The sequence below is a fragment of the Magnolia sinica genome, chromosome 7 (genome assembly GCF_029962835.1).
Source record: "Magnolia sinica isolate HGM2019 chromosome 7, MsV1, whole genome shotgun sequence".
NCBI classification, from domain to species: Eukaryota; Viridiplantae; Streptophyta; class Magnoliopsida; order Magnoliales; family Magnoliaceae; genus Magnolia; species Magnolia sinica.
Genome location: NC_080579.1, coordinates 77172643 through 77312458, shown reverse-complemented (window position 1 = coordinate 77312458; position 139816 = coordinate 77172643). Strand labels below are relative to the sequence as shown.

Sequence of the window (139816 nt, the reverse complement as noted above, 5' to 3'; positions counted from 1 at the left end):
TAGTATTTGGAGCACCTCCGAGACTATATTAACGTTGACGTGAATGACACGTGTACCAAACGAAATGTCGATCAATTTCATGTACTGTTTTCATGTACTGCTCGATCAATTTCATGAAGTGCTCAGTCAACTTCATGAAGTATTCGGTCACTTTCAAGTACTCGTTCAATTTCAGAAAGTACTCATTCAATTTCATGTGAGGCTCGATCAATTTCATATTTTGACATTTCGTTGGGCACACGCGTGAAGTGATGTCACCAAGTTATGTGGGTCCCACCATGATGTATGTTTTGTATCCACATTGTCCATCCATTTGGAGAGATCATTTTAGGGCATTAGCCAAAGAATAAGTCAGATCCATTAAATCCTCCTAAGGCCCACTGTACTATTTATTTGACATCCAATTTGTTGATTAGCTCATACAGACCCAGGTGAAGGGAAAAAACAAAGATCAGATTGATCCAAAACTTTAATGGCCCCCAAAAAGTTTTTAATGGGCAACATTCATTCAACGTTGTTTCTTGTAACGTGGTCCACTTTGAGATTGGGATATACCTCATTTTTGGTCTCATACCGTAAAATGATCTAGAAAAATAGATGGACAGCATGGATGAAACACATACATCATGGTGGGGCCCACAAGGCACCGACCACCAGCCATTGGATGGTGGCAAGGGAGTAGCCAATCCATTTCGAGTTGGATGGGCAGCAAGACAGAGGTTGGAAGGGTATTTTCGTCCCCATGTTGTATCCGTACAACAATGGTTTAGTTTCGGAAAGTAAAGTTTGGGAGCATTTAGAGAAGCCGGTGGGTGAAATGTGAGATTTACAGTGAGAAAATTCCAGAAGAAAAATGATTAAATTATAGAGATACAATTTCTTGCCATAACATCCTTTCTCATGTCCTGCAGCTTATCGGAAACTAATTGTAAGGGAAAAATTGTCCACAGCTATCACTTTTTTTGGGATAAACTCTAAGCCATTGAATGGCCTTTTGCAATTGAACTCACAATCATGTGTATATATATATATATATATATATATATATATATATATATATATATATATATATATTCTAAAATACTCTTAACTTCATTTAAAACGTTAAGATCTTCAACATCGGAGACTATTTGTAACGGTAAAAACGTCCAAAATGCAACCAACGACACATAAAGTCTCTCTCAATGTACATGGATGATATGCACGCACTTAGAAATTACTTAAAAAGTGTAAATGGAATACAAGGAATTCAAATTAAGCTGTCCAATTTGATTATCTGACTATCAGATTAATGAACATTGATTCAATAGTTAAAATGAAAAATATGCGATGATCCTGTTACAAGAAAAGAGTGTCAACAAATCCAAGGTCAGGATTGTTGGACCAATTTGATTTTGAGATTGAGACTCTCACTCATTGACAGTGAGTTTCATAATTTAGTCCATTTAATTTGATATATATATATATATAACATGTACAATTTTTTTTAAATTTTTTTTTATTGTCTGCGTATGAAGTGCCATCACTAGCCGAGTAAGAGTAACTTAGTTTCAAGGTTATATTATAATAATTCATTGTCTTGAGCAATTCCTCTGCATTGAGGAGAATATGATGACATCCATGACCGAAGATTTGATACTCTGCCGCAAACAATGGTTGATACGCAGTCTATACAAAATTGTCTAAGTGGCATACAAGGGGACACTTCTATCTTTGGTGGGATTTGCTTGATAATATTTTCAAGAAAAATCTCAAATTTTGAAAATTGAGGGAGAAATTTTCAAGCCGAAAAACAGCTGAGAACGAGATCTGTCACCATTATCGGCATCTTGCTGAAAAAATTAGCCCAATACAATCATAAGGTTGGCCATACAACAGAAAACACTGTATGACTGCCCGAAAACTGCCAAATTCTAGCAGTAGGGCACATGTAGTATGCGTGTTGAATCTAAGCCGTTCAAAAGGTAAATCAGGCCGATCTATTCATGTAAGTGGGTACCACCTCCTTGAGCTTGTTGGTTTCTGTGCCTTTTTTCATTGCTTTCAATGCTGTGGACAGCTTAATGGTTGGGTCGAACTAAATTATCACAGCTGGATGCACCTTTTGAGGGGGTTAGATTCATCCACCTATCACATGGGGCCCACAATATCCCAGTGCCACTATTCCTTATGGTGGTGCTGGTACTGCCGGGCCATTCCCCTGCAACTCAATTTGAACAGTCTAAGTTGTGGGCCAAGATCTAGATGGAACATGAATAACAAAAAAAAAAAAGAGTAATTGCACTGATTTAGTTACCCAACTAGACGATTTGTGGACATGATGAATGGTTGGAGTGAAAAATAGCAATGTCCTAGTTCAGCAAACAAAGGTCCATGAATCAAAGGTTAGATCTGTTCAAAGGATCTGATTTTAGGGTAACTACCAATCTATACGGGGTCCAGCAATTTGGACAGTTTAATTCTGTGAGTCAAGATATGCCACTTGATAGACACTGCGTTTCAACAATGAAGTCATGGTTTTGAGTGCCCAAGTGAGGTGCGTGAGTAGAGCTGGGCACGGGACAACTTGACTCAGCAAACTCTTTTAGACCCGACTTGATCCGAACCGAGTGGGTGAGTCAATCTGAACCGAGTAGACTTCATCCAATCCAAACTCAAAACCGAATCGAGTTCGGGTCACCTGGTAACTCGACTCAACCCAAAATTTAACTCGGTACTGATTCGACTCGATTCGAAACCCGCTCATACATATATATAAAAAAACCCTCAAATTTGACGTTTCAGATCTGAGATGCCGTGTCACTGATGGAGAGGCTGCAATTCTGGCAGGTTCACCTAGGTATTGAGTCGTGGTTTCAGCCTGTGGATAATCGCTGCACCCGACCTGACTCAGTAATTGTGACCGGGTTGAACCTAGTCCGGATTAATCCAGGCTAGACCCGGACTCGGATCGCGTCAGGCATGCTGGACTTGGTACCGAGTTGGGCGGAGTTCAGGTCAGGTCTAATTCAAAATTGGATGAGCCCTAACTCAGTCCGATTCGGGTCAGCCCTAACTCAGTCTGATTCAACTAGATGCCCAGCTATATGCATGAGTAGGTGCGTGTGTAAAAAATAAAAATAAAAAAATAAAAATAAAAATAAAAAAAGATATGCCACATGTAAAATACCTAATAGCCAGAGTATCAAGCAATTGCTGGAGTGCACTTTGTAAGTTCACTACTGTCTCACCAGTGGAATTGAGCCGTGCATGTGCGCGATCAGAGTCACACATCGGGCAATCACCACCAGGTGGATGAAGCAAGACTTTCGACTGCAAATCTACTGCAAGAACAAAAATTGAGCAATGATCTACAAGGAAATGGTACAATACAGAATGTTGTACAGCAATAGGGTAAGCCTCCCATCATAGCATGACTTGTGGCACCTTAAAAGCATTTGGAAGCAAAAAAAATGCCAATTATTGTTATTATTATTTTTTTGAAAAATGAGTTATATGCAGCGATTGGTGGCCTACCCTAACACCGTATAACATGAAGGAAAGAGATTTACACGAAATAAAATTTGAAATTGAATGCAATGTTCTGGTATGTCTTCTATTTCTTAAAGCAATGGGAAGATCATGTTCAAAGAAGTGGTGTTGGTGTTGAAAAATTAATATAGAAAAAATATTTTCTGTAAAATAGGTAAACCGAAAATAATCAGAAATCAGGATAGGCTGAAGCATGTATGAGAACGCTGTCCTTGAAGCGTTATTTGCCCCTACTCGAATAGATTAAGTATGCTGAAAAGTTTCAGGCAAATCACTTCTAGGATACGACAAGCCTGGTATGGATCTGCGTTCAGCAAATACGAGGATCCACTAATGGAACTCTTGTACACAAATATCTAGCAGAAATGATAAAAAGAAACATCCCAAAATCAGAGAAGAAGAAAGATGTGTAAGACCACTGCACTGGTCTGTTATTCAGCTAATGGTTCAGATGAACCATTCAAGACCACAACGTTGGTTTGTTCTTCAAGCAATGGTTCGGATGAACCATGCTGTCTTGCTGGAGTATCTTGTTTTTAAGAAAGGATTTTCATATGAGTATGCTTGGAGAGTGTTTGTGATGGATTGTAAACCCATCCAAGCACTATTTATATAGGCTAGGATTGCTGGCAGTTTTGGTCCAGTGCCTTAAATCCACATGACCGTTTTGTAGCTGTTATGAGAAACTATTCATTATTGGCAGTTTCTAACTATTGTGCATGTGGTGTAACACCTGTTGCATGCAATAGTTTCTAACCGTTTAGACTCAAATGGCTAGCCGTTTCTAGCTGTTGGGCTAGCCACATGCAACGGTTTTTGCATGGTCAGCTATAAATAGCATGAGGAGTTACACCTCACTATAGCGGCTATATTTCTAGCCTCTATACCGCGAAGTGCAAAGTGCGCCACTAGCGCCTCAATAGTCACACTGCCTCACATGCCCACGCCCTCGCACCGTGACTGTGACCGAGCCCGTGCCCGAGCGCGAGCGCGCGTGCACGCACGGGTTCACACTGGAACACACAAGCCCGATACACCTCGGACTAAGTGAGTAAATATTATAGTACTTCACCTTTCTCATATAACCACAAAATTTTCTTTTAGCTTTTCCAATGTGAGACTATTCCCAAAACAACAAAAAAGTAGGTTTTTTCAAAAAAAACAACTTTATATAATATACAATTTTTTATTTAAAATTAATATTTTACAACAATCCTTTACTAATTTTAAAATATATTTTTCAGAAAAATATATATCTGTTAGAATAGAAACAACTTATATGCATAAAGAAAGATATCTTTCGATTTGAATTTTCCCTTAGTATAAGTATCTCAAAGATCTATTGAAATTACTGGTAACCGCAGCGTTACACCAGTTATTCCTAGATAACAAAGCCGGAGAAACTACACACATATTCACTATTATGTATATTAAAGTTCCTACAATCTTGCTCAGCACAATTAACGCCCATATGCTCATCCTACTTCATGAACGATCATACAAGAAACTCCAACTCTTATGAAAGACGACACCATCTCTACGTCCACATAAGTGAAATCCTTTCAATGTCTTCGTTACTTATTAAGACACTTGTCAATTAAACTGGATTTCATTAAGAGTTCTAAGACTCAATCCTCTTTCGTAACGCTCATCACTTCTCTATTATGGATGAAGTCTTATATAATTTTAGTGCAGAAAACTTTCCACATATCAGTAACTTGTTTTTACCCATTAAACCCGAAATTAGAGATTTTCTAATTTTAGGTTGAGTTACCATCACTGGTGGAACTTTGGTTGAAGAGTTTCAACCCCATCCCTCTAGAAGTTACCTTTACTACCTCTCTCGTTAAAGGTTTAGTAAAAAAAGTAAAGTAAGTTATTACTTGATTTCACATAGAAAATTGCAATGATTCCATGTCGAATCAATTGTCTCATATAATCATGTCGTAGACTTATATGTCTAGACTTATCATTATAAGTGTCGCAATAGGCTCTAGCTAATGCGGCTTCACTATCAAAATGTAGTGGCACAGCCAGAATACGCTTTAAACAAAAAGGGATTTCTAATAAAAGATCTCTTAGCCACTCAACCTGTTTGCCTGTTGCAGCCAATGCTATAAATTCAAACTCCATAGTCGAGTGCGTTATGCAGGTCTGTTTCTTGGATCCCTAAGATACAGCTGCACCTCCTAGGGTGAATACGTACCCTGTAGTAGACTTGTTGTCTCCTGCACTCGATATACAGCTCGCATCGGTATATCCTTCCAATACGGCAGGAAACTCGTACAATAGCCCTAAATCTTTAGTTGCTTTTAAGTAACCAAGGACTCTACTGATTGCATTCTAGTATTCAGCAATGGGATTACTAGTAAACCTACTAAGTTTACTCACAGCATATGCGATATCTGGTCTAGTGCATTACATAGCATACATAAAACTCCATATAGCACTCCATTACTCTAGTTGTGTAACTACTCTTCCGTTATTCTCTTTAAACTTGATACTTGGATCGAATGAGGTTTTTGCTTTTTTTTTATATATATATTTAGATGATAAACTTGTTTAGTATCTTCTTAATATAATAAGATTGATACAAAGCATAATCCCCACAATGTTTTTTAACTTTGATACTTAAGATAGTATCTACTTATTCAAGATCCTTCATTTTGAATATAAAAGATAAAAACATCTTTGTTTTAGTTACACCTTCCATTTTATTACTAATTATTAATATCTCATTAACATATAGACAAATAATAATTACACAGCTACCATCAACTTTAGAATATATGCATTTATCAACTACATTATGCATGAAACGATGAGATGGTATTTTGGAATTAAACTTCTCATGTCATTGTTTTGCTGCTTGTTTTAATCCATACAAAGATTTGATTAATCTCACACTTTATTTTCATTTCCTGGTAAAATGAATCATTCAAGTTGTTCCATGTATACTTCCTCATTGAGGTCACCATTCAAGAATGCAGTCTTTACATTCATTTAGTGTATGTGAAAATGATGTATGAAAGCTAGTGCAAATAATATCCTAATTGATGTTATTCTAGCTATAGGAGAGTGTGTCAAAATAATTTATCCCTTCTTTTTGTCTGAAACTCTTAGCTACTAGTATAGCTTTAAAGGTTTGGATAGTCTCATCAGTGTGATATCTCTTCCCAAATACCCACTTGCAACCTATAGGTCAAGAGCCTAGAGGTAAGTTAACTAGTTCTCATGTTTGATTTGACACTATAAATTCCATTTCATCATTAATAGCTTCTTTCCAGAAAGCCAAGTCTCTAGAAGACATAGCCTCTTTATATATTTTAGAGTCATCTTTTATAGTCATTACTATAAGTATTTTTCTTATAACATTTTCTCTATCTCCTTCTACAAAATTGAAAAATATGCGTTGAGAGTCTATTTGATCATCGTCTAGACTCTTCTCTACTCTTATCATTTGACTCCTACGAGGTTCAATAGGAGTTTCTACTACTTGTGGAGCTATACTATCTGATTCTCTATTAGGAGTTTAGATTTCATTATCCTTTGACTTCAAGGACAGTGAGTTCTCAAAGAATTCAACGTCTTTAGATTCTATAATGGTGTTAGACTCTAGATCTAGGAGCCTATAAGCTTTACTATTTTGTGCATACCATATGAAAGCGCACGTAATAGATCTGGGTCTTAACTTGATTCTTTTTGGATCAGGAGTTCTGCAATATGCAAGACACCCCTACACTTTAAGATATCATAGGTTAAGTTTTCTACCTTTCCATGTTTCATATGGCAATGTTTTATACTTTTTAGATGGAATTTTGTTTAATATGTGACATGCTGCAAGCAGTGCCTCACCCCAGAGACTGAGTGACAACTTTGCTCGTATTAGCATTGAGTTGACCATCTCTACTAACGTTTTATTCTTCCTTTCTGTTATAACATTTTGTTGCGGTCAAGGTATTCCGTATCAGTATCGATTGACGTAACGGTGCCCACCGATACTGATACCGATATGGATACAGGGGTATAACGGTGATACAGGGGCGTAACTGTGCAATTTTTTTTTTTGCCAAAAAAATATGAAAAAATATGAATTAAATCCAGAATATTCTAAGCATTCCAAATATGCATTCATTTATAAATTGGAACATGTTTATGGTGGTGTAACGGTCCACTCTTTGGTGAGAAGTTGTATCGGACTGTCTGATGAATTTATGAACCAGACAACCTGGATTGACTACAAAACTCATATATTTAATTTTCTAACTATCCACTATCAATGATAGATATATTAGAATGAATATAATATGAAAATATCTTACATGTGTACGTGTTTGCAATTATTTTTTTATAATTTATTCTATATTAAGTTATTAATAATTTAACATACCTGTGGCTGTGACTGTGATTCTTGTCCTGTAACCTGTCATCCTCAAGTCAAAAATATTATGTAATTCATATACCTAATAATTTGATATCATTTTCCCCCATAAATCTTTAAAAAAATTAAAATTAAATTGAGGTAAATTGTGTTGTCAATTCGGGGTTGGTTTTGGGACCATTTGATGCCCCAAACTAGCCTCAAATTAATGTAATCTATTGGCACTTATTCCACTAATGGATTGGTGGACATTTATTGGACAGTGAAAAATGAAAAATATCTAATGGTCCTATTTCAAAAAACAAGTGTATGCAAACTAATGGTAAAATTGTAGGAGTTATTTAATTTCGGGATGGTGACTTAGCAACAATGGTCCCAAAATTTAATTGGTTAATTTTGAGTTGATATATACGTCATGTATAAATTTTTAGGGCCATATATTGGGGTCCACTCGATTATGTATTATACATCCATGTCATCCATACGTTTCGTCAACTCATTTAAGGGCATTGGAAAAAAAATAAGGTAAATCCAAATCTCAGGTGGACCACTAGTGGGCCAGGCTATGTGACCTTATGAACAGGTTCAATGGAAAATAAACATTATAGTGGACCGCATGGATATTCTACACATAAATCAAGGTGGGGCCACTTAACAAAACAATGGCAAGTGCAGAGGCGGATTGCGTACTGAGTTACTCAGTACACTAAGCGTAATGAGTAAACTTTGTGGGTTCCACTATAATTTATGTATTTTATCCAATCCGTCCATACATTTTACCAGATGATTTTATGGCCCTATCTCAAAAATGAAGAATATAAAAAGCTAAAATGGACCACACCATAGGAAACAGTGTGAATTGAATGTCTACCGTTGAAAATTTCTTAGGGGCCATAGAAGTTTTAGATCAAGCTTATATTTGTATTTTCCATTCATCCATGTTTGTATGATCTTATGAGAAGGTTGGATGACAAATAAACATCACTGTGGGGCCTAGCAAGGTTGTAACGCTCCGTACTTTTCAATACACGGGTATTACTAGGGAAGTCTAAATCTGTTTACACGTGTGTGGAAACATACGTGGTTATCCTTGCACACCAAGACCCAGTAGTTCTCGATATATTCATCTCAACCGTCTTGTGCAATATGCATCAGTATAACAAGCCATCTATCCAATTGATTTCCAAATTAGTTCGTCAAATCTTCAGGACATGAGCCAATCAATCCATCCATCCTACGTCCTAAGGTCTGGATCAACAAACCTATCATTCGTTTAACTTTAAAAACTCCCACAGCGGTACACCACTTGGTCATTACAATTAGGCCACTTGATTACTAAACTTCCTAATGACTTCACCTAAACTAGGCTGAAAACCCTAGGAACCCTCCCTGATCATATTTCGTGATGATTTGACCGTCAGATCTTCATAGATCGTAAAATAATCCATGTTTAGAAAGCAGGACTCATTTACTAATTTAAAACAACTTAACCTTTCTTATCAATCCCTACAATAACTAAAAGGCGTTGGTTAAGATGCAAACCACGGTGAACAATTTAGAAAATTAATGTAGATGATAATAATAACAATAATTAAATATTTAATGAGACAGATGGTCCTAATAACCTACAGAGCGAGACCCACCGCTTGATAAAAGAAAACATGCATATGTGGAGTAAACATAATAATAGTAATAATAATAACAATAAAAATAGTGATAATAATAATAATAATAATAACATTATATAACTTGATATTTAGTGTTATAAGGGCACGATAGGTCATATATCCATGATTTGACCACTGATGATTGAATCGGAACTAATCCAACCATTGGATTGGCGGAAATCATTAATTGAACATGTAATCAGCATGTGCAGGCCACCTGAGTTTAGGATCCGCCTTGTGGTCGGTCAGGGGTCTTGATAAGATCGGTGGAAGTTGATGGACGGCTCTGATTTTGTTAGCCAGTCCTATGGACCCCACTTTGGGGATGTGCATGTGTACAGTTCGCATGCACTTGCAGTGCACTGAGCTGAGAAGCTCGGTCAGACTGCGTTGACCCGTGCTTCACCAAAAACGGAGAGATTTCTCTCTCCCTCTGTTTTTGCCAACTGACGGACGGGCGTCCGTTTGGGACGTCCGTGGCCCACCATGATCACCCAGTTGGGAGATCCGAACCGTCCACCTTATCGGATGGAAGGTGAAGACCAAAACCACAGTTGTCCCACCTTATATTACACACAGGTGTGCACACGAGGACCGGCACAAAATAGTCCTACAAACAAACGTTTCCAAAAATGGAAACTGTTTTGGCAGGCCAGCTAGCACGATCCGAGTAAGGGGAATCCTTCTCATCTCTGACGTCCATTTGATAGCATCCTAGCCGTCCATTCCTGGGGTTTTCTACCCACAGTAAAAAGAAAAACCACAGGTGGTTTGGTTTTGCCAGCCGTATCTGGAGACCGGTGTAAACCAGCTTAGTCCTAACCGTGTATTTTCATCCAACGGTCTAGGTAGGACTAGGGTTCTCTATATGAAGGAGAGGATCGGACGGCGGCAGGAGGATCACCTTCCGTTTCTTGTGGCGGCCCGAAAATGACCATTTTCTTCCTTCCCTTGAACCCACCAGCCAAACTTCCTTAGAGCTTCACTCTGACCATTCCCCGAGCTCTCATAGGCATGATTACACCACACAGGGCCTTCGTTTTGGAGGAAAGCTCACCCGACGGAGACCTGCCATTTTCGTCCAAGGTTCTTCCTCGTTTTAAGTTTAGCCACACCACCTCAACTCGGACCGAGTTTGGACGGGGCTAGACTGTAGGCTCGGTGGGATGATGCAAGATAAAGCAGAGAGATGCATGGAGGAAAGAGAGGAAAGAAAGAAAAAAGTAAGAGAGAGTGAGAGTTCGGACTCAGGCTAGAGCCGCACTACTTGCTGCAGTGTGCAACTCGGGCCAGTTTCGGACCGAGTTGGGTCCAATCCATGCCAACAATAGGGCTGGTTTGGGCCTGGTTCGAGTGCTGCTAGATGCTTCCAGCAGCAGCAAAAAGAGAAGTAGAGAAGACAGGGAGAGAGAGATGTGGAGGCAGGCTGCTACCAGCTGCCACCGTGTTGCACCGACTCGACTCAGTCCCAAGTCGAGTTGGGTCTAGTGCGCCTAGCATGCTCGGTCGGGCCTGTCTCAGTCACCTTGCTAGGCATTGCATCAGAGGGTGAGAGAAGAAAAGAAAGGGAGAAGAAGGAGAGGAACGTTGTCCCCTTCGTGGGACTCTGGTCGAGTCAACCCACTGACTCAATCGAGTCCACTAAGTTAGGCCGTCCCTGAGCCAAGTCCAACTAGCTCTAGACTTCCCAGAAGAAAGAAGGGGAAGATAGGATGGAGAGAAGAAGAAAAACAAAAGAGACGGAGAAGAAGGCGGGTTTTGGTGGCTACCAAGCCGACTCGGCTGAAACTGAGTTTGACTCGATTGAGTCAAGGTGGGACCTGGTCCAGACATTGCTGGATTTCCAACATGTGGAAAACAAAGGGTAGGAGAAGAAGAGAAAGGAGAGAGAGAGAGAGAGAGAGAGAGAGAGAGAGAGAGAGAGTAATATGGGTAGTTGAGTTGAGCCGAGCCAACTCGACTCGAACCGAGTCGACTAAGGTGAGTCCACGTCTCTCCTCCATATCGAAATTCTTTCGATTGCAATTTACATTTTTACCATTCCATCATTATTAGGATGATGAATATTAGGGATGAATAACAGTTAGTAAGTTATCTAGATCGATATTAGTGTTACATATAAAACAAAAATTATCATTGTTAACTATTAGTATTTTGTCATTATAAATAATAGGTCTTGGTATTTATTTATTATCATTAGTATTACTATGATATTTGCAATTATATAGCATGATTAACTATTAGAAGATTATCCGTGCCTACATTAGTTATTATAAATAAACAAGAAATTTTACGGTTATTAAATATTGGCATTTTATTTATCATGCTCGAATATTATCATTGATAGTAGATTATACAATTTAATATCATCATGATGATTATCATTGCCGCGATAGTTAGCATCAATCGTAACATTAATGTTAATAAATATTTTATAAGCATTAAATTAACATTATGATTAATTACACACCACTAGAGTTCAACCTTAAAGATCTAGCCTAAACCTAAACTCTAGGATAAAACCCTAGACCTAAGCAACCGAAACTATAGGATAATAACCTAAACCTAGATAGTGTGTGAGATTTGGATCTAGAATAGTATTTGATCCATCGTACAATAATGATAATGATAATAGTAATATAAATAATAATAATATTAATAAAATTCAGGATTAAAATCTTAAAATCAAGTTTAGGATTAAACTCAAGGATGAAACCTTAATTATACATCAATTCCTAAGAATAATTAATCCAAACCTTAGGCCATGATCTCAACCCTAACTGGTGCATGGAATTTGAATCTAATCGTACAATTTCATAACTCGTGGTAGGGTCGACCCTAAGGGCGCACGCACTTCCTAGCAATGGCGTAGACGGTTCAAAACATAAGGTGATGATTTCTTCCCCTTGAGCTTTCCATTTTCCCATTAGCTTAAGTTATAGTTTTATTTTAATTTATAAATGATATCTTCATTCTATAACCACATGTGTTAATTGTTGGAATTGAGTTGCTACATCACATGCTTAATGTTTATCCTGTATATTTAATTCATGTTATTGGATTACTTATGGATTGCTTCTAGGATTTAAACTGGTACATTAATGGAAAACCCCCACTTATAAATGTACACCCATACTTGGGATGTAACTCGATTGATGGTGATTGCAATGGACCTTCGATCTAGCGGTTATTGAGTGGTGGTCTAGATGGATCATTGATGTGGGCCTACCATCCAGGGTTGTTGTGTTAAGTGGTTTTCAAAGATGGTTTTTATCGCATGGTTTTGATATTGGCCCTATGTGGCTTTGTTTTGACATTTGCCTTGCGTGGTTTTGTTTTGTATTTACCCTATGTGGCTCGATGTACTATTTCTATACAACCATGCGATGGTAAGCCCCATATACTGCAATATGATTGGCCGCTAGTCGATGGGTTTCTATTAAACATCTTAAAATGGTAGTCTCATGAGCCGGGGATGGTGGTATGAGACCTATGCCCGAGCTATCTGCCTACGCTGGTGATGAGCCCCCGTAGTGACCTTGAGCTTATTTAAATTGGCTGATTGTAATTGGACTAATAACAGATTTGCTAATCATGCATACATGGCACAGACCAGCGTCTATTGCTAATGTACGTAATATACGATAGGCAGTCGTTACACCGCACTTAGTATGCTTTCGCTGACGACTAGCCTTAGTCCGACTAGATTTTTTTTCAGGTCGATTATTGCATTCCGCACGGTTGACCCCGGGGCGTTGATTGCGTAATTGCATGAGTGATGAGCCCAAATTCTGCACGGATGAGCATCCTTGGGGCATAATTATATTCACACATCCATGCATCTAATAAGACCTTCATTATGTATTGTTTTGTATGTTTTGCTTTATGACTATGCTTACCTAATGCGGTGGTGTGTAATCTTGAGGAGAATTCACACTGAGTTGGCCACTCATTCATCGAATATATAACTGTACAGGTAGCACAGGTGGCTTAATTGATTTTCAGGTTCAAACTAATAAGGAGCAGAGTATCACTGTTGAAAATGCATGATTGTATTGTTAAGAGTTACGACATGGTTTTACAGTTCTAGATTTGTTACATTTTGCTTTGGTTACATGTAACATCATTTCATTGTAATTGAAGTTTGGGACGTTTGTATAAGTCATTATGGGTAACTTCCTGTATATTTGAATGATAATGAAATTTTCCTTGACGTTTGATTGTCCATACTACGCTAATTGCTAACTCTGAATGAAAAGAATATATATATATATATATATGGATGGAATTCGGCTCTCTATAAGTTCACACTCAGGTTTTTGGGAAAGGGGTCGTATACTCAAGTCCTGAAAAGTCGGGGCGTTACATATGGTCCACTTGAGCTTTGGATAAACTTCAATTTTGGGCTCAACCCCTAAAATGAGTTGAAAAAGTCGATGGACGGTGTGGATAAACCACATACATTCACTATGGGCACAATCCAATTTACGCAAGTGCACTGTGCAGCGTGCATCGCAGGTCCGCCGAACATTTTAAAAAGAAATTTGAAGTGCGTCCATTTGTTTTTCAAGAATGAAATAAAAAGAAGAGAGAGAAGGGGGGAAACCGAAAAGAAAAGAGGGAGAGAGAGAGAGAGAGAGAGAGAGAGAGAGAGAGAGAGAGGAAGAAGAAGAAGAAGAAGGGCTGCAGAAGCCCGAGAAGAAGAAGAAGGAGAAGGAGAAGAAGGAGAAGAAGAAAAGAAAGAAAGAAAAAGGTAAGTTTTTTCTTTTCTTTTCTTTTCTTTTTTGCTTTTTTCTTCTTTTTTTTTTCAATTTTTCCTATTTTCTTTAGGCCCGTAACAGTTGTTACGGTACTATAATGGCCATTGCGGCCCCGTAACGGCTGTTAAAGGCACAAAAAAAGGGGGGGGGGGGGGGTGGCCATTACAACCCCGTAACACGTAATGGTCACAGCCGTTACCGTTACGTATCGGTTGTTACGGCCAAAACGTAACCATTTTGGAATACCTTGGTTGCGATGTGTATGGTACAGTACATTGGTGTATTAGTCCATGTTTTTCACAGGAGTTAGCGAATTCATTAGAAAAGTATTATCCTCATTTATCGTTACAGAGAATCTTAATCTTCTTATTTAATTGATTTTCTACTTTCGCTTTATATATCTTAAACATGTTTAGTACTTCATCTTTGCTCTTTACCAGGTATACGTACATATATCTAGAGCAATCATCAATAAAGGTTATAAAATACCTTCTTCCTCCATAAGTAAGAATGTCGTTTAACTCACAAATATCACTGTGCACAAGATCTAATACTTGAGATGATCTCTTGACACTTAAAAAAGGTTTCTTTGTTATTTTGGATCGTATGCACACTTCACATTTATCGTTTTTATCATCTGTGTATGAGATTAAACCATTCTTAGCATAAATTTTAAGGTACTATATCCTATATAAGCTAGTATATCATGCCATAGTCCAACAGATTCAACCATATACGCAAAAGTGCTACTTTCATTCAGAGAAAACTTGATCATACCATTACAAGCATATCCATTTCCGACAAAGTTCACATTCTTGGATAGAATCAGTTTTCCTGACTCGTACACAACCCTTATTCCAGGTTTACCCAGAAGATCCCCAGAAACTATGTTTCGCCTCATGTCTGAAACGTGCAGTACATTTGTCAGAATCACTTTCTTCTAAGAAGTAAACACCAAGTCAACAGTTCCTTTGCCGATAACCTTCGATCGGACTTCATTACCCATATGGACTTTTTGACCAATGGTCAATTCCTCGTAGGTTTTGAAGGCTAACCCGTTGTAGCAGACATGTATGGTAGCAACAGTATCGTACCACCAACCAAAAACTTTTCCTTGGATTGTGTTCACTTCAGTGATCATTGCCACAAGATCACTCTCTACTACACTAGCTTCTTTTTTAGATTTGCGATATTAGCAAACTCGAGCGTAATGCCCGGTTTTTCCACAGACATGACAGGAGCCTTTGAACTTTCCGTTCTTCTTCTAAGTTTTCTTGAATTTCTCTTTATTAAGTTTCAAGAAATCGTCCTTCTCAGGATTCTTGTTATTTGTATTCTCTACAGCGTGCACTTTGGACGAGGAATTCCTATTGTCATTCTTTCTATCGCAGTTGTGGGATTCCTCCTCAATTCTTAGATGTTTCTAGATTTGTTCCACTGTGTAATCTTCAGTCTTATGCAGCAACTTCTTTCTATATTCTTTCCACATCAGGGGCAACTTTGCGATTATAGCCCCGACTTGGAATGACTCAAGAAGATTAATCTTTATGGCTTTGATTTTATTTATTATTAGCTGCAATTCTTGGATTTGAGGCAGTTGCGGTTTGTTATCTACCATGTTATAGTCGAAGTACTTGGCTATCAGGAACTTGTTGGTACCTTCTTCTTTAACTTTGTATTTGAACTCCAGGGCAGTCCAAATTTCTTTTGTAGATGATGTTTGTGTTACAGATCGTACAAATGGTCAGACAGCACATTCAGAATGTGTCCACGACATTGGAGTTCGTCTTCAGTGCGTTTGTTGCGGGCAGCAATCTGTTCAGGTGCGTCTTCATCTGTTGCTTCAAGCAGTAGCTGCAGATTTAGATCTAGGATGTAAAAGATCTTTAGTGTCGTTAGAAGTAACTTGATCTTGTCTTGCCACCTAGTGAAATTGGTTCCATCGAACCGATCAAGGCGAATCAACTCCTGATTCGTCAACTTGATGGATGAGCTTTCGGCTTCCATCTCAGAATAACACTTTAAGATTGTTAAAAAATTAATACAGAAATAATATTTTCTATAAAATATGTAAACCGAAAAAAATCAGAAATCAGGACAGGCTGAAGCACGTATGAGAACGTTGTCCTTAAAGCGTTATTTGCTCATACTCAAGTGGATTGAGTATGTTGAAAGGTTTCAGGCAAATCGCTTCTAGGATACAATGAGCCTGGTGTGGATCTGCGTTCAGCAAATACGAGGATCCACTAATGGAACTCTTGTACACAAATATCTGACAGAAATGATAAAAAGAAAAATTCCAAAATTAGAGAAGAAGAAAGATGTATAAGACCACTGCACTAGTCTGTTCTTCAGCTAATGGTTCAGATGCACTGGTCTGTTCTTTAGTTAATGGTTCAGATGCACTAGCCTGTTCTTCAGCTAATGGTTTAGATGAACCGTTCAAGACCACAACGTTGGTCTGTCCTTCAGGCGATGGTTCGGATGAACCTTGCTGTCTTGCTGGAGTATCTTGTTTGTAAGAAAGGATTTTCATATGAGTATGCTTGGAGAGTGTTTGTGATGGATTGTAAACTCATCCAGCCACACTGCCTCACATGCCCATGCCCTCGCACCAAGCCCGTGCACGGGAACACACAAGCCCGATACACTTCGGACTAAGTGAGTAAACATTATAGTACTCCACCTTTCTTATATAACCACAAATTTTTCTTTCATCTTTTCCAATGTGGGACTATTCCCAAAACACCAAAAAAGTGGTTTTTTGCAAAAAACAACTTTATATAATATATAATTTTTTATTTAAAATTAATATTTTACAACAGTTAGGAACTTGAGATTGAGGGTTAGCATGAGGCAACGTCTTGTCCTTGTTTTTTCACAAATATATATCTGCTTAATATCAGTTTGTCGTGGTGGTAAAGTGATTGGAAGAGCTGCTGAAGAAAGGGTCTAAGAGTCACATATCAAGAAGAGGAAGGGGGAAAAGTGTTGATAATGGAAAACCCCTTGAATTAGAAGAGGCTATGAAAGCTCAACCCCTGAGATTAGTAAAATGGAGTGTTCTCAAAGAAAATAACATCAATCGAAATCAATTGTTTGCCATGTGAACTAGTAATAGTACTTGTATCCCTTCTAGAGCTTGAATGGCTTAGAGAAGCACACTTAATAACTATGGCCAATGTTGTTAAAATCATCATCGTATTGCAAATCATAATGGGGGTTGAATTGTATCGAATTGCAAATCGTACCGTAAATGATATAAAAAAAATTTATGATTTTCTTAAAAATATAAATAAATAATTAAGCAATTAAAAACTCAACAATCATCCTTTTCCATCAATATGCACCAAGTACTACCATGTCATAATGGTGTTAAAGGATTCTTATCTTTTGCTCTTTTTTTCTTTTTTTTTTTTGTATCTTTTAAGAAATTTTCCTTAAAAAAATATAAGGATCCTTTAATAATTTATGTTCTTGTTAACTTTCTTGAATGTAGAACCATGTTAGAAAACAGGCATCTGATAATGTATATTGACAAATATATATATATATATATATATATATATAAAACCATCATTCCACAATACATATAGGCCAACATGATCATAACCATCCATAAAAAAATAAAAAATAAAAAATAAATAAATAAATAACATTCCAGATAAGTTATACATCAATTTGGTGTTTCAACTAGTTAGGAAGAAGGAAATCATTTTTTTTTTTTTAAAGCCCTATGATTTATGGTTGAAGAGAATTTTTATCATTTAATCTCATATAAAGAACGAAATAAAATAATTTACCTGTTCTAGATGATTTCTTTTCTTCTTCTTTTTTCTGGATGGCTTTTTCTAAATAATTCTAAAAGCCCCTACCAATTTAAAAACATAAAATGAAAGCCAAGTGAAGTTTAAAATAGAAGAGAAGAAGTATAATTTGAATCCTAAATAGGGATTTGAATCATAAATCCTAGGATTCAAATCATAAAATTGTAGGATTCATATAAAAAGGGGTTCAAAAGTGGGATTCAAATCGTTTTACTGAAGATTTGACTCAAATCATAAATCATAAATCGTAGGATTTTGACAACACTAACTATGGCATCTAATTTACTCCAGCGAATATTATGAACATGAGGAAAACAAACACAACCAAATACTTTAGCAGTGTTAGTTGCCATTTAGGAATCGGGTATTAGTATTGAATAAACAATGCACTAGAAATCACGTTCATTACCATTCATGTATAAGACATTCATAAACATTCTCATCACATTGCCACGTACAAGAGAGAGAAGAGCATAGGTAGTTAAAAAGCTTTTATTATTATTATTATCTTGGTTCTTATTATATTTCATGCTGCAATTTACCACAAATCCTTAATTGCATCTCTATTAAAATATCTTTGATTCTAAGAAAATATAGTATGATAACAAAATAGTGATAAGTCTATGGTGACAAAACGGTGATATGTAATAAGATGTAAGAGATGCATGATATGTAAGAATGCATGCACTTATGATTGCTATTTGACAGCCTTGGGATCTTCTTTGCAATCCATGCTTTGGCCTCTGTGGCTTCTTCACATGGTGAGTTATCAGGGCTAGGGCCCTTATTGGTATTCTTTCCAGCACAAATCCATAGTTATTCAGGGGATTCGCGACAAAAGGGATGTACGCTTATCGCATATTAATCTCCTAGACAAGGAGTAGTTCATTGTGTCTATTATCGGAGAAAGTATTATTCACGCATTGGGATGGTGCTAGAGCATTGTTTGTGATGTGGAAAGGTGTTCATAAATCCGTGCTAGATTGGAGAATTGGGATTATTCATCCCTCTATGATCTATTTGGATCACCATGAGAGTAGTCACTAAGCTAACTTTGACGTTTAATTGCATGGTATGATGAAAGAATAGACAAATAAGCATTAAATGCCATGTTATGTGCAAATAGTAAGCCTTTTCGAGGATAGCACAACCACGTCAACACCTTGGAGGGCACTTGTGCTATAAAGGTTTACTCTAAAGTCAATAAGATAGCTTAAGGGGCATTAACGTGGCTTTTCCTCGACTATAGAGGGGTAGTGTGGCTTTTCCTCGGGATAACCCGATGGCATAGTCACACCTTCACTAAGTGCATTTTTCTGTAATTACACCTATAAAAAAAAAAGCCACTCTATCCTGAGAGCTCTGTAAGGGGAGAAATAGAATGACTAAGTTACTAAACGAGATCCCTTTAAGGTATTTATAAGCTTCTCCGAGGCAAATGATGACGTGACGCTTTAACATGGGATAAGGGTTGCGCCAACCCTCAATTTTACTCATCCGAAAACTGATTCAATAACATGATAATAGCGACGTTTGGACCAGTCCACATGGAAGGGGGTTGGCGCGAGCCTAGCATTGGAGCCACACCATCAGTAATTTGGACCACGCTACGAGGGCCGCACCACTAGAATTTCGAGCCACGCACCCAATACTTAGGGTCGTGCCTTCTAAATTTTGCTTGATTCACCAAGTTTGCGCTTCCTCTTACATGAGTCACGCTACCTCTTAACTTAGATAGGTTTTCAACATATGCAAGGCAATCCTGCACTAGGACAAATTATCAACTTATTTACATAAAAATAATTTAAATGGTATTTCTATATAAATAAGAAAGTACCTTTCATTTGAATCCAATAAAAATACTAAGATAATCAAATTCCCAATAATAAGAAATTCAATTTTCCAAATCAAGAACAAATCCCGACTTTTTTGCAAAGTCCAAAAACTTGAACTTTTAAATAAGAAGGTTTTCCTCATATCTTAACAACTCATAATTTTTATTATATTAAATTAATATTGAAACGTGGAAGAACGGTAGAAAAATGCTTTCAAATCATGATTTGTCCTTCATGGTATTTTTTCGATCCCAACAAGGAGGTATGGTAAACATCTGTTTATCTTGTTGCAAAAGCTGAACATAAGCCTTTTCAGCCTACACTTAAGAGACCTTATGATTTATTAAATAAAAGCAATAAGGGGTGCATCAGACCAAAACAATTTAGGGACATTCATCTCAAAGACAGAGAAAATTTCATCTTTAAATTTCATAAGATAGGTCCATATTATACAAGAATAATCATCAATGAAAGATACAAAATATGTGAATACAAACATAAACTAAGAAGGATACAAAATATGCTAGTTCAAATATAAACTAAGGATGGACCTCACACATCTGAGTGAAATAAAGATAAGGGAACATCACTTTTTTCATTCACTGATAAGATAAAATTTACTTCAATGCTTTGAAACTTGAAAGATGACATGTATCACACAAAATGTTACTAAACCTATTAAAATAAACAACAAAGGAAGAAGTAATTTTAAACTAGGAGTAACATGTCCTCATCTATGATGCCAGTACATGGAACGATTCCTATTTAAATTATCACCATAAGTAGAATAGAAAACAACAAATTAAGGGCCTGTTTGGATATACCCCAATAGGTAGCTTACTTTCTTTTTTCACTTATGGCAGCACAAGCTTCTTCTTCTTCTTCTTTTTTTAAAAAAATAGAAGTTAGTTTGGTAACTACCTTTGTAAAAGCAGCTTATTAGCTTACACTTAAAGGCATAAATTTTGCTTTTTAATTTTTAACTTTTTTAACTTTCTCTTTTTCATCTCTCCACGTGATAGATGATCCATACAAAAGTGGCCCCGCATGATGGGAGGTCAACATCGAAGGTGGGCCTCATATGATGGATGACCCACTACATCAAGGTGGACCCACACCCACATAATGGACTGTGGCCCACATGATGGACAGTCCACATCAAAGGTGGGCTCCACATGACGGGCAGCGGGCATTGAAGGTGGGCCTCACATGATGGATGACCCACAACAAGGTAGGGCCCACATAATGGATGGTCCACATCAAAGGTGGACTCCACATGATGGGCAGTGGCCATTGAAGGTGGGCCCCACATGATGGACAAACACGTGATGGATGTCCCACATCAAGGTGGGACCCACATAGTGGACAATCCACATCAAAGGTTGGCCCCTTATGATGAATGGCCTACATCTTAGGTGGGCCCCACATGGTGGAGGTTCACTTCAAAGATGGGCCTTGCATGATGGACAATCCACGTTAAAGGTGGACCCCGCATGATGGACAATCCACATCCAATGTCCAACATGATGGACAACCCACATCTAAGGTGGTCCCGCATGGTGGATAGCCACATGGAAGGTGGGCCTTATAGGGTGGATGGTCTATTGAAGATAAGCCCCACATGATGGATGGTTCACATTGAAGACAAGGCCAAGGTAGGCCCAATATAATGAACAGTCCACATCAAAGGTTGGCCCCCACATGATGGACAGTGGATATTAAATGTAGACCCCACATGAATAAGTAAAAATTAGAAGAAATTTTAATGGAAGATATTTATTTTTTAAAAAATGGAAGAGATGAAAGAAAGATGAGAAAGATTAGTAGAAGAGGTGTAAAATTTTCTTATGTGATGTTGGAAACCAAACAAACTTGTTTTACTTATTGGTTGATAAATATATTGTTTACTGAACATACTTATCTATTGGATAAGTATAAACCAATATAAGCTACTTGAGGCATAAGTAGCTTAAGCAAAACGACTTAAGATCCACTAATCTTTTGTCCAGCTTTCAGGTCCTTAAAATACATAGAAGCAAGGAAAGAAGGTCAAACTACAATTAAATGACTAAGTAGGACCGCTGACAGACAACTAATTGTTAGACAATTTCGGAACATAATACAAAAGACGGATGCCGAAGGAGATAGATTAATAGTACATGTTTCCTCAACATGAGTATGTGACCCATCAATGACTTTTACACATCCAGAATAAGAAGATAATGAATATGAAGAAAAGTGAGCATGTATGGCCATCATATGATCGGACATTCCAGAATCAATGATTGACGATGAACTAGTATGAGCATTGGACACTAAATTATCATAACAGAGATCATGGCTGATTTTGTACAGACTGGAAAGATGAAGTCCATTCAATAACAGTAAGACGGTGATTGAGCTCAGAAATTTCATCTATATGAGATATGTGAGAGAACCCAAAGAAGACATAGCATGTAGTTCTGTGTGGAAAGGGGTCTCCATTTCAGTAGTGGCAGAATAGGCTGGCTTTTGGAGACGACCAACTAGATTCCAACATATCCATCTTTTATGCAATGAGTACAATGAAGATTGTCTTTATCATCAGCAGTAAAATTGTCAAGGCCATGGGCTAAACAAACAGTGCGATACTATGATCTTGACGGCTCTAAAAACCACCATGCCATCAATACACCCATGAGATCCACAGCCTCCATGATAAAGAGCCAACAAGTGTTAAATTGTTCTGGAACAATTATATCCGTCGATAACATAACCTTTTGACAACTCTCTTCCCATTGTAGCAATGACTACACAGTATCAAAGAAGGAATAGGCTCTTTACTGAGCATCTGATGTGATGGGGCTCATATTCTAGGTTAAGACCAGTAAGAATATCAAAGATCTGTTATTCCTCAATCTCAGTGTAACATTGCTTAGAGCAACATGACCCAACACAACGATGATGGCTCAACTCAAGCCACATTCCACAATCACAGTCTCTCACGGACAAATCACTCTATTGAAAGAAAGCAATATCTTTGGTCAACTGAAGCACTAGCTATATTCCTCTTCAATGAGGAGCCAATAGAAACCCAAATCTCCTTAGTAGTTTCACAATACATCAATGTCCGATTGATCTCGTGGGCTCATAGAATAAAGCAGTCATGACATGATCATCATTTTATTTGCCTTCTGCTATGTATGAGGTGGATCTGTAGATGCAGGCTCTACTATTTTACCACCTAGGTACCCAACTTCCATATGATGCAACCAAATGGGCACACAAATCGATTGATCAAGATCTAAAGAATCCAACCAATTGAATTATCTTAATTGTTGATCTGGACCATATTCTTGGTCTGATGATCAATCTGACGAAGGGTCATGGTTGTCATGTGTTATCTTAATTGTTAAGGGTCGTGGTTGTCATATGTTAAGGGTCATGATTGTCATGTGTTGTCTTAATTGTTAAGGATCATGGTTGTCATGTGTTAACGGTCATGATTGTCATGTGTTATGGGTCGTTGTTGTCATGTGTTAAGGATCGTGGTTGTCATGTGTTAAGGGCTGTGGTTGGTTCAAAGCTGCCAGCAAGAAGACTTACAGTTTTACCAATATTTTGCAATACAACTCTAATAAAACCGATTACAAATATTACCTATCTTCTCACTTCTTATGTTGATGTTGTAGATGGAAGGTCAATGAGTAGTCAGACATAAAATAAAGACAACTGTTGTTCCTTCAGAGATAAGAATGCTAAAGAATGGAACGTAGGAGAAAAGTCCACCGGAAAATAGTACGTAGAATCGTGGTGGTGGATCCAGTGGAGGAAACTTCGAAGAAGAAGAGTTTCAGAATACACAACGCCGGAGAACATCACACCGGAAACTTGAATGCCGAAGACTCAAAAGCCAAAGACTTAATGCCGGAGAGTGGTGGTGGGTCCCTCGAAGGAAGAAGAAGCTCTTTGCAAGAAACTAGAAAAGGTAGAAATAGGGTCCTCCACCGACTGGGCCCTACCTATAGGGTCTTCAGAAACAGTCTGTGAGGCCTACCATGGGGTATGTGTCAAATATACTCCGTCCTTTTGATTCAGAATTTAATATAAGGGCATGGGCCCAAGAATGAGGCACATCCATAGAAAAGGTGGATCACACCAGATGAAACAATTGAGAGTGAACGACCACCGTTATTGGTTGTTGTGAGCCACAGAGAGCTGGAATCGGGCTAAAATTAGTGTTTTCCCACTGAAATTGTGAGCCACAAAGAGAATGAACGGATTTGATCTCCTTTCAAAGGAGCTCAATCACCACTTGGGCCACATCATGCATCAGGATGGGAGATGAAGCTTCTCCCGCACTCAAAAGCAACTAGGAGTGCAACTACCAATGCCAACGGGCATTTTCATCATTGTAAAATATTTGTAAAAAATAAAAAGCTGTCAGGAAGCCAAAAAAAAAAAAAAAGAATTGAAATGGGAAGCTAAACACGTGCAATGGCCATACCTTGGGGCCACTTTGGTAAAAATCCCTTTTCACAATTATGGTAAGGTTATGTTTGGAGTCGTAAATTACAATTATGATTATGATGAAATAGAAGTTCTTTAGCTTGGGGTGTTTTTTTATTTGGTAGAGGATTTGGAGAGGGGGTTTTCGTGATCTCTAGCATCCGGTTTAAGGATTGTTAGCGTTCTTCCTTATGGTCTTGTTTCTTTTCCTTTGATCCATTTGCATCCCCTTTGGAGTTTGCAACACCACACTAGACTTACACTCAAGGCATCTCCATCATCAAAACCCTTTTTCTATACGGTACAAAACACATCACTGAGATGGAACACGGCAACAAGACTTGTCATGATTCATCAGCAAACATCAAATCACAGCTTGCAACCCCCTACTACAACCCCCATTCATAAATCATGCAAAACAACCCCCAAAATTTTCAAAAGTAGGTTTCGGTGGAAACCTAAAGTACAGAAGTCCACATAGAATTTTCAACTATGCACGGATGTTCATAATTCAACTTCTCGGAAATCCTAAATTATCATACCGATCATATAGGTACAGCTAATCACCTCTGAAAAACCCAACTTGATTAATACAAGCCGAACAGTAATAACAAATTTTCATTTATTGGTTCTTTGGATATGAAAAAACTTACCAAAGCATCTTCAGAAACTCATCATAATTCCTCTAACATTAAGATCTAGCTTATGGTATAGTTTTTCTCATTAGGGGAACCACCGTCCATATGGCGTTGACGTCATCAGTATGGAATGATAACGTCAGCAATGGCCCCCATCAACTACAGCTACAATCAAATCCCCTACCAGAGCTCTGATGCCAAGTAGAGAGTGAGAGAAGAAGAAGAGGGAAGAGGTAGAGGAGAGGAAAAAGGGGAGAGAGAGAGAGAGAGAGAGAGAGAGAGAGAGAGAGAGATTAGTGCTTAATTGCTTGTTAGTCACAACACAAGAGACTAATTTCCTTTTTATTAGTAAATAACAAGGAGTTGATACGATACTCCTCATGACTACACCACACCAATACATCCCAATAAAATATGGTATAAGTTTTAAACCTGTAGAATCTAGAGCGAACCTCCCAACCTCCAAGTCTCTAACTTAGCATTTGTGCCCTGCATAGTTTTATCGACCAACACCACATCATCTGAAACAGCTAAGGAGGCCTCATTTCAATAGTAGCAGTCATAATTGGGACACCAAAGGACCTACTCGAGTGTACCAGAGATGGAGACGACCACCCACATCAGTGCATCTTTCTTTGTGGACGGTAGACAAGTTCCAGATGGGGCTCGTCGGGCCATTTTGAAGACCTCACATGCATTGGACGTGCATCAAGAAGACTTCACTTTGGGATGATGCATGTGATCTACTTAGGAGACCATTTTACTCATACGATTTTTATTTTGTGTCGATCTAACCGTTAGATCTTATCGATCAGGCCATCGGGCCGCTAGATCTTCCAGATCTGGACCCCTTAGACTCTGATCTTGCTTCCTTTATGTTTTTTGTTATTTTGAGTATTTATTTGTTGGTAAAGATTGATAATAAGTGTATTAGTTTTCAAATTTTGGATGATGGACCATTTCACTTAAGTGAGTGGCATAGTTGTAATTATTCCAAAATTTTAATTATAAAAGCACGGGAGGTGGACATCCAACCCTAGTGGAGTTATTGAGAAGAAAGAAAAAAGAGAGAAGCTCTCTTGTGAGAATGAATTTTCTTCATGTTTTAGGGTTTATGAGAAACCCTCCCTTCCAATTAAATTGTAAAAAGGTAGGTGCTTGTTTAGTGGTGGATTCCCCAAGGTGCATCATTCCTCTTTCTCTTCTTCAAAAGGTATTCTTCTTCTTTTCTTGTCTTTTTCCTTTTCCTTCCATTAAATCCTTCTAAACCCATCAAAACCCTACTCGATCCTCCATCTCTTTCTTCCCCTTCACCTAGCCACATATGGACTTGCACGTGCGCATGCACGCATGTGCGTCCGTACAGGTAGCCACGTGTGGGCCCCATTTAGGGCTTTCACTCTTTGATTTCCCTCCAAAACTCCATAAACCCTAGATCATTTGAATCCATAAAAACCTCATTCCTAAATCTCCATCCATGAATACAAAACCTAATGAAAATCTGAATTTTTTTGTGAAACTTTTCCCAAACCAGAATTTTGCTTGCATCATCGTCTATCCACGTGGCTGTTACACTACCCACGCTAGATTGGAAGTCCCCCCTTCCAACTAGGCCACTCTTAAATTATTTTATATTTTCGTGCACCGCGTATGTGATAGCATAGGATTTTCATGTTATAAATCTGAATTTCCGAATCTATTATGTAGATATGCTTGATTTTACATGTTGATTGCTGAAATTAATGTGTAATTGATCTCTCATCTTGCATCCTAGGATAGTTTTCATCATCTAGTTCATCTATAACAAGTGTAAAAAGGTAAGGGATTAACACTGGACCCATTGCTACATGGAACTCATCTATCTCGCCAAAAGACTAATCTCTATAAAATGTTTTTTTAAAAAAAAACTACTATTGTTAAAATGCTATTAGTCTTAGTTCACAAGACGCTCATAGGAAGCTATTATTGAAATAGAAGATACCATTTCTTATGAAATCTTGCATCTGAAATACATTAGTCCACATGAGAGACTAAATAGAAGAGTGGCTAAGAAGAAGCAAGTAAAGTTTCTTGTCAAATGAAATCACTCATGTGATTGTACCAAAACTGCAAAGTAAACCATATAAAAACAGTATACCAACAGATGATGATGATGGTGGTGTACTCACAATGAAAGGCATATCTGAGCTTCATCTTGATCATAAAATGCCTGTACACCAAGCATGTTTCCCATGAATCCAGCTGCCAACTCATTGAAACTACAACCCCTCTCCCCTTGGATGATTTCAAGGAGTCTGGAATCCCTTCTCCCTCTAGAGTAGCTGACCACTACACCCAAGGCAAAGAGAACAGAGAAATTCATTTGTCTTCCTCTCCTGCTATTGTTCATTATACAATGTCAAAAAGGCTATGTGGTCCTTGCATCAAGGGTCTACATTCCATCTGGCATGCGCTCAAAACACCAATCTCATCAAGGCCTCCCCAAATTCCTCCCCCATCAAGATGTCCAGAATGAAAACAGAATGAATCACATGTCATTTAAAAGTGGACCATAATTTTTTATTCCCCTTGTAACTCCTTTAGCTGCAATGAGCCCATGAGCTGCATTAAATAGATAATCTAAGCATAGTTTGGGTGCAATAACAGTCTAAAATTGTAGCGCACCTTTTTGATGTGCATGTTGATACTTCTATTTTCTCAAATATTTCAAAAGATTCGGAAAAGCTTCAGTGAGAGAGACATGGTTGGCTCCTCGAACAAGGAATGGCCCCCTGATCGAGAATTGTACAGCTGATACAATAATCAGTTGCAAATGACATTAGAAAATGATAATTATTGCAGGAGAAAGAAGAGCCCACATTCCATAGACAAGTTCATTACATATTAGGGAAAAAAATGATCAGACAGACGATTTCACAAATGAAGAATATAAAAATTAAGGTAACAAGCTAATAACACAGCATCATAACATTCAACTGATTGAAATATAAAATTTGCACCACAAATAGCAACTGGAGATTTTTACATGCCCTAAGGTTTGTAAATTCCACTGCAGATTTGTTTCGTACACCGTGGGCCCATGAGTGGAGCAGCCTCATTCTTGGGTCAGGGCACATACAAGGTAGGTGTTAGATGTTAGTTACATAGGACCCATCTGATAGATGGCCTAGATCGCACGCCTCTGTAGCATGTTGGTACTTGCCCAAATCAGCAATGACATTGTGAAGCAATGAAATAGACAAGATGCATATTAACTAACAAAAATGACAAGATTAAGTTGTGAATAACTCATCCTTTCTGAAACTGAACTAACCTGATAATTTACAGTATCTGAATAGAATCCGCCCATCTCACCAATAATCTCCACAAGAACAGAAACCATCCTTGAAGTGATGAAAACGGTTGGCGTCTCTAACAACAATCTCTCTCTCAACAATCTTCGATATGAGTTTCGTCGCTGAATGGCAGTTCACACATGCACGGAGGTTCTTCGTAATCCTAAGAGTTGTCCCAGGAGCCGTGCTAATAAGACCATACGCAATCGCAAGCCTCTCACTATGATTACAGAGACTCTCCTCTTTCTCTTCTGTATTCAAATCATGCAAGACAGAGTCTGATTTAGGAACAAATCCGGCCTCCTTCAATTTCCTCTCCAACTTCTCAAGCATCGCCAAAATCTCTTTCGATCTCGGGTGTGATTTGTCTCCCACGCGGAAAGCCTGAAGCTTACCGTTTATCTCAATCAAACTGTATCCGAGCGCCTTAACCAGCCCTCTCTCTTTCATCAAGACACGGACCTTCGATACATCATTCCACAAGCCAGCTGAAGCATAAAGATTCGAGAGCTGCACATAGTGCCCGGCATTCAGTGGGTCCAAAGTGAAAACCCTTTCGGCTGCGTACTCACCCAATCTCACATTGCCATAGATCTTGCATGCACTCAACAGAGCTCCCCATACAGTCACGGCTGGTTCCATCGGCATATTCAACACAAACTCATAGGCCTCATCTAAATACCCCGCGCGGCCAAGGAGATCAACCACGCAAGCGTAATGCTGGTGACGGGGCTCAATTCTGTGGTCTCTCTTCATGCAGTGGAAGTACTTCCACCCCTCGTCTACCAGACCAGAGTGATTGCACGCAGAGAGGAGGCTGACAAAGGTCACGTCATTCGGTTCCACATTAGCAAGCTTCATGCAGTGGAAAAGATTGATTGCTTCATGGCCATGGCCATGCAATCCGTAACTCGCAATCATAGCACTCCAAACCACGACATCTTTATCAGGTATGCGGTTAAAAACCATACGTGCATGGCTGATACTTCCACATTTCGCATACATGTCAATAAGAGCTGTGTTGACAAAAACATCATAATGAAACTCACTCATACTGACATAATCATCCATCCATTTGGCTAAGTCTAGCACGCCCACCTGGGCACAAGCTAGGATCACAGAACGTAATGTGACAGAATCAGGTTTAGCATTCGTAGAAATCATTTTGCGAAAGAGCTCGACAGCTTCATTAGCATAGCCATTTTTTGCAAACCCTGAAATCATCGCATTCCATAGAATGACATTCGGCAGTGGCAACCAATCGAACAATGATTTCGCGACCTGAACTTCCCCACATTTTGCATACATCGCCGTGAGCGCAATCAGCAAATCAGGTTCATATTCCAATCCACTTTTAATAACACAACCATGAATGGATTTCCCTTGTTCCAACCCTTCAACATCAGTGTAAGCCTTGAGAACACTGACAAGCGCAACCCAGTCTGGTTTCACATCCGCCAATTGCATTTGCCTGAAAATTCTCAAAGCTTCCAAAGGATGACCGTTCTGCACATACCCAGAAACAATCGAAGTCCAAGAAACCACTGTTCGATCATAAATCCCATCAAAAACCAAACGGGCACGATCAACCACGCCACATTTCGCATACATAGCTATGAGACCATTCTGCACAAAAACATCTGATTCAAGCCCATGCCTGTAAATTTGGCCATGAACTCGGCGACCCATTTCAAGCGCCAGCAACCCGCTGCAGGCCTTGAGCACATGAGGGAGTGTGAACCCGTCTGGGCCCACACCTTCCCACTGCATTCTGCAATACAATTGGAGGGCCTCATCAGACGAGTCGTGCCGAGAATACCCTCTAATGATCGCATTCCAGAGGAATACATTTGGGCAGGGAATTTCATCGAACAGTTGGCGTGCGTAACGGACCTCACCAAGATTCGAGGCCGTATGGACGAACTTGGTCACAATGAAATTACTATCTCGCGATCCGGTCTTTATGATATGGGAATGGATTTGGGTGAGGTCTTTTGAGTGGGTGGAATTGTCGAGAAGAGAAGTGTAGAAGGCATCGAGATCGACGAAATTTCGATCGTCATTGTAATCTTCATGGCTGTAGTCTATGAAGAGAGGCGATGATGAATGGCGTTTGAGAAATCTGATTGTGGAGGTGGGAAATTCGAACGTTGGTACGAGATTTAACGGCTGGGATTTAACGGCAGTTGAAGATAGTAGGCGAGAGAATCTAGAGGCTACAAGATTCTGGGCCATGTTACATGGCTGCTCCCTTCACTTGGGTGGCGTTTGGATACACAATCCTTTCCAATGGAATTTGATAGTTTTCCAATTTAGAAGGAGAGGGAAATGAATTGATAGTGTCTGTCTATTTGGATTTTGGACAAACTGAATGAAAGAAATGGTGGGGCCCGCTTCATCAGACGGAGCACGCCATGGGTACCCCACCCGAAAGGATTCGACTTTCCTGCTACAGGAACTCTATGGGACTCACCGCATTATCTGTGTGACATCCACTCCGTCCATCAGTTTCGTTAGCCCATGTTAGGAAATGGGCTAAAAAATGAGGCAGATCCAAAACTCAAGTGGGCCACACCACATGAACGGTTGGGATGGAAAGCCCGGGACCACAGAAGTTTTGGATCAGGTTGATATTTTTGTTTGGTGGAGATAACCTTACCGACGGATAGGATCGCATATAAACAGCGTGGTCAGGCCTAGGAAAGTTTCAACGGTGGGCATTTCCAATCCGACCTTGATGTATGTGTTGTATATCCATGCTGCATCCGTTTTGCCAACACATGAAGCAAATGTAAATCTCAGGTGGACCACACCACAGGAAACGGCGGTGATGAATGCTAACTGGTAAAATAACTTCTCACGGAGCACAAAAGTTTCGGAGCAAGCTGATATGTGTGTTATTCCATTGAACCAAATTTGTACGACTTCATCGACAGGTTGGATGGAAAATAAACATTACGGTGGGTCCTAGGAAGTTTTTTTTGATGGTGAGCGTGGACGGAGGCTAGGGATATATAACACATACATCAAGATGGTCCCCCCGGTTATGGCCTCACGGAATCCGCCCTACTCTCTTTACCAAAGAGGAGTCGAGATCTCCAGGATATTGGATTTTCCACAAAGTTGTGGCGAAATGTATAACCTGTACCAATCTTTTCATTTTCCAATTTGATCCAGTCCATTCGTTCGTAGAGTTATTTACTCGATCGCAGACATTTCTAGAACACCTCTAAGAGAGGAGCAAATAGTCAATTTTAAAAGAACCTGTTATGGGGAAATCTAGACCGAGCCAAATCTAGTTGAGCCTTGACATCGGTGATCATCCTTGGGCCAATGTGCATCCGACCTGAGGATTATTGCAGAGCAACAACAGCAACCACGGACTCGGAATGAGTCCTTGTGCATTCTACAAGATGGGTCGGATCTCAGATCTATGACATCACAACCGACCCAATTGAGATGATTCGGAACCCGGAAGAGCATCTATTCGACCAGCATACCTTCAAGCCGAGGATCACTGTTCCGAGTCAAGCCTCTTTACTTAGTATATCGACAACTCACTCACCCATGGTTCGGACCATGAGGTCAGCTCAGATAGAAACCGAGTCTTGGTGGAAGTAGTGCCCATAGCATGATTGGCACAATCTTTGGATAACTGCTAACTATTACACACGCGTAGCCTTTGCGTAGTGGCTACGACCACGCCGAGACTATCGGACACGTCTTAAGTGACCTTCAGGTATAAATACAGGACACTTCTACAGGAACAAGTACGCCATATCTCACACCCTCTTTACTCTACACTACTTAGACCCAGATTCCCTACCCTGAATTTAGCATCAGAGGGTCCCCTGCTTGAGCCAGGGTCTCCTTTACTTATCTTTCTGCGCAAGACTAGGGTTTGTTCCGAGTACTCAGAGTTCGGCGGAGGGTGGTCCAGATTTTTGCATCAACATTTTTGGCGCCGTATGTGGGAATTCTTAATAAAAAGACTCAATTGCTTTACGTAAAAATGGCTAGAGGAAAGAAGAAGGCAACGGCCGCGAAACCCGAGCTAAACGAGGTGGCACGTTTGTCCTCATTACTTCATGCCAGGTCCACTCCAATAGGGCCGTCTCAACGTTCTTGGAACCGAGGAGGCAAGTACAAAGCTATGCAGAATGAGATTCAGGCATTATGCAGAATGAGATTCAGGCATTACAAGATGAGATCAATCAAATGAAGCAGCAACAAGGATAACAGTCACATTCCATTCGAGAAGCGGTTGTACCAGCAACAGCGGTAGAGTCCGCTCATCCGAGCACGAGTCCTGGAGTGTCTCAGAATTTGTCCACTAGAGCCCCAGGTCCTACTCAGGATCCAACGACTCGGGCTCCTACTGACATTTCAGTCACCTCGACGCTGGCTCTGGTGGACCTTCGCCATGAATTGTAAAGGAAAAGAATGGGCAGAATATCAGAGGTTGAGGCTCTTCGAGATACAATTGCCGAGAACCGAGACCCTTGGGAAGCCCAGCTCGCGGAACTCTACAACCAGATCTAAACCCAGAATCACCTGATCCCCGTTCCGACTGCAGTACAAACTATGATGGACGAGACCGAGCCTCCCTTCACCTCGGCCATCACAGATGAGGTGATGCCTCCGGTCATACAGTAATCCAGATCCGGGGATCCAATGGAGCATGTAGAATCCTACCACTCCTAGATGCAGATTCAATTAGCTACAGATGCGATGATGTGTAGAACCTTCTCAAAAACCCTCAACGGCGCTGCTCAGAATTAGTACCGGCAACTAAAACCCAGATCGATTAGTACCTTCACCGACTTAGCCGATTGTTTCTGACTCAGTTCATCGTCGGAAAGAAGAGTTGAAAACCATTGACCCATTTGCTTAGTCTCAAGCAAAGGAGCGGAGAGTCGTTGAAAGACTACATCTCCCGCTTTAATGAAGAGGCTTTGCAGGTGGATGGTTACGACGACAAGATGGCCCTATCAGCCATGATCAGTGGGCTCAAGGAAAGGAAATTCCTCTTCTTCATAGGGAAGAACCCGCCGAGTACTCTGACCGAACTCATTAGCCGAGCCCAAAAATATACGAACGCTGAGGAGTTCTTCAGTTCGCGTAAGAATTCCCAAGCCATGGAACACTCATATAAATGGAAGAGACAGAGGGACGAGGAGCAACAACCATCAAATAAAAGGTCAAATGAGAGAGTCCCTCGAGAAAGAAGGCCGAGTAGGAAGCCTGAAAGCAAGTTCAGTTATACACTCCTCTCAACATGTCTCCAGAGCAGATTCTACTAGATATCTAAGACCAGAGGCTACTGCATTGGCCGAGTTGCATGAAGACAGACGCCGACCAGTGAGATAAGTGCAAGTATTGTCGCTTTCATCACGATCATGGGCACAACACCGGCGACTGTGTCGATCTAAAGGAAGAGATTGAGACCCTCATTCGCAAGGGTCACTTGCGTCAATACCTGAAGGAAGAGAAATCAGCTCGGAAGGATGACCAGCTGAGCAGAGCTACAAAAGAGACTACGGAGATCCGAATGATCTATGGCGGACCGTCTGGAGGCGAAGACTCAAATAGGGCTTGGAAGGCATACTCACGAAGCTCTTACCCTGAGCATCACGTCTATTCGGCCCAAAGGCCGAAGAAAGAACTCCGAGTAAGCCTTACAGCCTGACCTTCACAGAGGATGACGCGCACGGAATCTAGCATCCTCATGACGACGCCCTGGTGGTGGCTATGACAATAGTCAATCACAAGGTCTACTGTATCCTAGTCGACACGAGAAGCTCGGCCGACATAATCCACTCCGAAGTGTTTCATAAGATGGGAATCGACAGGTCGCGCCTTCAACCCGTGAAGACTCCGTTACATGGCTTCGCTGGAGATAAATGATATCCGAGGGTGCCATTTTCCTCCCAGTAACAGCAGGAGAAAGGCAGAATCAGGTGACTTTGGTAGTGGATTTCCTGATAGTGAACGTGTCGTCGGTGCACAATGTCATATTGGGATGGTCGTCCCTTAACGCGATGAGGGCGGTCGTCTCTACCTATCATCTGATGATGAAGTTCCCCACTGAAGGAGGGGTCGGATATGTCTGAGGAGACCAACATGAGGTGCAGAGGTGCAACTCGGTGGCAGTCAGGAAGGGCACAACGAAGCAGGCCCTCAACATAAATGTGCTCAACCCCAAGGACTCTACAGAAGACTCCCCTATGGAAGGCTTAGTGACCGTTCCGCTGGAAGAAGCTGACCCGAGCAGAACGATCCAACTCGATCGTCGCTGGATCCTAAGCAACGGTCCTAGATGCTGAGCTTTCTTCAACAACATAAAGACGTCTTCGCATGGTCGCACGAAGACTTGCCGGGCATCTCTTCAGATATCATAGTCTACAGGCTGAACATGGACCCAGAGCACAAGCAGATAAAGCAGAAGAGGAGAGCATTCGAGCCCCAGAGGTATGCGGCTATAACTGACGAGGTATCAAAGCTTTTTAGTGTCAGGTTTATCGAAGCAGTCCATTACCCAGATTGGAACGCTAATGTGGTCCTTGTAAAGAAGGTCAACGGAAAATGGCGGGTCTGTGTAGACTACTCGGACCTGAACCTGCCCCAAGGATAGCTTCTCCTGCCTCGGATTGACTAGTTGGTTGACAGCACGGCCAGCCATAAGCAGCTCTCCTTCCTGAATGCTTACTCCGGATACAATCAGATCACGATGTATCCCCCAGATAGGCAGAAGAAGACCTTCGTCACGGACAAAGGGCTCTACTATTACCGCGTCATGCCATTTGGCTTGAAGAATGAGGGGGCAACGTATTAGAGGCTGGTGAACCAAATGTTTGCCCGACAGATCGGTCGGACCATGGAGGTCTACATTGACGACATGCTCGTCAAGAGTATCAGAGCGTCCGACCACATCACGGACCTCGGAGAGACCTTCGCGATCCTACGGGAATACTGCATGAAGTTGAACCCCGTTAAGTGCGCGTTCGGTGTAAATTCGGGCAAATTTCTCGGGTTCCAATTCAGCCAGAGAGACATCGAAGCGAATCCCAACAAGATCAAAGCGCTGCTTAACATGAGCTCGCCCCTGGACGATGAGAGAAATTTAGTGCCTCACCGGACGAGTAACCGCGCTCGGACGATTCATATACCGAGCCACTGATAAGTGTCTCCCCTTCTTCCAGCAGTTGAAGGGTCACAAGAAAGTAGAATGGACATCGGACTGCGAACAAGCTTTCCAGTAGCTGAAGCAGTACTTAGGCTCACCACCTCTATTATCCAAGCCCGAAGACGCTGAACCCCCATTCCTATACTTAGCCATCTCAGCCTCGGCTGTCAACTCAGTGCTCATTCGAGAAGTGGAAGGCAAATAGCATCCCATCTATTATGTGAGCAAGGCAATGGTCCCGACCGAGACCAGATATCCAAGCATGGAGAAATTAGCCCTCGGCCTAGTTGTTGTCGCTCGGAGGTTACGTTTGTACTTTCAGGCCCACTCCATCGTCGTCCTCACAGATTCTCCTCTACAGCAGGTCCTCCATAAGCCTGAGGTGTGTGGGCGGCTTACCAAATAAGCGATAGAACTCGAGGAGTTCGATCTCCATTACCAACTGAGGACTGTGATTAAGGGCCAGGCAGCGGCTGACTTCATAGCATAATTCACTTTCCCGAGAACCAAGGGCATGGATACGGAGACAACCCCCGTGGCCCCTCCAGCTCCTCATCCCCACGAGAGTGCAAAGCCAGGAGGGAATGGCAGATGAACTCTCTTCGTAGACGGGTCGTCTAACCCAAAACGTGTCAGAGCAGGGATCGTCCTAGTCGCACTTGACCTGACCACCGTCCAGTACGCGATCAGGCTCAGCTTTAAGGCCTTCAACAACGAAGCCGAGTTTGAGGCTCTGCCAGCTGGACTCAGACTAGTGGCTAGTCTGGGAGTTCAACTCCTCGATGTGCGGTGCGATTATCAACTCGTCGTAAACCACATATCAACAGAATACAAGGCCAAGGAGGTGACGATGATAGCTTACCTGACCGATGCACGGAAGCTGATAGGAAAGTTCAGAAGTTGTACCATCAACCAGATCCCGAGGGCCGATGCTCTCATGAAGCTGGTCTCGGCTGCTGAAGGGAAGATCCCGAGGATTGTCCTTGTGGAGTTTTTGGATGGTCTAAGCATCAACTGAGATGACCAGGAGATGGTCAATCCAATGCAAACAACTCTAAGTTGATGGATCCGATCATCAAATATCGTACTACTGGCAAAGTCCCTCAAGATAGGTTGGAGGCCCGACGCTTAAAAATCAGAGCAGCGTAATACATAATCCTGTATAAAACTCTATACAAGAAAGGGTATTCACAACCATACCTCAGGTGTCTCCGACCCGATAAAGCAGACTATGTGATCCGAGAGATCCACGAAGATGCTTCGCCAAGGGTACTTCTGGCCGACGATTCGAGAAGACTCCAAGAGTTTTGTCCAGAAGTGCGACAAGTGCCAAAGATTCGTTGTCGTACCGAAGCAGCCCGCGGAAGAGCTGACCCCTATGACTGAGCCGTGGCCTTTGCCACATGGGGGATCGATATCATTGGACCTCTGCCCTACGGAAAGGGGCAGGTCAAATTCGCCATCATGACAGTCGACTACTTTTTCAAGTGGGCAGAGGCCGAACCAGTGGTGAAAATTATGGAGCAGAAGGTGACTGACTTCATTTGAAAGAACATAATTTGTCGGTTCGGAGTCCCGCATACCATCGTCTCCGATAATGGGAAGCAATTCAACAACGACAGATTCAGAGGGATGTGTAGGGAGCTCAGCATCTCAAATGCATACTCCTCGCTTCGTCACACACAGTCTAATGGGCAGGTGGAAGTCGTGAATAAGGTTATCAAACATCACCTCAAGACGAAGTTGGAAAAAGCTAAAGGTAACTCGGTAGACAAGCTCCCGTTCGTTCTTTGGGCTTGCAAGACCACAGTCCAGTCATCCACAGGGGAAACCCCTTTCTCACTATCTTATGGCTTGGAGGCGATCGTTCCAGTCGAGATTGGCCTCCCCACAGTGCGGGTAAGAAATTATCATGAAGATTAAAATACAGAGCAGATCGCGGCAAATCTCGACCTGATTAAAGAAGCTAGAGATATTGCCAAACTCCGAGTCGCGGCTCGGCACCAACAAGTGGTCAGATTCTACAACTCCAGAGTCAAGACAAGGCGGTTTCGACAAGGTGATCTAGTACTCTATCGCGTCTTCCAAAGAACTACGGAGTCTGGAGCAGGGACGCTTCGGCCAAACTGGGAAGGGCCCTATCGTGTGGCCGGCTCAGTGAAGCCTAGATCCCGCCATTTGGAAGATCTGGAAGGGCGTCTGCTACCCCATCCATGGAATGCTGAGCATTTAAAAAGTCTACTACCCTTGAAGAGGAAGAAGCTATGTATGACTGAAATCTACTAGCCATTTAAGGCTCTTGATAAAAGCATCATCTCTTTCTCTTCTACCTGGTTTGCCCGTTCTACTTGTTCTACTATGTGAAGAGTCATCTCTCATGTGCAGAGACGAACTCGGCGAATCAATCCCTTAAAGAAGGGGTCGGTTCGTCATTTGACAATGGCCTACAGAACGACTAGGGGTCACCTCTCTTGTGCAGAGATGAAACCCTTAGATGAACCAACCCCTTAAAAGAAGAGATCGGCTTACTACTCAACATATGCAGCAAACCACAACACAAGATAAGCATCTCGGACCTCATCCAAGCACATTTTGTGGCCAGCGTTGTAGGCAAAGTCATAAATCTTTTCCAGCTCGTCGTTCCGCTCTTTAGAGGACTTGAATTCCTCCATAGCCGCAGCAACCTGGGATGCAGCCAAGGCCTCCAGCTCGAAGCGTTGTCTGGCAAGACCCTTAATAGCCTTGCGCTTAACCGCTTCGAGCTCAGTCGCCAACTGAGCATTGTCCGCTTACGAGCCATTTAAGGCAGACTTAGCCGAGTCTGCACGAGCCTGCAACTCGTTGATCTCCCCCTGGAGACCCATCTCCTTTATGTGACTCGCTCCCGGCTGGGCCTTCAGCTGCCCTACCTCCGAAACCGAGGTATTCAGTTGGGTCTGCAGTTGCTCCAACTTCGATGCCGAGGCCTTTAGGCGTTTATCAACCTTGACCTTCTCTTTCTCAAGATTAGCCATCCTCCACACCCTTTCTCAAGTGAGGATGAGCGATGACAACGCCTAGAAGGACCCAGATGAGCAAACCGACAACTAAAAAAAAGAGAAAGGGGGATAAAGTAATCAAGACTAAAGTCTACCGTGTAACAACACGATGCGAAGTCGTTCAATACCCCATCAAGGGGTCGGTTTAGAGTGTTGACGACGACGCTCTCCTTTACATGCTTCGCTGCCCAATCATTTAGTAACATCATGTGGTGACCTTGCGCGAGCGACTCCTGCTCCTGGGAAGGGGCAGGGCTTGCTGGCTGCCCAAGGTCAGGCGCGGCCGAGGCCCGATCCTCGAACTTGGGCATGGCAGAGTTGCCGACCAAGGCTCAATCTCGCCAACCAACTCCGCAGTAGTGAAGTGGAGGTTGGGATTGCACTCATCAGATGAATGAGGAGAAGGCATTGCGACGACCACGGATTTCCCCCGCATCCTGGGGGGCGATGATGGGCAAGCCGTGGAGGTTGGAGCTACTACCGCGGAAGTTGGTGTAAGTGTTGATGTCGGCGCCTGCACCGCAACTACCTTGGCTATAGGAGGCTTGCCACAATGGCCTCGAGTGCTGAAATCTTCTCACGGGCTTCAGACTCGGGTACTGGAATCTTCTTTTTCCTAGCTGTTACCTTAACCCAAGTCGTCGGCGCTAACAACAAAATACATTGAACGAGGGGCGTACCCCCTCCCCCCTTCTTCCTTTTCGACCCCGTGGCCTCAAGCATTCCTAATTAACAAGAAGGTTCGACCTCATCTACTCGGGATACTCAAGTGCAAGATGTAGTCAAAAGGCTTACCTAACGCGATGGGGAGGGGTCTGACTCTACAAAACCCAGACGAAACAAGGTTGTCTGGACTAATTTTGTAGTGCCAAGTGCAGCCTTCCTCGCCAAGGAGATAAGCCCTGGCTATTTGGGCTTGGAGGTGAGAGGACAGTTTTGGCAAGCTCCTCGAATAGTCTACAAGCAAGAGCAAAGGCTGTTAGAATAAACAACGAGTGAAAAAGACAAGAAAATCTACAAGTACTCGGTTCACTGCCTTGGAAGCTGAACTGGGTAGGTACTTGGACTCGGAGGAGTCTGAACTCAGATACCGAAGCCTCCCACTCTCTCAAGGCCCAAAACCATTTCCCCTTCCACTCTTTGTTGGAAGAAGGAAGTTTGGTGACGAGGCCCGGTGTGTATTGTGCTCAGGCTGAGAAGTAGTACCAATATGGCTCGACTTTATCATTCTTTTCTTAGTACATTACCAAGAACTCGTCCAATGAAAGCTCCTGGTTCTTCACCTGTCACCAGATGATGTACGACGGCACCAGGATACGCCATGCATTTGGAATGAGCTGACTTGGAGCGAGCTTCAATTGCGCTAGCACCTCGCACACGAAGGGATGAAGCAGAAACTGGAGTTCGCACTGTAGGGCGCAATGGAAGATAGCTACTTCCCCGTTGGAAGGGGCTCCTAGTCCATCCGTGGTAGAAGGAGCGCTCATATGCACTGAGTTTGGGATCTAGTGCTCAGCTCGGAGGTGAGTCATTTGAGACTCAACATAGACCAAGCCCCACGAAGTTCCAGGTCTGGACTGGCCACCCGAGGGCCCGACCGACGACCTCCCTGCAGGGTCTCGGGATATCCTCGTGGCCCCCTTAGCCCAATCCTTAGACTTCGCCCCAGTACTCCTCTTGGGCGGGGGATAAAGTGGAATTGCCTCAAGAGGACCTTCCAAGCTCCGACACTTGGAATCTGTACTCTCGGGCTCTGACCCGTTCAGGGCCTCACGGACTTCGTTTGAATTGCTCGACATTGCGAAAGAAAGGAAATAAATGGTAGAAGACTTACAGTGCTGCGGCAATTTGCTCCGATCTGCAGGCAATTTACTCTGGCAATGATTTTCCTTTCCGACAGAAGTATTAGAACGGATTCCTCTTTTTGAGTAGCAGGTCTCGGTGAGAAGAGCAAGGGTAAAGAAAAAGCTAGGGTATTCGGAGTGCCAAAAAAAAAGTTGAATGAAAAAGGCATCAGGGTCTCTCATAGCATGAGCTTGCCGCTCGCCTTCATGACGGGCAGTTATAGCCGAAACTAAAACGGCTCTGATCCGAGCCCTCCTGCGCACATGGCGATCCGTGATATGAGCAACCAAACGTCATCCCTGTAACAGCCCGAATTTTCATGACCCAAGTTTATACTCATGCCTGAGACAATCGGTTGTTAATGTATGGTGTGTAGGCTGAAGAAGATCTTATATGGGCAGAAACAAGCTTCACGGCAATGGTACAAGAAGTTCGACTCATTTATGTTGAAGCATGGGTATGACAAAATAAAGTCGGACCACTGTGTGTTCACGCGCAAGTTCTCAGATGGTGATTTCTTAGTTCTGCTGTTATATGTTGATGACATGCTCATCATGGGAAAAGACATCAAGAAGATTGAAAGGCTGAAACAGGAGTTGGGCAAGTCGTTTGTATGAAAGACTTGGGCCCAGCTAAGCAGATCCTAGAAATGGAGATAACCGTGACAGAAGCAGCAGGAAGTTTTAGCTGTCACAAGAGCGGTATATTGAGAAAGTCTTAGAGCGGTTCAATATGAATGCACCGAAGCCGGTCAATTCTCCACTAGATGGTCACTTCAGATTGAGTGATAGGCAGTGTCCTAAGACGAAAGCAGAGGTGGAAGAGATGTAAAAGATACCTTACACGTCAGCTATAGGAAGTTTGATGTATGTTATGGTGTGTACACGCCCAGACATAGCATATACAGTTGGTGTTGTCAGCCAGTATCTTGTCAATCCTAGCAAAGAGCATTGGACAACGGTGAAGTGGATACTGCGGTATCTAAGAGGCTCATCCAGGTTGAGCCTATGCTATGGTGACGAAAAACTTGTGTTAGAAGGCTACACAGATGCAGATATAGCAGGTGACATGGACTCCAAGAAGTTTACATCAGGGTTCATGTTCACGTTTACAGGGGGAGTGGTCTCTTGGCAGAGCGAGCTACAAAAGGTCGTAACATTGTCGACAACAAAGGCCGAATACATTGCGGTCACAGAAGCATGTAAAAAGATGCTTTGGATGAAAAGGTTCCTACAAGAACTTAGCCTGAAGTAGGAGCAACACGTGATCTATTGCGATACTCAAAATGCTATTCACATGAGCAAGAATCCAAGTCAGCACTCAAATTCGAAGCACATAGAGATTCGATATTACTGGATCAGGGATACTTTGGAACAGAAGGTGTTATAGCTTAAGAAGTTCCACACGGACGATAATGTGTCAGACATGATGACCAAGGCTTTGCTCAAGGGCAAGTTTGAGGTTTTTAGAAACTGGGCTGGCTTGAAGAAGGTAAACTCCTCCTAAGTCGAAAAGAGAGAGATTTGATGGGGATTTTTCTCCTCAGGCTCAACCGGTCGAGTGCCCTGCTCGACCGGCCGAGGGTGGGGCTCGACTCAAAGTCCAGTGACCAATTGTTTTTAGTCATTTGGGTTGCTCGATCGGTCGAGGTTCCACTCAACCAGCCGAGGACTCTACTCGACTAGTCGAGGTTTATCGTCTGTTATTTCATAATGGAGGAAGTTTACAATAGCAGGTTTCTTCTATCATATATTTTCAAGGACATATTTATTTTCAAGTGCAGTCAAAATGTCCTTAATAAATTTATAAGAAACATAGATGTCATATAATTCATTTAACAAGTATATATTGTGTAATGTTTACAATTATTAGTATTTCTAAATTCATTTTCATTGGCTGGATCAACTATAAATGAATATGAAATAATGTTTAAAAAAAAAAAAAAAAAAAAAAAAAAAAACCTTTAATGTTTTCAGTGCAAATTGATTTTCTATTTCCATCTTTTGAAATTATTTCCAGAGAACTATTTGATTTTAGATAGTTCAAATGTAGGGTTGACTGTGATGGTGATAATGGAATACAATAGAGTTCTGATTGTAATTGAATTTCCAACTAGTTAGAGAAATCGTCAAACACTAGTTACAAAAAATAAAAGAAGAAAACTTTTATGTTTTCAAATATCGAATAAGATGTTTACTATTTCTAACAATTGAATATTTAGTCTCAAGATTGTTGGAAATAATATGTTAAAAACAGTAGATAATATTCAGAAAAAGAAAAAGAAATAATAAAATAAAGTAAGAAAAGATGACTTATTTATTTGAGTTGAGGCGTGACTATGTCACTCGCTGTACATTAGCTCGAACCAGCATGCAGAACTTAACCGAAGTGTGTTGGCTTGGCAGCGAACTCAGTTGACAAAACAATACTGAACCAGAGATGAATTTTGAAGAAACAAAGAAAGAAATCGTTAGTTTGAATGAATTTTTTTCAAAAAGGAGTAGGTTTATATATAGAACATTATAAGGTGCTTACTCAACCATTTGCAAAATATCTATAATAATCAAGTGATAATCAGGTGGTGGGGTTCTTTCTCTGAAGATGTGTTGTGCATTGACTTTCTTAAGAAGGGACTTTTTAGTTTACTGGTAGTCGGTCATTGAGAACAGCTTCTTTTGTAAGAACTACTTGTATTGGATAAGGATTAAGTCCAACGTATGGTCATAAACTTGGATTACAACTATGAAATTACTGTTATTGGATTATCACTACTCCTAAGATAGACTGAGCTATGATAAATTGATAGATTTGTGTGTTGTTCTGCTACTTTTCCGACTATTTATAGATTTCTTCTGTAGCTATTCTTCAAACGTTTCTTTTCTTTATTGGATGGTTATAAGCATCGCCATTTAAATCATTCTCTTATTACATTTCTCATTTTGAATGTTCCTCTTCTCTCGGCCATGACTGCTCTCCGACCACATTCTACTCCTATATGTCTTGGTTGTACTACTTTGTTGGTCATTTGATGAAGTGCAACATTAAATATATGCCAGTTATAATTCTACAAATAGTGCTCCAAGTATCACAAAAAAAAAATCATTTCATACACCTCTTATCTCTCGTGTAATGACACACATAACCTTCCTATTGGCTTTTTCTAAAAATGTCCAAAATATGGTATAATAGAGAGTATAATTTTCAAACTCTTTTACATACAAACGACTATTTTGAAAATAACCTTCCAAGGATCAAAATTGTGCCTTACAAAAATTGCATGAATCTTGAATTTCTAGTCACACTTATGCACCTAACTTACATTTTGTGTGACAAACTGAAACCCACAATTTTATCATTACTATTTTGTTATATAATGTCAGTTTTTCCTTCTAAACTTTCATATATTGAAATTGGAAGCATAAAAAAATTGAGAATATGTTCTAATCCTCTCTTCTTAATTTTAACGGTAAAACTCTATCATTAATCATTTTTGTATTTTGTTATATAGTAATGATAACTTTAATTGCTAGGTATCAAAAAAAATTATGAGAAGACCGACCCAATATTGCTTGTGAAGAATGGGATATTGGAGGAAAACAAATATTAAAACTGGTAAGTTAATATCACAGTTACATGTTATAGAATACTAGAAAAAGATATATTGATATCTATTTTATAAAGTATCAATATCGAATTTAAAGATTATTAATGATTTTTTTTTCTCTTAAATGTTATTAAATAGATAATTGGTGCATACTTTTGTAATAAAAACCAAAGAACATAGAGTAAAGAAAAAAATACCCGGTGACGAGAAAAAAATAATTACTCATTAACTAAAAGAGAAACATTGCTAAGCACAAAGTTTGCAATAATGTATTGCACCATACTAGATTACATTTTACAAATATGCATGAACAAAATAATTGATCAATTAACATGCCACTTATCCAAATTGATGACCGGTTAGTGTTTGGCCCGTATGAAATTTTTAACGGTGAAAATCATTATCTCCGCTGCTATTCGTGGTGTGGTCCAATTGATCTTTGGATATGATTCATTTTTTGTATAGTACTCTAAAATTATCTCGAAAAATGGATTAACGGTGTGGATATAATAAATAAATCATTGTGGGGCCATGTAACTTTGATCTCCTTTGAACTGTTCGTACAACTCGGAGCTCGAGGAGAGTCCAACGACACGTACCTATAGCCGGTGTGTGGTACACCAGCCAATCTGCTTCCACCTTAGAGTTACAATTCATTATGTGGGGCCCACCATGATGTATGCATGACACCCCATCGTTCATCATGCTCGTCCCTTCATGTTTCCTTGGCACCCAAATAAAAAAGATCTCAAAAAACTCAGATGGGCCACATTGCAAGGGACAGGTGGGATCGGAGACGGCCCGACCCACTTAAAAACCCATCCAGATGTTGTTTGTGGCCCACCGTGATTTTTCTATGCCATCCAATCCGTTCAAAATATGCACCCCATTGCGATGAATGGACACCCCCAAAATCATACCATTCCAAATTTCAGGTGGGCCACACCAAGTCAGTTTAGAAGATTTAGTCATGATTTTAAATGGTATGGCCCACCTTAGTAGAGAGATCCACTACACAATGCATTTTACATGGTTCGATCCGAGTTTGAGCTTATAAGACATTTTCGTAGATGCATATAATGCATTTTCAATCTCTCATAAAATACAAAACAATAACAACACATCATAAATATTTTAACAAACACTTAACAAGAAATATGAAGAATAAGATACCTGGACAATTTTATGGGGTATAATTTTTTTTTATAGAGATTTATTTTGTATTCATTCCTTTCTTGCCACTAGTCAATTCTGCATAGAATGTACCTACACGAAGCAACGCTTTTATGAGTCATTTCATCAAACACTTGGTGAGCAGCGGCAAGATAAAAATAATTTTGTCATCAAGCCGATTCAAGTTGAGGTTTAGGCCAAGCTAAGTAGAGTTGAGCTCAGGCAAGCTCGAAAATTTAGGAACTCCAAAAACCAGCTCAAATTAAATCTAATTTCGAACCGAGACAAATGGACCTTTCTCGAGTCGAGAAGGGCGAGCTCACCGAGCTAACTCGACTGGTGTACAGCTCTAATAAGTATACGAGAGTGTATTCAAGGTTTTACGTGCACCACAGTGCTATTGAGACACGTGGATAGTCTAATCGTAGATCTGAACCGTCCATTAGGTCCAGCTCAATGGCTACTGATGAAAAGACAAATTGAACGGATGATCATAACCATCCAAATATTGTCCTTCATAAATATAGGGTTTCCAAGCTACGGATTCAACATCTATGATCGCTTGATCCAAGTGATTCTTTAGAGACATAGGTTACCCAAGATGGGCCTTACTAAATGGATGATTAAGCTTGATGACTGGACCCTTTTCCTGTAAATGATCCAAGTCGTCAGCTTTTGTAAAGCCTTGAGCGCATGTGATTTTTCAAGGAGACGCACTGGAAATTGAGTGAATCTAGGGGACCGTCCACTTGCGTCAAGACATCAGGGGACGCGGATTACCTCCCACGACACGAAGCCAGGTGGGGCCCACCTTGATGTTTGTGAGAAATCCACCCCATCCATCGGCTTTCCAGATCATGTTAGGATGTAGGCCTAAAAGTGAGGCAGATCCAAAACTCAAGACAGTGAGGCTTGAACATCCACCGTTGAAACATTCGTGGGGCCAGAGAAGTTTTCGATCGGGCTAATACTTTTGTGTTTCCAAATCATCCCAGTAGGAATGACCTTATGAACGGTATGGATGGAATATAATCATCACGGTGGCCCACAGGGAGATTTGAACGGTAGGCAGTTCCCTACCCACTTTTTCTTGTCGTGCGGTCCACTTTAGTTTTGGATTTTCCTCATTTTTGCGCCCATGTCCTAACATGATCTGGAAAAACGGATGGACGGGGTTGATTTCTCACAAACATTACGGTGGGCCCCACCTAGCTTGGGCCCCTGTCGCAGGCAATCCGTGTCCCCCCATCAGGGGGCGCATTGAGTTTTAAGAACAGGGGGGGCGCACTTTAGCACTCTCTCCTGGAATAAAAGGCTAGAAGTTGTCATGCAACGAACATATTTTCCCGCCAGCGGGAATTAACGGCTTCTCAAAATCCACGGCCTTGGCTAAAATGCGCCAATATGACAATGGCCACCCTGCTTCTTAACCTGCGCCACGGCAGATATGCCAACACTATTCACCACCACCATCACCACTTCGAAAATTCTATTCCCATTTCCAGCTTGACCACCTCAAATGTAATGAACCCAATTCAACGGATCAGATTCTCCGATGGCTGTCTGATCGAGCCCCACCACCTGAGCCGTGCCATGCAGGCCTTTGCTGATGCCCGTGATCGCCGTGCAGCTGGATCTCTCCACACCCACCTCATAAAACTCCATTCTCATTGTTCCATCTCCCTATGGAACAAAATGCTCAACATGTATTGCCAATGTGGTCATATCCGCTGTTCACGTCAAGTGTTCGAAGGAATGCCCCAACGAGATGTAATTTCATTCAATACGATGATTTCTGCTTATGTTCGCCAAGAACAGAACACTGTCGAAGCTCTACACCTTTACTCTAGAATGCGAGAAGAGAATGTGAAGCCGAACCACATTACTCTATCGGCATTGCTTGGTGCACGTGGGAGTGTAGAAGCTCGAGACTTGTTGGAGCAAATTCACACCCATGTGGTAAAACGTGGGTCGAATTCTAATGAGTTTGTTGGTAGTTCTTTGATCGATGGCTACTCGAAATGCATGAGATTGGAGGGAGCAATTCGGGCATTTGATGAGATCAAGGAATTGGATTTGATATCATGGAACGTGATGATTGATGCATGTGTGCGTAATGGTAGTGAAGAACATGCCCTGAGAATATTTGATAGGATGCGACAGGAGGGTGTTGGATTCGATTGCTTCACATTGACGAGTGTTATCAAGACGTGTACGGAACCAAGAGATCTAGGCCGTGGAATGCAGATCCATGGTTGTGTGCTGAAAGCAGGACTGGCTTCGGAAACGCCAGTCGGGAATGCCCTCATGACCATGTATTCAAAATGCGAAGAAGGGATGAAATCCGCTGCCGGGGTCTTTAGGAGGATTCAGGCCCCCAACATCATCTCGTGGACAGCAATGATTGCAGGGTCCACACAAAATGGGCTGAACAAGAAAGCAATCAGGCTTTATCGTGAAATGCTGAGACAAGGCCTAAAGGAGAATGAGTTCACCTTCGCCAGCATTCTTCCTGCATATGCTAGTTTAGCAAGCCTCGAACAAGGGAAGCAAGTTCATGCCAGGATTGTAAGATCAAAATGCGGGTTGGACGTGTCGGTGGGGAATGCTCTTATAGATATGTATTTCAAGTGTGGCAGCTCAGCAGACGCTGAATTGGCATTCACGACCATGGAAAATCGTGATGTCGTGTCATGGACAGTGATGATCGCAGGGTATGGTCAGCATGGGATGGGAAGTGAGGCACTTGAGATATTTGAAGCGATGAGAAGCAAAGGCATCAAACCGGATGGTATTACCTTTCTTGGGAGTCTATCTGCATGTAGCCACTGCGGACTTGTGGATGAAGGGCTCCGAATTTTCCGCTTGATGATCGATGTTTATGGAATCAAACCCAAGAAGGAACATTACGCTTGTGTGGTCGATATGTTGGGCCGTGCTGGGAGGTTGAAGGAGGCGGAGAGGTTTATAGAGGATATGGGAATTGGGTCGGATGCCTCTTCTTGGGAGGCTCTACTGGGCGCTTGTACGATTCATGGTGAGATAGAGTTGGGAGAGAGATCAGCGGAGAAGATTATGGAATTGGAGCCAGAGAAGAATGGACCATACGTGCTGTTATCAAACATCTACGCTGAAAAGGGAATGTGGGAAGAGAAGCGCAAGGTGAGGGGGAGATTGGATGCAAGTGGGTTGAGGAAAGAGGCGGGCCACAGCTGGGTTGCAGTGCAGGGCCACAGCTGTGGAAGTTTGGATGATGAGGTGGAAACCGCAGGTTATATTCCTACGACTCAATCAATGTGATGCTCATCCCCTTCAGGAAATGGCAATTCCAGTGGAAATGTGCCTTCTCTGAAGGAAGTTGCAGAAAGCAAGCACACATTTTCCAAATGTGTGGCCAGATTCCAAATGTGTGGCCAGATGGAAGATGACCCATTCCACCATGCGTATCCAATCCAATGGTGATTTTGGTTTCCTCCGAATGGGCCCCTAATGCAGATAATAGGATTGATAGAGATGAAGAAAGATCTCCAAATTCAATCAGACACCAAAAGAATGGCAGCAAGTGGTGATATGAGGAGATAATTGATCTTTCAATTAGAAGTGGATGTTCCAATCCATCTGCAGAGAAAAGTATAAATGGGATTGGTTCCAACCTTCATTTTATCATTCCAAATTAATGGAAATTGAAGGCCATCTTGACTTTGGTCGGAGCCCTCCGTGAGGCGGCACATGAAGTATAAGATGTATCCTCTTAACAATTTTGAACAACAAATTCTGCATGCTTAGAGAATGCACACATGCGCATTGTAGCAAAAGATGCACACAACTTCAAGAAACAGAACTCCCTGTTGCATGCTATTTTCTCACCAATAATCCCCACATGAACACAACCCATCTCTAAAATGGTGGAAACGCTTATTATCTCTCACCACGATCTCCCTCTCAGTCACCTTCGAAACCAACTTAGCAGCATTGTGGCAATCCTTGCACATGCGAAGGTTCTTCGTCACCCTCAGTGTCACTCCCTTGCTTGTTTTCAGCACCCCGAAAGCAATTGCAAGCTTCTCGCTATGCCCCCGCAATATCTCAACCTTCTCTTCCTCTTCCAGCTCATGCAGAACTGAACCCGTATCTGCAACATATCCAATTCTATGGATCTTCCCCTCTAAAACATTCCACATCTTCTGTATCTCCTCTAACTCCGGGCGAGCAATGTCGCCTACTACAAACTTGTAAACTTTCCCCCCGACATCTATCCAACTACACCCAACATCCTTCTTTAGTCCCATCTCCTTCATTCTCCCTCTCACTGTTCTAACATAATCCCACTTCCCTGACCCTGCAAACATATTCGAGACCAGCACGTAATTCTCGGCCTTCTTGGGCTCCAATTCTAACAACTTCGATGCGACTCTCTCTCCGAGACTCACCTCCCCATGAATCCTACAAGCACCAAGCAACGCACCCCATATTCCAGCATCCGGCTCCTCTGGAATCTCCTCTACAAGCTTTGCCGCTTCTGCCAACCGCCCGGCCCTACCAAGCATGTCTACCACACATGCATAGTGCTCTAATCTTGTCTCCACTTCATGCTCTCTCCGCATCTCCTCAAAGTACTTCATGCCCTCTTCGACCAACCCCGCATGGCTGCATGCCATTAAAATTCCAATGAACGTATAACCATCAGGTTTAAACCCTTCCCTCCGCATTCTCTCAAACAGTTCTATAGCCTCTCGTCCACGCCCATGAATTCCATATCCAGAAATCATTACAGTCCATGACACTGCATCTTTCTCTCTTAGCCTGTCGAAGAACCAACGAGATTGCTTTATGCAACCGCACTTTGCATACATGTCTATGATCGAACTCCCCACAAATGCATCTTCGGTGAGATTCGCTTTTAGTGCAAAGCAGTGGGTCTCTTTTCCAAGCCGCAAAGCTGATAACTGTGCACAGGCTGTGAACACACTCATTATCGCAATCTCATAAGGCCGAATTCCATCCTTCTGCATTTGGCGAAATAGATCAAGAGCCTCATCCGGATGCTCGTTTTGAGAGTAACCGGCAATCATGGAATTCCAAGAAACCAGATTTTTCTCCTCCATCGCATTGAACAACACCCGTGCAACCACTGGCTTCCCACATTGGATGTATAAAGAGAGAAGCGAAATACTGATGAAGGAATCTGTTTCCAACCCATTTCTCACTACAAACCCATGAATCGCTTCGCCATCTCGTGGAGATTTCAAGCGGGCACATGCTAAAAGTATGCTACCAATGCTGAACCAGTCAGGTTCTAAGCCTAAAGATGTCATTTCAAGCAATAAATCTATCGCCTTGCTTGGATCTCCATTCTGTGCATATCCACCAATGAGCGCATTCCAAGAGCTCACCATCTTGATCTCCATGCCATAGAAAACACGTTCCGCATAACTCAGTGACCCGCATTTCGCATAAGCTGCAATCAGAGCATTAGCTACTAACTCGTCTAATTCAAACCCGTTTCGGATTGCGCAGCCATGCAGTTCTTTCAGTGTCAGCAGTGCGGATTGATGCAAACAAGCGGGAAATGCATTCAAAACCGTTATAGCATTCACCTTCATACCCTTCATTGGCATTTGGCGTAGGAGATCAAAGGTTCCATAGACATCTCCTTCCCTGGAATATGCATTGATCATCACATTCCAAGAAACCACATTCCTTTGAACGGCGTTTTCGAACAAACATCGAGCTTCAGATGTAAACCCACATTTTGCATACATATCAATCAAAGCATTGTTCACCATTAGCTCATGACTCAGCCCCAATTTCACAGCCAACCCATGCACCAATTTCCCCATTTCAAAATCCCCTTCCACAGAGCAAACAGGCAAAACTGTCACCACTGTAGCGACGTCTGGTGTCAGACCTTCCACCGCCAGCATCTCTCTTAACGCATCAAAACTCTCTTCTACAAGGCCATTCTCAGAAAACCCACAAATCAAAGCATTCCACGAAACCAAATTCCTCTCAGGCATTGTTTCAAACATCTGTATAGCCTCATCGACAAACCCGCACTTCCCATACATAGCAATCAATGCATTGCCAACAAAAGCATCCAAATGCAACCCCATCCTCATGGCAAACCCATGCACAGCCCGCCCCATGCCGACGGACAAAAGACCGCCACAAGCTTTTACAACACACGGCAAAGTGAAATTGTCTGGTCTGAGGTCCGTCGTCAAAATCAGCCAACAGAATACAGATACCGCCTCGCCCCACATCTCATTTCGTGTGTACCCACTGATCAGCGCATTCCACTGGAACAGATTCCTATCCTCCAAGCTATCAAAAACATGGCGGGAATCCAGAGGCGAGTTGCACATAGAATACATGGTCATAAGACGCGTGTTCAGAACGACATTGCCACTGAATTCAGCCACCGAAGACAGCATCTGGTGGACCTGCCGCCCAATCTCAAGCTCCTTTTTCTGGCCGCAGGCCTGTAAAAGAGCGCCAATGGCATCAGCCCTCTGCGCTGAATCGAAATTCCCAGATTCAGTCTGCAAAAGCATCAACGCCTCGTTCAGCTTTCCGTCTTCACAGAGACTGCTTACCTCCTGGAAGAGCGAAAATTCGAGTTTGGGAATTTGGGTTCGGATCGCCTGGCGGGCTGTAGTGGCTGAAAGGGAGGAGGAGAAGCCAGATCTTGGAAAGGCTGGTAGCAGAGAAATCCGGCCATTTCGGCCATTGATGTGAGGATAGAAATAGTGGTGATGGACAGACAGGATTGCAGGGGCCATGGCCATCTTGTCTGAATGGCTTGAAGGAGTGTGAGAATGGCCCAAAGGGAGTAACTAATATAACTACCTGAAACTACCAAAATCAGTAGAGAGATCCACTACAAAGCTATGTAGGATAAACTTAAAGCTACAATCCATTGCGTGGGGCCCACCATGATGTGTATATGACATCCAATCGTTCATCATGCTTGCCCCTTCATGTTTTCCTTGGAGCCCAAAAAAAAAAAAAAAAAGATCTCAAATAACTCAGGTGGGCCACACTGCAGGGGACAGGTGGTATCGGAGACTGCCCGGCCCACAGTTAAAAACCCATCCAGATTGTGTGTTTGTGGCCCAACATAAATTTTCTATGCCATCCAATCCGTTCAGAATATGTGCCCCAGTAGGATGAATAGACACCCCAAAAATCAGGCTGTTCCAATATTCAGGTGGGCCACACCAAGTCAGTTTAGAGGCCTGAGTCATGATTTTACATGGTATGGCCCACCTTAGTTTTGGATCAGTCTTATGAACATGAGGGAATTACGCACGTGATTGATGGATTGGATCTCATGCACGCATCACGGTGGGCCCCACAGTTCGCAACGTAGATTAAGCTTATCCTTGGAAAGCTTTGTAGTAGATCCGGTCTCAACTGAAAACCGCCAAAACTATTTCCAAGATTCCAGGATGGACATTTGAGGAACTATGGAAGCTCCCCATTCTATACATGTGTGGTCATGTTCAATTCTTCCAGACCGTTGGTCTGGTAGGGCCTCATTTTGATTAACTATGTCCCAAAAACATCCCGAATTGGAATACACCATCCCTTGGATGTTAATTGTCCTACAGATGGATGGTCAAAGAAAAAAAAACTGCATTCAGTCCAAAACTATTTACAACCATCCAATCTGCGAGATCTTTTGGGGCCATCCCCATCAGATCAACAGTCCTGATCAACGATCATTGGGCCACACATGGCCAGAAATGGCAGCATAAACAAACAATCTTACTAAATGGCCTCCTCTTGATGGGGCTGTGGTTCCAATGCATCTACATCTCCCTCATGGCACTTCTCACCTTATAACAGGTTTGATTGATGCTGTGTTTTGACAGGTGGGCCACGCCACGCCACTGTATAGCAAGTTTTAACTATCCCAAGTGGCTAAAAGATTGGAAAGAATTCAAAGGAACTGTTGGTGCGGCGCATGCAGTTGGGGCAGGGGTAGGTGTATATGGAGTCACTCGGCCTTTTGAGCTCAATCCCTTTGCCATCACTATGCGCCCGCATGCTTAACATTTGTCGCTTGAAGCTCTTCCATCTGCAGCACAAAACCAGTGTCATGAAACATCCTATCAGACTAGCTAAGAGATCAGTAAAAACAGGAAACCTGGGACCACTGAGCAGAGATGACACAGCACATAAAGCCAACCGGTTCACTCATCAGACAAGCCACACATGACGTTGAAATGGACTGTTGATGAGTTTTTTTTTTTTCGTTTTAACCATCGATCCAGGACCTTCATGCAGGACTTGACTATTTTTGCTACATATCTTCTGCAGGGTGGGGCTACTTGTTCCAGGTTGGCATGGGTGCCAAGTGCTGGCTGAGAGGCTAAACCTTAGGGCCTGTGTGTTAGACCCAACAATCATAATCTCTAATACATAATTTTGATTATCTAAAATGAGAACTCATTTTTATGTGGTTACCAGACAGGGACTTGTTTTAAGATTTAACATATTGCTTATATTCTTATCACCAACGGATACACATGAGAAATATCATAAAAGACATTACCGTAGAAATTCCCTAAGCATTAATAGTTTCATGGAACTTTACAGCATAGCAAGACAAGAAAACAATACCCAACTTGATAAAATAAAAAATTAATTGAAACAGTAATGCAGGGGCATTTTCACACTGGGCTCGAGTGGGGTGGCCTGTGTGAAGTGGGGGCATGTGAGGCGGGTGGCTCATGTGAGGCAGGACTCACGTGAAGTGGGGCCCACGAGGGGGGTTTGGCCAAGGGCCTGACTTAGGCTTTGAGATAAAGGGAATGATTCGCTACGCTCTGTCAGTTCGAGCTTTTAGAGCAAGTGGTTAGTTGTCCTGCTCGGCCGCTTCTTTTTTCCTTTTTCTTCCTCCCTCCCTCCCTAATCTGCCGAGAGCTTTTTTTTTCGTGTCTCCCTCCCTCCCTCAAGAAAAGAGATGGTCGCCCCCAAATGTGTGCTTCATGCTTTGAAAGGAAGAATCTCTCGACTTCTTCTTTTTCTTTTTTCTTTTCTCCCTCCCTCCCTAATCTGCCAACTGCTTTTTCTTCTTATCCCTTCCTCGCTTTTTTTATTCTTCCTTATCCCTCCCCTCCCTTGCTTTTTCTTCTTTTCTCCTTCCCTCCCTAATCTGTAGACTGCTTTTTTTTCCTCATCTCCCTCCCTCCCTTTCGAAGAACGAAAATTCATAAGAATTAAACAAGGGAATAAAATTCCCAACACAGAGAGAACAATGAGAACCCTTATTTGGTCTTTCTTTAGCCTCTTCGATATTATTAGGGTGCTTTAAGGCTGGGTCAAAAATCTGAAGAGGGTTGGCATGGGTGTGTATTAAGCCTGGAAGAAGTTTTCTATGGAGAATGCTCCCTCACCCTGTAACGACCTTGGAATTTTCTGTGCTAATCTTTCCTTAAGTAGTTGTTTTGGGGTAATTAGCGCTTTACTCGATTGCTTGTGAAATTCGCATCAATCACTTTAAATTGTATCTGCATGGCTCTAAACGTGTAGATTAGTGAGCGCTACGTTACTCTGAAATCTGGGATCCATCGCTAAATCCAGTTGTTCTGGGGAATTTTTGGAAGATCTGGATCGGACCTAGACCACGCGTCGAAAGTCCGATAGCGATGATCTTAGGGTGTTGCGGTCACCGAGTTGGGCTTGATCTTCACCTCAAAAATCAAGTCGATCTGATGTTCTGGGTCGATTTTGTTGAGCTCGGAGTGAAGAGTGTGAGAACGGTTGGAATTTATTAAGCTTTTATTGAAATCTGAGTCGTGTCGCTTGCGCGATGATTTTAAGCATTCTGACCGTTGGATTCTGACCCAATTTCACCCTCTGATCAGGATAGTTGGCCCAGGCATATCCTAGTGCTTGTGGACCTGATCGAGTTTCCGTGACCGTTGAATTGAGTGTGGTCCGCCACGGCTGATCTGAAGAGCCGGTCGGTACGAAAACTCAGCCTGACCTAGATCCATGGTCAATGAGCTTAAGTCCGACCTTTCGTGGTTATAGGCCCACCAGAAGTGCTTCGTTGGATCGAGAAAGGCGTGCTTTGGTTATAACCTAAGTATACCTTGACCCTGGGGTTATTTCCATCATTTTAAGGCCTATATATAGACCTTAAACCCTAGCTCTCATTTCCATACGAATTTTCTCTAACCCTAGCTTGGAAAGAGAGTGGAAAAGAGAGAGTTAGTGAGAGAGATTGGTTGGTGAATCATCTTGATTCTTCCTTGTTCTTCTTCACCTTTGAACCTTTACTTTGAATCGTTCCTCTGACAATTCTGAGTTCCTTTGGGGTAAGTTAACCTAACCCTAACCTGTGTTAGAGCTTAGACTAGACTTGGTGTTGTTGTATCTCATTTCTATCCTTATTTTAGGGTATTCTAGCGCCGTTGACGAAGACAACTCGTCTAAATCAGCTCGGCGGTTCTTTCTTCGCTTAAGGTGCGGACTTTAAGTGTATAGGTTATGGTTTTCAGGGCTTTCAATCCCAGTTAGTGATTTATTCTTGTTATGAATGAGATTTCACATGTCAAATGTTATGTTTACATCGCTTTCCTGATATGCATGTGTTATATTGAGATTTGTGTATTCTAAGTGTATTTATAAAGTACCGTATACGTATAAAATACGCACTTGTGTTTGCCATGTTTATGTGTCATGTATGTATGCTAGATGCATGTATGACAACTCCTTGGTAAAAGGAATTGTCTAAGTGCATGTATTCCAACATACGCTATATATGTTGTTCCTTGTATGCTAAGTGTTTGTAGAAATGCATGAATGATCTAAGTGTAACTGATTACACTAATTGTGGGCGTTAAGAAGTAATTCTCAATACTCCTATTGATGCGCATGTTTTCCTTTATGCAGTTACATTCCAAGTTATTTAAATTCAAGCATCTCCTATGCTTACATTTATGTTAAGTTGATATTCTTCAGATGTGTATGTAACATGATTTGAGTTGTTGATCCATTACTGTTTTACATTCCATATGAGTATCTGTCGTAGTGTAGGATATTTGGGACTATGCCTTAGTCCAGGAGATCGGTAATTGACCCTATATTCGTGGTTGAGATTGCTTTCGCCACGTAGGACGTATTAGACGAACCCGAGCCGTATTAGAGTTGGCGGCAGTGGTTTGGCCATGCGGAGTGTTTGCGCACTCTATGTCGTTCAACTCAACGTGCGCTCGTGCTAGTCGAGTTCGTCAAATAACCCGATTGTCCGATGTATGTTAACCATGTATGGACGCTACTGCTTGAATCTAGGGTACCGAACTTACCAGTGAAATCCTAATAACCATGGTACCTGATCCGCTAAGACTCATGAGCCGGACATGGTGGTATGGGACACCGTGGTCGAGCTGTCGGCCTACGCTGGGGTGACGAGCCTCCCCGTAGTGACCAATGAGCAACTAAACTCGTGAGCCGATTATGGTGGTATGGGACACTATATTCGTGCTGTCGGCCTACATTGATTGGTGACGAGCCCTTTGTAGTGACCTCGAGCATACCTGGATACCGCAAGGAGGTGACGAGCCGATCTGTGGTAGTAAGGGCATGAAAGGCGTACATTGATTGGTGACGAGCCCTTTGCTACGACCTCAAATATAAAAATCGTATGAGATGTCTAGGATTGACGACCCTAGTATGGATCACTGTTTGGATGGTGACATGAGGAAGGTATCTTAGTTTCCCAATCCTGTTGTGTGAAATGGACTAATAACAACTTGGTAATCATATCCATGCACCGCATTTGCATGTGCTTTGTAGATGTGGCGCACTTTGAGGCGATGTCATGCGTAACGTAAGATGAAGACGCTGAGGGTGTACGCGTGAGGGCACGCATCATACCGCATTCATACTTGCATTAACAAGAGTACTTAGGATTTATTTAAGTGTTCTGCTTTATCATTACTGTTTGATTGAACTGATAACATGTTAACCTATACCTTATTTTCCACTGAGTCGATCACTCACTCCCACGTTTCGGGCGGTGTTACACACCCACCGGACGTCTTAGGCCCCGATGTTGCAGATGTGGATGCGACGTCCGAGGCAGAGCGGGAGCCGGATGACGACGAGGCTGCCTTCTCCTACAGCTTTCAGGCGGGTTCTAGCGAGCCTCGGCCTGATGCGCGGATTTCTGGGATTATTTTGGGACTGAAATGATGTAATTTGATACTTATAATTTTGTTAAATAACACTTTTACACGATCTGGTTGTATATGTAATTCAGGGATTTACACTTGTACACATTTTACTATAAGTCTTCCGCTTGCTTTATTCACTTGTCCCTGAAGCATATCTGTGTTTTGGCTTAATCTATTCCATGTTTTATGCACTAATACAGTCAACATACATTCATCATTAAATATGTTGCATAAGTGATGTTTTGAAACTCGGGAGCTGAGTTATGCTCGACCCCCGAATTTCAGGGCGTTACATACCCAAAATAACATTAGGAGAGACTCCAGTGTTTCACAAGTAATACAAAGAGTAAAGTTTCCTCAATTAATTGGGGCCTTCGAGCAAAAGAGTTGAAACGGACTTCAAACAATACAGAGTAAAGTTTACTCGACTACTTGGGGCCTTTAGGCAAAAGAGTTGAAAGGGACTTTAAACACATGTTCTCCATTTCCAGAGTTTGGAAGGCCCCTCCCTAATATGGTGGAAGCTTTAAGTTCAAGGGGCAACCTGGGTGTTTGGCAGTTGGCAGCATGTTAAGAAACAAGTAGGTTAGGGAAGCTCCAATAGGGACTAGGGAGAGTTTTTAGTCATCAAAATAGGACTTGGGATTTTCATTACTTTGAATTGGAGGCAATGTGATGATGGTGAATGGCAGCCCTCCAAATACGTTGCCTTGAGCCTCAAGGAAGTGTCCCCTCTATGGAAGTTCGCATTGATTTGCAATTGTAGTAGAAACTTTTTGTGGGCATTGAATATCCCGTTCATCAAAATCCCATGGGACGCCAATTTTGTATGGTTGATTCCCTCGGTAAAGAATGGGCCCTTGGACCTTCCATTTGAATTCAAGAATCTTATGATGGATTCTTGCATTTGGTCACCTGCCTGGCTTTTTACAACAAAAATGTTATTATTAATTTTAAAAATGGGCTTCTAAATCTTTGCGGCTGTGGAAGCTTGCTTCTTGTATTGTCAAGATCAAAAATTGATGTAGAGATAGATAAATCGTGTTCTCTGAAGTTCAAAGGGCAGAAAACACGCTTACCAAATCACTAATACTCTTCTTCTTTTTTCTGATCAATGACAAAAAAAATTTTTATTAAAATGCCCACATGGCAAAGAGATTGAAAGATTGATCAATGCAATGGAGAATATAAAAATGCCCTATGAGAAGAGACCCATGGACCCTGCTGCAAGGGCGTCAGTGATACTATTCACCTCTCTAGGAACGTGATGAAAGATAATTCAATAGAAAAAGAATGCATCCTAATGTTATTAAATATCAAGGATCCCAAGGTAGGCACATGTGCGAGAAGCCCAAGCAATCGCATGACAAGAATCCCCCTCAAACATCAAGGACCCACCATAAAAAACTCTCCACTCTGGCTTTGATGGTCAACAACTCCAGCCTGAGGTTCTGAAACCACTAGCCTATAGAAGAAGGGGGAAAAAAAATGATAGAACATGCTTGACCATTAGCTGCTCCCAACCCCAAATGCCCAGGGATTATCAAGCTCCCATCGAAGTTAAGGTTTCATGAGGCAGGGGGAAGAGCAGTGCAACATTCAAATTTATGGGGCTGATTCTAATGATCAATAGTGACCCTCCACTCATGGATAAGCTCGGATTTAAAAATCATTTTGTATTCGTATGAAACATACCCTAATCTATGCACCCTCATTGGGCATGGATTAGGAAGATCAATAAGCCTCCTTCACAATGAGGTATATAGGTTTTGTGGGGTGGTGGAGTATCATAGCATGGTGCTCCCCTGAAATCCTAAGCATCTCCTTTATAAGATCCTATTACATGAGGGATTAGAGTGAGAACCTTAGGGCCTGTTTGGCTAGGCGGATTAAAAGGGATTGGGAGGAATGGGATGGTAAAATCCCGGGATATGCCAAGCGAGCCAAATAGACCCAATGAACTTGTCCTAGGATATAGCAAACCCATGGATCTTAAACCTATCCACTGACATCACCATCATTACCTTAAAATTGATCCCATCCCTCCTAATCCCATTCAATTGTGCCTGGGGCATGTTTGGTTGGACGGATTGGAAGGGATTGGAAGGTAAAATCCCGAGATATGCCGGGCGTGCCAAACAGACACGGTGAACTTGTCCCGGGATATAGCAATCCCATGGATCTTAAACCAATCTACTAACACCACCATCATTATCTTAAAATCCATCCCATCCCTCCTAATCCCATGGGATCCGTCTGGCCAAACAGGCCCTTAGGGATGCCCAAACCCCTTGGACGTACCCACATTTGAAGGATTAGAGCGTGGGTAAATGGTTTGGAAGTTCTATGGTTTCCAATTTACCACATCACCAACAGTTAAAATTGGAGGTGGGATTGATTTGTGGACACAATGGTTGAGCTTGTATGTTATTTGTGTTGAATGGTGTGGTTTGATGATGATTATGGTTTGATTTAATATGATTTTGAAATCCATGTTTATTCAACGCTTTTTAAATAGAGGCAGCAATTTTATGCCGTTCTCAAGTTTTTTTTTTTTTTTTTTGGTTAGCTAGTTAGTACACACCCCACTGTTCTCGGGTTGTACTTGTGGAATTTCTTGGTTAAAGATCATGTATTTCAATTTGTTAAGCATCTCAGAAGGCCTGAATTCGCTAAGGCCTTGACATAAATTGAAAATCTTAAGGACATCATTCACCAAGCCATTGAAGTGCATAGTGAAACTATCGGAAGAATGCATTCGAATATTGAGCTCATTTGAAAGAGCTCGATGAGAAAAAGGACATTGGACGGCTTTTGTCCCAATGGGACAGTCCACAAAGGAAGTCAGAAAACGGTTCCCTTAGTTTCGTTGTAACATACGTGAGATTAAGGAAAAGGGATTGGGTTACACCACCTCCATTCTCTTCTTTAAAATATGTATCCTTCTCACCTTCTAATTCCTTATTTTTCTCTCCTCTAATTAAATTCTTGGTATTTTCTATTTTAAATTTTTCTAAAATTCAATTATTTTTAATATGCAAATATATCCAAAATAGGAAAGATTGGATTATGGAAATTTTCTAATTTTTAAAATTATAGAAATAAATGCCCCTTCGTATCCCATTCGATCACGACCATTGAAATGTATTATTATGTGTTGAGCACCATGTTTTCGTGGCCCACTTGATTGGACGTCCACACGTGTGAGACATGTGGCGCCCACCCACACATGGTGGGTGGTTGACGAGGACATCAGAGCACCATTCAGGGTCTACCAAATGAGGAGATCATCACCAGTTTCTCTCTGGATAAATGACCACTATGTGGGCCCAAGTAGATCGAGTGGACCATTTTGAAGACCCCATATGCATTTGATGCATCTTTGAAGACCCTATACTAGGAAGATGAATGTGGGTTGCATTTTTGAGGAGTCTGGACCATTGGATAGCGCATATCAAGCCATTTGACCACTATTGATTGTGGCCCACCTCAATCGTGGACAATTTAGGACTTAAAGTGTCTTAGTATTTATTTGCCTCACACCTCACTCTTGATGCTATTGTTTCATGAAACTTCAAAATTCTTCTTATTTCTTCATGCAATTTGGAGATTAGGTGAGGTGTGAGGCTTCCATCTATCATCTTCTTCTTGTTCTTGTTTTCTTTCTATCTAAAATAGGTATTTTCTCCAAAATTCTTTCTCTTCTTTGAAGGGATTACGGAGTGGCCCCAGATCTGAGATCTTCTGAACTGTTGGTGCGGCATATGCAGTTGGGGTAGGGTTAGGTGTATATGGAGTCACTCGGCCTTTTGTGCTCAATCCCTTTGCCATCACTATGTGCCCGCATGCTTAACATTTGTCGGTTGAAGCTCTTCCATCTGCAGCACAAAACCAGTGTCATGAAACATCCTATCAGACTAGCTAAGAGATCAGTAAAAACAGGAAACCTGGGACCACTGAGCAGAGATGAAACAGCACATAAAGCCAACCGGTTCACTCGTCAGGCAAGCCACACATGACGTTGAAATGGACTGTTGCTGAGTTTTTTTTTTTTTTTTTTTTGTTTTAACCATCGATCCAGGACCTTCATGCAGGACTTGACTATTTTTGCTACATATCTTCTGCTAAACTGTTTGAATGGGTCGGATGGGACCATTGATCACTGTGGGGCCCACTAATTCTGCCCACGACGATGGCTCTCTCGAAAACTCACGAAATATCCAGCTGTAGCCAATATATCGCGCGAGAGTAATATTTTCAGGAGGTTGGCTGCCCTAGCACGAGCGGCCGAGATCAGCTGGTGAGGCATGACCGTGAGGTTCGGATCATGCCAGAGCATGTTTCCCGAAGGGGAAAACTTCCCACAACCTTTCTTTCGACGGTAGGTTGCTCCACCCTTTTCAGCACTTGGACGAAGGGTTGGGATTAATGTTAGATGAAGGGCTGAGATTTATAGGAGGGGGCGCACGCGGATCTCCAGGATGGCAAGGAGAAAATATCCCACCTTTGGAGGCGATTCACACGTGCTTCTTCTCCGTTTGGGCCCACATTTATGCGCACGTGCGTACGTATGGCTTCAAGAGAGAGGCATGGCTTTGATCGGCCATGAGTACTTTGTTAAATGGATGATTCAGATCGTCTAGGCAGTGGCTGGAGGTGGGCCACAACTCGTCCAAAACGGACGTTGTTCGTTCAAACTCATCCCGGGTGGGAAATCTCCCTGTTTTGAGATTTTCCTTGGGTCAGCGCTCGTTTGACCGTGCTAGCAATCTAGTGCACTGCGAACGTGCTGACCGCGGTGCACATGCACACTAGTGTGGACCCCATCACGATGAAATCATGAAATCCACACCGTTCACCCTCTATGAAGGTCTCATTCGAGATCTCGGGTCAACGATCAAGTTGATCCAAGGTTCGGGTGGGCCATACGTCGTGATCGGAGTGTCTATTCATGGGTCTCTACTGATCTAAGGGTCAGATCATCTTGAATTCAAATATCAATGGTCAAAAAGGGTCTCAAGGGTCATTGGTGTGTTTAGGCCCAATTATTTTATCTGTTGAAAACTCCCAATAGTATTGTTACTATACGTGTATACATGGACGTTCATTTATCTGTCCATTTATTTGTAGGATCTACCTTTGATCAGGGTCGTCGACGTTGAGTAATCTATCCAATTTTAGGCCCCTCTATTTCTCAAGCAGTTTTATGTCAGGTTTTATAATTCAATAGTTGACTTAGGGAGATTGATTGTTAAATCGATCCATAGAATGTTGTGGATCTGATGAAGGTGATACAGGAACCGAAGTTGTTAATGAATGGCCTGATTTGTCTCTAAAAGGTTTCATTGACTCGTGCAAGTATTGATGAACAGTTGGACGACTCGATGAACAGTTGAAGGTGATTCTTACTGTCTTGATTTAGGCTAGAACCATTCACTAATTAGGTTCATGTTTATACTATCCTAGGTTTTAAATAGTAACGCCCGTGTACCAAAGGTGCAGGGTGTTACACCAAGTGAGCCCACTTCTATGTTCAAGGGAATGGTGTTTTTATTATTGTTAGTTTGCCAGTTTACTTAGCCAATTGGTACTATTGTAAGTAAAGCCCATGATAGTATGAAATGTATGGCAAATGTATGATGGCAGGTGATGTGATGTATGGTGTACACATGGCGGCATATAATGCAAAATAAAAGTATAATGTGCTGTGATATGTGGTGAAAAATAATGGTGTGTGATGTGTAGCTCACATGCAATGATTATGGCATGTGTTATGTATATGTGTGATGGATATGACATGAAATATGTAGCTTATACACTATATGGGTCTCATATGACCCTGTTATAAATTGATGATTAAATCTTAGATAGGCTTCAGTTAAAGCCCATTGCTTATGGGTATTAGAACCATGATCCAGCCCGTATCAAGACAAGATTAAGGGTCCAAATGAGCATTCTCATGGATAATGAGTTATGACATGAGGGTTTATTACTAAGTATTCATTTGTCATAACTTAGCAATTTGATCTTTCTTGCCTTTGTTTATTTTAGCACCAACTTAATGGTTTAATATACATAATTGATTCATGAGCATCCATTTTATGCATGCATGACACATCATGAAATTGGGGCCCTCGTGTTGGTCCATATATATAGATGAAATCCAGATATGTACTATATTTGAGCCTTCATGTTGGTCTGTATGATAATATTTAGGCCCTCATATTGATCCTTATGCCTGGATGAAAGTCCAAAGGAGTTGGGATATATATATGCCTTTGTTATTCTGCATTTGGTTATTTGGGCTTTTATGGTAACGTACTTTATGAGTGAATATTTTGTATGGTGGCCACGTGATGGCTAGTTCGACAAGATGGTTTGTGTTGAGACCTTATGATGGCCAAGTTATTAATATTATTAAGAAGGTTTGATAAGGGTGTACGGCCACCCTGGGCTTAGATTATGTGACTGGAGATGCCTAATGTAAGGCCCGTATCCTAGACCATACCGTTCCGTAGGCTTCCACGGTCCTCCCGGTCGAATTCCGGCGACCTTCGACCTGCATCTGATGTTTACGCGTGATCCTAAGCTGAGTCTTACATATTGGAGTCGACTCGACTCGAAACTTGTACCCTAACGACCGCGCCGTCACCGCGGTTCCAACGCCGCGACTCGCGCATCGATCCGATACCCGGACCAAGAGATGTGGGCCCGCGTTCATTTCAAAGAAACGCCGTGCGTTACGAATTCCGAGAGAATCTCTACAACCCGTCACATCAATCAATCAAGTACACATCAAGTACACCACTCATGCCCCATGCCACCTCACCCCTCACAAGTCAACTCTCTCTCTCCCCACCCATTCCTCTTTTACCTAAAATTCAACCCAACCCATCCCTCTTCTTACACACCCATCACTTACCCCATCACTCTCTCTCTCTCTTTCAATCTCTCTCTCTCTCTCATTTCAAAATTCATTTTCAAGCAACCCCCATGAGAGGTGGACGTCCAAGCTCCCCAAGAGAGAAGCCATGTGTGGCCTACCTTCCTATCACTCAATCCCACCCTCCAAAATTGATTTCAACCATTGAATCTTGTTCCCTCGAAGCTCTAGACGCATTGGCGGAAAAAATTAAGAAGAAGATCCTACGGTGGGTGAGTTATGATTTGATTTTGATGATTTTAGGGCCCACTTATAGTGGGACCCATCTTGATGTATGTTTTGTATTTTGGAGGGGCCCATAGTGGCGAGGTCCCTCCCATTTTCGCCGCTTCTCTCTCTCTCTTTTTCTCCCTTGTATGATGGCCCGCCTTGATGGCATGTGGTGTCCACACGTATGGACCCACTTAATCTGCACCGTCCATCTGTTGAGCTACTGGGTAGCAGCCCAGCAGCATATGGCTGCTTCAATTGACGTCAGTATGTTATGGGCTGGCTGATGTATGTGTTTTATATACACCTCCATCTATGTTATGTGGACCCCACCACCAATTATGTATTTAATGTATGGGGTGGCCACGTGTACGTGGACACCACATGAAGCATGCATCCATCCATGCTGTCGTGGAACCCACCTTATGTATGTGTTTCATACATACACCATCCTGGAACCATTTAGTACAACAGTGTTGCATTCACATTGTTCATACTTTTTGCTTGATGTAGGATCCCACCTAGACTTATATTACATCTCTGCCGTCCATCCCATTTCCCATCTCATTTTAGGCGTTGAGCTAAAAACTGAAACTAATCCAAATCTCTGGTAGGCCACAACATCAAAAATATTATTTTAATAAATGATAAATTGTTAGGATCCCCTGTAATGTTTTTGTGCGTCAAAACATACCCAATATTGGGCTTGTTAAACCTGTCCCGAGTCCAGGAACCTGGTAGGCGGACTGAATCACCTTGATGTGAGCCCCACTTACAAAAATCCATAGTATAACCAAAATTCAAAAAAAAAAAAAAAAAAACAAAGATGACTCTGGACGCTGTTGCTGTCAGCGTCCAGAGGACGCTGACGCAAGCAGCGTCCCAGCTTAAGACGGGCAGGGAGAGAGGGCCCTACCTCAGGCCCCCCACTGTGATGCATGTGGAGCATCCACCCGTCCATTTGATGGGTCCCTTTTATTTATGAGGTGCCTCCAAAAATCAGCCATAAATAGAACTCAGGTGGCCCAAACCATCTACAATCTTGTGAAGACATGTTAAGCCATATAAAAGCACTTGTTGGGGCCCATCTGAGATCTGAATGTACTTGAAACTTGGTCTGACTCTTTAACCATGTGGCACACAGATAATGGATGGGTTGGATTTGTGAACCACAGCTTGGTGGGCCCAACAAATGAATATGAGTGCTTTAATGGAGGGTAACCTCTTATTTGTGTGTACGGTGTGGCCCACAAAAGCCACGGGTTGACTTGATTTTAAGTCTCAGGCCCCACCATGATGTGTGTATCATACCCACATAGTTAAAGGGCCCATTGCATTGTATGGCCCGCCTTAGATGCATGTGTTGTACACACACCGTCCCTCCATGGGACCCACTGAAATGCATGTGTGGTATATCCACGTTGTCCATCTACTAGGGACGGCGGGCCCCTTTGACACAGGTGTTATATATATCCAACCGTGTAACGCCCTGAAATTCGGGGATCGAGCATAACTCAGCTCCCGAGTTTCAAAACATCACTTATGCAACATATGTAATGATGGATGTATGTTGTCTGTATGAGTGCATAAAACATGGAGTAGATTAAGCCAAACTGCAAACATAATCCAGGGATAAGTGAAAGACGCAAGCGGAAGACTTAAAGAAATATGTATATATATCTATGTAAGTCGCTGAGATATGTATGCTCTGCCAGGTCATAATTACAAGTGTTTGTTTTTAAAATATAAGTATCAAAATGAAATCATCTATTACAAGAAAAAATTCAGAATCCCCATAAATCAGGACACGGCTTACAGGAACCCGCCTGAGAACTGCATAAAGGAAAATGCGTCCTCGTCATCCTCATACTCCGCTCTACCTCAGGGGTCGCATCATCATCTGCATCTAAGACAGAGTCTGGCTGGTGTTGAAACACCGTCCCAGAATGTCGGAGTGAGTGATCAACTCAGTGGAACTATACAGTAAAAGTTAACATGTTATCAAATCAATCAAGCAGTAATGGTAAGGCAATAAAATCAAACACGTCCTAATTACTCTTGTTAATGCAAGGATGTATGTAAGAATGATGCATGCTCTCGCCTGCACTCCCTCAGCATCTTCATCTTACGATACGCATGACAACCTCCCGCAATGCCCACGACGCCAAAGCACATGCAATGCGGTGCATGAACACGATTACCAAGTTGTTATTAGTCCTTTTCATACAGCAGGATTGAGAAGCTAAGGTACCTTCCTCATATCAATTTCCACACAGTGATCCATTCTAGGGTCGTCAGTCCTAGACAAGCTCATACGATCATATGGTTCTAGGTCGCTGCAAAGAGCTCGTCACCAATCAATGCATGCCTATTATACCTTAGTTACTACGCTAAGGCTCGTCGCCTCAATGCAGTATCAAGGTATGCTCGAGGTCACTACAAAGGGCTCGTCACCAATCAATGTAGGCCGACAGCACGAATATAGTGTCTCATACCACCATAATCGGCTCACGAGTCTGGTGTGCTCACTGGTCACTACGGGGAGGCTCGTCACCCCAGCGTAGGCCGACAGCTCGACCACGGTGTCCCATACTACCATGCCCGGCTCATGAGTCTTAGCAGATCAAGGTACAACGGTTAACGGGATTGCATTGGTAAGTTTGGTACCCTAGATTCAAACAATAACGTCCATACATGATGCACATCCACCGGGACAATCGGGTTACTTGACGAGCTCGACTAGTACGAGCGCACGTTGAGTTGAACGACATAGAGTGCGCAAACACTCCATGTGGCCAAACCACTGCTGTCAACCCTAATATGACTCGGGTTCGTCAAACACGTCCTATGTGGCAAAAACAACCTCGGCCACGAACTCAAGGTTTGTTACCGATTTCATGGACTATTTCATAGTCCCAAACACATTCAAGTATAATAGATATTCATACTAGCAATTCAGAATAGTAATGGATCAATAATTCCGATCATACAGTATGGGAGCATTTGATGAATATCAACTTAACATGAATTTACACATAAGTAGAGCCTGAATTTAAACAACAAGGAATGTAAATTGCATGTAGGAAATCATACACACCAATAATATAGTTGAGAATCTCTTCTCAACGCCCGTAAAGAGGATAATATATTACACACTAGATCAATTAGACATTTCTACAAACACTTAGACTACATATTCCAACATACATGACGTATGTTGGTGATAACACACATTTAGACAATTCCTTTCGCCAAGGAGTTGATACACATACAACTAGCACGAATACACGACAATTAATCATGGCAAACACATATTCATATTTCATACGTATACGATACTTTCTACATATACAAGGAATACACAAATCTCAATAGCTCATATATATCAGAAACGCAATATAAACGTCGCATTTGGCATGTAAAATTGCACCACAACAATAATAAACCATTATCCGACATTGAAAGCCTTGAAAACTATAACTTATACGAATATAGTCCGCACCTTAAACCAGGAAGTGCGCAACAGATCAGATTCAGACGTTAAGTCTTCATCAACGGCGACTGGATAACCTAAGGCATGAATAAAATGAGCTACATCAACACTTAGACTATTTTAAGCTTCAAAACAGGTTAGGGTTTGATTGACTTACCCAAGAATGAACTTAGAATCGCCGGAATAACGATTCAGAAGTAATGGTTTAGGGACGCAGAATAACAGGAAAGAATCTCAAGATGATTCACCAACTTCTCTCTCACTTTCTCTCTCTTTTCCTCTCTCTCTCTCTTAACTAGGGTTTAGGAAATTCATATGGAATTTGAGAGTGAGGGTTTAAGGTCTTTATATAGGCCTAATATTGATGAAAATAGCCCCAGGGCCAAGGTATACTTAGGTTATAACCAAATCGGGTCTATTTCGATCCAACGGAGCGCTTCTGGTGGTCCCTTTCCCACGTGCGATCGGACTTAAGCTCACTGACCATAGATCTAGGTCAGGCTGAGTTTTTGTACCAATCAGATTTACGGATCGCTCATGGCGGACCAATCTCCATTCAACGGTCACCGAAACTCGATCAGGTCCACCAGCACTATAACATGCCTGGGCCATCTTCCCTGATCTGAGGATAAATTTGGGTCAAAATCCAACGGTCAGATTGCTTAAAATCGTCGCGCAAGCGACACGACTCAGATTTCATAAATTCATATTTAATTTCTCACCTTTCTCACACTCTTTACTCCGGACTCAAGAAAATCGACTCAAGACATCATCTGGACTTGATTTCTGAGGTGATTGTCAAGTCCAACAAGGTGATTATAATTGTCTAAGATCATCGCTATCAGACTTCCGACGCGCAGTCCAGGTCCGATACAAAGTTTCCAAGTACTCCCGAGAGCAACTGGATTTAGCGTTAATCGTAGATTTCAGGGTAACATAGCGTTAACGATTCTACAGGTTTTGAATTTTCCAGATCAAATTTAAAATGATTGGTGCTAATTTCACAAGCAATCGAATTTAGCGCTAGTTAACCACATATAACTTCTAAAGAATTTGAGGTAGTACTTGGGTCTTTGCACGAAATTTTTCGGGTAATTACAAACCGTCCATCTGTTTCACATGGGGCGTGGATTCCACCTTAATATATGTATTGTATATTGTACCGTCCATTTCTGGACGGTACCATGTAGGCTGACTTTGATGTACATACTGGAAATTCAGCCGTCCACCTGTTTTACCAATGAGACCCACCCTTGATGTATTTATTCTATATCCATGCTGTCTATCAGGTGGACCACACTGCAACCAGTGAGGGATTGAATGTCTACCATTGAAACCCCTTTTGGGAGTGCAGAAGTTTTGGACTCGTATGAAATTTGTTCTTCCCCTTGATTCAGGTTTTTGTGACCGTGTGAGCAGGTTTGGATGGAAAATAAACATTGTGGTGGGCCCTAGTAATCTAACGGTGATAAATCATTATCATCACTGTTATTTCCCATTATGATCCATTTGGGTAGCACTCTAAAATGATCTCTAAATAAAGATGTATAGTGTAGATAGCCCACCTAGAACTGTGGGCCCGATTTGATGTATTTGGGGCCCATTTGATGAGGCCCGATGTTATGTATTTGGGTCCATTTGGTAAGGCCTGATGTGACATATGAGGCCCAACTTGTTGTATTTGCGGCCCATTTGTTAAGACCCAACATGATGTATTGCGACCCATTTGAGTAAGGCCCATTGTGATGTGTATTAGGGCCATATCGTGCGGCCCATTGTGATCTGTATTAGGGCCATATCTTGCGGCCCATTGTGATATGTATTAAGCCCGTTGGCGTGGCCCATTTGCTACATACGAGATCCATGCACAGGGCCCACTTTTTGTGTATTTGGAGACATATATTCCAACCCTTGAATGGGGCCCGACTTAATTTATTCATGGCCCATTGTGATATATTTTTTGTCCATACGATGAGGCCCATTATGTTGTGTATGAGGCCCTTGTGAGAGGCTAAGGGCCCACTATATGTCCGGCCCTATAAGAGCCACTCCTTAAGAGCAATGTTGGTTAGACGTCCACATTGATGGGCAATGATAGTTGGATGTCCACATTGTGACCTTCTCTTAAGCCTTATTAGGCCCATTCTTGTCGACGCAGATTTCGATTGTCGAGGTCGATTATTGAGGCCGATTTCGATTGTCGAGGCCGAGTATCGAGGCCGATTCCGAGTGTCAATTTCGATTGTTAAGGCCGATTGTCGAGACCTATATGATGTATATGCGACCTGTAGTTGAGGCCCATTGTGATGTATTCATGGCCCATGGGCAAGGCCCATTGTGATGTATTCATGGCCTATGAGCAAGGCCCATTGTGATATGTGTTAGGCACATGATGCATAGCCCATTTGATGTATTCGAGACCCATGTGCAGGGCTCACATGTCATGTATTTGAGGCCCATGAGCAGGGCCCACCTGTTGTGTATATGTGGCCCTTGAGTAAGGTCCATTGTGTTGTATATTAGACCATTGTGCGAGGCCTTAGGCCCATTATATGTTTGGCTCTATGTGGGTCATTTCTTGGAGGTAATATTGGTTAAAAGTCCACATTATCGAGGCCGATTCTTGATGCTGGTTATTGATACCGATTATGAGTATGTGATAGCATAGCATCATGATACATGCCCATACGCATCATCTGCATGTTTATTATGAGATGTGATTGACCATTGCATATGTCATTGGGCAGGATGATATGAGACTCCCTGATAGGTGGAGGTTATCTCACATGGCGCACGGCATGCGCAGGATTGATACATGAATGGAATGTATGACTCATGCATCTTGCATTGTGTTGTATTGCTGTATGCCCGAGCGACATCAGGGTCGTAGCCTCCACAGGCATATCGTGGATGGCCAGATGGGACATCGAAAATATGTTATTAGCATCGAGCTGCTATAGATAGCCCTGAATGAAAATTCTTAAACCCTCTTGGTACCAGAGGACACCCTAACATCGAGACCGAGTGGATATACATGAGCACATGAGGGCCGTATACCAGTAGGCCGTGTCTCCCACTGTGTTGTAGTCGGTTGGGAGGGGGTGTGGCCTTACTCACCTGAGGGAGTAGGCAATGCTAGGCTGAGTCTAACTAGCTTGAGAAATAGGTCCACTATCTATGAGCCAGGCCCAATATTGGCAGGCGGATAGTGAGGTCTCTTCCACTTACCCAGTTGTGCGCTTGATGGGGCGACAAGCTGATGTAGAGAGTAATAGACCGCAGTGATGATCCCAGAGATAAACGGTACTGATATGTGGACTTACTGAGTATGAGTTGCATACTTATTCATTCATTCACTATCCACTCGGGCTGGTGGGCGCAACTATTTGTTACGTATACATTTACAATAGCTGGGATTTCGGTTGGGGCACACGACTAACCTGAGATCAGGAGTTTACCACAATGAGTCTGATTATCCAAATTTAGGTATGGGACTAGTTTGGATAGAAGTCCCTTATGATGGACCCCATAGCCTGCGATACTACGTACTATCATCCCGACTTCACACTCTAGCATGGTCATTCCATTCGCACCGCATATTGCATTAAATCCGCGGCATATGGTATTTTGGGTTACTGTGTTTCTGCATTTATATGATCTACATACGACTAACACTATTCATGATACTCATCAGGAATTGTATATTGCATTGCATCCTCGACATCTGATATTTGGCTCTTTATGACTCCTCATTTGCATAGTTGATCTGTATTGTGTATTCTGATATTGATTGACTCATGATCTTGTCAATATTTTCGCTTACTTTGATATCATATGATTCATGATCTTACCCGTATTTCTGATATTGTATGATTATGGCATTGTATTGAATACTTGGCACTTACCTTGTGCACACACTTACATCACTCTCTAAGCTTTCTATAAGCTTATACACGATAGATGCGTGCAGGTAATGTTAGGTTGCAGCAGCGTGGAGCTTGAAGCATGTAGCTGACTTCTGAAACTTTGATTTTGACATATGTATTTCCCTTTCAGCATTGTATTCAAATGTTTATATTAGTGGATATGTGATGATGATGTTGCTTTTGTGATTTGGGTAAACTTCTGGTTATGCTTCTCACGAGATAAATGTACGTTGGAAAACCCTCCTTACAGGCTCCCAAGATCGAAACCTGGCATATGGGCGCTGGGAGCCGAGAATGGGGTACTACGGAGGCTGTCGGCACCGGATTTGGCGATCGGGATTGACCGGATTTGGGGCGTAACACCCAACCTCAAATGAATCCGCTAAGATTAACCAATTGGGTCATCTTCCGTCACGTGTCGAGTGGGGTGAGTACAGTAGGATATGTGCAAGAGTCTTTTCAACTGTCGGGACTGGAAAGCAAAGAGGTGTGTCGAACCTACCTACCGTTGTGTGACAGGTTGAGGTGTATGGTATTCCGACTGCAAAGGTTGAGTAGGGTAAAATAAATCAAGGTCCCTCATTGTGAAGTCAATGGCTAGATGGGTATGAGTTGATGCGCCCAAGACTTTGCTTTTTGTAAATGCATCCCATACTTGTGTGGAGATGTGGCATTACACTTGTGTGGTGTGTTACGATTCTTGTAGAGATGTGTTATGTAGTTGTAGGTGTTCCATTTGAGATGATGGATGTTTAGCATTTAGATCATGCATTTATTCATACACGATTTCACTCAAGTTAGTGAGTGTCCAACTAGACCATTATTTGGTCACTCGCATAGCTAAGATTTTGGTTAGGTATAGTACTAACCTGAGATCAGGAGTTTACCACATTAATTCTAGTTATCCAAATTATGTATGAAACTGGTTTGGTTAGAAGTCATTTGTGATAGACCGTAAGGCTTGAGAAACAACATGTTGTCATTATGACTATACCTCACGCCAGCTTTGTCATTCATTTTCCATAGTATGCCTTGTAATAAAATATAGAATTTAATTAGCTTCAATATGATGATTGGCTACTCTAATGATTCATAGTTACTCATTTGAGTAGTGTGCCTAATATTGATGACATGCCCATGATAACTTGTCTAGTTATAACAACATGCTTGATTGATAATATTCTCACCTATGATAACATGCCTATAGTTTTTTAGATGTCTTTACGGGAGCACCCTGATAAGCCATGTTTTACTCCCGGCAAGTCGTAGACTCACGGGCTATGGTTTGCTCATACAAATATTTACACATTTTTCATGATGCGTTTAGTAGCAAGGTGTGTGTAGGATCTGTAGGATCTTACTACTGTATCCTTTATTGTTATTGAAATGGTTGTACTTATCTATATATAATATGGAATATTGTATATGGTAATTTGGGTGACCGTCCTTGGAAGGATAGGTCAGTCTCTTGGATATATGTGTTTATATCATGTATATGATGTGTAATTGTCTAATTATATTAACAAAAAAAATCTATCCGCCATGAGCCAGGTTTGGTGTTCGAGAAGTTCGTTAATTGTTCACCAAGTCTGGTAAGTGGCGAGGAAGAAGCCGTGACTCGAGTTCAAGACTTGGAAAGTAATAGTGTTCGGGTTCTGAATTTGGGGCATGACATAAACATGCATTGATCCTTATATATGTGTGTATGTGTGTGTGTGTGTGCGCCGAGTTACCTCAATGTCTAATATCCATTCCATGTTGTTTGCTAGAAATAGTTCAAACACTACAGCGACAATCATATCCAGATTTTCTTCAGCTTCAGCGAGATAGATTTTATATTTTATATTTTTTTCTTAAGTTTATATTCATTTTCATAATGTTCATGCTTCTTATAGTAGTTAAAGGGCTTCTTTTTTCTTGAATTGGCCATTTGTTTTCTTTTTGAGCCTACACTCCTTAAGATTGATGTTTAAGCTTAAACAATTATAACAATTTCCTTTCTTTTTGTCATTTTGTTCTTGACTTGTTTCTAGTAGGTTAGCTTTTGAAACTGGCCTGTTTGCATTTTCAATTTGGTCTATGTATCTATTAGCCTCCTCTATTCTTATGTGTTCGATTATATTTTCTAAAAAAAATAATATATTTCATATGTTTCATTCTGTTTTTATATTTTTTCAGGAAGAAAGTAGCTTTTCAATTAACGCTTCTGACAAGAATACTTTATCCATTTTCATTCCCTCAATCATCAGCTCATATACCAAATTATGATAATCATGAATATGGTTTGTGACAAGTTTATCGTCTGTTATTTCATAATGGAGGAAGTTTGCAATAGCAGGTTTCTTATATCATATATATCTTCAAGGACATATTTATTTTCTAGTGCAATCTAAATGTCCTTAACAAATTTATAAAAAAACATAGATGTCATATAATTCAAGTATACATTGTATAATGTTTACAATTATTAGCATTTCTAAATTCATTTTCATTGGCTGGATCAACTATAAATGAATATAAAATAATGTTAAAATAAATTAATAAAAAAACCTTTAATGTTTTCAGTGCAAACTGATTTTCTGTTTCTATCTTTTGAAATTATGTCCAGTAAACTATTTGATTTTAGATAGTTGAGTTGTAGGGTTGACTGTGATGGTGATAATGGAATACAATAGAGTTCTGATTGTAACTGAATTTTCAACTAGTTAGAGAAATCATCAAACACTAGTTACAGAAAATAAAAGAAGAGAACTTTTATGTTTTCAAATATTGAATAAGATATCTACTATTTCTAACAATTGAATATTTAGTCTCAAGATTGTTGGAAATAATGTGTTAAAACAGTAGATAATATTCGAAAAAAGAAAAAAATAATAATAAAATAAAGTAAGAAAAGATGACTTATTTATTTGAGTCGAGGCGTGACTGTGTCACTTGCTGTACATCGGCTCGAACCAGCATGCAGAACTTAACCGAAGTGAGTTGGCTTGGCAGCGAACTCAGTTGACAAAATAATACTATGAATTTTGAAGAAACAAAGAAAGAAATCATTGGTTTGAATGAATTTTTTCGAAAAAGGAGTAGGTTTATATATAGAACATGATAAGGTGCTTACTCAACCATTCATAGAATATCTATAATAATCAAGTGATAATCAGAGGTTGGGGTTCTTTTTCTTAAGATGGGTTGTGCATTGACTTTCTTAAGAAAGGACTTTTCAGTATACCGGTGCAATCAAACAACATGAAAAACTTATAGTCGGTCATTGAGAATAGCTTCTTCTGTAAGAACTGCTTGTATTGGATAAGGATCAAGTCCAACGTATGGTCATAAACTTGGATTACAACTAAGAAATTACCACTATTGGATTATCACTACTCCTAAGATAGACTGAGCTATGATAAATTGATAAATTTGTGTGTTATTCTACTACTTTTCCTGCTGTTTATAGATTTCTTCTGTAGCTATTCTTCAAACGTTTCTCTTCTTTATTAGATGGTTATAAGCATCACCATTTAAATCATTCTCTTATTACGTTTCTCATTTTGAATGTTCCTCTTCTCTCGGCCATGACTGCTCTCCGACCACATTCTACTCCTATATTTCTTGGTTGTACTACTTTGTCGGTCATTTGATGAAGTGTAACATTAAATATATGTTAGTTATAATTCTACAAATATTGCTTCAAGTATCACAAAAAAAAAATCTTTTCATACACCTCTTATCTCTCGTGTAATGGCACACATGACCTCCCTATTGGCTTTTTCTTAAAATGTCTAAAATATGGTATAATAGATAGTATAATTTTCAAACTCTTTTACATGGAAACTATTATTTTGAAAATAACCTTCCAAATATCAAAATTGTGCCTTACAAAAATTGCATGAATCTTGAATCGCTAGTCACACTTATGCACCTAACTTACATTTTGTGTAACAAACTGAAACCCACTATTTTATCATCACTATTTTGTTATATAATGTCAGTTTTTCCTTCTAAACTTTCATATATTGAAATTTGAAGCATAAAAAAATTGAGAACATGTCCTAATCCTCTCTTCTTAATTTTAAAGGTAAAACTCTATCATTAATCATTTTTGTATTTTGTTATATAGTAATGATAACTTTAATTGCTAGGTATCATACAAAATTATAAGAAGATCGACCCAATATTGCTTGTGAAGAATGGGATATTGGAGGAAAACAAATATTAAAAATGGTAAGTTAATATCCCATTTACATGTTAGAGAATACTAGAAAAAGATGTATTGATATCTATTTTATAAAGTATCAATATCTAATTTAAAGATTATTAATAATTTTTTTTTCTCTTAAATGTTATTAAATAGATAATTGGTGTATACTTTTGTAATAAAAACCAAAGAACATAGAGTAAAGAAAAAAATACCCAATGGCGAGAAAAAAATAATTACTCATTAATTAAAAGAGAAACATTGTTGAGCACAAAGTTTGCAATAATGTATTGCACAATAATAGAATACATTTTACAAATATGCATGAACAAAATAATTGATCAGTTAATATGCCACTTATCCAACTTGATAACCGGTTAGTGTTTGGGCCCTATGAAATTTTTAACGGTGAAAATCATCATCTCCGCTGCTATTCATGGTGTGGTCCAATTGATCTTTGGATATGATTCATTTTTTTGTATAATACTCTAAAATTATCTCGAAAAATGGATTAACGATGTGGATGTTATAAATAAATCGTTGAGGGGCCATGTAACTTTGATCACCTTTGAACTGTTCGTACAACTCGGAGCTCGAGGAGCGTCCAATGACACGTATCTACACCAGCTATATAGCCGGTGTGCGGTACACCCGCCAATCCGCTTCCACCTTAAAGTTACAATCCATTGTGTGGGGCCCACCATGATGTATGCATGACACCCAATCGTTCATCATGCTCGTCCCTTCATGTTTTCCTTGGCGCCCAAATAAAAAAGATCTCAAAAAACTCAGGTGGGCCACACTGCAGGGATGGGTGGGATCGAAGACGACCCGACCCACTTAAAAACCCATCCAGATTGTGTTTGTGGCCCACCATGATTTTTCTATGCCATCCAATCCGTTCAGAATATGCGCCCCACTGCGATGAATGGACACCCCCAAAATAATACAGTTCCAAAATTCAGGTGGGCCACACCAAGTCAGTTTAGAAGCTTTAGTCACGATTTTACATGGTTTGGCCCACCTTAGTTTTGGATCAGTCTTACAAACATGAGGGGATTACGCACGTGATTGATGGATTGGATCTCATGCACGCATCACGGTGGGCCCCACAGTTCACAACGTAGATTAAGCTTATCGTTGGAAAGCTTTGTAGTAGAACCGGTCTCAACTGAAAACCGCCAAAGCTATTTCCGAGATTCCAGGATGGACATTGAGGAACTATGGAAGCTCCCCATTCCATACATGTGTGGTCATGTTCAATTCATCACCGTTGGTTTGGTAGGGCCTCATTTTGATTAGCTATGTCCCAAAAACATCCCGGATTGGAATACACCATCCCTTGGATGTTAATTGTCCTACAGATAGATGGTCAAAGAAAAAAAAAAAAAACTGCATTCAGTCCAGAACTATTTACAACCATCCAATCTGCGAGATCTTTATTGGGCCCCACATGGCCACAAATGGCAGCATAAACAAACTATCTTACTAAATGCCCTCCTCTTGATGGGGCTGCGGTTCCAATGCATCTACATCTCCCTCATGACACTTCTTACCTTATTCCAGGTTTGATTGATGCTGTGTTTTGACAGGTGGGCCATGCCACGCCACTGTATAGCAAGTTTTTAACTATCCTAAGTGGCTAAAAGATTGGAAAGAATTCAAAGGAACTTCTTATAAGTGCATATGATGGGTCAGTCATATGATGCTCTCTTTAGTGCCCGTTTGTACACAACATCTGCAAAACGAGTTTTCCTGCAAAAGCAAGTGCATATTGACCTAGTGAAAACCCAGCTGATTAGTTTTTAGAGAGTGGGTTTTTTAGCATCTATTTCTATTTCAACGGGTGGGGAATCAAACAGGGTTTGTGAGAGTGCATTGAAACGCATAATACAGAAACGGGTTCCCTTAGCTTGTTTGAGGTGTGTCGGGTTCTTCAAAAGAGAGTGCAGAGAAGAGAGGGTCACCGACTATTAATCCCTCAGTAATGCTTCTTTTTTCTTTCTTTTTTTCTGTTCACTTAAAATTGTAGTCACTTTCAAATGAGGAAAGAAAAATGATTGAGGGGAAGGTTAGAAAAGAACAGGGGAAAAAATGGTATCCTGATTGTGATAAATTAGTTTCTGTTCATGTGTGTTCTACAGGCATACAAAACTGGTGAGTGTAAGATCATATACAAGCCCTGCCGAAACTGATGGCTCCCAAAAGAGAAGGAATTTGATTGTGTTGAGCCAAATGTTAGGTACATTGCAATTTCTGTTAATGCCCGGCAAATTCCGGCGACGACGGAAGCTTCCTTTTCTTCTTCTCTTCCAGAATGTATACAGAGAAGGGAGATGCAATTCTCCCTGGCCGAAAATCGGGGCAATGTGCCCCCTCAAAATCTGCTGATGAGGCTCGAAAAACTTGAAAGGAGTGCTCCCGCCGTCGAAATGAAAGAATGACACCAATTCAAAAATGGGCCGGCTGGCACCAATAATGGGATGGTAAAAAATAACCCCAGTATATCTCCTTTGAAAGGATTACAGAGCGGCCCCAGATCTGAGATCTTCTGAACTGTTTGTGCGGCACATGCAGTCCGGGCAGGGGTAGGTGTATATGGAGTCACTCGGCCTTTTGAGCTCGATCCCTTTGCCATCACTGTGTGCACGCATGCTTAACATTTGCCGCTTGAAGCTCTTCCATCTGCAGCACAAAACCAGTGTCATGAAACATCCTATTAGACTAGCTAAGAGATCAGTAAAAACAAGAAACCCAGGACCACTAAGCAGATGACACAGTGCATAAAGCCAACCGGTTCACTCATCAGGCAAGCCACACATGACATTGAAATGGACTGTTGATGAGTTTTTTTTTTTTTTTTAACCATCAATCCAGGACCTTCATGCAGGACTTGACTATTTTTGCTCCATATCATCTGCAGGGTGGGGCTACTTGTTCCAGGTTGGCATGGGTGCCAAGCGCTGGCTGAGAGGCTAAACCTTAGGGCCTGTTTGTTAGACGCCTAAAAATGAGTTCATCTCATTTGAGTAAATCCCAGTTTATGTATTAAAAGCAATCTTTATTGCCAAGAATCATAATCTCTAATATATAATTTTGATTATCTAAAATAAGAACTCATTTTTATGTGGCTACCAAACAGGCCCTTATTTTAAGATCTAACATATTGTTTATATTCTTATCACCAACAGATACACATGAGAAATATCATAAAAGACATTACTGTAGAAATTCCCTAAGCATTAATAGTTTCATGGAACTTTACAGCATAGCAAGACAAGAAAACAATACCCAACTTGATAAAATAAAAAATTAATTGAAACAGTAATGCAGGGGCACTTTCACACTGGGCTCAAGTGGGGTGGCCTGTGTGAGAATTTGGCTTACACACAGACGACTTGGATTTTAGCTACGTCAATGGACGCTTGGATTTTACCTGCTCCTTTTTCGAGCACGAGTAGCCTCTCCCACCTCTCCATGTTTGCATGTAACCTGCACGATGAGCCTATCCAACAAAGGCTATGTGGGCTCACCGTGATGACTGTGTAACATCCATCCATACATCTTTTTTGCAAACCTCATGTTCGAATTTGAGCCTAAAAAAGAAGCAAAACAAAAAACTCAACTGGCCCACAAAACGTGAAAAAAAAAAAAAAGTGTGCATACCTACACGACACCCCCCCCACCCCCCAAAAAATAAATAAATAAATAAATTTACATCTCCCTTCCTCTCTCCACGTGCTCTACACATGCCAATTCCCTTGTGCGCGCGCGCGCTGTGAAGCCAACTGTTTGGTACCTGACCAATGCATATGTGCCCCATGGTTGGTTTGTTGAAGCTAAAGTGATAGATCTATGCCTTAGTCTCCACTTTTTCCATTCAATTTTATCCAGGCCAGTAGTATAGATAGGGATTCCACCAATGTCATCAAGTGGGCTTCTTCACTAACCAGAATGGATCCACGGTAATTATCTTTTATTGTTAGGGAGATTAGTTGCATTTCTTATTTCTTTGAATGTACCTTGTCATCATGTGGAAAGAGGGGAAAGTGGCCACAGATTATGATGTAAAACATACTAAATCAAGAAAATGATGTGGAAAGGTTAGCAAGACAGCAAATCTTGAATTGTATGGCTGGTTTTCCTAATTACAGTAGATTGGGGATAAGAGAAGGTGAGAAAGATATCTTCAACCTTGCAAACATGAGAGAGGAAGGGTAAGGACCTAGATAATGTAAGAAGAATTAAGAGCAATAACCAAAGGGTACTGGTAAAAAGGATTATAAGACCAATAGAAGGTGAAGAAGCTCTTTCTAGAACTTGTTAAATGACAACCACTCAGAAACCAAACCATAGGGATAGAAGGAACCATAAACTCAAATGATGTTGAAGACCATAGATACTTTCTTAGGATTAGGATATCTAAAGTGAAAAAAAAAAAAAAAAGCATTGAGAAAGATGAAAACAAGAAAGGCCCTTGAAGCAGAGGTACAAATAAAGGTCTAGAAGTTTATTGGAGATGCTTAGTTATTTTTGTTGACAAAGTTGTTCAACATAGCTGTAGGATTGAAGAAAATGCCAAACAAATGGAGGAAAAGTGTCATGCTACCTAGTTATAAGAAAGAAGGAGACATACAGAGCAGCACTAACTATCATGGAAGTAAACTTATAAGCAATACTATGAAACTTTAGGAAAGAATGCGACGCAGGGACATGTGATGACCTAATACTAGATGTATGTATAATCAAGTTAAAGAATGTTCAAATAAATACACGAATCAACTAATCGTTTCCAATCAAAGGGATTAGGTAAATTTCAACACAAAGATAAGGTCATTCTGTCAGGATCATGCCCATTAGCATAAAATCGTGTAAACAGTAAAAATGGAAGAGTTGGGGATATGAGGATATCCCAGATCTAGCATAAGTCAGTCCACAGTCAAGTTTGAATCTAATTCTACTAACTAACCATCCTTCTTTTCCGTTCAAACTAGAAAGGGGATATTCAGAGATAAATGAAAGGGGTGAAGAATGAAGGGTTCGAGATGAATAAAGTACATGTCCTTTTGTCGTCAAAAGAAAATGAGGATGATTCTTACCTTTTCCTGCACCTCGAAGATCTAGAAAGAATGAAACCCGAAATTAGGGTGGAATCCTCAACACCTAAGGGTTAATCCTGAAACTCTAATCTCTTGAATAAAGAGGAAGAAAAGAGACGAATTTTTATTCATTCAATAATAATGAAAATAGGGTTTCTCATAACGTATATATAAGCTATGGAAAAAGTAAAAGCGCGCTAAAACCCCTGAAAACAAGAAAATTAACAAAAAGACGAAAAATAAAGAAAGTACAATAAAGCCCCTGAAATAAGGAAAAAAAAAAGAACAAAAACACTTGAAACTAAAACACCCATGTGGTAGGGTGTGAAATCCGACCCATGGATCTATGATCAGGGTGCGGTCATGCCGCTCCTACACTCGTAGTGCGTTAGAAAATGGGTCTGATGGACCCAACGTCCATCCACATCAACTCCTCCACTCCAGTACTTTGTCGGCGACGCCTCCTCCTCTGATACACTCTAAAGGGTGCACCACTAATGTCCACATCAGAATGTATTGGAAAATCAATTTAGTTTCATGCCTAGGAGGTTTACCACTGAGCTATTGTCTCACTTAGACAATGATGTAGAAATATAGGGATAGGAGAAGGATCTCCACATGGACCTTACTAACTTGGAGAAAGCATAAGATAAAGGCCAATAGAGAGTTAATTTGGTGGGTGTTGGGAAAGAAATGAGTTTCAAGATGATATATTGACATGATTAAGGATATGTATGATGGAGAGGTAACAAATGTGAGGATCACTAATGGAGAGACAATGAGTTCCCAATCACTGTAGGCTCGCACAAGGGTAAGCATTGAGCCATACCTTTTCGCACTAATTATGGACGAGATAAAAAGGTATTAGTGGGAAGAGATCTTATGGTGTGTGTTGTTTGCAGATGACATAATGTCGATTGAAAAGATGAGGGAGGGCATAAAAACAAAGCTAGATTTATGGAGAGAATTTAAAGGGTATAAAATTAGTGAGACTAAAACAGAGTATATGCGTTCAATTTTAGCAACGATAGGAGCAAAAAACGAGGAATTAGTTAAGATTGTTGACCAAGAAGTTTCCCAAAATGACCACTTTGTGAATAATTCATGAGAGGAGATAGAGAAGGATGTTTCCAATAGAAATCAAACTAGGTAGAAGAAACGGAGATGTGCCTCTAGAGTTTTAAGTGATCGTTGTGTACCACTCAAACTGAAAGGGTAATCTTGTAGGATAGCCATAAGACAAGCGATACTTTATGGGACGGAATGTTGGGCAGTTAATGAAAAACATGTCCATGGGATGAGTGTAGCTGAAATGAGGATGTTGAGATGGATAAGTGGCAAGACAACGAAGCAAATAATTAGAAATGAATGCATTAGAGGGAACTTAGGAGTGGCACCAATAGGTAATAAGATGAGAGGAAGTGGACACATATGGTTTGGTCATGTGCAACAGAGACAGAGAGCGGCGCGGCCATGCCAGTTGGGAGTGAGTTGGTACAAGTTGAAGGCACTAAAACAGCAAGGCTCAAAAGGACATGGATGGAAGTAGTAAGAAAAGACTTGATGACCAATGGTCTAACTAAAGGTATGGCCCTTGATGGAGTGGAATGGCGGAACAAGATTCATGTAGCTGACCCTAATTAATTGGGACAAGGCTTGGATGATGATGATTTTCCTAGTTAGAATTCTCCATAGTCCTTACAATATGCCCCAAATACATCTGAGTGAAGAAGACATTTGTACATTGAATGGTTCCACAGCTGGAGAATATAAACATGACACATTGACAATTAAAGTAAACATAGAGAAATAATAACTATTCCGTATTTACTTTTTTTTAAAGGTTTTATTCAATGGCTCTTCCAGCAAGCATGTAGATGAATTGGCATCTCTATCTATGAAATGAATACGTACCCGATCTTTGGATTATCAAAAAGTACTGCTAATTTTCTCTTGTCGGGCCTAATTGTCTTGGAATGTCCACCATTCAAGAATCTCCTGTGGCCTATCAGAATCTGAGGGAAGTTTCCACCTTGAGTTGTCACAAACACTTCACTATGAAGGCAAACAGTGTAGTCTATAGCAGCCATCCTGGAAGAATGATTCTAGAAAAAGTAACTCAAAGTTAACGCAATGAATTTTCAGATTGCGTCCAAAGTATCAGCATGTTTCAAAACAAACTCCTGAAGTTGGCGGTCAGACAAACATGCATACCTTAAATGGGGCAAGTTCATCAGCTGATGCTAGAGTCTCTTTAGTTTGTAAAAGGGGAAACATTTCAAGAAGAGGGGCCATATTTTGCTCTGACCTGTAAATCTTTCCCGATGCCAAATAAATGGATGTTTCATTACCAAAGCCCATGCCCCTAAGCATCAGACCAACCTGAAGCACAAAAGTAAAGCAAGAATGAGAAAATGCTCCAAAAATCCTAGCAGATGATGATGAATTCAACAAAAGCCATAAAACACAAAGGCAAGTTAATTGATATAAACTGACAATTAACAGCATAAGTATCCTTGGGTATTAGCCAGAATATTCATTCCAGTGTAAGCGAGCATGCATGTCAAATGGAGTGTGCGAATTCTTATGTTCACTTGCATGGCTTTCCAGAGCTTAATGCTAGACTGCTCCTTACACAGACTTTTCGGCCCATCCGTTGTTGATGTTTCGAGACATTTCATAATTCGTCTATACAATAATCTTATGTTGGACTAATCAAATTTTATACCTAACTTTTCAAAATGATAAAGAGAAAGTTCTTATTAGATTCATTCTAGTTTATTAGTCATTAGATGATTATGAAATATACAACGCTGGTAACTTTTCTGCACCCAATAGTATTGCCTTGTGACAAAATATCAGAATTATGCAATCAACAAACAAAAGCGTAAGAACTGCAGTCCAAGGAACCAGTACATATTGAAGGAACAAGCACATCAATTAACACCAATCACTAGATTCACTACAGCTAGCCACCTGTGATAATACAAGTAACCTCAAAATTGAAAGTAGACAGAAAAAGATGTCCAATGTCCCAAATAACATATGTGTGTGTGTGTGTGTGTGTGTGTGTGTGTGTGTGTGCACGCTCAACAAATCAATCAAGAAAGAAAGAAAAGCCTTGTTTGGAAAGGTGGCCAGAGTTACGAGAACGGCAGAAAAAATCATCCAAGGGGCCAATAACAACTGATCCCCTCATCACTCCCTCTCTAGCAACCCTATTGGCCACCTTGTTGGCATCCCATGGAAGTGGAACAATAGAGCACGAGCTCCCAACCTCCCAAACAAGCAACGGCAATCCCTATCTACACACACTAGACGAAAGAGCGCGGCTGTGGGAGGAGCTGAACTGCATTCAGGAAAACTGGAGGATGAGGTGGTGCATCAGTGGTGACACCCATGAGAAGTCTGAAGGTAGTCGCATCACTCGAAGAATGAAAGAGTTAGCTAGCTGGGGCCAAAGGCATGAAATGGTAGATTTACTGATAGGGGCACTAGATTTACTTGGACGAATGGGAAGGATAAAGCTATTATGTTGCATCTCAGCAGATTCTCGGTTTCCCTGAATGGTTGGAGAGGTAACTGTTAGCTGCTGAAGGATCTTCCTAGAAGACTCTAATCACCATCCAATTTTGTTGGAGGTTGATCAGGAGAGTTGGGGCCCTAAGCATTTAGATTTGAGTTTGTGGATGGAAGTTGATGGATTTGTGGTACTAGTAAAAGAATGATGGGAGTCATTTGAGGTAGAAGGTTTCGTAGGATTCAGATTACATCAGAAGCTCAAATTGCTCAAAGACAAGTTGAAAAAATAAAAATAAAGGAGGTTTTCAGGTTCGGGAGGCTGAGCTGGCCAACATTCATAAGGACATCCATGCCTTGAATGTAAAGGAAGAGAAGGACAAGCTGTCAAAAGCTGAGAGAAAGAAGTGCCTCGAGCAATCTTTAGATTACTCTAATTGGCTCAAAGAGGGAGAGATTAAATGGAGACAACTCTTGAGAGTCATTTAGCTTAGAGAAGTTTTAAAAAAACACGTGGTTTTTCCACAATATCGCTAGTGTGAGGGCAAGTAACAACAAGAACAGTAGTCCAGCGGTGGATGGCAGAAGAGTAGAAGAGAAGCCGAACATCAGTGATACCATTGGCAATTTTATAGGAAGTTGCTTATAAGGGAGAACTAGAAGCAGCCATGGCTAGATAATATAGGTTTTAGTCACTTGTCGGATGTAGATGCAGAATCTCTCAAAAAGTCAGTTTCAGAGAAAGAGATGAATGAAGCTGTGGATTCATTGAGAAGAGATAAGGCCCCAGGCCCATATGGCTATCCCATAGCTCTTATTTTTTTGGCAGTCTATTTGAAGCGTGCTGAAGGGTGACGTGGTGGATTTCATTGTGGAGTTCTTCAAGAGGGGTCGCGTATCTTCTGAGTAAGGGGCGTCATTCATGACCAATATTCCAAAGGTTGAACAGGCAAATAGATTAAAAAGCTTTGGGCCCATTAGCTTGATTGGAGGAACCCAGTGTTGTCAAAATCGTTATCATATCACAAATAGCAACAAGGGTCAAATTGTATGCGATCGCAAATCATGTCGTAAATCATAAGAATTTTTATGATTTTCTTAAAATTTTGAAAAATAAAAAATAAAAAATGCAAGTGTCCCCATTCAATTCTGGTTAGGTTAGAGAAGTTGAGGCATGACTTCTTCTAGAGGGGGGTAGAAGATTAACAAAAATTTCATCTCCTTAGGTGGGAAGAGGCATGATAGCCTGTGAGGGAAGGTTGAGCAAATATAAGGGTGTTGGGAACCATGAACTTAGCACTTTTATTTAAGTGGTTGGGGCGGTATGGCACAGAAGAGGGAAGAATGAGGAGAGAGGACATAGCCATTAAGTATGGCACTCTGGTGAGGTAACGTAGGGAAGGACGTGTTGAGGTCGAGCACCGTCTTCCTCTGGGGAATAACTACTCCGAATCCACGAAGCTTTTCTGGATTCCTCACAGAGGTTCCTCGAATCCACAAAAGAAAATAAGACAATAGAAATAAGTTCTAGAAATTTTGGAATTTCATTAGTAGATAATAAAAACGAATTTACAAACCTTTAAATACTGATACTTAACCACGTTATTCTCCTAATTTTTCTAAGCACTTTTCATGTTGGACACAACTCCTAAAGCTCAAAGGATGAAGAGTTATAATAAAACTAAAACTTACTATAAATAGTAAAAACGGAAATAAAATGGATTTTCGACCGTCGATCTGATGGAATCTCGCAAATTTGGCTTGGGCAACCCGATGTAGCCAGGTTGGTTTGCTAAAGTAGCTTCCCCTGCCCCAAAATCATATATGGTACGTCGAGTAACTCATTCCGGTTTGCGAGATACACCTATTGTAAGGTTCTAACGGTTCGGATCACCTCCGCCTCCAATTGGACCTTCTCTAGTCCATCTTGGACATGAAAGTATCCGCCACCCACTCTACATCATGAGGGGATGGGGAGTGAGGATTCTTCGCTATAAAATGCATCTGGTATTTAGAAGGTGGTTTTCTCATTGACCCCTAAGCTCATAAGGTGTCCATCCCGCTTGGGTATGGTAGGCATGTCCACTCTTGGGAGGATGTGTGGTGTGGAGGAAGGCTATCAAGAAGAGTTTTGCTTGTCTCTAAAGAGGAATATGACGATAACTCACTGTTTCACCACCTATGGCACTTTTGTGGCCTGGTCGCCTCCAAGTCGTAGGGACCTATCGAATGAGGAAGTTGGTGGCTTTATCAAGCTTTTGGCCCAATTGGAAGGCCATCACCCAATTGTGTGTGAAGGACTCTAATGTGGGGGCATTTTTTCACACCGGGCTCGAGTGGGGTGGTCTGTGGGATGCAGGGGCACACTCGGGATGGGTGGCCCGCATAACCCATGGATTTGGGGCCCGTGGAGGCAGGTGGCTCGTGTGAGGCCGAGTCCATGGATTTGGGGCCCACGAGGAGGGTTCGGCCGAGGACCTAACCCATGGATTTGGGGCCTGGGCTATAAGACAAAGGGATTAATTTGTCATGCTCTAACAGTTCGAGCTTTTAGAGCAAGTGGTTAATTATCCTACATCAAATTGGTATCAGAGCAGGAGGTCTCGTGTTCGAGACTCCTCACCGAGAGTGATTAATGCGGGAGCATTTTTTCACACTAGGCTCGAGTGGGGTGACCTGTGGGATGCAGGGGCACACTCCGGGTGGATGGCCCGCATAACCCATAGATTTGGGGCCCGTGGAGGCAGTGGCTCGTGTGAGACAGAGCCCATGGATTTGAGGCCCACGAGGAGGGTTCGACCGAGAACCTAACCCATGGATTTGGGGCCTGGGCTATGAGATAAAGGGATTAATTTGCCATGCTCTAACAATTCGAGCTTTTAGAGCAAGTGATTAATTGTCCTGCATTAAACTCGATGGTGTGGCACGCTCATAGCTCGGGTCGTTTTTCATTTCGGTCTTTCTATAGCTTGGTTCACAAATCATCAGTCACAACGAAGCTAGGTCACGCTTTGTTCTTCTAGCACTGTGGTGCCCCCTCCAAAGTAGCGGCCTTTGTTTGGTTGGTGGGGAGAAGGGTGTTGGCTATTGATAACCTCCAAAAGAGATCTATAATCCTCCCCAACATCCGCGTCTTATGCATGAATGAGGCAGAAACGATTGGTCACTAGTTTATCCATTGCTCCTTTACTCAAAAAGTGTCGGAACACTTTCACTCATTTCAAAATCTTGTGGATGATGTCGAGCAATGTCAACAGCCTTCTGTGGGCCTGACATGGGGGAGAGGGATTGGGAAGGAGGGCAATATGGTTTGGCATCTCATTCTCATAGTTATGTGGTGCGTAATTTGGGGGGAAAGAAATGATTATTGCTTCAAGAATAGGAGCAGTTATATCGATGAGGCGGTGAGGAAGATTTCAATGGAAGTGATGGGATGGGCTTCTCGAATAGAACCCGTCGATGTCTATAATCTTTCTTTTTTTCCAATGTCCATAATCTTTTCCCGCCCAACCATTGCTAGGGTGGACTTTTCTAATAAATTTTTTGTCACTCTTCAAATAAAAAATCCATAACACACCCCTCAAACCTCCATAGCCCTAGCACGTCATCCACGGCCCACAAAAAGACATTCTTTTTCATTCAGTAGAGATGAAATTTAGGTGGAAAAGAAAAGGGATACACGATAAAAGGCTATCCGACGCACTACTGATCCTCTTGTAAATACCTTGACATGATACACTAGCCACCAAAAAAAAAAAAGTAAAAAAGAAAATATCAATATCAAAGCATAACTAGATTTGCCCCTTTGAGCCTCTTCCACTCCATTCCCTTAAGATATCCTCGAAAGATTATCCATGAAACTCATTCACAGCATCCCCTTCAATAGTAATCTTCAAGGAGATAAGAGGCAGAGAAAATGCATTATCCTTTCCTAGTGCAAACAAACTTGACTCAACCGAACCAATCTTCCCACAAGAACCTAATAACAACACAACTCCCCTCTATCATCTCTCAACACACCACCCATCTCTCAGATACCCAAATTTCCCAAGGAGCACCTACCAACATCCAATTTCGCACATGTTGGCCTAGAGGGCATCCATTTGGCCTTATCCCTCTTTTTAACTGCCCCATCACAAATCCATACCTTCCAAACGCTGGCCACCTCCGAAGAGGACATCCCCTCCAATGCTAATGTTGAAATCTACCTTGGTCAAATCTACCAACAGTTGCTCGTTGTTGAAGATTCTAACATTACTTTCTTTCCATTATCCCCAAAAAAAAAAAAAATTGCATACAGGACCATCTTCCTGAAATGTGCCCTCTAATCTGAAATGGGCCGGATGACCATGCGTCAATCAACTCCTCAAGAATTATTTATCATCACCAATACCTTAAAACTTGCATCCAGCTTCTTTTCTGAACTATGACCTGGTAACGAGGTAATCACTGCTCAATGACACAAGCAGTTCACTGTTGTCTCCTTAAAATAAAATGTCCTCTTTTTTTTTTTACGTTGCATGCTTGAAATGAACCAATACAACATGAGGTTGGCTCGGGAATCTGGTATGAGTTAAGGAAGAGGTTCACTAAGCCCACCAGTATGTATAGCCCAAACACCATACAAGCATGGCACATGTGGAAAATCCAATGTTGTAGGCACGCCAATAGAATTCAGAAATCAGATTGGGCTGCTAATCACAGGTCCACAGTGTATGAAACAATTGGATGGCTAAAGCCTTTAAGTACATGTGACCAAGTTCTTCGTACTCGTCCATTTGTTTCAAGATCGACACTGTGTCCTACCAGACGAGACCTACCTGTCTCTTGGGCCAGGGCATCCCCATGGCAGGGTCCACCTGACAAATGGCAAGGATAACACACGCATGAGCCGTGTTGCAGAAGTGGCCACGTGAATGGATTCCGCTTGCTATACAAGGTGGTGGGACTAGCAAACCTCTACAAAAGAATCAGCACAACTCAGGAAACTTTCTGCAGGGTTAAAATTCAAAGACTTCAATGGGCATTAAATATAAATAGTAAATAGAAATATGGAATTACAGGGAAGCAAGGACCAGTTACCTCCAAGGGAGTAAGCGGACACTTTCCATTTATCCTATTTGCTCCAGGCCGTATAACACGACCAGGCTTGGTAAACTTTCCTCTCCAACCTCTCTCCCTTGCTGCATCCATGTCACGTTTCTCTTCCTCCCCGCCATCAAATACACAGCACGAGAAAGCAACCATATCCTATATACATGATGAAAATAAATACAAATTACTACCAAAATTCACATTCAAGTTCCTGCGATGAATGGTTGCATATTTACCTCTTCAAAGCGAAGATGCACGGCAATATATTTCCCATTATTATTTACACGCCGTTCCTTCATCCGTTCAACCACTTTGTCAGCAATTGTTTTTATGGGACTTGAAAACCTTAGTGCTTCATAATTGGCCAAGCATCTAAGACGTTGAACAGCTGGAGGAGCATCAAATGACAATCGATTTGCAAAAGGGGAAATCCGTATCAACCTGATTTATCCATTCATAGAAATGTAAGCTTTAACCTGTATTAAATCATTAACAAATACATTAACCACAGAAAACTAACAACAGCAAATTAAAGGAGTTCACCTAAATGTAATCATGAACCAAAGGCTTCTGGGGTTTTCTTCAGATTTGTCAAAAAGATGCTCTTGCTTGGTGTTCAATACAAATGTCTAACTTGTGAAAGGGTTTGATATTATTTGATTATTAACTCCACTATAAACAATATGCACCCAAACATACCCTGTCAAGAGCCTTTCATTGATCTAGAAAACAAAATACCTTCCAGGTTATGGTCTGACACAAACCCTTGATTACATTCCTTAAGGAGAAGGCCTTGATTAAAAGGTAAAAATAAAAAATAAAAAGTAGTATGCTACATGGTACAGAATAGGCGATGCAAATGATGCATAAAATCCTAATCTACAGTCACTCGCAAACTCTTGATTACATTCCTTGAGGAGAAGGCCTTAATTAAAAGGTAAAAACCATAAAGGAAAAATAAAAAAAAAAAAAAAAACTAATCTGTAAAATGGTATAGAATAGCTAATACAAATGATGCATAAGATCCTATCCATGATCATTCATCTTCAGAGTGTCTAGCACATCAATCAGGCTGAGGTACTGGTGATAGTATTCAGCATTTGCGCATCTCATATAGCCAACTGGTTGTCAAATACTAGCAAATGATGCATATCACGAATCCTGAGAGGCATCGACTTAAGATAGCCATGTAACCTTGTGGCATACACAAGCATGATATTCTAGCATTGTCAAGGGTCTCATATGCTAGAGATGATGAAAGATGCATCAAACTACAACACCTACCACCTAGTGACAGGGTCCAAGGTATTCAAAATTGGTTACATAACGGTGCTGGTCATAACCGTTACGCGTTACGGGGTCAAAACGGCCGCAATGGTCCCGTAAAGGCCCCGTAACAGTCCTGTGACAGTTTTTTCATAAAATGAAAATTGGTTGTAACAACTGATACGAGGGCTCTAACAGCCGTTACAGCCCGTATCATAACAGTAGCGGTGGTGGCCATTATGGCCACCATTACCATTTCGGAACACCTTAACAGGGTCCTTAGCACCTAGTGCTTAAGCGTCTGTGCCTAGCATAGAGAATCGGGCCAAGAGAGACCAATCTCATGTCATAGTGCCTATTGTTCTTGGACAATGGCTAAGGAAGGAAGCTCTGGGATTGGCACAAGTGCTACAATAGGTCTGCACTTGGGTGCAGAAACCTATCCCTGGAAGTCTAGTGCCTAGCACTTAGGCTTCCCCTAAGAAGTTTGCACTTTAGTGTAAAGCCTCCCTAGCAGGAGTGGGAGTGTTTAGACTAGTGAGGCTCACCTCAGTTCGGAGATAAACGTCAATATTTGAAACCTTGAGAGGGAAAGTAGTTAAAAGAAATCCTCTCAAATAACAAGCTAAGAAGTATTTATAGTCCCGAGGGATCTTGATTCCCTCCAAAAGTTTGTTACACGTTATGGACACGTGTCAACCTCTAATTGGATGAGAGAAGTTCAATTTTATGCAATCATGGGAACCAGGCAGACTAGTGCCTATTTTGTAAAGAGTTAAGCGCGTGACTCTTAGGCTTGGCGCCTATCACAGTGTGTTGTAACGGCCGTTGTGTAATGATAATGATGGCAACCGTTACATGTTAAAGGGTCATAATAGTAACAGTGGTAATTGTTACACGTTACGAGGTCGTAACGGCCATTACAAAAAAGATGAACTATATAACAGCCCCATAATGGCCGTTACAAGGCTGATGCAGTTTTTTTTAAAGACCATAACAGCCATTACAACCCTTTTCATAATGGTAAGATTGATAGTCATTACTACCACTGTTACCATTACAGAATACCTTGGCACATGTGCCTTAGCAGACAAGCGCAAGGAGCTTTGCGCCTAGCGCAAAGGGTCTCTTTGGATGTTCATGATATGGTGGAGGCACATAGAGCTAATTTTAGGTGCATGGGCTGGCCTACACAGGCGCAATGTGTCGCTGAGATGTATCTGGGCTTGTTTTAGCAGGCAACAAAATTGCATGTCAATGCTCGGGTTCTTCCTATCAAAGGATCATGAGTTTTGATTTGTACTATAAACATCTAACACAAGGTGACCAAAAAAATCATGCAGCCATATAAGCATAGAATTCTCCCATCTTCTCGGTTAATGCTAGGACCAATTGCACGATTGGTAAAGTGTGACCAGCTTCATGCTTATAGGTCCACTTAAGCAAGGCTGCCCTTGCCTAGGTGGACCAATCAGCACAGTACTGGTCACTTTTTCCCAGTAGTGATGGGACTTAGCATTCTGCAAACTCATACATTTTGTTGAAAACAAAAAAACAAACAAACTCCTGAATGTAAAGCATCCCTCCAACAAAGTTGAAGCCATGTATCATTTCAATATGTATCAGCATTAAGCTGCCACAAGTCCTGAACTCACCGTTCTTCAAGTAGCCTTGGAAGAACTGTATCCTTGTAATACATGATAGGAGACCAAGCCTTTACTTTGAAGTTATGGACGTTGCTCATATTGTGATCAAATCTTTCCATTATATAACTAGGCAGTTTACTAACCACCCGCAGATCATTTTTCAAGGTACTGATGAAATAATCCTCATCAAAGATGTCTTTGAATTTGCTGCAGAAGTTAACCAAAGAGTAAAGATGTTTAGCCAATAATACCACGAATGAAATGGCATGCACCAATCATAACCAGATAAACACTTCAAACCTATTCATTGCAATCAGTACACATTAAACTATAGAAAACTATTCACAATCAGAAGGAAAAAAAAAAAAAACTGAATTCATTAGCCATTGTTAAAGATGAAACGATCAATCTGTGTGTATATATGAATCTAAGTTTCTAAAGAGCCACACAGGAGAGGCCGAAATAGAGTATAAAAACTACGTAATGGAACTCGATTGTCTAAGAACATGACAAAAACAAGATTCAGATTGTTTCAGGCTTTCAGCAGCATTGCGCAAGGTATCCCATATCCTCAAAAACTAGGAAAATGGAAACCGGAAGCATTCATTTCATAGAAACGGAAAATGGTTGGCAAATAGTTGGGGCATTGTACTTGATAACAAACCAATATTCCTAAGTTGTAATTATAAATATCCTATAAACAGGTCTCCTAGAATCCTTATGTACTCCTTTCTTCTTCTCTTTTGGAACACTCAACTAGAAACTATTCATTCCCCCGGAGGAATGATAAAATGCTGGAAAGGGTTGTTTGGACATCGTTGTTCGGGCTTTCGGTCTGTACAAGAAGACCCACGCCCATGCACCAAAAATCCTCCGGGTTGAAAGATAACAGCCATCGAATATGTGGCCTTTTTCTTGTTGAACGTGAAACATTGCTATCTTTTCATCGTTAAGAATAAATTTCTTGGCCACTTACCAAATAGCAATTTTCCTTTCCGAGGTTTTTTTTTTGGAAGGTAAGAATAAGATTTTATTGCCAACCAAGCAGGCCGCTAATGACCAAATTGTGACAGATTACAAAGGGATTCTCAGACAGCACTGGAACAAATTAGAAAACTCAAAGAGAGCAACAAGCGGCTCCAAAAAAAATATAAGTATGATGCAGCAGCATCCCACCGGCTAGCAAAAGAGGCCAGCACAGAGCAGCAGTACCACACACTTATGGCACAGAGTTGGTAGAATGGATAAAATGGATGCATAACAGGGATGGGTTAGAATGCTCTTGAGATTTCTAGTAAACTGGCATCTATACAGGTTCTCCAACCAGAAAGTGTGGGATTCGAGAGGATGTCGCTTATTTTCATGGATTGGACTTCAATGCAGATGCATTAGATACCTTAAGAGAGAATGATGTCCAAAATATCAGGGGCAGCTTGAAAGCATTGTTTCTTGAAACTTGGGTGGAGAACACCCAAGAAAGGAATATCATATTAATTCCAGCAGAAATCCCCCCACTCTAGGCATTACTTTGGTTATTGAACATGGTGAATGATACTAATGGACCCCAATTAGTTGGGATAATGCTTAGATGATGGTGAATGATAGTGGAGTGATTTGAATTTTATTATGACACAACAGACAATGAAAATCTCATGATCTGTAATACCTTTCTTAATGCATATTTGATGCAAAATGGATTATTAATTAGTCTACTTTATTTTTCTGATTTATTCATATTTTCATATTTTCTCTTTTAGAAAATTAGTAAAAATCTTATGATTTACATACAATTTGCAATTCGATATGATTTTATTCCTATAACGATTTATGATACAATTTATGATATGATTTTGATTTTGACAACATTGGTAAGCAGGTCCAGGGGCATGCAGATCTGGAACTCTTCAATACAGTCAAAGATTGATTTCATATCCCCTCAATGTATGTTGTCTATTCTGTTTAGATCTTGCAAATGGGTTCAAGGCGGTGCCCGTCAGCGGTGTGCGTTCATGACAACCTGTGCCAAAGACCAGGCTCTATGCAGACTTAGATCAAATTCCTAGCTGATGGGATGTCCCATTGTGCATAGATGGAGGCTTGAATGTATCAGGTCTTATCATGAAAAGGGTGGGTCGCAGACTATGACAAGCGTGAGGCGCTTCGATATTTTCTTCCATAGAAGGCAGCTATTAGATTTTCCGCTCCAAGAAGTGATATGCACTTGGTCAATTCTATGAGTAAGCTAGACAGATTCATGGTCCACATAAAGTGGGGAGATCTGTTTCCAGAGGGTTTTTAGAAGGCCCTCCCTAGGCCTGTTTCGGATTACAAGCCAATTTGTTTGGTTTCTATGCTGGAATCCGGGGCCAAAGACCTAACTGCTTCAAAAAAAATATTGTTGCAACATCCCGGCATCTTTACATTGGCCAAGTCCTGATGGGAGTGAGACTCTTTTGCAATGAAAGCCACGGCTGGAAGAAGTATGACTCCAAGATTAAGCTTCTCAAAACTAATCTTAGGGTCCGGAACAATGAGATTCTTGGAGATTTGAAAGCATCCAAAGGTCTGATGATGAAGAAAATAGCTATTCTGGACAGATTTGAGGAGGTCTCTCTCTTCCCCAAAGAAATTGCAAAGAAAGATGAGGCAAAGACCAAGTTGGAAGCCATTCTATGAAAGGAGCAAATCCATTGGAGACAGAAATTACAGTCCAAATCGATCCAAAGGGGGGACAAGAATACCACCTTCTTTCAGAAAAATGCAAGTGCTGGAAAAAGGTTCTAACCAGATATCGTCGATCAAAGTTGGCAACATGTAAGGAAGAAATCAAACAATCTATAGTAGAATTCTACTGGCAGATGTGTTCAGAAGACTTCCCCTCTAGACATTCATGAGTGGGTTATGGTTTGATAGGTTTCCCCCAATGAAGGCGAAGTCAATAGAAAAAGAGGTGAAACAGGCAATTTTCAGCCTAAAAGGTGATTCGCCCCAAGACCAGATGGGTTCCCCCTAGCCTTTTATTAGCATTTTCTGTACTTCCTTCAAAATACAAACTATTCCTTCATTGCCAGTCCCCAGCCCGGATGACATCATTAAGATGTTTGACGAATTCCATGGAAGAGGGATAATTGACAGAGATGCAAACTATTCCTCCATTGTCAGTCCCCCAGCCTGGATAAAGGAGGGCATCAGGTTGGCAGCCAGCACCAAACTTATGCCATAATTTCATAATGAATCCGAACACAGAACAGGATTAATGTAACTGACCCCAGCTAATTGGGATAAGGCTTAGATGATGATAATGATGACAACGACGACAATTGCGCTTGCTCAAAGATGAGGTGATGGATAAGAGCAAGTGTTACCTCAACATGGTTCTCAATCCTAATCAATGGCACTCCTGTGGGTTTCTTTAAGAGCACCCGGGGCATTTGCCAAGGGGGATCCCTGTCCCCGTTTTTGTTCAATATCGTAGCCGAAGCTCTTGATAAAATGTTGGAGAAAGCGGCTGCTTCTAGCCTCACCAAGGGCATGTCCATAGATGATATCCCCTTCCCTAGCACGAACATCTAGCACGTAGTAAATACCATGCTGTTCAGCTCAACATCTAGCTTAGAAGCCTAGCAATTCGAGGTTATTCTCTGGTGTTCTGAGGTGGTATCCAAGCTTTAGGATAATTTGTCAAATAGTCCCTGTCTGATTAATATGGAGAGCCAAGAAGTCAAGATTATTGCTGAACCAGTGGGTTGCGATATTGTTACTCTCCCCATTCTGCCATTGGATATGCCTTTGGGAGCCCCCAAACCAGCAGTGGAAGCTTGAGATGCAGTGAGAGCAGTGTAGTCACAAGTCGGGCTTGGAAGGGCAAGTTTTGCTGCGGAGAGGAAAGATATACTCAACTAAAGCAGTTCTAACAAACATGCCAATTCATCTCCTGTCCCTGTTCAAATGGCCATCAAAGTTGTTGCCATACTCGAATCCATTCAAAAGCAATTCCTATGGAATAATAGGCAATGCAGTCACAGGTTTCATCCGATGGCTTGCCTAGATGTGTGCAATCCTATCATACACGGAGGTCATCAGACCAATTTCAGAAGTCAATGCCGCTTTGCTTGCCAAAATTGTGTTCAAGGCTATTGCATACAAAGGTCCCCGCATCAGACCAATTCGAGAAGTCAACAATGCTTTGCTTGCCAAAAGGTGGTGGAGGATTGGCAACAAGGAAGCTCGTCTTCTGAAGCAGATCCTGACAGCCAAATACAATGCCGTGGAGGACTGGTGGGATGTCAATTAAGTGAGATGCAAGAAGGGTTTACTTATCTGAAAAATCATTTCGTCAACTACCAAGACGGTGCAACCAAGTTATTGAGTCAATATGGTCTAGACACTTGAATCGCAAAGAAACGGATAAGAGCATACCCACAGGAATATCTGAGTAGAGAGCGAGAAATAACTTTATTGATATCAAACTTCTTCTCTTACGGTACTTGAAAACTCACACTCAGAAAATTTGGAATGCCTACCTCCTACAACACCACCCCTTTTATAGACTCTAAAGACAATCCTCATGAATCTTTAATGAAAATCCCCTAACTATCAAATTGATTTCAAACCAATCTTAATTAATTTCAAATCAATCTAATCTACCTAATAAGATGGCAACAAGCCTGATAATAGTAAAAGAAAATCTAGGAAATAATTTAAATCAGCCCCCATATCTTCCATGAATAGTAAATTGTAATTCTTGTTATTTAGGCCTTGAATCTATCAACAAAACATCCAAATCAGCACATGTTGGGACCTATTGTGAGACGTGAGCCAACATCATTCCCCCCCGGTTGGAAAGAACTCGACTCCAGCAAGTTGGACACTTCATACAAGCAGTGTTCAAAGTATCAATATCGCTACAAGATTCGTTGGCCAAGGATACAGCAACAACATCATTATCATCGATAATATTGCCGATTCACATAAATGCGGGAAAACATTGGGGAAACATAAGGAAAACGATGCAATTTTTCAGTGACACTTCAGGAGATGCTAAAATACACATTTACATATTTAAGAATCAAATAATAGCGAAAAATATGCATATTTGCGTATTTAAGAATCAAATAATAAGTTTCACTTTAATGGGGCCTAAAAGCATGTATCGTTGACTCAGGGAAACATTGGGGAAACATAGGGAAAATGGTGGATCCATCCATCGATCCAACCATCCATTTATGCATGCACATACATACAAACACACATGCATAATCCATCCATCCATCCATGCGTACACGCGCGCACGCACCCAAATCCATCCATCCATCCATCCAAACATGCATTTCATCATACAAACATGCATGACTCCCCAACCACCGCGCGGACGAGAGCTTTTGGCGAGAGAGGGCGAAGATTCTATTTCCAAAAACCCCATCTCAGAAGTTCATGAGATCAAGATCCCGAATCTGCAGCTAGACGAGGAGTCTTCGGATAGATGGCAAGAAGTTGCTCGTAGAAAGGGTAATGGGAAGCGGGTGGTTCGTAAAACCAGATTTGTTGCAAGTTATCCGACTCTATTCGTTAAAGGATTTCCAGAAGGATGGTTCCCCATCAATCTAAGGAGAGTGTTTGGTCGGGCTGGCACAATGATGTATGTTGTCATGCCCAGGGACAGAAAAAATGGCCTATTTAGAAGTTTTATGCTGATAAGACTGGGGTCAGAGGAGCAGTTGAGAGCGATACAGATGCTACACGAAGAAAGATTCGGTGGTGCGCCGCTACTGGTCCAAAGGGCTAAATATGGACCAAAACGGAATCAGAAGAACATCGGTCCCGATAAGGCTGCGAACTCTAAGGGTACGATTAGGCAAAACTCTCTTCATAGCCCCTGTAAGACTAACGGAGGAAGTTCTTTCAAAGACGCGTTGCTCGGTTCATCATCTTCTCAGCAGTCTAAGTTTCATCAGACAGGAGACAAGGAAGGGAATCAGAACTTCAACGCGCACGATGCACCAATTACGGGTCCGGAGCAGGTGCTGCGGGTAAACCAGGATTCCTTTGCTCGCGCTAGAAAGGATATGGAAGACATGGTTGTGGTGATAACTAAAGAGGGTGCCTCGATCCCTCAAGTCAGAAGATGGATTGACGACTGCTGCAGAATCCAGCCTTCCGCCTATATCTTGAAACCTATTGGCTACAATGAGTTATGGATCAAACCAGCCCCGGGTGTTAACCTGGACCTTCTGGTCATGGCAGGTGTTCTGCATACAAAAGGCCCGGTTCGGAAGGTTCAAAGGTGGAACGAATTTTCTTATTTCCGCATGGAGGAGGTGTGGATCCCCATCTGGGTCATTCCTCTTGAATTATGGTATGATGAATTCTTTATATCCGCTGCATCAATGGTGGGCTCTTTCATGGAACTAGATCCCAAAACCAAGATCGATGAGGAAATGGCCGTCATCAGAGCTCGTGTTCGAAGAAACAAAGGGGATTGTCTTCCTCCCCATATTGTAGTTATCGTCAACAACAAAAGGCTCTGTCTGCCTGTTCAAAGGGAGGCTATTAATGAGCCGATTCCTAGGTGGGGCGACCTGTGGAAGACGAAAGAACCAGGGTCATCTTCCTCCGTTCCCGACGTCATTGAAGACGATGGTATGGTGTTCCAACTCCAGTGTTCCCACGAAGCACAGAACCGAATCATCACGACAGCTAGCGCTCATGATGGTAGCGTCAATCCTCTGTCAACTCACTTGACATGTGGAACAATCTCCATAATGACACATGCCCCCAACCCTGCAGATATCTCGATCCCCCCACCTACAGCCACTTCAGTCAGACCCCCATCAGACTATGTGACACGCGGTGCGCCCACAGTCCCAATCCCCCCCCCCCCCGGGCAGATCGAGCGCCTTCCAAGCCCTCCTAGGTCCACCACGTCCTCCGGGATGGAAAACCATGCCTCCTCTACTCTTCGAATGGAGACACGTGCCGAGTCGGACAACCAAATATCGACAGTTGGCCCTGTAGAGACTAATGGCCCAAGTTTATCTATTGGGTCTGACTCAGATCCGGGCCCAGCAGCGCTTCTCAGGTCGGGACCTCAAGTGGAATCGGATCGGGCTTTTAATCTTAACTTATCCCCTAGCCCTGACCCACATCTGGACCGTAGGCTGATTTCTGTGGCCCCTAACGTGCCAGGTGTTACCTTTCGCCTTTCCGATAAAGCCACGATGGTGTGGAGTTCTCCTTTGATCCAGTAGGCCATGGAGCTGGGAAACTCATCTCTCTCTAGTCTTAACACTTCTTATAGTCGGAGCCACCCATCCGATCTTAACCTCCATTTCAACGAGAGTGTAGATATGAGGGATTCTGATATTTAGTCCTGCAACTCGGAGAACCCGGATTCTCTCGATTCCCCTCCTCCTCCTGCTTCCTACGACACGATATCTGATCAAGCTCTTTCTACCCTCGTCCAGGAAGATATAGGCGATCGGGTTATTGAAGCGGAACCGCTCCAGATTCGGATCGGTACCTCTACCGAGCAGGGGATTCTTATGGATAAGAAGTCGGCAGATAACGAGTGCAAAGCTATCCTTATCAACACTATCCAGAAGAAGAAATGCATTAAAGATGCTATTGGCCACGTAGGCAGGGCCGTAGGGTTATCCTTCGGGGATCGTCTAGAAGACTACATCGCTCTGTTTTAGTGCGTGGAAGCTCATGGAAGACCTCTCTGTGCCACGAGATCTCCCAAAAATCGCTTGTCCAAATCATGTAGCAACAGAGAGCTTCAGTGCCTTGCTTCTTCTACGGTTTCTGTGTCGGAATTTGCCAAGATGGTTGAGCGCCAGGGTACTCGGGGCAGTCTAGTTCTCCAATGAAGATCATCTCCTGGAATGTTAGGGGGGTGAGGTCAAAGCAAAAGAGAAGGTTGATCAAAGACTCCTGCAGTTCTCGTCATCCAGATATCATCTACCTCCAAGAAACAAAGGTTCAGAATTTTAACGACAGAATTATGGGTGAAGGCCGCAGACATCAAATGGGTGCGTTAGATGCTACCGGTAGTGCTGGAGGTATCTTGATAGCATGGAAATCTTCCCAATGGAAGCTGGTGAATTCATGGTCTGGGATTTTTTCGGTCTCAGTTATCCTCTCTGATATATCATCTAATCAGAAGTGCCTCATCTCTTCTGTTTATGGCCCAACCATTGATCCCAGAAGGGCTGATTTCTGAGAAGAACTGACCGCCTCTAGGCTGAAATTTTCAGGCCCTTGCTGTTTCGCTGGAGACTTTAACATCATCAGATATGCAGAAGAAAAAATCTCATGGTAGGAAACTGTCGCCTACGATGCATTCTTTCTCAAGCTAGATTGATGTCCAGGAACTGGTTGATCTCCCTCTCCTCAACTCCAGATTTACGTGGACAAACGGTAGATTGAGTGCCTTCCTCTCCAGATTGGACAGATTTCTTGTTTCTTCAGATTGGTTGGAATGGCTTCCCTCCGTCTCTCAGACCGCCCTTCTGAGAACTACTTCTGATCATTGTCCGGTAATGTTGTCGACAGATGAATATACTTGGGGCCCGAAACCTTTCAGATTCGAATCCTCCTGGTTAAATATTGATGGTTTTTTTCAATTGATATCGGATTGGTGGGGTGATTTTCAAGTTGCAGGTTTTGCAAGTTATAGGTTAAGCAGTAAATTCAGAATGCTGAAGGAGAAGCTAAGGCAATGGAAATAGGCAGTCCTCTCCAAAAGAGATTTGAAAATGGTTTCGATCATGGTTGATCTGCAGGCGATAGATGCGGGAGCTGAAGTTGGTCTCATGTCCACTAAGATCCTGTCCAAAAGAATTCAGTTGATCCAGTCTCTATCTGCCAGAGTGCTTGAAAACGAAATTGCCTGGAAACAAAGATCTCGTGCCAAGTGGCTTAAGGAGGGAGATAAAAACTCTAGATACTTTCACAGTATAGCCAGTATGCATGCCAGGAAAAATAAAATCAGCAGCATCTCCGTGAATGGTCGACGTACTAAACATAAAGATGAAATAACGGAGGAAGCAATCGCGTATTTCGGATCATTGCTTACGAAAGATCGCTGGGAGAGGCCGCATTTGGACCACCTTCAGATGGATTGTCTGTTGGCTGAAGACACCAAAGCCTTAGAAGCTCCTTTTACAATTGAAGAAGTCAGATTGGCCGTTGATTCCTTAGGCAGTGACAAGGCCCCAGGCCCCGACGGTTTCCCCATTTGCTCCTATATGTTTTTCTGGGAGGTCATCAAAGAAGACATAATGTTATTTTTCAACAAGTTTCATGAAAGGGGTGGATTGTCTAAAGGTTTGGGGGCCTCCTTCATTGCGCTTATCCCAAAAGTTCCGGGTGCAAGTTCCTTCAACAATTTTAGACCCATCAGTCTATTAGGGGGCCCTTATAAAATTCTGATAAAAGTCATGGCTTCCCGCTTGAAGATGGTCATCAGGAAGATTATATCAAGTCATCAGAGTGCATTCATTCCAGGGAGACAGATTATTGACTGTGCGCTCATTGCTAACGAATGTTTGGATTCTAGCCACAAAGATGGTTCTTAGTCTATTTTTTGCAATATGGACATTGAAAAGGCTTACGACCATGTGGACTAGGATTTTTTGCAATATATGATGGGGCATATGGGCTTTGGTGAGAAATGGCGTGGGTGGATTGGAGAATGTCTTGGGTCGGCCTACTTTTCCATCCTTCTTAATGGAACCCCGAAAGGATTCTTTAGGAGTTCAAGAGGCATTCGTCAAGGCGACCCACTATCTCCCTTCCTCTTTCTCATTGTGGGAGAAGCCTTTTCCATAATGATTCAGTCAAGCCAGGCGGCAGGCATTCTAGGCGGTATCAGAGTGAAAGGTATGTCGTCCCTGATATCTCATATATAGTATGCAGACGATACTCTGATTTTCAGTGAAGCAGATCCTGTTAAGGTTGGTAACTTACGCACTACGATTCTTTGCTTTGAGGCCGTGTCGGGGTTAAGGATCAATCTGGCAAAATCTAAGATGTTCGGGGTGAATCTAAAGGATGAGGAGGTTAGCAACCTTGCTGATTTTTTCAAGTGCGCTCCAATCTCGCTTCCAGTCTCCTTCATCAGCCTTCCTTTATGTTTGGGCGCGCCCCCTAAATCCCTTTGGGATAAGGTTATCAACAGGTTCGAAAGCTACCTGGCAAGATGGCAATGTAGATATCTTTCCTTGGGTAGCCGCCTAACACTTATCAAGGCAGCTCTTTCAAACCTGCCTTTATATGTCATGTCCCTTTTCAGATGTCCAGCCCCTGTTTTGGCTAATCTTGAAAGATTAAGGCGGGAATTCCTTTGGCATGGCGAGGAAGAGAAAGAAGTTCCATCTTGTTCAATGGCATCAGGTCTGCAAGCATTTCAAAGATGGTGGAGCGGGAATCAAAGATCTCAAGAGGAGGAATAGGGCTCTCCTAGGGAAATGGACTTGGAGACTTGGCACCGAGGGGGATAGTCTTTGGAATAAGATAATCAAAGGGAAATACGGCAAGTCCTTTGGTGGTTGGTGGACCAAAGTCTCTTCTCGCTATAGGGCTTCAGCCCTTTGGAAAGGGATCTCTTCTTTGAGAAAGGAGGTCCTAAAAGGCATCGGTTTCGTTCTAGGTAAAGGAGAAGACATCCGGTTTTGGGAAGACATTTGGGTGGGAGATTCACCTTTGAAAGACGACTTTCCGAATATTTACTGCCTTGTCTCTAAAGTCTAATCCCGTTATCCCAGTTGCAAGCTGCTTCTCTATGGCAGCTAAGAAAATTGAGTGGATCGTGAACTGCAGGAGGAATCTTCATGATTGGGAGGCTGAAGAGTATGCGGGTCTTCTTGAACGTATTTATAGGGGCATTCCAGATATCGATTCCCCAGACAGATTATTCTAGAAGGCGGACAAATCCAGCATATTCTCAATTAAATCTTTTTACACCTTGCTGGATAATGAGTAGGCCTCTCTTGATAACACCTACCATTTCTGGAAATATTCGATCCCTCCTAAACACGCCGCCTTTGGGTGGTTGGTGGGGATCAAGAGGATCCTCAAGGTGGACAATTTGAGAAAAAGGGGGATGCCCATCGTTAATGTCTGCCTTTGCTGTATGAAGAATGAAGAATCAATTGATCATCTGCTCATTTTCTGTCTTTTTATCACTCGGATTTGGTCTGATTTTCTCAAATACTTCAATTTAAATTGGTGCTTTCCCGGCTCGGTGAGTCTTCTCCTAAAAGCTTGGCATGGGGTAAAGACTACGCAAGCAAACGACGCGCTTATGGAGAATGGCCATCATTGTGATTTGGTGGTCGGTTTGGGAAGAAATAAACAGTAGATGCTTCAGGGACATTTCAAACTCAGATGTGGTTGTAGCCAGTAAGGCTAAGCGGTTAATGATTGAATGGGTTGTCTTCGTAGCGGGCCTAAAGGATTGTGGTTTTCTTTTTCTTGGTGCCTAGTAGAGATTGCTCTCTCAGTGGTCTCTCTATTCTCCTTCGCTTTGTATTTCCTTTTCTTTCATTTTATCAATATATTTCGTGACTTCTCAAAAAAAATAAATAAATAAATAAAATAAAATAAAAAATCATACAAACATGAGCCCATAAAAAAATTTTGAAATGATTTTTTTTAATAAACAATTTTTGGCGATATTGATACATTAGCGATACATTGGTGAATTATCGAAATATCGTTGGTAAATTGGCGATATAGGCGACAACTGGAATTTACACAATCGAAAATATTAGTAAAATATTGGCGATATCGATACATTAACGATACTTAGCAATATATCGTCGATGCATAGAATTTTTTATACTACTAGTGTTATCGGTATCGCTAATAGTGTTATTTGAAATCACTGAGCTGGAGATACGGATAATATTGAGGATATTTCAATAATATCGGGGATATTCCAAACAATGCATACAAGTAGTAAAGGTCTAGATCCAATCTTTTCAATTTGTCACCCATGATCCATATGCATTTAGAACAAGACTTGTTCTTATTATTTCACCTAGTATTATTTGTATTGGCCCCGTCGAGTTCCAACGATCTTCATCTGCAACACTTATTCAATTAATTCTTTTTGTTTCTTGAGAAGTTGTTTTGTCCATATCGATAATAACTTCGTCTTACACATCAAGCACCTCTCCATGATACTCGAACAAATCCACCATATTGAAAGTTAGCGAGATATCTAGATTATTTAGCAAATTGATCTCATACGCATTACCGTTTAACTTTCTCCTGGCTTGACATGGTCTAATCTTCTTAGACTAGAGCTTGTTGCAAGTTCTCCTTAGAACCTTTCTTTATGGAGATAAACGATAACCAAGTCAACTTCTTTATCTTTTTTCTCATTATGAAGTTCATTTACAACTTCTTAGTACTTGGCTCTACTCTGTTCGATTTCTTTCTTTCGCTTCTTTTTCGTCTTTCTCTTTCTTATGAACTTCTTTAAGTCAGACCATTCAATCAGCAAAAGTTTTGCTTGTTTGGCCAAACTCATTCAATAATGTGCAAGATTCAACACGTTCAAGCCTAGTGCCAAGTCAATATGATGTTGAATGTTCCTCTTAGAGGAAGACTGGTAGGGAGGTCTTCAGGAACCAGATCTTGATATTCATGAAAGACCTTCTACATGAGGGGTGGAACATCCAATTGTTTTTCTTCCTATGACATAAATGATGTGGTCTCCTTGTTTTCCTCTTCAAGGTTTTCTACACTGGACGATTTCTAACCCTCATCTTTACCAAATTTGGGTGTTGGAAGATGCTTCACTAGGTGCGATGTGATGCGTCATGCATCCATGGAGATCACGTCAGACCACACCTTATCCTTGTACTTAGATCCAATAAAGAAGGAAATTAAGCACTTGGTAGAGTTAGCAGAAACTTCTCCCCTTTTTAGTAGAAGCTTCTCCCCTTTTTTACAACTAACGAATCTAGTATGAGCATGGATGCTTATGTTCTTTGAGTTTTAATTTATTCACCATTTCTTGTGAAACAATGTACTCGTTGCTCCCCAAATCTACCAAAATCATGCATTATCTTCCCACCAGAAGTGTGAGTGGTGCAAAAGATTATTATATTGTAACCATCACCCTTCATCAATCACCCGAGGCATCGATAACATAGTCTGTTAGATAACTAACGACTCACCCCTATCACCATACACATCTGCTACATCTTCTCCAACACGCACCCCATCCCTCATATGCATGTTCTTCATATTTGGGGTCATTTTCAGCTTTCATTTGAATGCGATCAGGAGTATCTTCAACTTATTCTCCTTAGCCAAATTAACTTCAACTATGGACTAATGTTAAGGGCAATGAAAAGAACGATGTCCCATATGTCGACACTTAAAGCACGTGAAAGGAGTGTAGGTTTGCCTCATGTTGTGCACCCTAGCTCTTCGTCCATAAACACGTCCAGCCAGGTTGGAGTTTGGTTTAATTGTCAGACATTGCCAATCGTCCTTAGACCAATGGGAGGCCCTATGCTTGCCTTACGTGGGAAGTTAACATGCCGACCCATTGTTAATGATCGTCCTTCTGGGGCACCAAATCGTCTCTCAAGTCCCCAATTAATTATCTACTCGGCTTTTAACGCAAGTGTGTATGCATCAGACATCTTACATATATCTTTGAAAGACAATCCATTTCCAATGTCCGGTTTAAGACGATATCTTGAAATCTTTTGGTCTTCACACTCATGGAACCCTACCCGTGATGTCAATGTATAGAACTCCTCTGTATACTCATTTACAAGTTTGCTCCCTTGGCGTAGATTATAACGTCTTTGATAGGGTCACAAGCATAAATCGCGGGTTTGAAACTTCCTTTTTAACTTCTTTTTCATCTTTTTTTAAGAATTTTCTCTCCTTACCTTTGGATTCATTTGACTTCAAGATTGCCCCATCATTCCCATCATGCTACTGCGTGACTAGAAATCTCCATAGCTACTAACTTAACCTTCCAATTGTCTGTGGTTTCCTTGTACTCAAACACCTTTTCCACCGTGCATAGCCAATCGATGGTCGTCAACATGCAAAGGACCATGGAGTTCCAAAATTTCTATCTTAATTCCAAACTCTCTATCATGTTTCGATAATTTATGGATTCGATCATTAGTGCCTCGGACAAGCCAAGGCCATCCATTGTTTGTTGCGGCCTTGGTGAGGACCCTCCCTTACATATCTACATCCTCTAACTTTGATCTTCAAATTCCCTTCACACCAAAGGGTTCCCACTTGTTTAGTGAGATTGTCTACCATATGCATGACTTGATCTACTCAGTCTAAGTGCACGGATCAATTGGGTGACTTGCACAAACTCTTCATCACCCCTTTTGAAGCCACTAGGAGATGATGTAGAGTTAAACATACCAAAGATGACACGCTCTGATACCAAAATGTTGCAACCTGGTTATCAAGTCAATAAGATCTAGACAACCGAATCACAGAGACATGGACAAGAGTACACCTAAAAGAACATTTGAATAAAGAGGGAGAAATAACTCTATTGCCTGCCTCCTATAGCAATCCCCCTTTTATAGACCCTAAACCCTTTTATAGACCCTAAAGACAAACCCTATGAATCTTTAATGAAAACCCCCCAACTACTAAATTGATTTCAAATTGATCTTAATTGATTTCAAATCAATCTAATTTACTTAAGATGGCAACAAGCCTAAATAGACCCATATAAAAGAGATGCTATGAATACTCCGAAATAGGCTATATTGACTAAATAAATTGAATTTGCCGCTAATTCATACCAATCCACAGAATGGTTCGAATTTTGATGTAAAATGTTTATCAATGGGTTTAACCATTTTGATAATAAATCAAAATCCATTCCTACTTGATCGAAAGGACTTCCTATGGACCCAACAAACAAAGTAAATAGGACCAATAGAAGTAGAGGAAATAGCTTAGCATTGTCTTATTCATAGGGATACATGAATGAGTACTAAAAGATCACATTAGATTTCATACATTCCTGTCAATTTGATGTCTTCTTATATATATCTATATATATATATATATATATATATATATATACACTCCTGTCAATTTGATGTCTTCTTATATATATATATAGCTTAGCATTGTCTTATTCATAGGGATACATGAATGAGTACTAAAAGATCACATTAGATTTCATACATTCCTGTCAATTTGATGTCTTCTTATATATATCTATATATATATATATATAAAGGAAACCTTTTCATTATTATTCATTGCTAATAAAAATAAATCTTTGTTAACCAGTTTCAGACCTTTCCGCCAATATAGGAAATAATATAAAATCTTCAATTACATCTTTAAATCAGCCTCCATGTCTTCCTTAAATAGTAAATTGCGGTTCTTGATTAGTAGGTCCTAAATCTATCAACAAACAATCCAAAATCAGCATGTGTCGGACCATATTGTGGATCGTGAGCCTACATCATAAGAGTTCTAAAGCATATTAGATTAAGGGTAGGGGATAGAATGAAATCGCGTTGGCGTCCCGAGTCCCCTCTTCCTATTTGTTTCGAATCGTTGTACCAGACTGCAGCAGATAAGAGGACTAATAGCTCACATTTCTAGCGGACGGCAAGGAAGTAATGTGGTTTATGGTTTCCAGCATTTAGTCGCAACCTCAAAGAGGACAAGATAGATTCTCCTTCTTACTGCTAGGAATATTGGACGAGATTATAAAGCGTGGAGGTTTTGATAGTATAATCAGGAATATAGAAGCAAACAGCATATTCTCAATTCATTCGTTTCATGGCTCCTCTTAGGTCAAAACCCCTAGCATTGGTAGAATGGGTCTCTGTCGTATGGTCAAATGTGGCTCCACCAAAAGGAAATCCTTTCTACTGGACAGTTTGCCGGTACAAGATTTCGATGTTAAACCACCTCCAAAGCAAGGGGAATAGTGTTGCCTAACAGATGCACTTATTCATCCACTGCTCCCATCTATCTTTGTAGAGTTCAGGGTCCAGTGGATAGTTCTAGTCGATGGGTGGTTGTTGTGCGGATCATTGTTCGAAATATCGGTATCGCATCCTTGGGATACAAATACATATCGGTTATCGCACAAGATATACTGTTTGTATCGCATAATTTATCGCATTTTTTGGGAAACATGAGGAAACATTGGTAAAATGGTTGAATTTTTTCAATGAAACTTCAAGGATTGTTAAGAAAAGACACCTTAATACACACTTTTAAATCATAGCGTCTCAAAAAAGAAGTGCACATAATAGGTTTCCTTCGTATAGGGTCCTAAGTTATGCGTTGTATGACTAAACTAATGCAACTGTATTCAAATTGAATGCATAACAATTAGAGTGTATGTGATGATCATTTCATTAAACACTCTTAAATACTTCAAAATTAGTCTCAATTGACAACTTGTTGAAGGGAAATTTCTAAAAAATAATAATATTTTTTTATTAATTTTAATTAAAAATTATTTTTATTTCCAAAAATTGACAAGGACTTAACAAATCAGTAGATCAGCCCTCATACATGCTTGATTTCATATTTGGAGTGCAACATTGCAAGCAATTTGGGAGAAATCAGGATTTGGAAATTTTCAATTTTTTCCCATATTGGACCACCTACACTCAAATTTCGAAATTAGAGTGTATGTGATAATCATTTCATCAAATACTCCTAAATACTTCGAAATTAGTCTCAATTGATAGCTAGTTGAAGGAAATTTTTGAAAAAAAATATGAAGACCGTGAAGAACCAATGGATATCGATTCATAACCATTTGACACTAATTTAACATAATTTCAACAAAAAAAAAAAATCATAAAATGAAAATGCTCACCGGATCGAACATGTGGGATATATCAACACTACCTTTGCGTTTCGTATCGCACAGCCGGGATACAATATATATCGTGGGATATATTGGCCGATATCGTTGATATTTTAAAACATTGGTGCGAACTAGTGATCCAATGCGTGGGGCCTCATCGAGAGATTGCCATGGAATCTGGCAATCAAGGTGTCATTCTAGTGTCTTTGGTTGGAAAGAAATAGCAGGATTGTTAAAGGAAAAAGTAATTATGAAGGTATAATTTCAGAGAAAACCTCCAGCCTCGCCGTGGATTAGAGTAAGCAAAAGAAGCCCCTGAATTGGTATCCTACTCACCTACTCCAGAACAAGTGGGACGAGCGGTTCAGGTGAAATAAGGTTCATGTGGAAGTTACAGAAGGATGCCCCCTTCCATCCAGTTCAAATTGAATTTTGATGGCGGCTCCTGCAGAAAACTAGGCTCGACTGGTCTGTGGCCTATTCAAGAATGATCAAGGACAAACATGGTTGGAGTATTCAGGCCATGTGCGTGTCCAGGACAGAAAACCACGTTGAAGCCATTGTTGTACCTTAGGGAATCATGCTCATCGTCAGATGTAATTTGAGCCCATTATAATAGAAGGGGACTCGAGCAATGTGACCAAATGAATCAAGCACATCCCTTAGAAGATAGCCAACATCATCGAGGATGCTTCAAACCTGTATGCTTTTATCTCTTTTTTTCTTCTTTTTTTCTTTTTTTTAAAGGTCTTTTTGTCTCATCTTTCAAAAAAATAAAAAAAAAAGGGTCTTTCGTCTCAATACGTTTCTCCCATGTTCACCGGTTGGCTAACTCTAAGGTTGATAGCTATAAGACCAACCATCCTTGATGGGACAAAATGTTGGGCAGTTAAAAAGCAAGATGCTCATAGGATGAGCGCAGCTAAAATGAAGATGTTGAGATCGATGAGTGGCAAGACGAGGAAGAATAGAATTAGAAATGAATTCACTCAGGATAACTAAGGAGTAGTACACCAATAGGTGGCAACATGAGGAAAAGTATACTTACGTGGTACAATGGAGACCAATAACAGCAGCAGTTAGGAGTGAGTTGGTCCAAGTTAAAGGATCCAAAAGGAGAAGGGGAAGGCCCAAAAGGATGCGGGTGGAGACGGTATAAAAAGACCTAAGCACCTACGGTTTAACTGCGGATATGGTTCATGATAGTGGAGTGGCAAAGCAGGATCCATGTAGCTAACCCACATTTAATTGGAATAAGGCTTTGAGGATAATGATAAGCTGGCCAACGATGGCATGCAGCAGGAGGATATTATAGTGGATCATCATCAAGAGATATAACAGTGATGGAAGACACGTGATTTAATGCTAGCATGCAACGTGAAGATTATGAAAGAGTCCATAAAGTAATTCAATTAACAAAATATGCTAACCTATCAAGTAATTAAGAGTAAACAATAAGAAATAAAATCTGATTTAACCTAAATCACATGCCCGCATATTGAGAAATCACGTAAATCAATTAAAACTAGGCCCGATGGAAAGATAAAACTTCCAATTTAGCATAGGCGCGTTCCACACTCAAGGGACATATTTGTAGGTTTTATGATTAGGGTTAACAAGGGAAAATTTTGAAATTTGGAAAATTATGGTTCATGGGAATTGGGGATTTTAGAATTAGGGTTTTTATAAATTGGAGAAAATATGAAATTGGGGATCTAGGGTTTAGGGTAGGGTTATGGATGGAGAATCAATGGATTTTTATGGGAGAAGCAATGGGAAATCAAATGATTGAGCGGTTGTCCATACGGTCAGCCTAGGGGCTTGCACATGTGGGTCGTTGGCTAAGGTTTTTTTAGGTCTTCAATGGTTGATTTCAGTTGGGGATGAAATTGGATGATAAAAAGTTAATGAAAATGATGATTTGGATGATCTTATATAGGAAGGGAAGAAGTGCGATGAAGTTTTTGGAAAAATCTCTTTTGGATAGAAAGGAAGAGAGAAGGAAGATGATAAATGGAAGCCTCACACCTCCGTTGAATGGGGAATGGAATCACACCACACCCAAGCCCCAAATCACATGAAGAAGAGAAAATACAAAGCTTTTTTTTTCAAAATGATGACGTTAGGGTTTCACACAACCATCTTTCTCTTTTATAATATCAGAAAAGACCTTTTACAAAAAGACACTCTTATATAAGATTCTCAACATAAAGACACTTACTAAATTAAAAGTTGTTCCCAACTCCCTAATCTCAACACAAATATAAGGTATACCAAAAATAACGAAGCATGTAGACAATCTAAACAACTAAACTATTTCGTGGCCCATGGGAGCCCACGATCAATATGTCCGATGATGATCCAACGATCCGATTATCATGTCCACCGAATCCAATGGTCCGATGTGTCCATCAAGCTCCTATATGCAGCCCATGTGCATCTTCCCAGTGTGGGGTCTTCAAGGATGCATGAACATGCACATGGGGTCTTCAACGTGGCTAGGAATGTGAATTGGGCCAAGTGGGCCCCATGTAATGGTCAACTAGCCATAAGGAGATTGGCTCAGCCCTCCTCATCTGGTATGGTGATCAGATGTCCTCATCAAGTAGTCTGAGATGCATTGCATGGTCACAACTGTTTTTTTTTTAAATCTAGGGAAGGGGTTTCCCTGGTTAGTTGTTGCTGCTGACTGATTTATCCTTTTTCTTTTCTTTAATAAAATCTTGCCATTCATCAAAAAAGAAAGAAAGAAGAACGAAGAAGAACAAAAAAGGTGCAAAGGAGTGAGGGCTTAGTGTCAACTCCTGATGAAGACTACCTGGACCTCATCCGCCTAGTGCAATGCACCAGCCGGTCCTAGCATAGGTAAGGAGAGGGGTGATGTTAGGTAGCAGCCGGCCATTGAACTTCTGCTAACCAATCATGAAAATCCCATTTGCTAATACGTCATCAATTATGCTTCATCCGAACTAATTGGAGTCAGCTACATGAATCCTGTTGTGCTATTTGTTAATTCCTTAGATAATTAGAAAAGTATTGCAAACTTCATATAACCAACTTAGTATATTTGACATCATTTCTTTTTGGTAAAGCGTTCTAGATGAGATATTGGACTGCAGATTCTGTTATGATCAGTAGAACTCTTGACAGCCACTAATAATATGTGAGATTGCCAAACAAAGAATATATGGTGTAGAAAACTCAACATAAATACAATTCTCAATTATTCACAGACATATAAGCTTCACTAGCCAAAAAAAAAAACAGAATCTATCATATAAAAATTGAAAACTTAGAAATGAATCAAATGAAACAACAATGTTTCAACCTCAAAATCCCCTCCAAAAGCAAAACATAAGGAGGGATGCTTTGAACTATGATGATCATATACGTCATGGATATGTCCCAGATGCAGCATGGACACAGCAAGGATATGGATTTGACACTTAAAATTGAAGTATTAGACATGATACAATGTAGATAAGTTACCAATTTAAAGTATCCAGGTATCGTAGTACATAAAACCTAATGGGCAACTTCGTTATACATATTAATTATGAAGAAAACATTTAGCAACTACGAACCTAGAATCTCTCCAAATGCTGTGGTAATTGAAGTTGGGGATGACAAGGGTTGCATTCAGATAGCCTGCCACAGCCACGGCATTGCATATCTACACAATAATAACATAGAGACATATTAGCCACAAAAGATGATTTACTAAGCATTTGTTCCATATGAAGCATAAACAAGGAATAAGAACAACCGATGCACGTTGCTGGTTCAAGCCTCCATTTGCCTCAATATATATGTAACCATTCGAATCAGGCAAACCTATAATTTCAGATTGAAGTAACACTTGTATTAGTATTTTAATAACCGAATAATTAGTAATACTTGGAAATGTCTTACACCATCATCAAGACAAATGACAAAAAGAATCCACATAGGTATGCAGTAAAGATGTATACATTCAGAACGTGGACATTATGTGCATAATGTTGAGAGAAAGGTCAAGGAATAAGATTTAAACAGTAATCGGCCAGACTAACTAAGAAGTAACCAATCTGTCATCATGGCAAGGCAGTAGATACTATTCCACATTATGCTAACAATGACCTAAGATGCAAGGTAAATAATTCAATAAAAAGAGAAGAACCTCGCGACTGCTGAGAAGATTTTCAAACTACTAATTGAAATTCCACAACCTTTCTCAGAGACGTCATGAGGACTCACACAGGCTGTTCTGGAAATGTTCAGAATCAAATTCCTTAAACCCTTGACCAGGGATGCTGCAAAGCACTACATGGACCAGCCAAGAAAAGGAGAGGAATGGCTAAAAAGGTATTCAATTTTTTTTTATGTACTTTTTTAATGGTAATGTCCTTTAAAACATTAGTTCTTTAAGAATTAGTAAATAACTCTTACATTTGGGTCAAGGCTCCTTTCTTTATACATAAAGATCAGGAGTTCATTTTTCTTTTCTTTTTTCCTCTTTTTTACTTTTGGCAGCATAAATAAATAAATAAATAAAGACAGGATCAATAAAGTTTGTCCACATGCATAAACATGCAAAAGGATGTAGACACAACTACATGAGCAGAGCATACGAATCAAATACAGTTTTTGTTAAAAGAACACAAATAACCCTGGAAGAGGTTACAAACAAAACTAAACCCACTCCCATATGCATGTCCTCCATGCATTACAGATAAATTATGTTTAAAAAATTTAAACAAGATGCAAAACCAAAAACAAAAAACAAAAAACAAAAAAAGCAACGTTGCAATTATTAATATACTTAATGTAGATAACATTTACATATATCACATATACGTGTGTTACAGATATTCAGATTAAAAAACAAACAAACAAACACAAATTCACGTAAAACTATGTGGCAGCCTGCAGACTTTTATTGATTGCACCCTACAAAATAATGAGAGAAAAAGCCATGGATCAACAGGTGCCAAGCTAACATTGTTTGACAAAAAAAAAAACACTCTTTTTATGAACAAACTCAGCATCAACACTAAAAACAATATGACAGGTTTTCTATACCTATCTACAGATGTTGAATCCCGGGTTTTTGAGAAGTAACGATTCATGTCTATCTATAGAACTAATTAGAACTTACAAAAGGTTAGGGGAAAAAAAAAATCATGGATAGTTCTTACCTCCTGAACTCTGATTTATACAAGGTCTCCACTCACCACCTCTATAAGGATGTTTCCATACAGTTTCTAGCTACAGTGAATTCAATAGCTTCAGTTAATAGCACAAAGCATCAATAGAAGATGCAAGAGAAACAAAAGAATGTATCAGAGAGGAGGTACAGACTAAAGTAGGCAAAACTGTTAGTACTAATGTAAGAAAACCAAGTATAATAAAGAGACTAATATTTTCACGCAATAGGGACTTTAACATATGTGCATATTTGGAGCCTACTACCTCGTTGAAGAAATCAATGAACATGCAAATTATACAGTTGGCCCAAACTCTAGAGTAAACATGAAAACCAATCAAAAGATTTTGCGTTAGCATTGGAATTAAATAACCATAATAATCATCATCATCATAGCCTTGTCCAGCTATTTGGAATCAGCTTCATGAATCCTGTTTCACCAATCATTCCTCAGGGAGCTATCCCTAGTCAGTGTACAATCCTTCCACATTGATCCAAGTTCTTTTAAGGCCTCTTTGTCAGATGTGACTTTCTCTGCTAAAGATTTCAACACGGCTTTTGCATGAAACACCCACATCACCCCAAGCGCGACCAAGTTTTTGGTACCCACATCACCATAAGTGTGACAGAGTTGGTGTTTCAACCACATCCCCAAGAGTTGAAAGCTTCTGTTGGGCCCTTGAAACAAACAAAATCCATACTCTTGAACCTCCAAAACAGAAACTTCACACTCACAAATATATGTTTTCTATGCCGGAAGGATGAAGAGAAAGTCAACCACGTCTCGCACGGTGGGTTATGATATTTAGCACTTCTATTTTTCCTTCTTCACTGTTTGCCTGGTTCAGCCAAGGTCAGTGGTCAATCCTTTTTAAGGTCAATGATAGACCCCTTGGACAATGCCTACTCATGTAATTGTTTATAGCACATGGAAGGAGCTAACAAAATAATTTCAAGAATATGCTCTCACCTAGTCACCTGCAAATAGCCTCAAGGAGAAAATTTAGTTTCTTCTCGTGGATTGAAGACATGAGACAAAAGAATTTACATGTGTTTCTGTCACTGATCTGATTAAAAATCAGAGTAAGAACAGTTATAGGAAGCTGCCAAAACAGTCTGCCAAGTTTCTCCCACCACTGACAGGGTGGTGGAAGCTCAATGTGGACAGGAGCTCGCTCGGAAAACCAAGGGTTCAAACATTGGGGAATTGTCAGAGATTATCAAGGTAGAACCAAGATTTTCACAATAGAAACTGCGTTATAAATATATAACCACTCTGGGCTCCTTAGATAGGGTAATCATTGAAGGGGACTCAAAAAGCAAATTGACACTGGTTGTGGGATCTAAGCCGTGTTCTTGGAAAAAGGGTCTGTTATCACTGTTCTCAAGCTTGTCCAGGTAACTTCCTAGAGAAGGTAACTCCTTAGCTGATGTGTTGGTCAGAGTAGTGAGAAAAATATTTGAATGCGGGTGACAATTATCGATTGCCTTAGCAGATGGTGCCACTGCTTTCTGTTAGTAAATCATTGTTTCCCAAAAGGGGAAAAAATGATCATGTTTCCCTTCATCTAGGAGACATCACAGTTTGGGTGGGATGTAACATGCACATTTCTACAAATCCAAATGTTATTTGGTCTCTTTTACCTACACTTGCATGCATAAAAACCATCAGAATGATCAACCAAACTAAAACAGCATTGTCAATTCGACAAGCAACCATATAGGTGGCTCAACTTTCCGTGATCCAGGCCATCCATCAAATGTACCCATCATGAGTGAATATTTCGTCGACAACTTCCATCATTGAGAAATGCTACCCGTGCATTGAATGCAGACAATTAACTAAACATCCATTCCAGCCCACCCATCAGACAGTTAAGATCATAACTTAAACGTGTTTTGCAACACAACCCATCTACAGTAGGACCCACCAGATAACCTCTCTGGATCTTCAAGAGGCATGTCCCAACCTCACAGATGCTGGGCTATGCCAATATACGCCAATTCGTTCAGCCATTCATCATACCGTATGTCAAAAATCACAGCCCTCAATCAAGAACCATTCAAATTCACCATCCCAAATTATCATCTCCTCAAAATGCACCAGCAGAGATCTGGTGTACAAAAAAAAAAAAAAAACTCCATTTCCTTTCTACAGATTACAACAGCGAAAAACGATTCACTATCCAATCCACACAATTCAAAAACAGTTATCCAATAAAACGGTATATTGTGAGATCTACATAAAAATGACGGATCAAAACCAACAAAAAGCAATACATACCCATCAAAACCCAGATCCCAAACAATCCCAAATCAAATAAGAGGAGACAAAAAAACAAGAGAGAGAGATAATGAGAAATGACCACGGCGGAGGCGTTATCGGCATCCATATCGGGCCGGATCTTCGCAAAGAGCTGCGGGCTGCGGTAGGTGGAGCCAGCGGGAGGGCGGGAGATGACATCAGGGACGACGACGTCGAGTGAGACAGTGCCCATGTAGAGGAGCATGCCGGAGATGTATATGAGGGGCGCGAAGAGGAATATGCCCTGGCGACGGAGAACGAACGATAGTAGGCCCCACGCCCAGCGCTGGGCAAACGACCGCGGCTGCTGTGAGGCGGGCAGGAATCGCCCGACTTTCAGTCTGCCGCTGCCGCCGCCATGGCGAAGGCGAGGGGAGCGGAGAGGGGACTGAGGAGGGGATGGGGTGGAGACGCCGCCGCTGGGGATTCTGTTGTAGGCGATCATCTCTTTTCTATGTTGGCATAGCGGAGTTTCGTTGTGGGTGCCTGTCTTGAATCCCTTGATCTTGATCTGGAAGAGGAAAGGGAGCGACGGAGATTGGATTGTGGAGGTACATGCTTCCCTAAGCTGTCATAGCGGAACTTCGTTGTAGGTGAATGTATCTATCCGTTTTTTTTTCCTTTTTTTTTTTTGAAGAGAGAGGGAGAGGAGGGTGGACATGAGTCTTTGTAGGAGGAAGGGCACGTGCCGGAAGGTGTGGGCGATTTTGAGGGCCGAAATTCGTAAAAACACCTGTTTTTGTAGGAAGCACGTGCACCAGCGAAGCTATGTGGGCCCGGCTATGTGACATCCTGTACGTCCGACGCGGTTTGGCTAGTGACCCCAACACCAGCGGTCCAGCAGGTGTCAAATATTGTGGGCCCCACCATGATGTATCTGTTTTATCCCCGTTATCCATCCGTTTTGACCTATCATTTTTAGGACATGAGCCGGAAAAAATGAGGCAGATTAATAACTTAAGTGGACCACAGCTCAGAAAATAATAGGGATTAAATGCTTACCATTGATCACTTTTTTGGGGTGAGGGAAGTTCCGGATTAAGTTGATATTTGTATTTTTCCTTTATATAGGTTTGTGTAATCTTATTGGATGACAAATGAACATTTCAGTGGGACTTGTGAAGTTTTTAATGGTGGATATTCAGTCAACACTGTTTTCCTGCAGTGTGGTCCACTTGAGATTTGGATCTACCTCTTTTCACGGTTATGCCCTCAAATGTGCTGGAAAAATGGATGAATTGCGGGGATAAAACTCATGGTGGGGCCCACAGAGCTTGGACACCAGCTAACTGGGTAGTGTTGGGGTCACTGGTAGGGGTGTACACAAATCGAGCTAGCTCGGTTAGCTCGCTCGGCTCAACTCGACTCAAAAAAGCTCGATTCGACTTAATTCGAAGCTGAGTTCGAGCCGAGTTGAGCTGATTTTTTAAGCTCGAAAATGAGTTCGAGCCGAGTTCGAGTAGGCCCCAACTCGACTCGGCTCAGATCGAATCTAGCTCGGATCGAACCAAGTTGGTGACTCAGTTTGGCTGGTAGATTGTCTTGATGTTGCTCACCAACTGTTTGATAAAATGACTCAACGAAATGTAGTTGTGGCAAGGAAGGTTTGGCCGGTGGCAAGCAAGGTATGTACATTAAACAAATACATTTTTTCTCTTTGTTTTTTTTTCTTTCTTTTTTTTCTTTTTATACTACTTAGAAGGTGTTTGATAAAACACCTATAAAACCGTTGCCTCTATTTGTAAAACAATGGGATTTTGAAGTTGCAGTTCATGTGTTTGTGGAAATGCCTCAATGACGAACTCGGCTCGATCTTGGCTCAAACTCTACCTGAGCTGGCCCGAGCCGCTAACTGAACTGAGCCGACCTGGCTAGTTCGAGCTGAGGTCAGCCAGTGTTCGAGCCAAGTTGAGATGAGACTAGCTCGACTCGGTTCGACTCGATGTACACCCCTAGTCACTAGCCAGACCACGTCCTTAATTATCCACCTTATTTTCCCTTTACATATCAAAAATTAGCTATATTGAATGCTCGGGTAGTCCATGTCGCGTGAACAATGTAAAGTTACCTCTGGATTCACCATGTGGCCCACCTGATCTTTGATCAGGCTAGTGAACGAGTTGGATGTTGTACAAATAAGGGGTGGGCCCAGGAAAGAGACTCGGATTCGCTAGTGACCCCTTTGGTGTCGAGGTTGGTGCTACGCGACCCCACCATGACATATGTGTTTTATCCGTGCCTTAATTTTTCTAGCTTATTTTAGGATATGAGACAGAAGAAATGAGTCAGATACAAGTTTCAAGTGGACCACACACAATGAAACTCTATTGAATAGATCCCGAAGAACAATGGAACTCTTATTGAACCATGTAAGCCTTGACCTAATCTTAATGCATGCATATAACTACACACATTTTTGTTAGCAATAGGATAATATCATAAAGCGAGCCAACGCATATACTTTTAATACCTCAAATTACTCACATGTCTTGGGGTCTAAGAATTAATCAAATCTATTATATGATAAGTTAATTATGGGCTAAGCATGCGGTTTTTCTCATCTATGGCTTGATTTGGTCCACCAATGCAAGTATCCTACAAATCTAGCATCAAGAGTTTATTCCCAAGGCACACTTATATTCTTATGTGAGGTAGAGGCCTAGAGCAAAGGCACTACTTTGCCGTTGAGTCAATCAACTCATATTGCGTGATGATAAAATAATAATCAATGGTTTGTCATATAAATTACTATGTGGTCATAGAATAACAATGTATTGAGATCTATGTCTAAAACCACTCCCTTGGGCAATGACAATTGTATCCAATCTCTATATTTGAATGACATCAAGTGGTATTACTCTCTTTTAACTCATATTCACATAGGTTTAAGGCATACTCACGTATTAATTAACTATGGCATCATGGCACATTCATCTAGGACACATGGTCATCATGACCTATTGACAATATTATTAGTATCATCGGATACTTCCATGTAGAGGTGTACACGAACCGAGCTAGCTCAGTTAGCTCGCTCGACTCGACTCGAAAAAGCTCAATTTGACTCGGTTTGAAGCTGAGTTCGAGCTGATTTTTTTAGCTTGAAAATGAGTTTGAGCCGAGTTCGAGCTAGCCCCAGGTTGACTTGACTCGGATCGAACCCAGCTTGAATCGAACTCGGATCGAACCGGTTCGGTGACTCGGTTACTTTGATATTGATGTTGCTCACCAAGTGTTTGATGAAATGCCTTAAAGAAGTGTGGCTGGTGGCAAGGAAGTTATGTATATGAAACCAACACCCTTTCTTTCTTGATTTTTATGTTGCTTAGAAGGTGTTTGATAAAATACCTGTAAAACCATTGCTATTGTCTTAAATACAGTGAGATTTTGAAGGTGCAATCCAGGTGTTTGTGAAAATGTTGCAATGACAAACTCGACTCAAATTGAGCCAAGATGCTGACCGAACCGAGCCGAGCCGAGCTGGCTAGTTAGGCTCGAGGACCGAGTTGAGCCGAGTTCGAGCTGAGGTCAGCTAGTGGCCGAGCCAAGTCGAGCTGAGGCCAGCTCGACTCGGTTCAACTCGATGTACACCCCTACTTCCATGTTGCTAATTAATAAATCTTGTAACGTCCTAGAAAAATCCGTACTAAAGCCTAGTCTCACCCATGAGTAGAGCTGGGCATGTCTAACCCAATCCAGTGGATCCGACCCGATCTGACTAGATCCAACCCGATTCGAACCAAACTGACGGCTTTGATCGGTGTGGTTCGACTAGGGTCAGTTTGATCCGACCGTTCATCAGATCGAGTTCGGTTCAATGCCAATCCGGACTAATCCGATCTGATTGGATCTGATCCGATCATGTCCAATCTGATCCGATCATATAATATGAAGTTAAAATAGATTGAGAAATAAAGGGCTAAGGTATGACTTCTACCACTCATTTTTCTCATGTGCAAACATCTCCCCTCTCATTCTCTTTATACCCCTCATCTACTCCCTCCAACAAAACAATGGTTGAGATGGTAGTACTAGCGCCTCCATCATCGGGAGAAATTAAAGACAACAAGCAAGCCCAAATGGACGTGTTGAAGGCAGTGACTATCCTTTTAATTGTGGTTTCAGCCATTGGGATTGGAGATATCTCTGTTGGGGTTGGGTTTTATGCGAACCCAGACCAGGAATTTCTCTTGAAAGTCTACGCCATGGTGATTCTCACTACCTTTGAATTGGGGATGGGATTGCTTTTAATCTCTGTGGTATTTGTGCAAGTGCCTATATCGGTTGCTATAGCCAAGAAGCTAGTGTGGGTAGTTGTTGCATTGGTCTACATTTCAAAATAGATCCGATCCGGTCAGTACTTCTACTTTTTTCGATGGTATGGTCTACTTGAGCTTTGGATATGCATAAATTTTGGGTTCAACCCCTAAAATGATATGGAAAAACGAATGGACGGTGTGGATCAACCACATGCATTCATGGTAGGCCCACATGCATTCACGCTATATCACACCAACTATACAATCGTTGCCTGGATAAACTTCGAATTAGTTTCTTGTATCATACGAAAGTTATGAGTTGAGTAGCCGGTGAGACTCCCTACTGAAGTGACGTCACCAGGTTCTGTGGGACCCACCATGATGTATGTGTTGTATCCACACCGTCCATCAATTTGTAGAGATCATGTTAGGCCATGAGACAAAGAATGAGTCGAATCTAGATTTGGAGTGGACCCCACCACGGAAAATAGTGGGAAGAGTGACTCCTATTGTTGAAACCTTCCTAAGGTCTACTATGATGTTTATTCGAGATTCAATGTGTTCACAAGTTAAGACAGACATGAAAGAAGGGAAAACACAAATTTCGGTTTGATCGAAAACTTTTGTGGGCCTTAGAAATTTTTAATGGTGGTCGTCACTCTCTCCACTGTTTTCTGTGGTGGGGTCCATTTGAGCTTTAGATCTAACTCATTTCTTTGGCTCCTACCCTAAATTGATATCTCCAAATGAATGGACGGTGCAGATACAACACATATATCATGGCGGGTCCCACAGAACTTGGTCACGTCACTTCAGTAGGGAGTCTAGCTACTCAACTTATCAGTAGCTAATCCGCATCACACACGCAAGCTATACAGGTGATAGGCTGTTGTAGATACGTGTCATGTGAAGACGAGCACGTACGCGCTTCGAGCTTCAAGTTGTACGAACAGCTCAAATGAGATCAAAGTTACATGGGCCCGACCATAACGTTTATTTTTCATCTAATCTGTTAATAATGTTAAAAATACATGGATGAAGTGGAAAAATAAATTTCATATTGATCCGAAACTTCCGTGATCTAAAAAAGAGTTTCAATGGTAAATGATCAATCCCCATCTGTTTTTTTCAGTGTGGTCCAATTGATCTTTAGATCTATCTTATTTTTTGGGTCAAGCCTTAAGACAAGCTTTCCAAGTGGATGGACGGTTTGGATATAACACATACCTCATAGTTTGACCCAAGGAACTTGCTGACGTCAATACACCACCACCAGCCAATCCACTTCCGATTTGTATCACCCACTTCTCTCTTCCGATCCGAACGGTACCCAACCCGATCCGATTCGGTTTTCCTGACTAAGTCAGACTCTGTTCAAGTCAGGCTAGCAGTGCATCAGATCGAATCGAGTTAGATGACCCGGACTCAGTCCCGAATCGGATCGAGTTCGAGTCAGGCCATGTAGAATCTGAACTGAGTCGAGTTGGACCCAATCTGATCCAACTCGGTCCGATGCCCAACTCTACCCACGAGTGGAATTGCCCGAGGACCATACCAGACTAGCTAGTGATGGCAAAGCGTATGGTAGTATGTACAATTAGGGTAATTAGGGTCGGGCAACAATTTCTGCAAATGATGGGTGGCGAGGATCGGAAGCATGACTAGCCCTAATGCCAACCGAGACCCGAAAGAAATTTCGAGGACTTACCCTTCTCGGGAGTACCCCAATCTCCGTCTTCATCTAAAAGAAAATCGGTCAACCTTATATATGTTCACCATGTATGATCACAACTGTTTGAATCTATGACACTCTCATACAAATTGTGAAGGTCTACTAATAACCGTTAGCGTTACAATCCTCGAATCTTATGAGTTTGGCAGTATGAGACACCGTGTCAGTGTTGTCGGCCTATGTTGAGATGACGAGTCTCCCTGTAGTGACCGTGAGTACTACTCTTACGACTTGCCTTTTGTATGCATTTAACTGGGAGTGACGAACCCATATGGATCAAGGAATACAAGCATGTGACCGTTGTGGCCGTTTTATGCCTAGTGATTCAAATAAGGCTAATGACCGAAAGGGATGTGCCCTAACTTCTCTGAATTGCTGGATGAACAGGCCTAATTAACCACTCGGCTAACATAACCATTCACTGCATTGCACTAGATTGGGGTGTAGCGAATAAAGAGTTGAGTTTGCATGTTGAGGGAGTGTTGACATTTACGACCTGACATCAGAGTCGCGTGTTGAGGGAGTGTTGGATTGTAAGTGCATGCGTCATTCCATAAATCTCATTATGTGCATTGATAAGAGTACGTAGGAAGTTGTTGTTTATGTTGCTTTATCATTTCCCGTATTGATGTACTTGATAACATGTGTAACTCATGGTTAATGAAACCACTGAGTTGATCACTCACTCCCACTTTGGGACGGTGTTTTTAAACACCAACCAGACGTTGATGTAGATGCAGGGACTACCGAGGCCGATGCATTGGAGCAGGTGTACATGGACGAGAAGGAAGAGTTCTTATACTTCCAGCTATCGGATGGGCTGATGTAGGTGGCACGTTACTTGACAGGAATCATCAAGTGCTTAGGTTTAGTTGGACGTCATATTGCCACATTTTTCTTGATTTTGAAACTGTATATTAGACCCAGTTGTGGACAGATAAGTTGATTAAAACACATATTATGTGACTATCCAGAATCTAAAAACATTTATGTATATATAAAAAAAAAAAACCTCACTTCCGCAGAGCATAAGTGATACCCGGAATCCCAGTAGTTGAGAATTTACTCGATCCCCGGAATTCGAGGCATTACAAATCTACATTGATTTTTTAGGACACAACAACACCCAACCATACCCACACATGAAGCAGTACAATTAGTTCGAGTAATGAGACATACATTAATGGAACTCCTATGTCCTTAAGTCTAAAGATTAGTCAAATGTACACAGATGACTTTACAATTTTAATTATTCTAGTTTATCATATCATTTCTTATTGATTCGATATTTTTTCTTATTTTTATTAACATGAAACTATTAAAATATGACCATGAAATCAATAGCTTTGCAATAAAATAGAAATGTATGGTGTAAAAATTACTATCCTCAAATTGTCAATTCATCACATGCTTGTGACAAATATGGTTGAGATTTTCAAAATATCATGGTATCTTCAGGAAATAACAATCAGACAATATTATCAATATTTCAATAGCTTTGATGGTTTTGAATCCATCGAGATTTAGGGCTCGTTTGGCATTTATACTCTAATTCAATAAGAGCTACTCCAATAAGCTCTTTTTGTTATAGCTCTTGTTTTAAATAAGCTTATTGGGGTAAAATCACTTTTTTTGAGTCTTAAAAAGCTCTTATTTGAAATAAGCGCTTGGTAAAAACTTAAAATAAGAACTTTTTTTAAAGAGTAGTTAACATCATATTTAAATATTACAACAACTCTATTATAAGAGCAATCCAAATGGTTGTTTTGGTGGATCTCACCATGGATGAACCATGCTACAAACCACAAAAGAATTGATGACTACAATCTTCATATTCTAAGACATTTGGGCCATCCATTAGATGTGGGTTAACCATTATATGGAGCCGACCTTTGATGTGGATCGTCCATCGCGTGAGCCAAACCTTCAAAGTGGGTCGCCCATTGTTGTGGCAACCCCTAGTACAGGGCTGCGATGTAGTTATATCTCAGTGAGACCGAGGTTGAATCCACAGGGACTTACCTTATACGTTTTTTAAAATAAATTAGAACTATAACTAGAATATGAATATGAATTAAACTAGAATATGGAGTTAGAGAGATTAATTACGAATGAATTTAACAATAATAATGAAGAACTAGGGTGCCAAGGATCCACATGTAGCTATTAGGATGTTACTTAATTCAACAAAATACAACTGGAATCGAAGTCTTATCTTATCTAGTTGGATGATGTATCATTAAAAACTTAGAAATCTAAATTTCCTATGACATGATTCTCTCGTAAAGCATTTATGTGATGATATCAGGGAATCCAACCATCCACCATGCTATAGACTATGATGAACAACAAATTTTATAGATCACACACTTCTCAAAACATATTAATAAAACATTCAAAGCTATTACAATATCTATTGTAATCTGAGTCATAATAAATCATGAAAAAACTGAAAATATTCCTTTTATTCAAACCATAAATTAATAAGAATTTATCTTATACATGAATCAAAGAAAATAAAGGATCAGAATAAACTACAGCTTCACCCCTTAGCCCTAGATAAGAGATTTAGCTCATCCTAGATATGATTAAGTTAAAAACTTCTGATAAAAACATATAAAAAATAATTAGAGAGAAGAAAAGAAACCTAGGAGGCTACTCCACCTTTCGCTCCACTCCTCTAACCATAATTCATACCTAGAACCCTATGAGAAATCCATATATATGAGTATTGCTCGACTGACTTTGAAAACCGACTCAAATTTACGCACTTTACGCATCTTCGATTGCAACTTCGATGGCATTGAACTGTCTTCGATGTCATCGAAAATCATTCAGAATTGTCTAGCAAGTTGAGCCTGAAATTCTTAAATTGTCGATGCCACCGAAGTAACTTCGATGCCATCGAAGTCTATTTTTAAAATTATTTTAAAACTTTCACTTTTTAGACTCAGAGTTTCTTAATATGATTTTTCTGGCCAATTTTTACGATTCATTTTCTTCACTTCAAATTTTTTATTCTCTACATTCCTCACTTGGTTTCCTTATATCTTTGGGTTGTGAATTCTTCATTAATGACTTTCAAATCTCCAAATTTTCATTATTTTTTTCTGAACTCTAAATCCATCATTTTAAGCGCATATTCATCATAGGCTTCCGAATCACTTCACATAACAAAAACGTATATAATTAAATCAAATTATCAATTAAATGTTAAAAAAACTAATATAATTGAAGGGTTAAATATGCAATATATGAGTCCCAACACACCCCCAACCAACATTTTACTAGTCCTGAGCAAAACATGCGAATACAAAAATTCTCAAAGTCTCAATTCAAATCTCCCTTAGATAACAAGTTTTATATAATTCTATATATGTGAATGTCATTCAAAGGCGCAAGAGTAAATCAAAGTTGATATACATCCTATCATCAATAGTAAACAAATGAAGTAAGATATCTTATATTACCTAATCAATAGAATATTTCAAAACATCAAGATTCTAGAGTGTTTAGTGATCTCTAACTCTATAATTCAATGAAAATTGTTTTCTTTCATAATGTTAGCCATACTTATTACCTTGAAGTGAGTAACATACACAAACACTGATTCCGAACTTATCTTCCTAATTTCACTTATTTTCCAGTTTTTTATTTTTGCATCGGTGGCGTTTACTTTTTTTTTAAAAAAAATTAGTTTTTCATTAAATGTACATAAAGTAAGTGGGCCAACTTCGATCTTACCATTTTTTAAACTAGTTTACTTCTTTTAATTTCTTTAGAATGATAATGATCTCCAGACTTGCTCACTAGTCACTTTAAAGTAAGTAATATACTATCACTAGAGAGTGAATCGATTTCAATAATTAAAAAGTTAGATGTGGATTGTGAGAAAAACTCAATTGATATTATAAAATCTTCGATTAATTAACTAACTAGGAGAACCTAAACATAAGTCTACTAACTAATATAGTTCATAGATTCTAATGTTTTACTTTGACACGTCATCACAAAACTCAACATGTATTCAATTATAAAAAAATTTGCTTTCCAAAGGAGTTTTGACAAAAATTTTGAAAATTAGATCTATCTAATCTCACCCCTAACCTAAAATTTACATTGTCCTCAATGTAAGAAATACACAATAAAGTCAACATGAGACAAAGATAATAAAAGAGAGATAATTTATAAAGATAGTACCAGATAAGGAAGAATGCAACGATAGTCAAAGTCTTTAACAAGTAATGGGTTAGCAAAGATAAGCACGAATAACTAAAGCATAGAGCAACAAACCTAATCCTAGGAAAACAATAAACCTAACTATACTTCCATTATAATAGGAAGTCAATCTTGATACACATGATCAATCAGAGAGATGGAGATATCCTCTGAATTAAATTTCTCAACGAATGACTTGAGACGATATCCGTTTACTTTAAAGATGTTGCCATTCATTGGATTCTTTATCTCCATAGCCCTGTGAGGATAGACAGTTGTAACAATGAAGGGGTCAGTCGAACGAGAGCGAAGCTTACCCGGAAAAAGATATAATCGAGAATTATACAAAAGAACCTATTGACCTGCTGTGAATGATTTCCGAAGAATGTTCCAATCATGGAAGACTTTAATTCCGTCCTTATAAATTCTCGAGTTCTTGTATGCATCATTCAGATTTCTTCTAGTTCATTCAATTGAAGTTTGTGCAACGAGTCGGTGTTGTCCAAATTAAAGTTCAAATTTTTGATTGCCCAGTAAGCTTTATGTTCTAACTCCACGGGCAAGTGGCAAACCTTCCCATAGATGAGTCTAAAGGAAGACATTCCAATGGCGGTCTTATAAACTGTATGGTAAGCCCATAAAGCGTCGGCCAATTTGATGGACCAATCTTTGCAATCGGAGTAAACTATATTTTTTTTTTCAGAATTTGTTTAATTTCCTTGTTGGAAATTTATGCTTGGTCGCTCGTCTATGGATGATAGGGGTGCTTACATTGTGTGAGATACCATATTTCTTCATTAAGGTCTTGAATGGCCTGTTGCAAACGTGTGACTCTCTATCACTTATGATGGCTCGAGGTGTTCCGAATTGAGAAAGAATGTTCTCTTAAGAATTGAATGATCGTTTGATGATCATTATTCTGGCACGGGATTGCCTCGACTCACTTGGTAACATATTCCACTACAAGTAATATATGAATATTTCCGAATGATCTGGGGAATGGTCCCATGAAATTAATGCCCCAATAATCAAATGCTTCAATAATTAGAATGAAGTTCAATGAAATTACATGTCACCTCCTTGGGTATTGTCTTAACCTGACAAAGGTCTATGGCCCTCATCATAATGTTTGTGTTAGATCCACACCATTCATTCATTTTTTTTATATTACTATTTGCCATGAGCTCAATAATGAGACAAATCCAAAGTTGAAGTGGACCACCAGAGAAACCAACAAAAATTGAATGTCTACAATTGAAAACTTCTTGAGGTCCATAGTAGTTTTGATCAAGCTAATATTTGTGTGTTCCCTTCTTCCAAGTATGTGTGACCTCATCAACAGATTGGATGGCATATAAACATCATGGTGGGCCCTAGGAAGTTCTCAATGGTTGGTATGAGGGTACCCACAACTTTATGTGGTGTGGTCTACTTGAGCTTTGGTTCTCCCTCATTTTTTAGCTCATGCCCTAAAATGGTTGGATGGGTGGATATAACACATACATTATAATGGGGCCAAAGAACTTTGCCACGATAATAAAGCATCCATGCAGTTGGAAGTATAAAGTCAAAAGAGAAAAGCTTAAATTCAAACTCGTGTTTTGTGTGAAAATTTAAAACAAGCAGTTAAAATTTTAAATTTACCAAACTATCTCAATTTGAAAAGAATCACAAAAAAAAGGCCCCATTTCGACTATAAGTTTAGAAATTAACCTGGTGGTAGACTCACGAGAGTTTCGATATTAGGTCAAGAATTTGAGTACTCATAAGTGGTGAAATCCCATTACGGCACGAGCATGTGGAGTGTGTGCACATGTGAAATAAAAGTTATAAGTGCATAAATTAAGCTTTACCAAACAGGTCCTTGGTCAAGTCTAATCTGACTCTCTCACATTGCAATACATGCCAAACTCAGATGATTCACCTTGACTTAGCAAATCACAACTCAAATTGGAGATCAACACAAGTTGGTTAACTCGTGGAGTCAAAGAACCACCCTCCCATCCTCCACTCCACTCCACGTCAAGTAATGGCAGCCACCTAAGCCCTACGACCAGCATGAGATGTGTAGTTTCCATTGATATTTATGTCTTCCCTTCATCCATGCCTAGGTGACCTTGTGAATAGGTAGGATGGCAAAAAAGATCATTGTGAGCCCCAAGAGGATTTCAACGGGATGTCGGTATCTCCACTGGTTCCTATGATGTGGTCTACTTTTGTTTCAGAGATGCTTCAATTTGGGATCGTATTCTAAAATGATATGGAAAAATGGATGGACAACGTGGATAAGATATATACATCACGTGTAGGCCCTACCAAGTTTACTCGACAGACAATAATACATGGAGTTACTAGCATGCAGTCCACATCCTTAATCCCATGTGGGTGCGGCTTAGGTGAAGTAGATTCAATTATCAGGTGGACCACATCATAGGAAACAGTGGTGATTGAATGCCCTACGACTAAAGGATTCTTGGGGTGCACCTTATCGTTTTTGTAGTATTTATTTGAAATACAATTAGTTGATAAGGTCACATAAGCACGATGAAAGGGTAAAAAAATATCACTCGATCTTATTTTACCCATTAATGATCAATCACTACTATTTCCTATGGTATGGTTTACCTAATAATTGGATCCCTTTCATTTTTAGAATAATTCCTTCTATTAATATGAGAAAATGGATGGACAATGACATAAAAGTGGGCCCCATGTTAGGGGCGCACTGTCTTAGGTGAGTCAAGGGTCTCACCTAACCCACTCCTATCCCAAGTCAAGTTACCATGGAAGCGGATTGCACCACACACCACTGACTTCAATAGTTTGTTGATGTCACCAAATTCTATGGGCTCCATATATGTTATATCTAAACCCACAATCCAGGACATGAGCCTAAAATGAGACATGAATCTTTAAGTGGACCACACCACATGGATAAGTAGACAACTATGCTCAACATTGAAACCATCTTATGCCCATCATGATGTTTATTTGTGACCTAATTTGTTTATAAGGTAACATAAACCTGATAAATTTTAGACGCAAATATCAACTTGATCTAAAACTAATTACCTAGCTCTCTAGGAGTTTTCAATGGTAAGGATTCAATTCCCATTGCTTGATGTGACGTATTCTTACATCCATGGCCCAATATGATATCTCAAAATGCATAAACGGTGTGGAGATAACATATGCATCATGGTGGGACCCACATAACCTGGTTATGTCGACACACCACACAATGGGCGCCCGCGCCCGTCGCCAGCAAGAACGGGAAAATCTGTGTGATTTATCTGTTTATCCACGCCGTCCATTCCTGCCCTCAGCCCATTTGGAAAGCATTGTATCTATCATCTCTGGTGTGGTCCACCCGAGTGTTGGATCTACCTCATTTTTGAGATCATAACTTAAAATAGTCTGAAAGAAGAGATGGACGGCGTGGATAAACAGATACATCACGGTAGGCCCCAAAAAAGATCTGCCCGATCCTTGCAAGAGACGGGGGGCGGCCTCCTCCCCTTATCACGTGCATGTCACGTGCAATATCTGATGATCATTATTATAGTTGAAAGCGAGGGAAAAAGACATGTTATCATTAAAACAAAGACAGGAAGGAAATGCAAGGGAATGAAGGCAGTTTTTCTGGCGTTAGCTCCTCTTGTCATCATCGGAAAACGACATTTGCTAGACCATTCCCACCTATATTCATGCATTCCTCCACTGTACACGTGGCACATGTATTTAAACATCAACTTCCAAAACATGGGACCCACCATAGTTGGTCCATAACCCAAAATTTACACCCCCAACATATGATAATAAATGGACAGCTGATCAGCCGACCTTTAATTGACGGTCAGAGATTAAAACTCACTGATCAGAAAATATCAAATAGTCTATATTTTATTCTAGGGTTATTCCACCATCATCAATGTTCCTCATCATTTGGACGGTTTGGATTTAGGTGAAAATTTTCCACGTGTACACGACCGAGTGCCGGAGTTAGGAAAAAAAATATAGTTCCTTGATTTTACGTACCGTGTCATCCAAGGAAAGTATAGATTGTTCGTTCGTGAGCTGGAACGTCACGTGAGCTGGCTGGGAAGTCACATGCGCACGAGAAATGTTGCTCTTAGAGTTAAGGAAGAGATTCGCAACACACGTGTTGATTTGTGACATGTGTTAGATCTGGAACGTTCATCAGGTGGAGGACCACATGTACGTTTACTGATATAAAATTCTGGTTGTTTCACTCCTAAGGTCGGCTGCATGTGCATGAGAAAAACGAATGGCTACAGAAAATGGTGACCAACGGAGCATATTTAATGTGTATGTGTGGTCCACTTAGTGGTCAGAACTTTCTTCTATTTTATACAAGGTATGATCATAGTAGTTCCCACAAGATGAGTGGTCCAGATCTTGAATACATATGTAAAGTTTATACATTTACTGATAATAGTCACTTTAGCAGGGATGTGGGAATGCCGTTAATTAAAAATAACGGATTCGGCAGGGAATAATGAAATGATTAGATGTAAGAGGAATAGAGTATCGTATGATCCAGACATCCCTTAAATTGTTAGGAGCCGTCCATCTAGTGGGCACTTAATTGATCAATTTTGTATTTTACCTTCTCTTGAGGCCATTGATCCAATGGCTAGAATCATTCCATAAATCTATTTACTATTTACTATCGGGAGTGGATTAGGTGCGGACTGGATTGTGGGGCCCACCATGATGTATGTAATGGTCCACACGTTTTTCCAGCTCATTTTAGGGCATGAACAGTGGTGATTGATCATTAAAAACTTACCGTGGGCCATAAAAATATTGAATCAAGCTGATATTTGTTTTTTCATTTCATCAAACTCTTTATGATTTTATTAACAGGTTAGATGGAAAATAAATTTATGGTGGGCCTTATGAAGTTCTTAACTGTGGGCATTTAATCACCGTTGTTTTATTTAGTGTGGTTCATCAGGAATTTGGATCTGATTAATTTTTGGCCACATGCCTAAATTTATCTGGCAAAACAGATGGACGGCATGGATATACATTACATACATCAAAGTGGACCCATAGTCAGGGCCGCACCTAATCCGCTCCCTTTAGCATCCACCGTTGATAAAGTAGATGGACGCGTTTGCCACGTACAAGGTGAGGAGTGAACTGCTCCTAATTTGAATGAGAAGTGCAACTACTTATTAATAGCGAAGTACTTGGAATTACTCAGTCCTTCGAGTGTCCACCGTACATGTGCCACACTCATGATGTGAACCGTCCATCCTTGGACCCCGCCATTGATGACGGACTCGGATTGGTGGTGACCTGCCATTGATGACCGACTCGGATTGGTAGTGACCCCTCCATTACGGACGTGGATTGCGTACCGAGCAAACCCTGTGGGGCCCATCGTGAAGTATGAGTCTTGTCCATGCCTTCCATCTAGAGCAGGCAACGGGATGACCCGACTCGTCCGGCTCGTTTCGACCTAACTCTATCCGAACTTCCCGATGGGACGTGGTACAACAAGCCGTGTAGATTCCAATGTGATGTATGTTGGACATCAACGCCATGCATTTGATAGGTCCCCTTTAACTTATGGGATATTTCAAAAATCAGCTGTATATACTGAACTCAGGTGGGTTATACTATCCAAAACAATACGAAGACATACCTAAAACATATAAAAGTATTTGGTGGGGCTCACCTAAGTTTTAGATGCAACTCAAACTTGGTCTAGCTCCTCATCCAAGTGGGACACACACAATGGATGAGTTAGATATGTGAACTACATCTCTGTGTGCCCAATAAATGATCACGAATGATTTAATGAATGGGTAACCCCTCTCAACTGATGTATTTAGTGTGTCCCACCTAAATCATTAATTGATTTGATTTTTAAGCATGTGGCCCAACATCGAACAGTGTATCTAACTGACAAGAAAGATTTTTTAATCACATCATAGCGGGGCCCACACAACTCGACCTCATGGGAAGTTCCCACCTGGTCGACCTTATATATATATATATAAATATAAAACCCTAGTTTTTAAGTATTTCTAAATCTACCCGACCCTAGTCCGAATCTAAACTTTGTCCCTCCCTCATCCTCCTCTTCATTTGTCGCTCCCTCATCCTTCTCTTCCAAATCCGGCGGCTACCCACCACCATCACCGCCCTCCTCCTCCTCCCCTCTCTCTCCATTCCCTTGCTCCCTCCCTCACTCCGACTCGATGCTAACTCAACTCAACTCGATACTTTTAACCAGTTTGGGCTCAGTCCAGATCAGTCTAGGGCATACCGGACTCGGATTGATTTAGGCATGCTAGACTCGGTACCGAGTTGAGTCGAATTCGGGTTAGGCATATTTCAAAACCGGATCGAGTTGGGTCAACCCTAACTTGGTCTGACTCGACTCGATGCCCAGCTCTACTTTCATCCATTTTTCTAGCATTTCCAAAGCTCAAGTCGACCACAACATGAGAAAACGATAGGGACAATGAGGTCCTGTTCAAACCTTCCAAGTACCTACGGTGATATTTATTTGTCATCCTACCTATTCATAAGGCACACATGCATGGATGAAAGAAAACCACAAATATCAACTTGATACAAAACTTCTGTGGCCACTCGAAGTTTTCAACCGTGGGTGTTCAATTCACACCGTTTCCTGATGATGTGGTCCACTTAAGCTTTGGATATGCTTTAATTTTGGGCTCCTAATTTAAAACGAGCTGAAAAAACGAATGAACGGCTTAGATAAGACAGAGACATCACAACGGCCTCATAAAATTTACTCAGCTTGAGTTAGTAGCCAAGGTGCTAAATATGGAAAGCTCTTGGGCCCAAGGTGATAAATATGTATTATCCATGCCGTTCATCTTCTTTGTCAGCTCACTTTAAAGCATAAGCATAAAATTAATGCATATCAAAAACTCATGCAGACTACACGATAGAACATACTGGTAATTGAATTACCACTGTTAAAATCTTCTTAGAGGTTTCAGAAGTTTTTAGATCAAGCTCATATTTGTGTTTTCCCTTTATCCAAGCCTATTTTCCTAATCAACAGGCTTGGTGGCAAATAAACATTGCAGCTGGCTTTAGGATGTTTTTAATGGCCAACATTGTATCACTACTCTTTCCTGTAGTGTGGTTCACCTAAGATTTGGATCAGCCTCATTTTTGAGATCATGCATTACAGTGAGCTGGCTAATTGGATGGATGGCGTGGATACAGCAAGTATATCATGGTGGACCCCACATAGGACCGACTAGTACAACTGCGGTATGGGCAGGGGCACTACGCAATCCGTGTACATTAATGACCCACGGTGTGAAAAGCAACGAGAGGATTCAGTCGATTGGCTGGTGTACTACTAGGGGTGTACACGAGTCGATCCGAGTCGAACTGGGCTTAACCCGGCCCGGCCTGGTCACCAGCCACACCCAGCCCGAACCCGGCTCGTCCCGGTCACCGGGCAAACAAGTCCAGCCCGAACCCAGCCCGGTCAGCAATCGGGTGAGTTCGGGTCGAGTTCGGGCCAGTTTCGAACCTTACAGCAAGTTCATGGGAAGAGCTTTGGTAGGTAACCCGCGTCCCATTACAAGGCCCTCGATCAACAGTTTAGATAGTTGATATATAGACTCCACAAAAAATCTAACTAGTCAGGATATTATAATTCCTTTTTGTATTTAGATGAATTTAGGCCGTTCAAGTTATACATCTGTGAGGTGGATGAGTCACTGTCACTTCAAAAATGGGCGGTGAAATATCCCAAAAGTCAAGAGAGAGATTAAGAGATTGAGAGATTGAGAGAGAGGGAGAGAGAGATTGAGAGAGAGAGAGAGAGATGATATATTATAATTTTACTACATTTACATACATTTGACAAAGCATAAAATAAAACATCAAATACAAACTGAATACAGATACAGTCATACACTAATGACTATTGTCGAGGAGATTCATCTGTTGAGCCCGAGCTGATACTCATTCACCTCTTACTTTTCAGAAAGTGGAGATAGCTTTTTATCGCCATCCTCTTGTATAGTTTAAATTAGAATTTTCAAACTATTTTTGTGAGAAGATTTATACGTAGTTTCCAACGTTTTGTAAAACGCACCCAGACTGGAGAGAAACTTAGCTGAATTCTTACTATTCTTCTTTTTACTCGTGCAGCTTGAACCTGCTTCAACATCATGTGGTCATGGAGGACATCGCTGATGTGTAGAAGCCTCTTCCATACCGCGCTTTAAGGCGAGTTGGAATTGTTCTTCTTCCAATGCTAATAATTTAGCTTCCTTCTCTGCCTCAGAATGTTTGGATTGAGGAGTGAAAGCTTGAATCAAAAACTGATTGGAAAAGAACTTGGATTTCTTTTGAGGCCTTAGGACACGGTTTTGCATCTCCGCCCTGACAGGATAAGTGTAATCTGAGCTGATTATTTTTGTTAACAAACTTGGCTCCACACAAATTACATAAAATCTTTAACTTTCCAGACTTTGGAGAATGGATTAAGGAACCATAGTCCCAAACGTCAATCGATGGTTCGCTTGAAGACATATCTACATATTGTGTTGGAAAAGTATTTTAGGCTTTTTAGCAATAATGAAATACCGACATAAAATAAAATCAATTTATGTATTAAAAAAAAGAGCCATTAATGCATTACGTAGCTTGTATAACATCCATCAACATAACAGATATATAAAAATAAAAGAGTACCCATTACATCATTTGCAAATTCAAATAAACTAACAAGATCATAACATCCATCCCAAATATCCATCATATTGCTATTGTTTCATGTTGTCATGCCCCAGACTCGGTAACCGGACTCACAAGGAACCCGATGGCCGGTTCTGGCGGCAACAGCCTCCGTAGTACCCCATTCCCGCCTCCTGAGACAGGTTCCGATCCTGGGATCCTAGAAGGAGGATTTTCATAACAGTATAATCATTCTAATACGAGCTTATCCAAGATCACAACAAGTATATCTGAGATTAACAAAGGGCACACATCACAAAATCCACTAAGAATTTAAACTTTTACTAGTTTACATCAGGCCCAAAAGGACATACATCAGATAATAGGAAAAGAGAGAAAAGTCAGCAATACTGAGTCTTCAAGCTCAGCTCTAATCCACGCTCTGCCGCTCTATGACACCTGCTTAGGATCACCTGCACGCATCAATCATGCATAAGCTTATAGAAGCTTAGAGGGTGGTGAAAGTGTGTGTCAATGGTGCATAGAAGAATAGTAGGAAGTACAAGGAAAGAACATACTCAATGAGAATATCACTACCCTTACCAAGGCTTATCATGAATACCATGCAATGAGTACTGGATGCCATACCAAGGCAGTGCATGAAGGGGGCTTACACAGCCAATGCTAATGCGATGCAAGTAATGCCAGTGCTCATAACCAAACCATATGTCAAGTATATTTCCAATCATAAGGAAATTACCGGGGTCCATTACACTACTGAATAACTGCCGCTCTACAAACCCGCACAGTCAAACGAGCGTAAGGGACCTCACTGCCCGCCTATGGACAACCAATCGCCAATAAGGCCTGACGGTTGCAGACCCATTTCATGAGCTGGTCAGACTCAGCCTAATAATGCCCTCCCTCACAGGCGGATAAGGCCACATCCCTATCCAACCGACTACATGACAGTGGGAGTCACGACCTACAAGTGTAAGGCCCTTGTGCGCTTATGTTTCCACCCGGTCACGGCGTTAGAGCAGATCCTTGGTACCATGAAAGTTTTAGAAATTTCATCCATGGGCATCCTATGCACCCGGTATGCTTAAACATCATTTTCGGTGTCCACACGTCCAGCCATCCACGAATATCCCTATGGAGGCAAGGCCTTGATGAAGCGAGGGCGAATGCCGATCATACTATGCAATGTCATATGCATGAATCACACAAACAGCCATGCATCATACCTAAACATCCAACATGCTCAAGAGGGAAAAACTTCATCCCTTACAATATCCTGCTCAATGGCATAACCATGACCAATCACATCTCAGCCAAGCATGCATATGATGTGTATGGAAGTGGGCCATGAAGATGAACAAGAAATGCCAATGCGATGAAGATATTCTCCTCTCCTCACTAGTAGGGTCTAGGTACTTAGACCGTTTCTTAAAAGGAATGTTACCTCAATGGGGGTCCAATAGCCTGAGGTAGCCCACGAGACTAGACGGATAATGGCATGGGCCTAAATAATAAGAATGGGCCTAGCAATGGTCTATGGTGGACCTTTAACCACCCATAGAAGCAAGAATAGGCCTAACAAGGGCCTAGAGGGGCATATCAAGGTGGGCATTCAACCACCATTGTCCCTTAAAGGCGGCCTAATAATAATCTGCCAAGGATCAAGACCCGTGGCCCGAGCATCACCATAAGAAAGAGATGGGTAGCTATATACATATAAATACATCACATGTTGGGCCTCGATAAGGTGTCCCAAGGCTACACATAATTCATAGGCCCAATAGGGGTAATATACAGCCAAATCCACATGCAATAATATTGGCCCATAAGGAAGGTTAGGGCCCAAACATAATGGTCACCAAGTCCATACATTGTGGTGGGCATAGTGGGTAGCCCATTACTCCAACACATGGGCGAGAATCGTATTTAAGATAAGCAAGTTAGGCCTTACAGCCTAGCCCAAGATTTTAATTATTTTGGTGGGCAACCAAGGGCTCACCTACTCATACATTCCAGCCCACTAGCCCAATAGAATACCATGGAGAATACAACCTAAGAATCCACTGGGCCTATCTAAAGGGTTCCAGCCCATTTGGGCTCACAAGGAGTCCAAAAATCTGGTTACATATAAATACCCATATAGCCTAAACAAGGTGAGCCTCAGTGATGCATTAATTAAACCCAAATTTAGGGTGTAAAGGCTTGAATTATCCTATAAAATTCTCACAATATGGTGGGTTATACAACACATCTAGGTGGCCCCACAAGGTAGGCTGGAGGGCCAGCCAAGGCTGGACGCCCTAGCCTGGGCGTCCCTGCCTAATGAGCCACTCCAGGCCTCACCATCAGCAGTATAAGGGCTCGATGGCTCTAAAATTTTATAGAGTGACACTTTCATCGGTGGGACATGTCCCCACAAAATTTTAGGATTTTTAGACGCCTAGAAATATTTTAATTAATTTAAATAAAACGGTCTGTCCAGAAAATCGGACTAACTTAGACGTCCCAACGTGGTGGGCCAGTCCAGCTCTTGCCACAGTGTGCACAGGGGTCTACTGGCCCCAAATATTTGTAGGTGGGTCTCACCATGGGTAGGCCACCTCCTTATAAAGTTTCATAATTTTTAGACACCCAAAAGTATTTTAATAAATTTCAGAATTCTAACCTATCCAGGGTGGAATGCTGCTGGAAAAATAGCTGTTCACTGTCCTGAATTTGGGTCATCCAAATGGGTGGGTTCTGGGCCTCCAAAATTCCTGAAATTTGGGCCCAAGGTCCCTCATCAAGCTTACAATAAGATGAAGTCTAGAAAAGTGGCCCACCTATAAAAGAAATGTTTATGAATTAAAGCTTTTATCAGATTACATTGCTAGACTGCACAACAGAAAATTAAAGTAGTGTTGTCCCTGATTTGAACACCCCAAAGGGGTGGGCCTAAGTTCTCCAAAAATTGGGGAAAATTAATTCTAACCTCCCCATACAAGTGCACTACAAGGTAGTGTGTACAAAAGTGGCCCACTACAAAAACTATTATGTATTTATGTATTTATAAACTGCAATGTTGCTGGACAGTCTAGAAAATCTGGACTGTCCACCCCACTTGGGCCACTCCTTTGGGACCTCAATCAAGGTCAGATGGAGGTAAAATTTGGGGTACATCTAGGTGGACTCCACACCTTCAAGAAAAGTATATCAAATGGGTAGAAATAGTCCCCTAATCAGTCCAAAAATCTGACTCAAAATCCACTAGAAATTGTCCAGAAATTTTCTGGATAGCAACATGCTAATGAAATAAACTAAGTATATAATTCAAATCAAGGGGAAAACACCCCATGAAACCTAAGTTGGGGTCCACCACAGTGTGCCCCAAAAACATTCAGACCTATTCCTCATATAAAAATCCATTGCATATGCATCTAAAGGGGGCAACAAGTCATCACCATCCATGGAGTGGACTGCCATGGGCGTCCACCCCACTTGGATGGTTTGGACATTTCCAAGCCAAATGGTGGGCCACACACCTCAGAAAAATAAGTGATTATTAAGAGAAGAGAGAGAATTGGCCACCAGGGAAGGGGCTCTGCCACATTGAGGCCCTTCCCTTTCTCACAAACCACACATCTCACTATATTGATGGTA

The 139816-nt window shown here is 41.1% G+C and overlaps 4 protein-coding genes across 9 annotated transcripts; 1 reads left to right on the top strand and 3 right to left on the bottom strand.

Moving 5' to 3' along the window:
• Positions 1 to 27089: 27089 nt before the first annotated feature.
• Positions 27090 to 31034, bottom strand: LOC131251472 (pentatricopeptide repeat-containing protein At3g12770-like). 6 transcript variants are annotated; one of them, XR_009173883.1, is made up of 3 exons: positions 28441 to 31033; positions 27792 to 27917; positions 27090 to 27710 (listed from the first exon to the last, which is right to left on the bottom strand). XR_009173883.1 is itself a non-coding variant. In XM_058252193.1 (2 exons), exon 1 carries the CDS (start codon positions 30695 to 30697, stop codon positions 28478 to 28480), a length of 2220 nt encoding a protein of 739 aa, XP_058108176.1. In that variant the 5' UTR covers positions 30698 to 31034; the 3' UTR covers positions 27090 to 27710; positions 28441 to 28477. The 6 variants fall into 6 exon arrangements, 2 of the variants coding, with proteins under 2 accessions (XP_058108176.1, XP_058108175.1); XR_009173885.1 differs by having other exon boundaries at positions 27090 to 27455; XR_009173884.1 differs by having other exon boundaries at positions 27792 to 27898.
• Positions 31035 to 46718: 15684 nt separating this feature from the next.
• On the top strand, positions 46719 to 48608 carry LOC131250674 (pentatricopeptide repeat-containing protein At1g11290, chloroplastic-like). Its single transcript, XM_058250957.1, has one exon. It carries the CDS (start codon positions 46719 to 46721, stop codon positions 48606 to 48608), a length of 1890 nt encoding a protein of 629 aa, XP_058106940.1.
• A 527-nt stretch (positions 48609 to 49135) lies between these two features.
• LOC131251470 (pentatricopeptide repeat-containing protein At1g18485) lies at positions 49136 to 52256 on the bottom strand. The gene has a single exon (XM_058252190.1). The coding sequence runs from the start codon at positions 52094 to 52096 to the stop codon at positions 49172 to 49174; it is 2925 nt and encodes a 974-aa protein (XP_058108173.1). The 5' UTR covers positions 52097 to 52256; the 3' UTR covers positions 49136 to 49171.
• A 26092-nt stretch (positions 52257 to 78348) lies between these two features.
• Positions 78349 to 117933, bottom strand: LOC131251471 (protein ESMERALDA 1). Its single transcript, XM_058252191.1, has 10 exons — positions 117297 to 117933; positions 114923 to 114992; positions 113512 to 113579; positions 113330 to 113418; positions 92897 to 93094; positions 90212 to 90416; positions 89964 to 90131; positions 83577 to 83744; positions 83277 to 83467; positions 78349 to 78948 (listed from the first exon to the last, which is right to left on the bottom strand). The coding sequence occupies exons 1-10, from the start codon at positions 117678 to 117680 to the stop codon at positions 78786 to 78788; spliced, it is 1704 nt and encodes a 567-aa protein (XP_058108174.1). The 5' UTR covers positions 117681 to 117933; the 3' UTR covers positions 78349 to 78785.
• Positions 117934 to 139816: the final 21883 nt, after the last annotated feature.

Excerpts from the sequence above, each read along its gene's own strand:
- LOC131251472 (XM_058252193.1), bottom strand. The coding sequence starts at position 30,697 with ATGGCCCAGAATCTTGTAGCCTCTAGATTCTCTCGCCTACTATCTTCA.
- LOC131250674 (XM_058250957.1), top strand. The coding sequence starts at position 46,719 with ATGGCCACCCTGCTTCTTAACCTGCGCCACGGCAGATATGCCAACACT.
- LOC131251470 (XM_058252190.1), bottom strand. The coding sequence starts at position 52,096 with ATGGCCATGGCCCCTGCAATCCTGTCTGTCCATCACCACTATTTCTAT.
- LOC131251471 (XM_058252191.1), bottom strand. The coding sequence starts at position 117,680 with ATGATCGCCTACAACAGAATCCCCAGCGGCGGCGTCTCCACCCCATCC. Across the intron at positions 90,417-92,896 it reads CCAAGGCTACTTGAAGAACG|GTTGATACGGATTTCCCCTT; the intron begins GTGAGTTCAGGA and ends TGGATAAATCAG. Across the intron at positions 83,468-83,576 it reads ATGAACTTGCCCCATTTAAG|AATCATTCTTCCAGGATGGC; the intron begins GTATGCATGTTT and ends TACTTTTTCTAG.